A 144,179-nucleotide genomic window follows, 5' to 3' on the forward strand; every position below is an offset into this window, starting at 1 on the left:
AGAACCTACTGTTATACTACTGAGGACAGATCCTACTGTTATAATACTGATGACAGATCCTACTGTTTTAATACGCTACTCAGGCACAGCTTGGTGAGAGGACAGATGCTACTGTTATACTACTGAGGACAGATCCTACTGTTATAATACTGAGGACAGATCCTACTGTTTTAATACGCTACTCAGGCACAGCTTGGTGAGAGGACAGATGCTACTGTTATACTACTGAGGACAGATCCTACTGTTATACTACTCAGGCACAGCTTGGTGAGAGGACAGAACCTACTGTTATAATACTGAGAGGACAGATCCTACTGTTATACTACTGAGGACAGAACCTACTGTTATACTACTGAGAGGACAGATCCTACTGTTATACTGAGAGGACAGATCCTACTGTTATACTGAGAGGACAGATCCTACTGTTTTAATACTGAGAGGACAGATCCTACTGTTATACTGAGAGGACAGATCCTACTGTTATACTGAGAGGACAGATCCTACTGTTATACTGAGAGGACAGATCCTACTGTTATACTGAGAGGACAGATCCTACTGTTATACTGAGAGGACAGATCCTACTGTTATACTGAGAGGACAGATCCTACTGTTATACTGAGAGGACAGATCCTACTGTTATACTGAGAGGACAGATCCTACTGTTATACTGAGAGGACAGATCCTACTGTTATACTGAGAGGACAGATCCTACTGTTTTAATACGGAGAGGACAGATCCTAACATCACACCAACCACTGGCTCCCTGTGCAATCCTGTATTAACTTCAATGCCCTCCTCCTTACCGACAAAGCCCTCCACAACCTGACAACCACCTAGCTCTCTGACCTTTTTCAAGCCTATGGCCCCTCCCTCTCCCTCTGTTCCTCCCTCTGCTGGGCTCCTTGTCTCCCTCACATTCTGCCTCTCCACAATTGGCTCCTCCTTACCCTAAACCCTTACCCTAAACCTTTACCCTAAACCCTTTACCCTTTACCCTAAACCCATTACCCTAAACCCTTACCCTTTACTCTAAACCTTTACCCTAAACCCTTACCCTTTACTCTAAACCTTTACCCTAAACCCTTACCCTAAACACTTTCCCTAAACCCTTTACCCTTACCCTAAACCCTTACCCTTTACCCTAAACTGTTACCCTAAACCCTTTACCCTAAACCGTTACCCTTTACCCTAAACCCTTACCCTAAACCCTTACCCTAAACCCTTTATCCTAAACCCATACCCTAAACCCTTTACCCTAAACCCTTTACCCTAAACCCATACCCTAAACCCTTACCCTTTACCCTAAACCCTTACCCTTTACTCTAAACCTTTAACCTAAACCCTTACCCTTTACTCTAAACCCTTACCCTTTACTCTAAACCTTTACCCTAAACCCTTACCCTAAACACTTTCCCTAAACCCTTTACCCTTACCCTAAACCCTTACCACAAACCCTTTACCATAAACCCTTCACCCTAAACCTTTACCCTAAACCCGTGCCCTTTACCCTAAACCCTTACCCTTTACTCTAAACCTTTACCCTAAACCCTTACCCTTTACTCTAAACCTTTACCCTAAACCCTTACCCTTTACTCTAAACCTTTACCCTAAACCCTTACCCTTTACTCTAAACCTTTACCCTAAACCCTTACCCTAAACACTTTCCCTAAACCCTTTACCCTTACCCTAAACCGTTACCCTAAACCCTTTACCCTAACCCTTTACCCTAAACCCTTACCCTAAACCCTTACCCTAAACACTTTCCCTAAACCCTTTACCCTAAACCTTTACCCTAAAACCTTTACCCTAAACACTTTCCCTAAACCCTTTACCCTAAACCTTTACCCTAAACCCGTGCCCTTTACCATAAACCTTTACCCTAAACCCTTTACCCTAAACCGTTACCCTTTACCCTAAACCCTTTACCCTAAACCCTTACCCTAAACCCTTTACCCTAAACCCTTTACCCTAAACCCTTTACCCTAAACCGTTACCCTTTACCCTAAACCTTTACCCTAAACCTTTACCCTAAACCCTTACCCTAAACCCTTACCCTTTACCCTAAACCCTTACCCTAAACCCTTACCCTAAACCCTTTACCCTAAACCCTTTACCCTAAACCCTTACCCCAAACCCTTTACCCTTACCCTGAGTGGCGCAGTGGTCTAAGACACTGCATCTCAGTGCAAGAGGCATCACTGCAGTCCCTGGTTTGAATCCAGGCTGCATCACATCTGGCTGTGATTGGGTGTCCCATAGGGCAGTGCACAATTTACCCAGCGTCGTCCGAGGTAGGCTGGGGTAGGCCGTCAATGTAAATAAGAATTTGTTATTAACTGAAAATAAAAAACTATATTCAAAAGATAACCCTAATAACCCTAAAACCGGGTCCATATCCCCTCCTCTTTGATCCATACTGTTTCGTCTGGTCCTTTCATTTCAAATGTTACTTTGATTCATGCACTTAACTATATTATGTATTACAGTTGATTTAACTATATTATGTATTACAGTTGATTTAACTATATTATGTATTACAGTTGATTTAATGATATTATGTATTACAGTTGATTTAACTATATTATGTATTACAGTTGATTTAATTATATTATGTATTACAGTTGATTTAATGATATTATGTATTACAGTTGATTTAACTATATTATGTATTACAGTTGATTTAACTATATTATGTATTACAGTTGATTTAACTATATTATGTATTACAGTTGATTTAACTATATTATGTATTACAGTTGATTTAATGATATTATGTATTACAGTTGATTTAACTATATTATGTATTACAGTTGATTTAATTATATTATGTATTACAGTTGATTTAATGATATTATGTATTACAGTTGATTTAACTATATTATGTATTACAGTTGATTTAATTATATTATGTACTACACTGGCTTTTATTTAGGCCTCCTGTTAATGTCAGATGTCCTTGAGTGCCCTGAAAGGTGTCCGCCGGCCTCCCGGGTGGCGCAGTGGTCAAGGAGCAGCGCCAGCTGTGCCACCAGAGACTCTGTCGTAACCGGCCGCGACCGGGAGGTCCGTGGGGCGAGGCACAATTGGCTTAGCGTCTTCCGGGTTAGGGAGGGGTTGGCCGGTAGGGAGGGGTTGGCCGGTAGGGATATCCTTGTCTCATCGCGCACCAGCAACTCCTGTGGCGATCCGGGCGCAGTGCGCGCTAACCAAGGTTGCCAGGTGCACGGTGTTTCCTCCGACACATTGGTGCGGCTGGCTTCCGGGTCGGATGCGCGCTGTGTTAAGAAGCAGTGCGGCTTGGTTGGGTTGTGTATCGGAGGACGCATGACTTTCAACTTTTGTCACTCCTGAACCCGTACGGGAGTTGTAGCGATGAGACAAGATAGTAGCTACTAAAACAATTGGAGACCACGAAATTGGGGAGAAAAAGGGGTCAAATAACACTTTTTTAAAAAGGTGTCCGCCAAATCAAATATATTATTATTTTATTATAATTATTTATGTCTGTCAGTCTGTACGGTGTCTGACTCTTCTCCTCGTCTCCTCCAGCAATGTCCCACCTGAACGGCCAGCGGCTGCACGGCAAGGTGATCAGAGTGACCATCTCTAAGCACCAGACGGTCCAGCTGCCCAGGGAGGGACAGGAAGACCAGGGCCTCACTAAAGACTTCAGCGGCTCCCCGCTACACCGCTTCAAGAAGCCTGGATCCAAGAACTTTCAGAACATCTTCCCTCCCTCTGCCACCCTCCATCTATCCAACATCCCGTGAGATTCACTTTACCTCCCTCTGCCACTCTCCATCTATCCAACATCCCGTGAGATTCACTTTACCTCCCTCTGCCACTCTCCATCTATCCAACATCCCGTGAGATTCACTTTACCTCCCTCTGCCACCCTCCATCTATCCAACATCCCGTGAGATTCACTATACCTCCCTCTGCCACTCTCCATCTATCCAACATCCCGTGAGATTCACTTTACCTCCCTCTGCCACTCTCCATCTATCCAACATCCCGTGAGATTCACTTTACCTCCCTCTGCCACTCTCCATCTATCCAACATCCCGTGAGATTCACTATACCTCCCTCTGCCACTCTCCATCTATCCAACATCCCGTGAGATTCACTTTACCTCCCTCTGCCACTCTCCATCTATCCAACATCCCGTGAGATTCACTTTACCTCCCTCTGCCACTCTCCATCTATCCAACATCCCGTGAGATTCACTTTACCTCCCTCTGCCACCCTCCATCTATCCAACATCCCGTGAGATTCACTTTACCTCCCTCTGCCACTCTCCATCTATCCAACATCCCGTGAGATTCACTTTACCTCCCTCTGCCACTCTCCATCTATCCAACATCCCGTGAGATTCACTATACCTCCCTCTGCCACCCTCCATCTATCCAACATCCCGTGAGATTCACTTTACCTCCCTCTGCCACTCTCCATCTATCCAACATCCCGTGAGATTCACTTTACCTCCCTCTGCCACCCTCCATCTATCCAACATCCCGTGAGATTCACTTTACCTCCCTCTGCCACCCTCCATCTATCCAACATCCCGTGAGATTCACTTTACCTCCCTCTGCCACCCTCCATCTATCCAACATCCCGTGAGATTCACTTTACCTCCCTCTGCCACCCTCCATCTATCCAACATCCCGTGAGATTCACTTTACCTCCCTCTGCCACCCTCCATCTATCCAACATCCCGTGAGATTCACTATACCTCCCTCTGCCACCCTCCATCTATCCAACATCCCGTGAGATTCACTTTACCTCCCTCTGCCACTCTCCATCTATCCAACATCCCGTGAACATCTTCCTCCCTCTGCCACCCTCCATCTATCCAACATCCCGTGAGATTCACTTTACCTCCCTCTGCCACTCTCCATCTATCCAACATCCCGTGAGATTCACTTTACCTCCCTCTGCCACTCTCCATCTATCCAACATCCCGTGAGATTTACTATACCTCCCTCTGCCACCCTCCATCTATCCAACATCCCGTGAGATTCACTTTACCTCCCTCTGCCACCCTCCATCTATCCAACATCCCGTGAGATTCACTTTACCTCCCTCTGCCACTCTCCATCTATCCAACATCCCGTGAGATTTACTATACCTCCCTCTGCCACCCTCCATCTATCCAACATCCCGTGAGATTCACTTTACCTCCCTCTGCCACTCTCCATCTATCCAACATCCCATGAGATTCACTTTACCTCCCTCTGCCACTCTCCATCTATCAACATCCCGTGAGATTTACTATACCTCCCTCTGCCACTCTCCATCTATCCAACATCCCGTGAGATTCACTTTACCTCCCTCTGCCACTCTCCATCTATCCAACATCCCGTGAGATTCACTTTACCTCCCTCTGCCACTCTCCATCTATCCAACATCCCCCCTGAGATTCACTTTACCTCCCTCTGCCACCCTCCATCTATCCAACATCCCCCCCCTGAGATTCACTATACCTCCCTCCTCTCCAACTATACCTCAGAACATCTTCCCTCCCTCTGCCACCCTCCATCTATCCAACATCCCCCCTGAGATTCACTTTACCTCCCCCCTCTCCACCTACACCTCCCTCCTCCACCTCTCCAACTACACCTCCCTCCTCCACCTCCCTCCTCAACTACACCTCCCTCCTCCCCCTCTCCAACTACACCTCCCTCCTCTCCCTCTCCAACTATACCTCCCCCCTCCCACCTCTCCAACTACACCTCCCTCCTCTACCTCTCCAACTACACCTCCCTCCTCCCCTCTCCAACTACCCTCCTCCTCCCCCTCTCCAACTACACCTCCCTCCTCCCCCTCTCCAACTATACCTCCTCCTCCTCCTCTCCAACTACCCCCTCCCCCCTCTCCAACTATACCCCTTCCTATACCTCCCCCCTCCCCCCTCTCCAACTACACCTCCCTCCTCCACCTCTCCAACTACACCTCCCTCCTACCCTCTCCAACTATACCTCCTCCTCCCCCTCTCCAACTACACCTCCCTCCTCTACCTCTCCAACTACACCTCCCTCCTCCCCCTCTCCAACTACACCTCCCTCCTCCACCTCTCCAACTACACCTCCCTCCTCCCCTCTCCAACTATACCCTCCTCCTCCCCCTCTCCAACTACACCTCCCTCCTCCCCCTCTCCAACTTTACCTCCTCCTCCTCCTCTCCAACTACACCCTCCTCCTCCCCCTCTCCAACTATAGGCTCCCTCCTACCCCTCTCCAACTATACCCTCCTATCCAACTATACCCCTCCCAACTAGACCCCCTCCTATCCAACTGTACCTCCCTCCTCCCCCTCTCCAACTACACCTCCCTCCTCCATCTCTCCAACTACACCTCCCTCCTCCACCTCTCCAACTACACCTCCCTCTCCCCCTGCAGTCCAACTGGCACCTCCCTCCTCTCCCTCTCCAACTATACCTCCCTCCTCCTCCTCTCCAACTACACCTCCCTCCTCTACCTCTCCAACTACACCTCCCTCCTCCCCTCTCCAACTATACCCTCCTCCTCCCCCAGTATACTCTCCAACTACACCTCCCTCCTCCCCCTCTCCAACTTTACCTCCCTCCTCCTCCTCTCCAACTACACCTCCCTCCTCCCCCTCTCCAACTACACCTCCCTCCTCCCCCTCTCCAACACTAGTTATCTATTCTGTTTATTTCTGGGGATGGATGTGTTTAAATCTGAACAAGCGAATATGTATGATAATGTCTGTCACAAGAAAGTTCCCCTTTAGCTGTACTCCTGCAGTATACTGTAGAGGCTGTATTCCTGCAGTATACTATAGTGGCTGTATTCCTGCAGTATACTATAGAGGCTGTATTCCTGATGTATACTGTAGAGGCTGTACTCCTGCAGTATACTCAATATGGCAGCTATATGTCTACAGTATACTGTAGAGACTGTACTCCTGCTGTATACTATAGAAGCTGTACTCCTGCAGTATACTATAGAGGCTGTACTCCTGCAGTATACTGTAGAGGCTGTATTCCTGCAGTATACTATAGAGGCTGTACTCCTGCAGTATACTATAGAGGCTGTACTCCTGCAGTATACTATAGAGGCTGTACTCCTGCAGTATATGGTAGAGGCTGTACTCCTGCAGTATACTGTAGAGGCTGTACTCCTGCAGTATACTGTAGAGGCTGCACTCCTGCAGTATACTCAATATGGCAGCTATATGTCTACAGTATACTGTAGAGTCTGTACTCCTGCAGTACTCTATAGAGGCTGTACTCCTGCAGTATACTGTAGAGGCTGTACTCATGCAGTATATGGTAGAGGCTGTACTCCTGCAGTATACTCAATATGGCAGCTATATGTCTACAGTATACTGTAGAGGCTGCACTCCTGCAGTATACTCAATATGGCAGCTATATGTCTACAGTATACTGTAGAGGCTGTACTCCTGCAGTATACTGTAGAGGCTGTACTCCTGCAGTATACTCAATATGGCAGCTATATGTCTATATCTACAGTATACTGTAATATGGCAGCTATATGTCCTGCAGTATACTGTAGAGGCTGTACTCCTGCAGTATACTCAATATGGCAGCTATATGTCTACAGTATACTGTAGAGGCTGTACTCCTGCAGTATACTCAATATGGCAGCTATATGTCTACAGTATACTGTAGAGGCTGTACTCCTGCAGTATACTCAATATGGCAGCTATATGTCTACAGTATACTGTAGAGGCTGTACTCCTGCAGTATACTCAATATGGCAGCTATATGTCTACAGTATACTGTAGAGGCTGTACTCCTGCAGTATACTCAATATGGCAGCTATATGTCTACAGTATACTGTAGAGGCTGTACTCCTGCAGTATACTCAATGTGGCAGCTATATGTCTACAGTATACTGTAGAGGCTGTACTCCTGCAGTATACTCAATATGGCAGCTATATGTCTACAGTATACTGTAGAGGCTGTACTCCTGCAGTATACTCAATATGGCAGCTATATGTCTACAGTATACTGTAGAGGCTGTACTCCTGCAGTATACTCAATATGGCAGCTATATGTCTACAGTATACTGTAGAGGCTGTACTCCTGCAGTATACTCAATATGGCAGCTATATGTCTACAGTATACTGTAGAGGCTGTACTCCTGCAGTATACTCAATATGGCAGCTATATGTCTACAGTATACTGTAGAGGCTGTACTCCTGCAGTATACTCAATATGGCAGCTATATGTCTACAGTATACTGTAGAGGCTGTACTCCTGCAGTATACTCAATATGGCAGCTATATGTCTACAGTATACTGTAGAGGCTGTACTCCTGCAGTATACTCAATATGGCAGCTATATGTCTACAGTATACTGTAGAGGCTGTACTCCTGCAGTATACTCAATATGGCAGCTATATGTCTACAGTATACTGTAGAGGCTGTACTCCTGCAGTATACTGTAGAGGCTGTACTCCTGCAGTATACTCAATATGGCAGCTATATGTCTACAGTATACTGTAGAGGCTGTACTCCTGCAGTATACTGTAGAGGCTGTACTCCTGCAGTATACTCAATATGGCAGCTATATGTCTACAGTATGCTGTAGAGGCTGTACTCCTGCAGTATACTCAATATGGCAGCTATATGTCTACAGTATACTGTAGAGGCTGTACTCCTGCAGTATACTGTAGAGGCTGTACTCCTGCAGTATACTCAATATGGCAGCTATATGTCTACAGTATACTGTAGAGGCTGTACTCCTGCAGTATACTCAATATGGCAGCTATATGTCTACAGTATACTGTAGAGGCTGTACTCCTGCAGTATACTCAATATGGCAGCTATATGTCTACAGTATACTGTAGAGGCTGTACTCCTGCAGTATACTCAATATGGCAGCTATATGTCTACAGTATACTGTAGAGACTGTACTCCTGCAGTATACTCAATATGGCAGCTATATGTCTACAGTATACTGTAGAGGCTGCACTCCTGCAGTATACTCAATATGGCAGCTATATGTCTACAGTATACTGTAGAGGCTGTACTCCTGCAGTATACTCAATATGGCAGCTATATGTCTACAGTATACTGTAGAGACTGTACTCCTGCAGTATACTGTAGAGGCTGTACTCCTGCAGTATACTCAATATGGCAGCTATATGTCTACAGTATACTGTAGAGGCTGTACTGCAGTATACTCCTCAGTATACTGTAGAGGCTGTACTCCTGCAGTATACTCAATATGGCAGCTATATGTCTACAGTATACTGTAGAGGCTGTACTCCTGCAGTATACTCAATATGGCAGCTATATGTCTACAGTATACTGTAGAGGCTGTACTCCTGCAGTATACTGTAGATGGCAGCTATATGTCTGCAGTATACTGTAGAGGCTGTACTCCTGCAGTATACTCAATATGGCAGCTATATGTCTACAGTATACTGTAGAGGCTGTACTCCTGCAGTATACTCTATATGTCTACAGTATACTGTAGAGGCTGTACTCCTGCAGTATACTCAATATGGCAGCTATATGTCTACAGTATACTGTAGAGGCTGTACTCCTGCAGTATACTGTAGAGGCTGTACTCCTGCAGTATACTCAATATGGCAGCTATATGTCTACAGTATACTGTAGAGGCTGTACTCCTGCAGTATACTCAATATGCAGTATACTGTATACTGAGGCTGTACTCCTGCAGTATACTCAATATGGCAGCTATATGTCTACAGTATACTGTAGAGGCTGTACTCCTGCAGTATACTCAATATGGCAGCTATATGTCTACAGTATACTGTAGAGGCTGTACTCCTGCAGTATACTCAATATGGCAGCTATATGTCTACAGTATGCCACTACCACAAGAGGTATCACCAGTTGAGGAAATAGTGAAAGGTAAAAAGCCTTTTTTCTTCAGAGCTCCCCTCTAAACACTGTTCCTTTGTTTTCATCCTCCTCTCCACCGACAGTCCATCTATAACAGATGACATCCTGAAGGAGCTGTTTGCTGGGACTGGATACACAGTCAAGGCCTTCAAGTTCTTCCAGTAGGTTCTCTTTCTGACACTCTGGTGGCTCTTTGGTAACTCTCTGGTAACTCTCTGGTGACTCTCTGGTGGCTCTTTGGTAACTCTCTGGTGACTCTCTGATGACTCTCTGGTTGCTCTTTGGTGACTCTCTGGTGACTCTCTGATGACTCTCTGGTGGCTCTCTGGTGACTCTCTGGTGACTCTCTGATGACTCTGGTGACTCTCTGGTGGCTCTCTGGTGACTCTCTGGCTCTCTGGTGGCCCTCTGACTCTCTGGTGGCTCTGGTAACTCTCTGCTGACTCTCTTTTGACTATCTGGTGACTCTCTTTTGACTATCTGGTGACTCTCTTTTGACTATCTGGTGACTCTCTGGTGACTATCTGGTGACCTTTGTGTAGGTCCGTTATAAGACACTAGATGGGAATTGCTCCACTTAGAGAAATATATTTGTTTTTATTTATTTAACCTTTATTGATCTATCAGTTCAGTAGGATTGTTCCACACCCTAATATGTTTTTCCAAAAGCAGATTTGACAAACTAGAGCTAAAAATGTGTCATTCAGAGCCGAGGGAACATTCAGAATCGTGATATCGGTACATACTCATGATCTGGAATGAACATCCCTTTGCGGATCAATAAAGTGTAATTGATTACTGTCTGTCCATCTGTGTCCGTCTCAGGAAGGACCGTAAGATGGCTCTGATCCAGTTGGGTTCAGTGGAGGAGGCCATCCAGGCCCTGATCGACCTCCACAACCACGACCTGGGAGAGAACCATCACCTCCGCGTGTCCTTCTCCAAGAGCACCATCTGACCCGCCTCACCCAGCTCCCCCAGCTCCCCCCAGGGCCTCGCTCCTGGGCTGGGCTAACCCCATGCCTCCCCCCACCCCCACCCCCAGGGCCTCGCTCCTGGGCTGGGATAACCCCATGCCCCCCACCCCCAGGGCCTCGCTCCTGGGCTGGGATAACCCCCCCCCCACCCCCAGGGCCTCGCTCCTGGGCTGGGATAACCCCATGCCCCCCACCCCCAGGGCCTCGCTCCTGGGCTGGGATAACCCCATGCCCCCCCCCCACCCCCAGGGCCTCGCTCCTGGGCTGGGATAACCCCATGCCCCCCCCTCCCCCACTCCCCCGCCCACCCCTAGCCCCTGTTGGGAGTGACGGACAGAAACACCCACTTTTACTTAAAACAAACAACAGACAATGAACTAGTTTAGATGATATTGTTGTGTAATAGACTACTGTAACACAAGGCCTTCAGACAGAGACTGATATAGAGACAGAGCTGAAGTAGGCTGGAAGGAGAGCTGGTTGATTGATTCAGAACAGAGAGTACAACGGTGATGTGGGCTGACATGATGCATCAGTGCATCCTTTACCTGGCATTCGAGGACCCTAATCCAGGGAGAGACTAGACCCTAACCCAGGGAGAGACTAGACCCTAACCCAGGGAGAGACCCCGACCCAGGGAGAGACTAGACCCTAACCCAGGGAGATACTAGACCCTAACCCAGGGAGAGACTAGACCCCAACCCAGGGAGAGACTAGACCCTAACCCAGGGAGAGACTAGACCCTAACCCAGGGAGAGACTAGACCCTAATCCAGGGAGAGACCCTAACCCAGGGATAGACTAGACCCTAACCCAGGGAGAGACTAGACCCCAACCCAGGGAGAGACTAGTCCCTAACCAAGGGAGAGACTAGACCCTAACCTAGGGAGAGACTAGACCCCAACCCAGGGAGAGACTAGACCCTAACCCAGGGAGAGACTAGACCCTAATCCAGGGAGAGACTAGACCCTAATCCAGGGAGAGACTAGACCCCAACCCAGGGAGAGACTAGACCCTAACCCAGGGAGAGACTAGACCCTAACCCAGGGAGAGACTAGACCCTAACTCAGGGAGAGACTAGACCCTAACCCAGGGAGAGACTAGACCCTAATCCAGGGAGAGACTAGACCCCAACCCAGGGAGAGACTAGACCCTAACCCAGGGAGAGACTAGACCCTAACCCAGGGAGAGACTAGACCCTAACCCAGGGAGAGACTAGACCCCAACCCAGGGAGAGACTAGACCCTAATCCAGGGAGAGAGATACTCAACACTCCTTGGAGGCTTCTGCCCAGTCTGTCACCCACCCAGCCACTGACCCACCTACAGTCCCAGAGTGAGACTCTTCTAGCTGTGCTGCATTGTTACAGCTGAAGCCCCTTCTCCGTAACCAACAGCACACCAAGCGTTATGTGGTGATGTTCCGTGGACGTTGTGTACCGTTAGACTGGTTTCTCTTCAGTATGATGACTTATTACAGATGATTTACCTGATGAGTCTGAGACACTGTTCCATTAACAGGTATCGTCACGGATACGGAGAAAGGGCGGTTGGCTGATGAAGCTGGGTGCCAGTAGCGGCGACCCTCCTCCTGACCAATGAACTGCCTCCATTTTAAGTAGCGTTGGAATGTTGAGCGAGGGGGACCAATGATCAGGTCCCCTCCTCTGTGACATAATGGTGACATCATCACGGTGCAACACTGAGTCTCAGAGCAGCTCAGCTAAATATGACCACCACACCACTCAGATCACCATGACAACTACACACCTGTTCTGTTTTACAGTGTATCAGTGGTGTTCATTGAAATGGAAACAGAAAGAAAACCGTTCAAAGCAAAATGGGCAAATCTTCTTGTACCTTCGTTTCTCTGTTTACTGTGTAGAGTCCTTGGACCAGACCAGGAGTAGAGTACAGTAGACTACAGTAGAGTCCTTGGACCAGACCAGGAGTAGAGTACAGTACAGTAGACTATAGCAGAGTCCTTGGACCAGACCAGGAGTAGACTACAGTAGACTACAGTAGAGTCCTTGGACCAGACCAGGAGTAGAGTACAGTAGACTACAGTAGAGTCCTTGGACCAGACCAGGAGTAGAGTACAGTAGACTACAGCAGAGTCCTTGGACCAGACCAGGAGTACAGTACAGTAGACTACAGCAGAGTCCTTGGACCAGACCAGGAGTACAGTACAGTAGACTACAGCAGAGTCCTTGGACCAGACCAGGAGTACAGTACAGTAGACTACAGCAGAGTCCTTGGACCAGACCAGGAGTAGAGTACAGTAGACTACAGCAGAGTCCTTGGACCAGACCAGGAGTACAGTACAGTAGACTACAGCAGAGTCCTTGGACCAGACCAGGAGTAGACTACAGTAGACTACAGTACAGAGACCTACCAGACCAGGACCAGACTACAGTAGACTACAGTACAGTAGACTACAGCAGAGTCCTTGGACCAGACCAGGAGTACAGTACAGTAGACTACAGCAGAGTCCTTGGACCAGACCAGGAGTAGACTACAGTAGACTACAGTACAGTAGACTACAGCAGAGTCCTTGGACCAGACCAGGAGTAGAGTACAGTAGACTACAGTACAGTAGACTACAGTAGAGTCCTTGGACCAGACCAGGAGTAGACTACAGTAGACTACAGTACAGTAGACTACAGTAGAGTCCTTGGACCAGACCATGAGTAGACTACAGTAGACTACAGTACAGTAGACTACAGTAGAGTCCAGTATACTACAGTAGAGTACGATAGACTACAGTACAGTAGACTACAGTAGACTACAGTACAGTAGACTACAGTAGAGTCCAGTATACTACAGTAGAGTACGATAGACTACAGTACAGTAGACTACAGTAGACTGCAGTACAGTAGACTACAGTAGAGTACGATAGACTACAGTACAGTAGACTACAGTAGACTACAGTAGAGTCCAGTATACTACAGTAGAGTATGATAGACTACAGTACAGTAGACTGCAGTACAGTAGACTACAGTACAGTAGACTACAATAGACTACAGTACAGTAGACTACAGTAGACTGCAGTAGAGTCCAGTATACTACAGTAGAGTACGATACACTACAGTACAGTAGACTACAGTAGACGACAGTACAGTAGACTACATTAGACTACAGTAAACTACAGTAGAGTACAGTTAGGTACAGTAATGACCTGTGAAAAATAGGCAAAGTAATGGTGAACTTAATTGCTTTTATTTGGCCCTGTAGCTGAGGTCTATCTACCTGTAGTTGAGGTGTGTCTACCTGTAGCTGAGGTCAATCTACCTGTAGATGAGGTCTATCTACCTGTAGCTGAGGTGTGTCTACCTGTAGCTGAGGTCTATCTACCTGTAGATGAGGTGTGTCTACCTGTAGATGTAGTCTATCTACCTATAGATGAGGTGTATCTACCTGTAGCTGAGGTCAATCTACCTGTAGCTGAGGTCTATCTACCTGTAGATGAGGTGTATCTACCTGTAGCTAAGGTGTATCTACCTGTAGATGAGGTGTGTCTACCTGTAGCTGAGGTCAATCTACCTGTAGCTGAGGTGTATCTACCTGTAGCTGAGGTGTATCCAGGTTAGATCAGACTGAAGCAGGCTAACTGGACCACACCAGACTGCACATCTCTGCTGGAGGAAAGCCTCTCTGCTGAGAGTGGTGGACATATGAATGTGAATACTGGAGGCATCATTAAAAAACGCCACCCTATTCCCTATATAGTGCACTACTTTTGACCAGAGCCCTATGGAACCCTATTCCCTATATAGTGCACTACTTTTGACCAGAGCCCTATGGAACCCTATTCCCTATATAGTGCACTACTTTTGACCAGAGCCCTATGGAACCCTATTCCCTATATAGTGCACTACTTTTGACCAGAGCCTTATGGAACCCTATTCCCTATATAGTGCACTACTTTTGACCAGAGCCATATTCCCTAAGGGCCCTGGTCAAATGTAGGCCACTGTAAACGAATAGGTTGGCGTTTAGGACGCAGGCCCTGTCTGCCTGTCAGGCTCCTGTAATGATGGGCTGTCGATAATGGGAATAACAGTGGATCTGCGTGTTAGCCCTGATCTGACCTCTGACCCTGATCTCTTTAACTAAATTCAAACGCTTTCTGCTTTTGGCAACAGAAGAGGAGAGCTTAGTTTTGGTGTCCTCTTGGCCCTTCTGGGTTAGATCACTCTCCACTGTCCTCTCCTCCTGTCCTTGATACTGTCCCTCTGCCCTGTTCTCTCCTCCTGTCCTCTCCTCCTGTCCTTGATACTGTCCCTCTGCCCTGTTCTCTCCTCCTGTCCTCTCCTCCTGTCCTTGATACTGTCCCTCTGCCCTGTTCTCTCCTCCTGTCCTCTCCTCCTGTCCTTGATACTGTCCCTCTGCCCTGTTCTCTCCTCCTGTCCTCTCCTCCTGTCCTTGATACTGTCCCTCTGCCCTGTTCTCTCCTCCTGTCCTGTCCTCTCGTCCTGAGCAGAGTTAAATGTCTCTACTCTCTTTAGCTTTGTAGTTTTACAGATCAGCCATGTATCCATCTGGGATCAAACCAAAAAAAGAGAGATAATAAAGCGACATGTTATTTACACCTGGCATGAGATGACACTGAGTTGTGCTTCCCTTGGAAGTGCTGTGTCCTCAGAGAACGGGAGAAGGACCCGGTGTGAATTATTTCATAGAACTAGAATGAGAAATAGAAACAATTCCTTATAATTCTATGGGTTCTGTGGATTTCAGGTCCAGGCCAGGTGCTGTGTGTCTGTCTGTCTGTCGGTCTGTCTGGTGCTGCCGTGGTGTAGCCTTAACATTCCAAGGAGGGTCATGTGACCTCCTGAGTAGCATTATGGGTAATTATTAGCACTGTGTCTGTGTCATCCAACCTCAGCCGAAGTGATGTCTCGTAATCTCCAGGGGAAAAGTAAAAACAAAACAAACATGATTTAGTTTAAGTTTATTACAACGCAAGGCAAGAGATGGTGTTACTTAACAGTTACTGTACCTTATGTAAAACAACTGCAAACCCTTCCAAAAAAAAAAAGAAAAAGATTTTGAAGTTTACAGTCTTAACAGAAACCAACTATTCAGGTCTCTATATATCTTAAAGGCTTTTTTGGAAGAAGAAGAAGAAAAGAAACAACTTATTTTTGGTAATTTGTTATTTTTTATGAAAGAGAAAAACGAATCTGAAACCTCACTGGGTTTTTGTACCACTATAATCATACAAGAAATCATGAGAGAGCTAAACATCATATTTACTCTGTATCCACTTCAGTTGTTATTACGTGCCTTCTAATCTAATGTTTTAGACAGCGTCTGAAATGGCTCCCTAGCCCCTATGTGGTACACCCTTACTACTTTACAGTAGTGCACTATTAGAGAATAAGGGTGCAATTTCAGACACAGACAATATCTTATGTACTATCTAGTGGGATTGGTGAGAGGGTTGATTTAATTCACTTGTTTGTTTTTTTCATGTAGAGAAATGTAGACGTGTTTCTTCATGAGGGGGACGGGTCCATTGTATTATATGGTTTCTGATGTGGAAGTTAATGCTTGGTTCTTTGATTGCACTTCTTAAGAGAAAACTGAAATAACACAGTGTGTACTGTGGGCCTCTCCATCCCTCTGTGTGTGTGTGTGTGTGTACTGTGGGCCTCTCCATCCCTCTGTGTGTGTGTGTAGTGTGTGTGTGTATGTGTGTAGTGTGTGTATGTGTGTGTGTGTGTGTGTAGTGTGTGTGTGTGTGTATGTGTGTAGTGTGTGTGTGTGTAGTGTGTAGTGTGTGTGTGTGTGTGTGTGTGTGTGTGTGTAGTGTATGTGTGTAGTGTAGTGGTGTGTGTGTAGTGTAGTGGTGTGTGTGTGTAGTGTAGTGGTGTGTGTGTGTGTGTTAGTGTGTGTGTGTGTGTATGTGTGTAGTGTAGTGGTGTGTGTGTAGTGTAGTGGTGTGTGTGTAGTGTAGTGGTGTGTGTTTGGTAGTGTGTGTTAGTGTGTGTGTGTGTAGTGTGTGTGTAGTGTGTAGTGTGTTTGTGTGTGTGTAGTGTGTGTATGTGTGTAGTGTAGTGGTGTGTGTATGTGTGTAGTGTAGTGGTGTGTGTGTGTGCCTTGTAGTGTAGTGTGTGTGTGTGTAGTGGTGTGTGTGTGTGTGTGTGTAGTGTGTGTAGTGTGTATGTGTGGTGTGTGTGTAGTGTGTTTGTGTAGTGTGTGTGTGTAGTGTGTGTGTGTAGTGTGTGTGTGTGTGTGTGTGTGTAGTGTGTGTGTGTGTGTGTGTGTGTGTGTGTAGTGTGTGTGTATGTGTGTGTGTGTGTGTGTGTGTGTATGTGTGTGTGTGTGTGTGTGTAATGTAGTGTGTGTTCATGTGTGTGTGTGTGTAGTGTGTGTGTATGTGTATGGTGTGTGATGTGTGTGTAGTGTGTGTGTGTGGTTCTTGTGTGTGTTGCACTGTGTTAAGTGTGTAAACTGTGTAACACAGTGTGTGTGTGTGGTGTCCATCCCTCTGTGTGTGTGTGTGTGTAGTGTGTGCCTATCCCTGTGTGTGTGTGTGTGTGTAGTGTATGTGTGTGTGTGTGTGTGTGTGTGTGTAGTGTGTGTGTGTGTGTGTGTGTGTAGTGTGTGTGTGTGTGTAGTGTGTGTGTAGTGTGTGTGTGTAGTGTGTGTGTGTGTGTAGTGTGTGTGTGTGTGTAGTGTGTGTGTGTGTGTGTAGTGTGTGTGTGTGTGTGTAGTGTGTGTGTGTGTGTGTGTGTGTGTGTAGTGTGTGTGTGTAGTGTGTGTGTGTGTAGTGTAGTGTGTGTGTGTGTGTGTGTGTAGTGTGTGTGTAGTGTGTGTGTGTGTGTGTGTGTAGTGTGTGTGTGTGTGTGTGTGTGTAGTGTGTGTGTGTGTGTGTGTGTGTAGTGTGTGTAGTGTGTGTGTGTGTAGTGTGTGTGTGTGTGTGTGTGTGTGTGTGTGTGTGTGTAGTGTGTGTGTGTAGTGTGTGTGTGTAGTGTGTGTGTGTAGTGTGTGTGTGTAGTGTGTGTGTGTAGTGTGTGTGTGTGTGTGTGTGTGTGTGTGTGTGTGTGTGTAGTGTGTGTGTGTGTGTGTGTGTGTAGTGTGTGTAGTGTGTGTGTGTGTGTGTGTAGTGTGTGTAGTGTGTGTGTGTAAAATGTTTGACTCCGTATTCATTCTTCTTCACTTATTTGTGACTGATGATCTGTTGTTACTGGCGTCACATCCCCATCTTCTAGACCGTTCTACAGCACCATTAACAGAACTAATGCCTTTTGATGCAGAATGTAGCTCAGGTCTAAAACATGTAACACAATCTAAGTCAATACTGACTGAGTTCTGTTTAGCAAATCTGATGAGGACAATAAAAATAATTAATTTTTATTTCTAAAGTAACCTACCCAAACCCTGTGTATAAATGTTATTCCTCTGATGTTAAGGCCCACAACACCCACTTAGGTCATTTCAGGTTTTCCTTCATTTAGCTATTTTTGAGTGAAGATGTAAGAGAACCTCCCATCTGTGTGTTTTTGAGTTGTAATCTTTATTTGACTTGTTTCTCATATTATTCATGTTAGGGTATTTTGGTTGCCTGCTTTTTGATCCGTACTGATATCTGTAGTGCATTTTTTTTCTCTCTTTTAAAGGTGAACTGGTTGTCTGTCACTCTGCTTTTCATAACAACAGGTGTTTGAGTCTGCAGAAAGCCCTGAGAATGTGTGTCTGAAATACCACCCTCTTCCCTATATAATGCACTACTTTTTTTTTTTTACGGCGCCACAGGAGTCCCCCCTGGCACTGACCTCGACCCCAAGTTTTTTGGGTGCATCAAAAGTAGTGCCCGGTATAGGGAATAGGGCCCAATAATGCTGTGGTATCTGAGGGCTGGTTCAGACCGTGAACCTCGTATAACCCACCATACTGGTTATTGATGCTGCGCTTCATGTAACACCCTGGACCAGAGCTAGTCTCCGCTGAGCTGCCTTGGTCGTGGTCTTCATCATACTCCTATTTCTGTGGATCGACTCTCTCTGTCATTTAAAACATTTTCATTTGTGAACAGGAAGAAAGCAGGATGACTGTAAAACCTTCTGTGTCATCATGAAAGCTGATCATTCTAGAATGTCTGAATGTTCTAGGTCTCTGAATGTTATAGAACGTCTAAACGTTTCTAGGTCTCCCAAATGGCACCCTATTCCCTACATAGTGCACTACTTTTGATCAGAGCCTACGGTCCCTGTATAGGGAATAGGGTTGCATTTGGGACGCTTCCACAGTCATGCCTTAACTCAGGCAGCATAGTTCAGCCATGATGACAGACTTTTCTTTTCAATTGTGATTAACATTTTACTTTTACATTATCAACTGTTTTTTATACTGAAGAGTCACAAACAACAGAAACAAACAGGACCAAAGTTGATGTGCCTTTCATTGATCTGTTTTTCATGCCCTAGTTCCCTCATCCATCACTATTGTTTAAATTAAAGACTGTCATCCCCTGGTTCCCTCATCCATCACTATTGTTTAAATTAAAGACTGTCATCCCCTGGTTCCCTCATCCATCACTATTGTTTAAATTAAAGACTGTCATCCCCTGGTTCCCTCATCCATCACTATTGTTTAAATTAAAGACTGTCATCCCCTGGTTCCCTCATCCATCACTATTGTTTAAATTAAAGACTGTCATCCCTTGGTTCCCTCATCCATCACTATTGTTTAAATTAAAGACTGTCATCCCATGGTTCCCTCATCCATCACTATTGTTTAAATTAAAGACTGTCATCCCCTGGTTCCCTCATCCATCACTATTGTTTAAATTAAAGACTGTCATCCCCTGGTTCCCTCATCCATCACTATTGTTTAAATTAAAGACCGTCATCCCATGGTTCCCTCATCCATCACTATTGTTTAAATTAAAGACCGTCATTGCTGAAGACGAGGTCATTGGCTCTCTCAAAACAGGGGTAAAGTAAGTTATAGATATACATTTCAGTCAAAATATAATTTACAACATTTTGACAGGAATCCATATTAAGGGAGCCCATTCCTAGCCTGGTTAACCCAGACTGAAACAGTGAAACGTAATGAAACATAATGAAATCAGGTTGGATTCCAGGCTAGCCCATTGATTCCCACAGACTCACGTAATAAAACGCAAAAAAACAAACAAAACAAATGTACCTTTAGCTTTACTTTGAGTTGTACAAGAAGAAGACAACACATGAACTGAAACCAAAGGAGCTGAATCCTCTTATTACAACAACCAATCATAGTGTAGTGACCCTCACTGGACCAGGGTTCGAGTCCTGGCCGGGGATACCCCCCAGCCCCCCTGAGTTTACTACAATAGTGTTACTTTAATAGTGACTTTTCCTGTCAATATCACTGAATTATATGGGAGACAAATGATTGGAGAAGTTGAATAGACGTCCAGTTTCATGATTACTAAAGGGAGAGATTTGACATTTTAAAGAGCCATGTAGTTACACAGAGCTCAGTCAGAGGGGTGCATCCAAAACGGCACACTTATCTCTACGTAGTGCACTACTTTTTTGGACATGAGCCCTATGGGCCCTGAACGTAAGTTGTGCACTATATAGAGGATATAGTGTCATTTGGGACACAGGAAAGTGTCTCATCTGATCTGATTTCTTGTCTCTTTAAGGCACGTCTTGATAATATACCTTATTTATAGTTAATATTCAATGTTTCACGACCAAAATAGACAACAAGAAAGTCTGTATTTAAAAATGTTCCCTTTTCAAACTTGGCCAAAATGGTTCATGAGAACAAGAAAGCTACAAATAACAACAATAACGAGAAACATTAAAGTCCCAGTGCACTCAAAAATGTGATTTACCTGTGTTTTGATATTTCCATGCTATGAGGTTGGAAAAATACTGTGAAATTGCTAAAATGATGATAATGCCCCTTTAGTGTAAGAGCTGTTTGAAAAGACTGCCTGAAATGTCAGCCCGTTTCGGTGGGATGGAGTTTTAGCCTGCCTGGTGACATCACCAGTTAATAGACCAATAAGAAAGAGTTCCAAACCTCTCTGCCAATAACAGCTCGTTTTGAGTTTTCCCCTCCCCACTCAGACCACTCCCAGACAGTCCTATCTAAATTCTTACTTGAGATATTTGCTCTTTGCTAAGAAGCTATTTTTGTTTCTTTTTGATAATATAAATCACAGTTAGGTTCTTAATTTTTACCCAGAAAGTATTTGATACTGAGATTTAAACATTTAAAAAACAGCTGCATTGGACCTTCAACTGTTTGTTTTTTTAATATATATTTAAAGATGAACACAACATGAAAAACAACTTGTGTATTTTGATATCATACCAGGATTGATTTGTAAAGCAGTGTGTGTGACGTCGTGGGGACGGAAGGTTTGGGGTGAGAAACAACAGGTTTCCTTATGAGTTGATGTCATTAGAATGCAAATAGAAAATGAAACTATTAAAGAAACATATTTTAAAATGTTTGTGGTGCATGGTTGAATGGAGTTTCTGTATTTGATATAGAAACATTTTCTTTGAAATTTTTCGATTGATTACTATGATTATTATAGATATTATTATAATGATTCTCATTATTACTATTGCATCAGAATCTCTTCTTATTTTTTTCCTAAAGCAACTTTAATTGTAGCATGCCTTGAATAAATGTCACGATCTCTGCTTTCCTCAGTCCTCCTGTGTCCTCTTGTCTTCACATTGGCAATCAAACCAGTCTTCCGGGAAGAATCTCCAATTGCGTTTTCTTGACTCCTCGCGTCCTTCTCAAAAACCCATCGAGATAAGAAGGTCAGAGGAGAGGGACCTCTGACCTCACCTAATGGGTTTTGAGAAGGTGAGGAGAGAAGACGCAAGGAGTCAAGGAAAAGCAAATTGAGATTCTCCCTCAGTGTTCCTTCCTTTCCTGTCTAACTTCTCTCAACCACTGCAGTGTGCCCCACTATCCCTTTTAACCAATCACACTGCTCACCACACCAGCGCTCCACCTGCCTCTCTGTTCTCTTCCTTAAACGTCTTCCTCTGAAGGCAACAGCCCATACCTTGACTTGACTTAAACCCTTTTACTCTGAGGGCCGATTTCTCAGTCCTACAAGATTAAACCAAGTCCTGATAGGTTACAAGTCAACACAACCAATGACCCCTAACCTCACACACCATAGGATAGACAGGCAGGCAGACAGACAGACAGACCCTGACCTGGTAGCAAGGTCAAACTCCCAAGGTTATGTAGTCCTTATAGTACCATGCTGTATGGGCTAGATAGATAGACCACAACACTGTCTGGGATAGATTAGATTAGATTACAACACTAGATTAGGATAGATAGATAGATTACAACACTGTCTGGGATAGATAGATTAGATTAGAACACTAGATTAGGATTAGATAGATAGACCACATTACACTGTCTGGATAGATAGATAGGCCACAGACTGTCTATTAGATAGATAGATAGATAGATAGATAGATGTCTGGGATAGATAGATAGATAGATACACTGTCTAAGATAGATAGATAGAGATAGACTGATGGGATAGATAGATAGATAGAACACTAGTCTAGGATAGATAGATAGATAGATAGATAGATAGATAGATAGATAGATAGAAGATGATAGATAGATAGATAGATAGATAGATAGATAGATAGATAGATAGATAGATAGATAGATAGATAGATAGATAGATAGATAGATAGATAGATAGATAGATAGATAGATAGATAGATAGATAGATAGATAGATAGATAGATAGATAGATAGATAGATAGATAGATAGATAGATAGATAGATAGATAGATAGATAGATAGATAGATAGATAGATAGATAGATAGATAGATAGATAGATAGATAGATAGATAGATAGATAGATAGATAGATAGATAGATAGATAGATAGATAGATAGATAGATAGATAGATAGATAGATAGATAGATAGATAGATAGACTGTCTGGGATAGATAGATAGGCCACAACACTGTCTGGGATAGATAGATAGATACATACTGTCTAGGATAGATAGATAGATAGATACTGATGGGATAGATAGATAGATACTGTCTGGGATAGATAGATAGACAGACTGTCTGGGATAGATAGATAGATACATACACTGTCTAGATAGATAGATAGATAGACTGTCTGGGATAGATAGACCACATACTGTCTGGGATAGATAGATAGATACATACTGATGGGATAGATAGACCACAACACTGTCTGGGATAGATAGACCACAACACTGTCTGGGATAGATAGACCACAACACTGTCTGGGATAGATAGATAGACCACAACACTGTCACTGATTCTACATTTTTTTAAAGTATTGTTGTGTTGTGGCCTGAAGTGTAAATTAGTTGGATATTAGATTTACATAATATGTAGTGCACTACTTTATCAACACAAATGGCCCCCTATGTATTGCACTACTTTATCAACACAAATGGCCCCCTATGTAGTGCACTACTCTATCAACCAAATGGCCCCCTATTCCCTGCTGAAAAGTAGTGCACTACGTTGCGGATACAGGTCTGGTCATGGGATGTATAGCCAGGCGAATACACACGTCACCATGCCCTGCAAACCTTTACGCAGCTTCTAACATATTTTCACCTTTTCTATAGTTTGATCTTTTGTTTCTCAATGAATCTGGGATAGAAAATATCTTCATGGGGTTTAACTGCATTTACATGGTTGTTGTACTGACTTTATACAGAACGTAGCCACTGGGCACAGACATGAATCCGACGTCTATTCCACGTTGGTGTCACGGCTTTCTTTCTGGGAAGGAGAGGAGGAACAAAATGCAGCGCGGTAGTTGTCCATGGTTTTTTCATTAGAAAACTGAACACATAACCAAAACAACAAAGTGAAAACCCCAAAACAGTCCCGTGTGGCACAAACACAGGAAACAACCACCCACAAAACCCCACACAAAACAGGCTACCTAACTATGGTTCCCAATCAGAGACAATGACTAACACCTGCCTCTGATTGAGAACCATATCAGGCCAAACACAAAAACTAGACACACAACATAGAATGCCCACTCAGATCACACCCTGACCAAACAAAACATAGAAACATACAAAGCAAACTATGGTCAGGGTGTGACAGTTGGTTTCAGCGTAATTTCATTGAAATGATGTGGAAACCACATTGACTGAACACAGTTTATCATGTCGTCTCTGGTGTAACTCAATTCGATGACTCAACTACTAAAGTATTCTCTCCATGTATTGTAATGGTAGCAGTATGGGGGGTAGTATGGGGGATAAGATATGGGGGATAGATATGGGGGATAGCAGTATGGGGGATATGGGGGATAAGCAGTATGGGGGGATAAGCAGTATGGGGGTAAGCGATATGGGGGTAAGCATATGGGGGTAGATATGGGGGACAGTATGGGGGTAGAGTATGGGGGGCGATATGGGGGGTAAGTAGTAGTATGGGGGTAAGCAGTATGGGGGGCGAGTATGGGGGATAAGCAGTATGGGGATAGATAGGGGGCACAGTATGGGGGCTGTATGGGGAAGCAGTATGGGGGGGCCACATGGGGGGGTGTATGGGGGTATAGATATGGGGGTAGAGCAGTATGGGGGGCTATGGGGGTATAGTATGGGGGTAGAGTATGGGGGCTGTATGGGGGTAGATATTATGGGGGGTAAGCAGTATGGGGAAGCAGTATGGGGGTAAGCAGTATGGGGGTAAGCAGTATGGGGGTAAGCAGGTAGAGCAACACTGTATGGGGTAGATAGTATAGGGGGTAAGCAGTATGGGGGGGATAGATAGAAATGGAACGTAATTCCCTTTTTATGCACGTTTCTCTCAACGAGTATTCTGACCTTCAACTTAAGCCTGAGAATAGCATGCTATTCACCCGCTATTCACCCGCTATTCACCCGCTATTTATTTGGGGTGGATATCAAATATGTGAAGGTGTGACTACTGATACACTGTATTAATGGAGGTGTGACTACTGATACACTGTTTTAATGGAGGTGTGTCTACTGATACACTGTTTTAATGGAGGTGTGTCTACTGATACACTGTTTTAATGGAGGTGTGTCTACAGATACACTGTATAAATGGAGGTGTGGAGGAGGTGTGTCTACAGAGACACTGTATTAATGGAGGTGTGTCTACTGATACACTGTTTTAATGGAGGTGTGTCTACTGATACACTGTTTTAATGGAGGTGTGTCTACAGATACACTGTATAAATGGAGGTGTGGAGGAGGTGTGTCTACAGAGACACTGTATTAATGGAGGTGTGTCTACAGATACACTGTATTAATGGAGGTGTGGTGGAGGTGTGTCTACAGATACACTGTATTAATGGAGGTGTGTCTACTGATACACTGTATTAATGGAGGTGTGGAGGAGGTGTGTCTACAGATACACTGTTTTAATGGAGGTGTGGAGGAGGTGTTCTACAGATACACTGTATTAATGGAGATGTGGAGGAGGTGTGTCTACAGATACACTGTATTAATGGAGGTGTGTCTACTGATACACTGTATTAATGGAGGTGTGGAGGAGGAGGTGTGTCTACTGATACACAGTATTAATGGAGGTGTGGTGGAGGAGGTGTGTCTATAGATACACTGTTTTAATGGAGGTGTGGAGGAGTTGTGTCTACAGATACACTGTATTAATGGAGGTGTGTCTATAGATACACTGTTTTAATGGAGGTGTGGAGGAGGTGTGTCTATAGATACACTGTTTTAATGGAGGTGTGTCTATAGATACACTGTATTAATGGAGGTGTGTCTACAGATACACTGTATTAATGGAGGTGTGTCTACTGATACACTGTATAAATGGAGGTGTGTCTACTGATACACTGTATTAATGGAGGTGTGTCTATAGATACACTGTATAAATGGAGGTGTGGAGGAGGTGTGTCTACTGATGTACTGTTTTAATGGAGGTGTGGTGGAGGAGGTGTGTCTAAAGATACACTGTATTAATGGAGGTTGTCTAGAGATACACTGTATAAATGGAGGTGTGGAGGAATACACTGTATAAATGGAGGTGTGGAGGAGGTGTGTCTAAGATACACTGTATTAATGGAGGTGTGGTGGAGGTGTGTCTACAGATACACTGTATTAATGGAGGTGTGTCTACTGATACACTGTATTAATGGAGGTGTGGTGGAGGAGGTGTGTCTATAGATACACTGTATTAATGGAGTTGTGTCTATAGATACACTGTATTAATGGAGGTGTGTCTACAGATACACTGTATTAATGGAGTTGTGTCTATAGATACACTGTAAATGGAGTTGTGTCTATAGATACACTGTATTAATGGAGGTGTGTCTACAGATACACTGTATTAATGGAGTTGTGTCTATAGATACACTGTATTACAGTTGTGTCTATAGATACACTGTATTAATGGAGGTGTGGAGGAGGTGTGTCTACAGATATACTGTATTAATGGAGGTTTCTACTGAACACTGTATTAATGGAGGTGTGGAGGAGGAGGTGTGTCTATAGATACACTGTATTAATGGAGGTGTGGTGGAGGTGTGTCTACTGATACACTGTATTAATGGAGTGTTCTACTGATACACTGTATTAATGGAGGTGTGGAGGAGGAGGTGTGTCTACTGATACACTGTATTAATGGAGGTGTGTCTACTGATACACTGTATTAATGGAGGTGTGTCTACTGATACACTGTATTAATGGAGGTGTGTCTACAGAAACACTGTATTAATGGAGGTGTGTCTACTGATACACTGTATTAATGTAGGTGTGGAGGAGGAGGTGTGTCTACAGATACACTGTATTAATGGAGGTGTGTCTACTGATACACTGTATTAATGGAGGTGTGTCTTCAGATACACTGTATTAATGGAGGTGTGTCTACTGATACACTGTATTAATGGAGGTGTGGAGGAGGATGTGTGACTATAGATACACTGTATTAATGGAGGTGTGGAGGAGGATGTGTGACTATAGATACACTGTATTAATGGAGGTGTGGAGGAGGAGGTGTGTCTACAGATACACTGTATTAATGGAGGTGTGTCTACTGATACACTGTATTAATGGAGGGCGTCTACAGATACACTGTATTAATGGAGGTGTGTCTACAGATACACTGTATTAATGGAGGTGTGTCTATAGATACACTGTATTAATGGAGGTGTGGAGGAGGTGTGTCTATAGATACACTGTATTAATGGAGGTGTGTCTATAGATACACTGTATTAATGGAGTTGTGTCTACAGATACACTGTATTAATGGAGGTGTGGAGGAGGAGGTGTGTCTACTGATACACTGTATTAATAGAGTGTGGAGGAGGTGTGTCTACAGATACACTGTATTAATGGAGGTGTGGTGGAGGAGGTGTGACTATAGATACACTGTATTAATGGAGGTGTGGAGGAGGTGTGTCTACTGATACACTGTATTAATAGAGGTGTGGAGGAGGTGTGTCTACAGATATACTGTATTAATGGAGGTGTGTCTACAGATATACTGTATTAATGGAGGTGTGTCTACAGATACACTGTATTAATGGAGGTGTGTCTACAGATATACAGTATTAATGGAGGTGTGTCTACTGATACACTGTATTAATGGAGGTGTGTCTACAGATACACTGTATTAATGGAGGTGTGGAGGAGGTGTGTCTACAGATACACTGTATTAATGGAGGTGTGTCTACAGATACACTGTATTAATGGAGGTGTGGAGGAGGTGTGTCTACAGATATACTGTATTAATGGAGGTGTGTCTACAGATACACTGTATTAATGGAGGTGTGTCTACAGATACACTGTATTAATGGAGGTGTGGAGGAGGTGTGTCTACAGATACACTGTATTAATGGAGGTGTGTCTACTGATACACTGTATTAATGGAGGTGTGTCTACAGATACACTGTATTAATGGAGGTGTGGAGGAGGAGGTGTGTCTACAGATACACTGTATTAATGGAGGTGTGGAGGAGGAGGTGTGTCTATAGATACACTGTATTAATGGAGGTGTGTCTACAGATACACTGTATTAATGGAGGTGTGGAGGAGGTGTGTCTACTGATACACTGTATAAATGGAGGTGTGTCTACAGATACTGTATTAATGGAGGTGTGGAGGAGGTGTGTCTACAGATATACTGTATTAATGGATGTGTGTCTACTGATACACTATTAATGGAGGTGTGTCTATAGATACACTGTATTAATGGAGGTGTGGAGGAGGTGTGTCTACAGATACACTGTATAAATGGAGGTGTGGAGGTGTGTCTATAGATACACTGTATTAATGGAGGTGTGGAGGAGGTGTTTCTACAGATACACTGTATAAATGGAGGTGTGGAGGTGTGTCTATAGATACACTGTATTAATGGAGGTGTGTCTACAGATACACTGTATTAATGGAGGTGTGTCTACAGATACACTGTATTAATGGAGGTGTGGAGGAGGAGGTGTGTCTACAGATACACTGTATTAATGGAGGTGTGGTGGAGGAGGTGTGTCTGCTGATACACTGTATTAATGGAGGTGTGTCTACTGCTACACTGTATTAATGGAGGTGTGTCTACAGATACACTGTATTAATGGAGGTGTGGAGGAGGTGTGTCTACAGATACACTGTATTAATGGAGGTGTGGTGGAGGTGTGTCTACCTTGACTTAAGATCCACCACCTTCACAAGTGATGACTAAGGTTCTCAGTGCAACTGCTACTTTCTTTATGAAATTAAATAACATTCTGTTTTACTACAGATGGGGAGCCCCACCGGGCCTTCACGACTGGACTACCGACGTTATCTACCCGAGGGAGTTATCCAACTGGCCCCTCCGTTGCGACGTTACCTGAACGCCCATCTGCAGCCCGCTAATCGTTAGCTGTCTTATCGGCTGTTGTCTGAATAGGTCTGTCGCACAATATTTCTTGGGTCACTACAACTATATCTATTTTGCCAATTGGATTGGTCCCCTCTACCACACGGAACCCCACTAATCTACCGACAGAAACGCACGAGGTGGCTAAAAACAGACCTCCATCCTATGCTAGTTTGCTACCGATGGCCTGGCTAGCTGTCTGAATCGCCGTGACCCCCACCAACCTCACTACTCACTGGACCCTTATGATCACTCGACTAAGCACGCCTCTCCTTAATGTCAATATGCCTTGTCCATTGCTGTTCTGGTTAGTGTTTATTGGCTTATTTCACTGTAGAGCCTCTAGCCCTGCTCACTATACCTTATCCAACCTTTCAGTTCCACCACCCACACATGCGATGACATCACCTGGTTTCAATGATGTTTCTAGAGATAATATCTCCCTCATCATCACTCAATACCTAGGTTTACCCCCACTGTATTCACATCCTACCATACCTTTGTCTGTACATTATACCTTGAAGCTATTTTATCGCCCCCAGAAACCTCCTTTTACTCTCTTTTCCAGACGACCAATTCTTATTGCTTTTAGCCGTACCCTTATCCTACTCCTCCTCTGTTCCTTTGGTGATGTAGAGGTGAATCCAGGCCCTGCAGTGCCTAGCTCCACTCCTATTTCCCAGGAACTCTCTTTTGATGACTTCTGTAACCGTAATAGCCTTGGTTTCATGCATGTTAACATTAGAAGCCTCCTCCCTAAGTTTGTTTTATTCACTGCTTTAGCACAATCTGCCAACCCGGATGTCCTAACCGTGTCTGAATCCTGGCTTTGGCAGACCACCAAAAACTCTGAAATCTCCATCCCTAACTACAACATTTTCAGACAAGATAGAACGGCCAAAGGGGGCGGTGTTGCAATTTACTGCAGAGATAGCCTGCAGAGTTCCGTCCAACTATCCAGGTCTGTACCCAAACAATTTGAACTTCTACTTTTAAAAATCCACCCCTCTAAAAATAAGTCTCTCACCGTTGCCGCCTGCTATAGACCACCCTCTGCCCCCAGCTGTGCTCTGGACACCATATGTGAACTGATTGCCCCCCATCTATCTTCAGAGCTCGTGCTGCAAGGTGACCTAAACTGGAACATGCTTAGCACCCCAGCCATCCTACAATCTAAGCTTGATGCCCTCAATCTCACACAAATCAATGAACCTACCAGATACCACCCCAAAGCCGTAAACACGGGCACCCTCATAGATATCATCCTAACCAACTTGCCCTCTAAATACACCTCTGCTGTTTTCAACCAAGATCTCAGAGATCACTGCCTCATTGCCTGCATCCGTAATGGGTCAGCGGTCAAGCGACCTCCACTCATCACTGTCAAACGCTCCCTGAAACACTTCAGCGAGCAGGCCTTTCTAATCGACTGCTCTTAAATACAAGTAAAACCAAATGCATGCTATTCAACCGATCACTGCCTGCACCTGCCCGCCCATCCAGCATCACTACCCTGGACGGTTCTGACTTGTGGATAACTACAAATACCTAGGTGTCTGGTTAGACTGTAAACTCTCCTTGCAGACTCACATCAAACATCTCCAATCCAAAGTTCAATTCTAGATTTGCTTCCTATTTCACAACAAAGCATCCTTCACTCATGCTGTCAAGCATACCCTCGTAAAACTGACCATCCTACCGATCCTCGACTTCGCCGATGTCATTTACAACAGAGCCTCCAATACCCTACTCAATAAATTGGATGCACTCTATCACAGTGCCATCCGTTTTGTCACCAAAGCCCCATATTCTACCCACCACTGTGACCTGTACGCTCTCGTTGGCTGGCCCTCGCTTCATACTCATCGCCAAACCCACTGGCTCCAGGTCATCTACAAGACCCTGCTAGGTAAAGTCCCCCCTTATCTCAGCTCGCTGGTCACCATAGCAGCACCCACCTGTATCACGCGCTCCAGCAGGTATATCTCTCTAGTCACCCCCAAAACCAATTCTTCCTTTGGCCGCCTCTCCTTCCAGTTCTTTGCTGCCAATAACTGGAACGAACTACAAAAATCTCTGAAACTGGAAACACTTATCTCCCTCACTAGCTTTAAGCACCAGCTGTCAGAGCAGCTCACAGATTACTGCACCTGTACATAGCCCACCTATAATTTAGCCCAAACAACTACCTCTCCCCCTTCTGTATTTATTTTATTTATTTATTTTACTCCTTTGCACCCCATTATTTCTATTTCTACTTTGCACATTCTTCCACTGCAAATCTACCATTCCAGTGTTTTACTTACTATATTGTATTTACTTCGCCACCATGGCCTTTTTTTGCCTTTACCTCCCTTATCTCACCTCATTTGCTCACATCGTATATAGACTTGTTTATACTGTATTATTGACTGTATGTTTGTTTATTCCATGTGTAACTCTGTGTTGTTTGTGTCGAACTGCTTTGCTTTATCTTGGCCAGGTCGCAATTGTAAATGAGAACTTGTTCTCAACTAGCCTACCTGGTTAAATTAAGGTGAAATAAAAAATAAAAAATCCTCCTGCACTGTAATTTACGAATTGATAAGAGCTACATTAGTACGCTGTTTGATTAAGGGGATTATAAATATAAATGACAATTGTTTTACCTTAGGATCGCTGGAGACAAATGTGAAACCAGTCATATTGCAGCAGGCTGAAGCATATCAATATATATATATATCACCTTTACCACAGGGCTGTTTATGACATAGTGGCCTTATAACCTTTCAGGGATGAAATCTGGAGACCCAAACTATAGGCTTCTGTTGCCATGTGAAAATGACAGTATAGCACCAAAACTACTGAGTTGATTTCTGATTTCTAAAATGTTCTCATTATATTGTCAGTTAAATCCACCTACTGAGTTGATTTCTGATTTCTAGAATGTTTTCATTATATCGTCAGTTAAATCCACCTACTGTACATTTACAACGGTCACAGACTTCATAGTTAATTTCCTTTGCATCGTTATTTTACCTTTCCTCCGTCTCATTCCTGTGTTTGTTCCTGATGAGTTTTTTTTCTGTTAAACAGCAGTTAACTTGCCAGCTACATCAGTCATCTAAAGAGTAGCCAGTTTCTGTTCTGCTTCCTTTTACAACTCAGTGGAAGAGCGCAACACGTACACACTGAACTATGCTCAACTCTCCCATGCCAGTCCAGCCAGCCTTCCAGAAGCTTTGCCTTCACTGGGTCCTAAAACCAAGTTGTATAAAACACTTAACACATTAACTCATTAAACAACTTCAAAACAGCTTACCCGACCTCTTGGAGGCGTCCGTATGGTCCTAAAGAACACCTTGTTTTGTATCACATTCCAATGATAACATTGGGGGGGGGACAAAAATGCCATTTCAGAATGTGGTTGGGACATGTCCCCATCCCCACTGAAAGTTGCGCCCATGGTTGTTCCTGAGGATAGCTAGCAATAGTGGATCATATTAGGCTAATGCCTTACAAGCTGTGAAATAGTCTGGGACATGTAGCCTATGGGAATCATTATGGAAAGCAGGCCATATGTAGCAGATTAAACCTGGAGCCTGAAGCACGGTTCACGATGACCGGACTGTTGTCATCACAGTTCCATGATATAGGAAGGATTATCAGGGTAGATTTATAAGACTACTGGTCAACCCCTGATTGTACACTTCTCACCTTCCAGTATTTTGTGGATTTATCAATTAAAACATGGCAACTTTCAGGAGGAATCAAACCACTGTATTTTTGATTCATCAATACATTTAGTCCGTAAAGGCTCTCCAGTCCCGTTTTCATTATTATTTATATTTTCCTAATGCTAAATAATATACAAGATTAGAGTATTTTTAAATATTCCAGGAGATTAATGTGTGTGCTTTCTTTCATTGATCCCTAATATTCTGAACTGTTCTCTTCATATATTCTAATGAGTCTTATATGGCATAGAACTAAAGTTAAAGCCATGTTAGGGACTGGTGGTCACATGGTTTAGAACTAAAGTTAAAGCCATGTTAGAGACTGGTGATCACATGGTTTAGAACTAAAGTTAACCACACCTGTATTCAACATAGTTCGTATACCTCATTTACTCAAGTACTTCCTTTATTTTGTCAGTTACATGTATATAATAATAGTATAAACACAATTAGTATACAATGAAGACTGTACACCTTGGTATGGTTTGATAAAGCTTTAATTTCTCCTGCTATGGCACAGTTTCCAGCTGTAGATTATTCTGCTTCATAGTACAATTCATATGAAATAAAAAATAAAACTTGTTTTTATTTTTTAACAGAAGTTTGTCCAGCCTTTTTGTTTTCCCGCTACTTATAGATTAAATACCTACAATAATAATCATCAAAAACTTTAAATAAATTAGGCATCATAAAGCAAAAAAAAAAAATGGTATCTATCAAACTTCATAAATATACATATCGTAACATGTTTAAAAAATAATATAACATCTGTACAATTGAAATAGACAGAATGGATTCCAAACAGACCCTGTTCTGCTACAGTGAGCCATTTGTTCCCTACATAGTGCACTACTTTTGACCAGAGTAGCTTTGTCCAAGCCAGCATGACTCCATCTCCTGTTTGTGAAGTACAATCCCCACCGGGGACATGACTCTGGTCAAAAAAAAAAAAAAAAATGGTGTACTATATTAGGGAAAAGGGTACGATTTTGGACATACCCTCCAGAGACACTTGATACTTTGGTCCACTAGAACTGCAAGGCAAGCAGTCTCTCATTCACAGATAGTTGGGTACATCATGAAGCAGTCTAAAGCAGTTTGTTTCTCTCCCTAATCAAGTTCAAGCCTCCACATACTGTGCTAGTATCAGGAGGGGTTTGGGGGTCAATTTCAGTCAATTCAAGAAGTCCACTGAAATCTCCATTCAAAACGCTTTTTAAAAATGGAGGACAACTCGGAATAGCAATTGACTTTACTTTCTGAATTGACTAGAATTCCAAAGAATTTGACTCATCTACTAGTCAGCTAACTGCAAACCTTAAAGCAAATAGTTAACTTCAAATTTTTACATGCATTTTATTATATTGAATAATTGTTTCAAACTCCTGGAACAACACAATATTGAATCTGAAAGATGAAATGTTATTATTATTATATATATATATATATTTTTTTTTTATACGGTCTTGTCTTCCAATAACAAATCTGAAATGTTTCAAAACAGGATGTAATATATTCCTCATATCCTGTTATAGTGGAATACAGCGACATCTCATTCAGAGAGCTGTATTCCTTTATTGCTGTTACTTTTCATTCCTCTTCCTGTCATTAAAAACAAAGCCAGAGTGTGTGTCCCCCAAATGGCACCCTATTCCCTACATAGTGCACCCCCCCCCCCATAAGGCCCTGGTCAAAAGTAGTGCACTATATAAGGAATAGGGTGCCATTTGTGACAAATCCAATATGAGCCATATTAATATTTATAAGTTTGTATCAAAAGATTTGACAAGACAGATAGAAGTAAACAGAACCACATCATCGTCATATCCTTCGTCTCATCAGCAGAGTAGGAAACCGGTAGCCTACGGTCAAGACAGTACACAAACAGATCTGGGACCAGGCTAGGAGATGGGCAGATCTGGGACCAGGCTAGGAGATGGGCAGATCTGGGACCAGGCTAGGAGATGGAGGTCCAATTGCACTTGGTGCAACACCAGGGTTTAAGTCCAGGGAAAGTCTCAGGCCAGACACCAGGGAAAGTCTCAGGCCAGACACCAGGGAAAGTCTCAGGCCAGACACCAGGGAAAGTCTCAGGCCAGACACCAGGGAAAGTCTCAGGCCAGACACCAGGGAAAGTCTCAGGCCAGACACCAGGGAAAGTCTCAGGCCAGACACCAGGGAAAGTCTCAGGCCAGACACCAGGGAAAGTCTCAGGCCAGACACCAGGAAAGTCTCAGGCCAGACACCAGGGAAAGTCTCAGGCCAGACACCAGGGAAAGTCTCAGGCCAGACACCAGGGAAAGTCTCAGGCCAGACACCAGGGAAAGTCTCAGGCCAGACACCAGGGAAAGTCTCAGGCCAGACACCAGGGAAAGTCTCAGGCCAGACACCAGGGAAAGTCTCAGGCCAGACACCAGGGAAAGTCTCAGGCCAGACACCAGGGAAAGTCTCAGGCCAGACACCAGGGCTGTGGTTACAGTGGAAAGAGACCATTGGAGATTCCAGAAGCAACATGTCCTGTGACGAATTTTAAAGTATCCATCTCCCATAACAGCTGGTTGACCCCCATCTACCCAGCCCCAGAGTCTAAACCTGGTTGACCCCCATCTACCCAGCCCCAGAGTCTAAACCTGGTTGACCCCCCCCCATCTACCCAACCCCAGAGTCGACACCTGGCAGGCAATTGTCACAAGTAGTCTAGTATTTAGGGGATAGGGTGCTATTTGGGTCAGACATACCGCTATTGAACTTCCACACTACACAATGTGACACTAATGAAATGAATCGGGGCAGAAAACTGAAACACATGGACAATTTGGATAATCATATTCCCACCAACAAAAACAAAAAGTAACATTTCCAAAACCTTTGACTAAGTGCATTCTCGCCGTTTTGCCTTCTCCAGTAAGCGAGATAGTTCGGGCCCTCTGTTTCAATAGAGAACGCTGACAGAGCAGGCGTGTCGAGTCAGAGGAGCGTTAAGAAGATTCTCATAGTTCAGAGAGACAGCAGACACGGAGCTTCATACTGTAGGGTCAGAGGGGGGGTGCAGGCTTTTGTTTCAGCCCAGTCATGGGCTAAAAAGTGTGTTAGTGCTGGGCTGAAACAAAAGCCTGCACACCCAATAAAGCTCCAGGAGCTGGAGACAGTGATTTTACTGGATCAGATCAGCCTATCCAGCAGCCGAAACTCAACTCTGAAACTCCAAGCCAGTTCCAACGCATTTCTTCATCGTTTCCCCTCTAATCAGGGCCTGGTTTAGACCTGGGACACCAGGTGGGTGATTCTCCTCTAATCAGGGACTGATTTAGACCTGGGACACCAGGTGGGTGCAATTAATTATCAGATACAACAGAAAACCAGCAGACTCTGGACCTCGTAGGGTCAGAGTTGAATACCCCTGGTTAAGACCATGGTTGCTTCACAAATGACACCCCTGTGGGCTTTAGTCAAACGCCACACACTACTCAGGGAATAGGGTGTACACTACACAGGGAATAGGGTGTACACTACACAGGGAATAGGGTGTACACTACACAGGGAATAGGGTGTACACTACACAGGGAATAGGGTGCCATTTGCGACACAGCCAGTCTGTTGAAAATAGCCAGCAATCTCACAGCAGAAAGACCATGGTGCTTGAAAACCTGACCAATAAACCAAAAAAATGGAACAAAGAGAATTCCTAGGTTTGGACCTTAAGTTTTCACATTAAAACAATATTAATTGAGTATAGAATCAAGACTACATGAGGAATAGGGTGTAATTTGGGACGTAGGGCTCACTTCACGACAGGAGGATCTCGGTTTTCAACAGTTTAGATGGTAGACAGAAAAAGCATTAGTAATAAATGATATATTTCAACACACAGGTTAAAAACCATTAAACACTATGAATTCCATATGACGTTTTCTAGCCGCCACGCCCATAAGGGGTGTTTCCTTCTAGCCGCCACACCCATAAGGGGTGTTTCCTTCTAGCCGCCACACCCATAAGGGGTGTTTCCTTCTAGCCGCCACGCCCATTTCCTTCTAGCCGCCACGCCCATAAGGGGTGTTTCCTTCTAGCCATCACTCCCACAGCAGGTAGTTTCCTTCTATCAGTCACACCCACAGCGGGTAGTTTCCTTCTATCAGTCACACCCACAGCAGGTAGTTTCCTTCTATCAGTCACACCCACAGCAGGTAGTTTCCTTCTATCAGTCACACCCACAGCAGGTAGTTTCCTTCTATCAGTCACACCCACAGCAGATAGTTTCCTTCTATCAGCCACGCCCACAGCGGGTAGTTTATTTTCTTCCACTCAATGTTGCCATCTCTCTCTGGCCGTATACCAAACGGCCCCCTATTCCCTATATAGTGCACTACCTTAAACCAGAGCCCTATGGAACCCTATTCCCTATATAGTGCACTACCTTAAACCAGAGCAGAAACATATGGGCAAGTGTGGGCCCTGGTCAAAAGTAGTTGACTATATAGGGATGCTGATCAGTCTGTGTCTGGTATTGTCTCTGGCCCCTGGGGGTGATAGGACTCGGGTTATGTGTCCCTGTAGGTGGACTTAAGCTGGTAGCTATACATCCAGGATCTCCTCGGCCGTACCCCCACATCGTAACCTGTAGCGCCCTGTTCGCCAGCTGATGGTGGGGTCCCACAGGGCCGACAGGAAGATCTGGATGGTCATGGACTCTCTGATGAACCAGGCTACAGCGTAGTCCAGTTTGGAGAAGGCCGGCGCACCGCCCTGTAGGGAGAGAAGGAAAAACATACTCCGTTGGTTTCTTCCATACAATTTATTCTGAACTTTTCCACGAGCGGTGGTTATCAGTTTTTACGTCCCAGACATAACATTAATAGCAGACAACCTGATAACTTGGATGTAGTCAGAGATGATCCACACCAGACAGTGTGTGTGTGTGTGTGTGTGTGTGTGTACCTGAACTCCTCGGAGCTGGATGTAATCAGAGATGAACCACGCCAGACAGTGGCACATGAAGAAGACCATAATATCCCAGTGGAACACGTGATGTGCTGCCCAGCCAATGATCAGGCTGGCTACGAAACACTCTGAGATGGGCTCACAGACGGTGGCGGGGAGCATGTTGATACGAAGCTTGGCCCATCTGAGAGGGGAGGAACAGACCACAGAATTACAAATCAACGGATGTCCCCATTCAGGTCAATTACGTTATAATGGGTGGACTGGCGGCCATTTTGAGTGTCCACATAGCAGTAAAGCAGGAAGTAGTGGACTGGCAGCCATTTCGAGTGTCCAGATAGCAGTAAAGCAGGAAGTAGTGGACTGGCAGCCATTTTGAGTGTCCAGATAGCAGTAAAGCAGGAAGTAGTGGACTGGCGGCCATTTTGAGTGTCCACATAGCAGTAAAGCAGGAAGTAGTGGACTGGCAGCCATTTCGGAGATAGCAGTAAAGCAGGAAGTAGTGGACTGGCAGCATTTTGAGTGTCCAGATAGCAGTAAAGCAGGAAGTAGTGGACTGGCGGCCATTTTGAGTGTCCACATAGCAGTAAAGCAGGAAGTAGTGGACTGGCGGCCATTTTGAGTGTCCACATAGCAGTAAAGCAGGAAGTAGTGGACTGGCGGCCATTTTGAGTGTCCACATAGCAGTAAAGCAGGAAGTAGTGGACTGGCGGCCATTTTGAGTGTCCACATAGCAGTAAAGCAGGAAGTAGTGGACTGGTGGCCATTTTGAGTGTCCACATAGCAGTAAAGCAGGAAGTAGTGGACTGGCGGCCATTTTGAGTGTCCACATAGCAGTAAAGCAGGAAGTAGTGGACTGGCGGCCATTTTGAGTGTCCACATAGCAGTAAAGCAGGAAGTAGTGGACTGGCGGCCATTTTGAGTGTCCACATAGCAGTAAAGCAAGAGGTAAAAAAACATTATGTTTCTATGGATGAGACACCCCTTAGACTAATCTATAGACACATCTACGTAACTTTAGCCTATATCCCAGTATGTCTTATCACACTATACACAAGTGAAAAATATATTTGATCTCTTAAAAAAAAAAAAAGAATTACATTGATCAGAGTCGGTAGATCTGCAGCTATCTGAATCCCAACGTGACAGGCTAGTCGGTGGACTATTGGGAGACTGAAACAGCTAAATTAGCTTTTAGAAATAAAATGCCACATGTTCAAATAATCTAGGACAATTGATCAATCAAGTACAAAAGGGAGGAGAGAAAGAACTCAGTCCCTTGGTCCTCTGGGAATCTGCTCTATAACAGTGGCTGAGTGTGAAAGTCTAAGCCCTGATAGTTTGTTTACCTGATCATACGGGACTGGAACTGAGCAACTGAATAGGACCCGGAGTTCTGCATGGCTACCTGCGTTGCCATGGAGAATTTCCATCCCCTGTGAGATAAAGAGGGACAAAGGAAACAGTTAGCCCCTTCAGTTAAAAAGGGAAGTTCAGCCACAAATCATTCACGTTGCTTTTTAGCTAGCGGTGGCTAAAGTTGGCAGACCTTTGTAGATGGCTGCTTAAAGAAAACCAAGCCACATATTACAGAGCCTCCTTGCCCATAGACTCCTTTCAGGTTGAGGAAATATATCTAACATCAAGTTGTAAAATAGTGAACTTCCCCTTTAAGAGCTGGAGTTAAGACCTAGCCATTGGCCGGCAATCCAATGAAAGTTTTCAATAACACCAAAACACAACCGTATCAAATCATCGATGTTTAGTGGATCAACAATAAAACAGGTCAAAGTGTCAGGGGTTAAAAGGCAAAGATGGGAACCGGGTTCAGGGCTCCCGAGTGGCGCAGGTCTAAGGCACTGCACCTCAGCGCTAGAGGCGTCACTACAGACCCTGGTTCGATTCCAGGCCGTATCACAGCGGTCTAAGGCACTGCACCTCAGCGCTAGAGGCGTCACTACAGACCCTGGTTCGATTCCAGGCTGTATCACAACAGGCCACGTTTGGGAGTCCCATAGGGCGTCCTGATGGTTTGGCCGGTGTCGGCCGTCATTGTAAATAATAATTTGTTCTTAACGGACTTGCTTAGTTATTATTTATATAATTCTTTTACATTTTTGAAAAACTTTTCTTTTACATTTTGAGGACTGACCAACACCATCAATAAACAAGGGATGTTGAGAGACATTTGTGTCCTTAAACAGCCGAGAACAAAAACACTCTTCCTTGTGTTTCGATGTGTAAAATATGCCAACTTCATTTTAAACTTTCCTAAAACAATAATTGTCTCACGGTTCAACTGTCAGAGATTATAGCACTAAATGCATCAGGGCATTGCATGCTTAGACTTAGGAGTCCACTGTACGATATTAAAGATATATATATATATATAAATAATAATAATTATAAATATATATAAATAATAATAATTATAAATATATATAAATAATAATAATTATAAATATATATAAATAATAATAATTATAAATATATAGAAATAATAATAAATATATATAAATAATAATAATTATAAATATATATAAATAATAATTATAAATATATATAAATAATAATAATTATAAATATATAAATAATAATAATAATATATATATATATAAATAATAATAATAATATATATATATATATAATAAAAATATATATATATATATAAATAAAAATATATATATATATATATAAATAAAAATAAATATATATAAATAAAAATAAATATATAAATAATAAAAATATATAAATAATAAATATATATAAATAAAAATAAATATATATATAAATAATAATAAATATATATATATATATAACACACATTCACACAGTACCAGTCGAAAGTACCCTCTTTCAAGGGTTTTTCTTTATTTTGACTATTTCCTACATTGATGTCTAGTATATAGTAAATATAGTAAAAATAAAGAAAAACCCTTGAATGAGTAGGTGTGTCCAAACTTTAGACTGGTACTGTATAGGGTACGATAAATAAAAAATGTAAAAAGTGTCAACATACATGATATGATAAACTAGGCTGTATTGAGTGAAGGGTCAGGGTTAGGGTAAGGTCAGGGTAAGGTGCAACATGTATAAGGTAAGGGTTAATTAAGGTTAGGGTCAGGGTTAGGGTCAGGGTCAGGGTTAGGGTAAGGTCAGGGTTAGGGTAAGGTGCAACATGTATAAGGTAAGGGTTAATTAAGGTTAGGGTCAGGGTTAGGGTCAGGGTCAGATAACCTCAGGTTAGCTGTAACATGTATGATAAAGGGTCAGGGTTAGGGTCAGGGTTAGGGTCAGGGTTAGGGTCAGGGTTAGGGTCAGATAACCTTAGGTTCGCTGTAACATGTATGATAAAGTAATGTCTGTACCTGTCAGCGATGGCCTTCGCCATAAAGTAGTCCTCAGCGATGTACTGAGCGAAGGTTATGAGCCCTCCAGCCTGGTCCAAGATATCTTTCCTCATCAAACATGACATCCCTGTCACACACTTAATACCCATCACGTTGGCTGAGATGTAGGAGCGTGGGTGGGACGTGCCAAAGTACACCTGTTAGAAAGACGGAGGTAGATTAGTAGGACAGGTAACAGACCCTTCGACCCCTAGAACCAAGTATCCGTGACGGAAAAGGTTAGGGGAAGAAAACATAAAATATTGGAATTTCTGAACTTCAGTCTATTTTGTGTGTGTGTGTGTACGAACCACCCTCAATTTTTTTATATATACATTTTATATATATATTTTTTACCCCTTTTTCTCCCCAATTTCATGGTGTCCAATTGTTTTTTAGTAGCTACTCTCATCTCAGAGACGAAGGTTGAAAGTCCTATATTCAACCCAGGTACACAGTGTTTCCTCCGACACATTGGTGCAGCTGGCTTCCGGGTTGGATGCGCACTGTGTTAAGAAGCAGTGCGGGTTGTGTATCGGAGGACGCATCAACCCAACCAAGCCGCACTGCTTCTTAACACAGCGCGCATCCAACACGGAAGCCAGCCGCACCAATGTGTCGGAGGAAACACCATGTACCTGGCAACCTTGGTTAACACAGGAGTCGCTGGTGCGCGATGAGACAAGGATTTCCCTACCGGCCAAGCCCTCCCTAACCCGGACGACGCTAGGCCAATTGTGCGTCGCCCCACAGACCTCCCGGTCGCGACAGAGCCTGGGCGCGAACCCAGGGACTCTGATGGCACAGCTGGCGCTGCAGTACAGCGCCCTTAACCACTGCGCCACCCGGGAGGCCCTCACCCTTCATTTTTAACGCACTAAAACAAAAGACTATTTAAGTTTAGGGTTCTTCATCAGTCAGACAATCAGATGGCGAATAAAAACATGTTTTTGTTGTTGTGGGAAAACAGACATTGTTCTTAGATGAGTGAGGTTTGCACAATTCTAAAAGGCATAGGAATCTGTCAGAGGAAACAAAACACTATCCCCTACAGGTGAACTAGAAGGTAATGATGCAAAACCAACCAGTTTCTAACACAGCAGCCTAGTGAATACCCCCTCCCTCTCTAATACAACACAGTATATTACATGGGTATTAATTACTACTTCTGTGTCTTCATGATAGCAGTCTTAGGACATGTCACAATAAATCCAGAAGCAACATAACATGGAAAAGGGTCAGCTGTACAATTGAATGTATTCAACTGAAATGTGTCTTCCGCATTTAACCCAACCCCTCTGAATCAGCAAGGGGGCTGCCTTAATTCGATGTCTTCGGTGCCCGAGGAACAGTGGGTTAGCTGCCTTGTTCAGGGGCAGAACTACAGATTTTTACTTTGTCAACTTTAACCACAACAATATAATCGATCGGGAAAGGGAATATAATGATTATATTCAACCCAAGGGCACAACGGCCACTTTGACTGCAAGGCATGGATTTTTTAAAGGGGGCATTACGGCCACACAAAGGGGTCATCGATACCGTCTGGAAAATCAAGGCCTGAATATAGTGGAATATAAGAATAGAAATTGCAATTAACAATTGAAATATAAATATTATTATGTTCCCAAACAACTTGACTGTAGCGGGCATGAAGGTTTTGTCAGCCGGTGATTTTCAAGCAAATATCACTGGAATCACTGGTCACTGCGATAATGGAATCACTGGTCACTGCGATAATGGAACACTGGTCACTGCGATAATGGAACACTGGTCACTGCGATAATGGAACACTGGTCACTGCGATAATGGAACACTGGTCACTGCGATAATGGAACACTGGTCACTGCGATAATGGAACACTGGTCACTGCGATAATGGAACACTGGTCACTGCGATAATGGAACACTGGTCACTGCGATAATGGAACACTGGTCACTGCGATAATGGAACACTGGTCACTGCGATAATGGAACACTGGTCACTGCGATAATGGAACACTGGTCACTGCGATAATGGAACACTGGTCACTGCGATAATGGAACACTGGTCACTGCGATAATGGAACACTGGTCACTGCGATAATGGAACACTGGTCACTGCGATAATGGAACACTGGTCACTGCGATAATGGAACACTGGTCACTGCGATAATGGAACACTGGTCACTGTAATAATGGAACACTGGTCACTGTAATAATGTTTACATACTGTTTTACTCATCTCATGTGCATATACTGTATTCTATTCTACTGTATTTTAGTCAATGCCACAGCAGTATTGCTCGTTCCTAATATTTATATAATTTTTTAATTCCATTCTTTTACTTTTAGATTTTAAATCAAATCTGAGTGAAATGCTGATCCAAGTGAAATGCTGACTTGCGAGCCCTTAACCAACAATGCAGTTAAGAGGCAATATACAGAGTGTTAAGGTACAGAGTCAATGTGGAGGCTATATACAGGGTGTTACGGTACAGAGTCAATGTGGAGGCTATATACAGGGTGTACCGGTACAGAGTCAATGTGGAGGCTATATACAGGGTGTACCAGTACAGAGTCAATGTGGAGGCTATATACAGGGTGTACCGGTACAGAGTCAATGTGGAGGCTATATACAGGGTGTACCGGTACAGAGTCAATGTGGAGGCTATATACAGGGTGTACCGGTACAGAGTCAATGTGGAGGCTATATACAGGGGGTACCGGTACAGAGTCAATGTGGAGGCTATATACAGGGTGTACTGGTACAGAGTCAATGTGGAGGCTATATACAGGGTGTTACGGTACAGAGTCAATGTGGAGGCTATATACAGGTGGTACCGGTACAGAGTCAATGTGGAGGCTATATACAGGGGGTACCGGTACAGAGTCAATGTGGAGGCTATATACAGGGGGTACCGGTACAGAGTCAGTGTGGAGGCTATATACAGGGTGTTACGGTACAGAGTCAATGTGGAGGCTATATACAGGGTATTACGGTACAGAGTCAATGTGGAGGCTATATACAGGGTGTACCGGTACAGAGTCAGTGTGGAGGCTATATACAGGGTGTACCGGTACAGAGTCAGTGTGGAGGCTATATACAGGGTGTTACGGTACAGAGTCAGTGTGGAGGCTATATACAGGGTATTACGGTACAGAGTCAATGTGGAGGCTATATACAGGGTATTACGGTACAGAGTCATTGTGGAGGCTATATACAGGGTGTTACGGTACAGAGTCAATGTGGAGGCTATATACAGGGGGTACCGGTACAGAGTCAATGTGGAGGCTATATACAGGGTGTTACGGTACAGAGTCAATGTGGAGGCTATATACAGGGTGTTACGGTACAGAGTCAATGTGGAGGCTATATACAGGGTGTTACGGTACAGAGTCAATGTGGAGGCTATATACAGGGGTACTGGTACAGAGTCAATGTGGAGGCTATATACAGGGGTACCGGTACAGAGTCAATGTGGAGGCTATATACAGGGTGTTATGGTACAGAGTCAATGTGGAGGCTATATACAGGGTGTTACGGTACAGAGTCAATGTGGAGGCTATATACAGGGTATTACGGTACAGAGTCAATGTGGAGGCTATATACAGGGGGTACTGGTACAGAGTCAATGTGGAGGCTATATACAGGGGGTACCGGTACAGAGTCAATGTGGAGGCTATATACAGGGGGTACCAGTACAGAGTCAATGTGGAGGCTATATACAGGGGGTACCGGTACAGAGTCAATGTGGAGGCTATATACAGGGGTACCAGTACAGAGTCAATGTGGAGGCTATATACAGGGGGTACCGGTACAGAGTCAATGTGGAGGCTATATACAGGGTGTTACGGTACAGAGTCAATGTGGAGGCTATATACAGGGTGTTACGGTACAGAGTCAATGTGGAGGCTATATACAGGGTGTTACGGTACAGAGTCAATGTGGAGGCTATATACAGGGGGTACTGGTACAGAGTCAATGTGGAGGCTATATACAGGGGGTACCGGTACAGAGTCAATGTGGAGGCTATATACAGGGTGTTACGGTACAGAGTCAATGTGGAGGCTATATACAGGGTGTTACGGTACAGAGTCAATGTGGAGGCTATATACAGGGTATTACGGTACAGAGTCAATGTGGAGGCTATATACAGGGGTACCGGTACAGAGTCAATGTGGAGGCTATATACAGGGGGTACCGGTACAGAGTCAATGTGGAGGCTATATACAGGGGGTACCAGTACAGAGTCAATGTGGAGGCTATATACAGGGGGGTACCGGTACAGAGTCAATGTGGAGGCTATATACAGGGTGTTACGGTACAGAGTCAATGTGGAGGCTATATACAGGGTGTTACGGTACAGAGTCAGTGTGGAGGCTATATACAGGGTGTTACGGTAGAGAGTCAATGTGGAGGCTATATACAGGGTGTTACGGTACAGAGTCAATGTGGAGGCTATATACAGGGTGTTACGGTACAGAGTCAATGTGGAGGCTATATACAGGGTGTTACGGTACAGAGTCAGTGTGGAGGCTATATACAGGGGGAGGAACAGGTTATTCGAGGTAATGTGAAAGACTCACAGCTGTTATCTAATGTATTGACTCAGGGGTTGAATTCTAATCAAGGTAGTGTTTTATCTTCCACTTAGTCATTTTGTGTTGATCGTTTACAAAAAACTAATGAAATCCATTTTAGTCCCACAACCTAACAACAAAATGTGGAATAAGTAAAGAAGAATGTGAATGCAAATGACTGCTGTCTGACACACACACACACACACACACACACACACACACACACACACACACACACACACCTCTGATTTGGTAACTTGCTGTTTGGAGAGTCAATATTCCAAAACGGATTTGAAAAACAAGTGATTTGAGCATTAAGGCCTGTAGTGTGAACACAGCTTCAGAACTCTAAGGGTTAACTCATATAGATCTAGTAGAGCACCAGACTAGTGGTGTGTCTCTGTCTGGAAGAATGCTACTGTCTACCGGCTCCCCAGGCCTCCCCAGGCCACCGGCTCCCCAGGCCACCGGCTCCCCAGGCCACCGGCTCCCCAGGCCACCGGCTCCCCAGGCCACCGGCTCCCCAGGCCACCGGCTCCCCAGGCCACCGGCTCCCCAGGCCACCGGCTCCCCAGGCCACCCGCTCCCCAGGCCACCCGCTCCCCAGGCCACCCGCTCCCCAGGCCACCCGCTCCCAAGGCCAACCAGGCTACCGGCTCCCCAGGCCCCCCAGTCTCTTTCTCAATTTAGATTTTTTTTTTTTTAATTCCTTGCATCCGCTTTCCTCTGACTTTTGAGATAGAGTTAAGGACAGAGGATGCAAGGGATGGAGGGAAGATGAACTGAGAGCCTCTGTCTGTAAGGATGCCCACCTGCTCCAGTGTAGCAGCAAAGCCCTGTCTGTCGGCCACGTAGGGAAGGCCATGAACCAACCCCACCTTCTCAGTCATCTGATTGGCCATATCGGTCAGAGTGTCCGGTTTCACTGGGGAGGAACAGGAACAAATCATTCTATCAATGTATATAGAAAGCCCATTGTTGATTTTAATTAAAATAAATCAACAATTTACAGATCAGGATCAATCGTATCGTTTTCATCAAATATTTTTCATCCAACTACAGTACTTGAATATAGGTGAATAAAAGAAACGTTGATTGCTTTACATACAAACATAACGTCTGGTTTATCTAGGTTCAGTTTATTTGTTCAAGGTTCAAAACTAGAATACATAAGATAGTCTCTCTATTATCCAACGGGTGTGAGTCAGTGATAAGAACGAAAACAGAGACCGCTGACTGATTTGTAACAGTGCAGCTGATTCATTCTGTTACGATTCAAAATCAGAGTAAGGAAACATCCCCAAATGGCACCACAATCCCTAGGTAGTGCACTACTCTTGACCAGGGCAGTGCACAACGTAGGGAATAAAAAGGTGCCATTTGGGACACAGGCAAAGTGAAGTTTCCTACCTCGTATTCCGCTGTCGCAGATCCACACGAGGTCATACTTGGCCCCTTCATAACCCGGCATCAGGTTATTAATCTTGGGGTTGATGCCGACCTTCTTTCCTCCTGCAACAGAACATTAGTTCAGTGACTTGACGTCGCCATCACCAAGACTGTGTTGTAAAAACCAAGACATTCAAAAACCAAGTCAGTTTGTCAAATCCCTGCCCTGCTAGAGCTGCCCCGTGTCAACTGTAAGTGCTGTTATTGTGAAGTGGAAACGTCTAGGAGCAACAACGGCTCAGCCACACAGTGGTAGGCCACACAAGCTCACAGAGCGGGTTTCCATGGCCGAGCAGCCGCACACAAGCCTAAGATCACAATAAGCAATGCCAAGAGTCTGCTGGAGTGGTGAATAATGCTGGCAGTCCGATAGACAAATCTGGGTTTGGCGAATGCCAGGAGAACACTACCTGCCCGAATTCATAGACCCAACTGTAAAGTTTGGTGGAGGAATAATGGTGTGGGGCTGTCTTTCATGGTTCGGCCCCTTAGTTCTAGTGAAGGGAAATCTTAATGCTACAGCATACAATGACATTCTAGATGATTCTGTGCTTCCAACTTTGTGGCAACAGTTTGGGGAAGGCTCTTTCCTGTTTCAGCATGACAATGCCCCCGTGCACAAAGCGAGGTCCATACAGAAATGATTTGTCCAGATTGGTGTGGAAGAACTTGGCTGATCTGCACAGAACCCTGACTTAAACCCCATCAAACACTTTTGGGTTGTATTGGACCGCAGACTGCGAGCCAGGCCTAAATCGCCCAACATCAGTGACCAACCTCACTAATGCTCGTGGCTGAATGCAAGCAAGTCCCAGCAGCAATGTTCCAACATCTAGTGGAAAGCCTTCCCAGAAGAGTGGAGGCTGTTATAGCAGCAATGTTACAACATCTAGTGGAAAGCCTTCCCAAAAGAGTGGAGGCTGTTATAGCAGCAATGTTACAACATCTAGTGGAAAGCCTTCCCAGAAGAGTGGAGGCTGTTATAGCAGCAATGTTCCAACATCTAGTGGAAAGCCTTCCCAGAAGAGTGGAGGCTGTTATAGCAGCAATGTTCCAACATCTAGTGGAAAGCCTTCCCAGAAGAGTGGAGGCTGTTACAGCAGCAATGTTCCAACATCTAGTGGAAAGCCTTCCCAGAAGAGTGGAGGCTGTTATAGCAGCAATACTGAGCAATACCGTACTGAGCATTGACACGTTTCCCTAATTACAACTACACATATTAACATATTTATTAGACAGATCTTAGAATAGCAGGACATGAGATATGAATATTAATGAACAGTTGTTCAAAGAATTCATCAACCAGACTCTTACCTATAAATAACCGAGCATCAACGTTGGGATATTTTCCTAGAAGCTTTTTACAAACATCAATGGCTGGGTCGTCATGGTCCTGTACACAGAGTAGGATCTCAAACTGGGCAGAGAGAGAGAGACAGACAAAACGTTAGTCCAATACTGTAGAGAAACTGTAGAGAAAGACAGATATGTCAGTTCAGTTCAATACTGTAGAGAAAGACAGATATGTTAGTTCAGTTCAATACTGTTCCACTCTGACCCCATCCAGCTGCCTTCCACTCTGACCCCTCCAGCTGCCTTCCACTCTGACCCCTCCAGCTGTCTTCCACTCTGACCCCTCCAGCTGTCTTCCACTCTGACCCCATCCAGCTGTCTTCCACTCTGACCCCTCCAGCTGTCTTCCACTCTGACCCCTCCAACTGTGTTCCACTCTGACCCCTCCAACTGTGTTCCACTCTGACCCCTCCAACTGTGTTCCACTCTGACCCCTCCAACTGTGTTCCACTCTGACCCCTCCAACTGTGTTCCACTCTGACCCCTCCAACTGTGTTCCACTCTGACCCCTCCAACTGTGTTCCACTCTGACCCCTCCAACTGTGTTCCACTCTGACCCCTCCAACTGTATAAATCAGAGGCTTATTCTGAATAATACTACTCACTACTTTTGACCAGGTGCCCTTCAGTGCATTTGGAAACTTTTCAGACCCCTTGACACATTGTTACAACATTCTAAAATTGATCAAATAGTTTTCACCCCTCAATCTACACACAATACCCTATAAAATGACAACGCAAAAACTGTTTGTTTTTAAAAAAAATCAATTTTAGCAACAAAATTAAAAATACTTAAGTATCACATTTGCATAAGTATTCAGACCCTTTACTCAGCACTTTGTTGAAGCACCTTTGACAACAATTACAGCCTCGAATCTTGGGTATGACGCTACAAGCTTGGCACACATGTATTCTCTGCAGATCCTCTCAAGCTCTGTCAGGTTGGATGGGGAGCGTCGCTGCACAGCTATTTTCAGTTCTCTCCAGAGATGTTCGATCGGGTTAAAGTTCAGGCCACTCAAGGACATTGAGACTAGTCCCAAAGGCACTCCTGTGCTGTCTTGGTTCACCGTAGGGATGGTGCCAGGTTTCCTCTTGACGTGACAGTTGGCATTCAGGCCAAAGAGTTCAATCTTGGTTTCATCAGAACAGGGAATCATGTTTCTCATGGTCTGAGTGTCCTTTAGGTGTCTTTTGGCAAACACCAAGCGGGCTGTCATGTGCCTTTTACTGAGGAGTGGCTTCAGTCTGGTCAGTCTACTATAAAGGCCTGATTGGTGGAGTGCTGCAGAGATTGTTATCCTTCTGGAATGTTCTCCCATCTCCCTGACCAAGGCCCTTCTCGCCAGATTGCTCAGTTTGGCCAGGCGGCAAGGTCTAGGAAGAGTCTTGGTGGTTCCAAACTTTCTTCCACTTAAGAATGATGGAGGCCACTGTGTTCTTGGGGACCTTCAATGCTGCAGACATTTGTTGGTACCCTTCCCCAGATCTGTGCCTCAACACAATCCTGTCTCGTAGCTCTACAAACAATTTCTTCTACCTCATGGCTTGGTTTTTGCTCTGACATGCACTGTCAACTGTAGAACATGATATAGAGGTGTGTGCCTTTCCAAAACATGTCCAATCGGTTGAATTTACCACAGGTGTACACCAATCAAGTTGTAGAAACATTTTAATGATGATCAACAGAAACAGGATGCACCTGAGCTCAATTTAGAGTCTCATAACAAAGGGTCTATTTAAAGAAAATTAAATATAATTTAGCAAACGTTTTTTTAAATGTTTTTTTTCTCACGTTGTCATTATGGGGTAATATGTTTAGATTGATGAGGCAACATTTTTTTATTAATCCATTTTAAAATAAGGCTGTAACGTAAAAAATAAAATGTGGGAACAAGTCAAGGGGTCTGAATACTTTCAGAATGCGATGCATCTGTCCTTGTAATACTCAGGATGGCTTACGGGCACGGCGTTTCTGACTGTCTGTCGGGCACGGGGTGTCTGTCGGACACGGGGTGTCTGTCTGACTGTCTGTCGGGCACGGGGTGTCTGTCGGGCACGGGGTGCCTGTCTGACTGTGCCTGTCGGGCACGGGGTGACTGCCGGGCACGGGGTTCTGTCGGACTGCCTGACTGCCGGGCACGGGGTTTCTGTGACTGCCTGACTGCCGGGCACGGGGTTTCTGACTGACTGGGCCTGACTGCCGGGCACGGGGTTTCTGACTGCCGGGCACGGGGTTTCTGACTGTCGGGCACGGGGTTTCTGACTGCCGGGCACGGGGTTTCTGACTGTCGGGCACGGGGTTTCTGTCTGTCGGGCACGGGGTTTCTGTCTGTCGGGCACGGGGTTTCTGTCTGTCGGGCACAGTGTTTGTCTTACTGGCACGGGGTTCTGTCTTACTGGTGTTTCAGTTAGATTATTCATCATGTTTCACAGCCATTACTGAACATGAAAAGATAAGGACATAGTGAACCTGTAGAGACATGTTGGTTAAGGCTTGTTGTAATCGAGTATCACCCTAGGAAGGTAAGGCAGGGCGTTTTAAATACCTCTCAGTCATCCCTAACCTTACGTCCTATCCAGGTACTGTAACGGCAAAGTCCCTGCATGCATTTAAGACAGTTGTGAAAGGCTATCACCAGTGTCAATCATCTGGTTTGGTTGGTAACACGCACCGACATCATGGTTATGTATTGCTTCCCTTTACAGCATCGTTCAATAGGAAGCAGGTACTTCTGGCTTGCTACACTCTAATGCATTACTATGACGTGTCCAACTGTATTGGAACATTATCTATAACAGTAGACTGATCGTTACTAACAAACAGTGTGGTGGGTAGGCCTGGGCAGTATACCATGTATATACACCAGGGTACTTGGAAAGCCACGGGATTATTTTTCCATACCGTCAAAAAACATTTTTAAGTTACTCAATAAATTGGCATATTTGTAGCTACTTTTTAAAGTTATTGCCTGCAGTCAACTTGTGCAATACGCCGGGAGACAAAGCAGACTGCGTTCTCCATTACGTCATGAAGCTTACCGTAGTTCCTCAGAACAGTTGAGCCCGTCACGTGATTTGTTTGTAAAATATCACAAAAGGAGAGTCAGTGAGTCCCGCTTTCTAGATCTATCAGTGAGTCTTAGTTGTAACGGCGCACATGAGATGACTAAGTTACACTTGTACACAATTCACTACTAAATATTTGCCATGAAGCTGTTTGAGAGAATGCCAAGAGAGTGTGCAAAGCTGTCATCAAGGCAAAAGGGTGGCTACTTTGAAGAACCTCAAATATAAAAGAAAATATATATATATTTTGATTTGTTTAACATTTTTTGGGGTTACTACATGATTCCATATGTGTTATTATTTCATAATTTTGATGTCTTCACTATTATTCTACAATGTAGAAAATAGTAAAAAATAAAGAAAAACCCTTGAATGAGTAGGTGTGTCCAAACTTTTGATTGGGTACTGTATGTCAATATTTATCTTCAGAAATTAGCATGGCATTTAGCTCATTAATCTAATGCAGCTTTGGACCCCAGTCTCAAAACCACAAAGACCGTTTGGAATTTTACAGAGAGCTATTAGCCTGTTAGTTCAGGGCTAAGCCTACCTCTCGTTGATGCAAGGAGCCGTGTCTCCCGTACTGTGCACACACAGCTGTTATCTGACAGTTAAGCCCTGTTTACATTACATCTGAGCAGTCCACTGCAGAGCGCCGGACGCAAAACCACAAATACATTTTTAAAATAATGAAAACAGCTACAAGCATAAGCTTAAAAACGACTAAAAGTATGTAGAAAAGATTATGGATATATTTTTTCATAAAATCATTGAGAACTAACAATTACCCAAATAAAAGCTAGACATTAAGAGAATTGAAAATTCCAAAAACAAATGAATTTAGCAGTAATATATATATATATATATATATATTTAATATGTTTGAGCAAAAGAACACAGCATTAGCCATGAGAAAAATAAAATATCAGCTCTATAGAGAAATGTGTTGAATTACAGGAAATTGTCTTAAAAATGTTAGTTTCTGTACAGCTATATAAAATTCTCTTAAAGACAGCCGCCTTGCCACACCCATTAATTCACGTCACTGGGGACCATCCGGAGTGGTATCGCAGCACCCCCATGCAGTTTCGTTGCTAAACAAATGCTGCATTCTTTACTTAAAAAAAAAAACATTTTTACATACTTGACATACTTGACATACTTGACATACTTTACATTTTTCCAAACATTGCGTTTGTCTTTAATGCCACCAGAGTCTGTCAATGGAAAAGGAAGTTACCAGACCACACAACAAGATGAAAATGTGTTTTTTTGAGCAATAGTTAGTTAGCAACACGTAAACAATTAACCATTCCTATAAGTGAGTACTATTTAAAATGTTAAAATAACACACATTGGCTGTTAAAACTTCTTATGGATAGGGGGCAGTATTTTCACATTTGGATGAAAAGCATCCCCAGAGTAAACTGCCTCCTACTCAGTCCCAGATGCTAATATATGCATATTATTAGTAGTATTAGACAGAAAACACTCTGAAGTTTCTAAAACTGTTTGAATGATCTCAGAGTATAACATAACTCCTATGGCAGGCAAAAACCTGAGGAAAAGAATCCAACCAGGAAGTGGGTAATCTGAGGCTTGTAGGTTTTCAACTCAGCCTGTATTGAATATACAATGGGATATGGGCCATCTTGCACTTCTTAAGGCTTCGACTAGATGTTAACAGTCTTTAGAACGTTGTTTCAGGCTTTTACTGTGAAGGGGGGCTGAATGAGAGGGGAATGAGTCAGAGGTCTGCCAGCAGCCTCGGTCTCGTGATGTGCGGTCATGAGAAAGTTACCTCTCGTTCCATTGCTTTTCTACAGACAAATAAATTCTCCGGTTGGGACATTATTGAACATTTATGATAAAAACATCCTAAAGATTGATTCTATACATCGTTTGATTTGTTTCTACGACCAGTAATATAACTTTTGGGGGATTTGTCCGACATTTCCGCTGGACTTGCCTGCGCCTTGTGAGTTTCGATTTGTTTACTAAACGCCCTAACAAAAGGAGGTATTTGGACATACATTATGGACTTTATGGAACAAATCAAACATTTATTGTGGAACTGGGATTCCTGGGAGTGCATTCTGATGAAGATCAAAAAAGGTAAGTGAATATTTATTTCTGAATTATGTTGACTCCAACATGGCGGATATATTCTTGGGTTGTGTATGTCGTCTGAGCGCCGTACTCAGATTATTGCATGGTTTGCTTTTTCCGTGAAATCTGACACAGCGGTTGCATTAAGCAGAAGTATATCGTTAAATCTGTGAATAACACTTGTATCTTTTATTAATGTTTATTATGAGTATTTCTGTGATTTGATGTGGCGAATTCACAGGATGTTTTTTTTTTTTTATACAAATATGAACGTGATTGAACAAAACATACATGTATTGTGTCACATGTAGTCCCGGGTCATCTGATGAAGAATATCAAAGGTTAGTGATTCATTCTATTTCTGCTTTTTGTGACTCCTCTCTTTGGTTGGAAAAAAATCGCTGTATGCTTTCTGTGACTAGTTGCTGACCTAACATAATGATATGTTCTGCTTTCGCCTAAATGCTTTTTTGAAATCGGACACTGTGGCTGGATTAACGAGAATGTTATCTTTAAAATGGTGCTTAATACTTGTATGTTTGAGAAAATGTAATTATGAGACTTCTGTTGATTGAATGGCGCCCTGCAATTTCATTGGCTGTTGGCGAGGCGTTCCACTAGCGGAACGGGGTTGTTGCCTACCGTTTTATTGTGATGATAGAGATTTTGTTTTTGATGATAATTATTAGTTGCTAGCAACAATTATACATTCAACCTAGCCTAGCATTTAGCTAACTGCTCGGTAAGCTAGCTTGACTTGCTAGAAAGAGAAAAATATATATATATTTTTTTTAAGCTAAGTTACTCAACAAAACAATGTTTAATCACCTGAATCAATGTTTCATCTGTCTTGAATGAAACTGTAATAAATTTACCAAAATAAATGCGATATTTTACAGACTAGGTTTCTCAATCTTGTCTTGCGTTTTGAAACACTGTGTTCTCATCCAGTAGCGAAACGTGATTTACGTGAAGGTGGCGTACGATGTAATGAACTTCGCTATGGTGTCATACGTAGTTAAATGCATAAATGTTCCATAGGCTATGGAACTGATGGAGGGAGCATCAATTCAGTCACAACAGATATATTTTTAAAGTCAGATATTTTAAGAGTGAACACTATTAAAGTGAACCGGTGATTCATAACGTTTGAAACTGGTTTCCTGACCGATGCATGCTTCATTGGGATCGGCTTGGGCCCCCGCAGACCGATATTTTTTTATTTATTACACCTTTATTTAACCAGGTAGGCCAGTTGAGAACAAGTTCTCATTTACAACTGCGACCTGGCCAAGATAAAACAAAGCAGTTCGACACAAACAGAGAGTTACACATGGAGTAAAACAAACATACAGTCAATAATACAGTAGAAAAATAAGTCTATATACAATGTGAGCAACTGAGGTGAGATAAGGGAGGTAAATGGAAAAAAGGCCATGGTGGCAAAGTAAATACAATATAGCAAGTAAAACACTGGAATGGTTGATTGCAATGGAAGAATGTGCAAAGTAGAAATATAAATAATGGGGTGCAAAGGAGCAAAATAAATAAATACAGTAGGGAAAGAGATAGTTGTTTGGGCTAAATTATAGGTGGGCTATGTACAGGTGCAGTAATCTGTGAGCTGCTCTGACAGCTGGTGCTTAAAGCTAGTGAGGGAGATAAGTGTTTCCAGTTTCAGAGATTTTTGTAGTTCGTTCCAGTCATTGGCAGCAGAGAACTTGAAGGAGAGGCAGCCAAAGGAGGAATTGGTTTTGGGGGTGAACAGAGAGATATACCTGCTGGAGCGCGTGCTACTGGTGGGTGCTGCTATGGTGACCAGCGAGCTGAGAGAAGGGGGGACTTTACCTAGCAGGGTCTTGTAGATGACCTGGAGCCAGTGCGTTTGGCGACGAGTATGAAGCGAGGGCCAGCCAACGAGAGCATACAGGTCGCAGTGGTGGGTAGTATATGGGGCTTTGGTGACAAAACGGATGGCACTGTGATAGACTGCATCCAATTTATTGAGTAGGTTATTGGAGGCTATTTTGTAAATGACATTGCCGAAGTCGAGGATCGGTAGGATGGTCATTTACATTTGAACAAGGGACTGATTTGTATCGGTAAATCGTTACATCCCTAATATAGAACAAGTAGTACCTTGGAGGGATAGGGTATAGGACATAGACATGTAGCATATAGAACAAGTAGTACCTTGGAGGGATAGGGTATAGGACATAGACATGTAGCATATAGAACAAGTAGTACCTTGGGGTAGTCGAGTTCAAAGAAGGTCTCCAGGTTATTGATGAGGTTGGGGTCTACTCCTTTCAGAGGCTTCAGTAGAGAGACCCCTGACAGCTTACTGTAGGGCTGCTTGTCAACGCTCTTCTTATTGAGATAGAGTCGGCTGCAGACACACAGAAGGAGAGACAACAAACGAGATCTTCAGTTCTCTTTTAAAGTTTTTTTTTTTTTTTTTTTTTTTTTACATGTTGCCCTAGTAATTTTGTGTCGGACACATTTCCGACACGATTAGCCAAAATTGAGGCAACTTTGAAGACACAATCACAAACACTGGTATAAATGGCTTTTTAAATTATTTTTTATGACTTCACAGGTTGTTTTCCCGAAGACAAGGCATCAAAAGTGGTGTTTATGTTGTGGTAAGATAAGTCCATGCTACGGTCTTTACAGGCCTAGTCTACATCTCACTCTCAATCCCAACAGGAAAGAAAAGCACCGCCTACAAATGATGGAATTAGACTGTCTGTCCAACCATTGGGGTTGAAGCCTAATTATCTGCATTTAATGCCATTGATCATGTGACCGACTCGACATTCCACAATCTCTGAGGTGGCCTGAATGAAACACCTTTGTCTCTGAGTGAATCACACAAATGCTTTCATGAGGGCTTGCATCCCAAATGGCACCCTATATATAGTCTCGTGCACTACTTTTCACCAGAACCCAATGGGCCCTGGTCCAAAGTAGTACACTATGTGGCCTAGGGTGGTCTAGTGGTCTAAGCCACAGCCCTCGGTGCACATATACCACTACTCTCCTTCATCCAATCCTGCCCACTGCTCATTTCACTACTCTCCTTCATCCAATCCTGCCCACTGCTCATTTCACTACTCTCCTTCATCCAATCCTGCCCACTGCTCATTTCACTACTCTCCTTCATCCAATCCTGCCCATTTCACTACTCTCCTTCATCCAATCCTGCCCATTTCACTACTCTCCTTCATCCAATCCTGCCCACTGCTCATTTCAGCACACTCCCCTTCATCTTTCCCAGTCTCTCTATCAAATAAAAGCATAAAAATGCCATTATATATATATATATATAAAAAAACAAAAATCTAAAAAGTAGTGCACTATATATGGAATAGGGTGCCATTCTCATCATCCTCCTTGTGGATTATCTGCTACAGTCTCCCTGCTGAACATTAAGGATTACCTGCTACCGTCTGTCTCCCTGCTGAACATTAAGGATTACCTGCTACCGTCTCCCTGCTGAACATTAAGGATTACCTGCTACCGTCTCCCTGCTGAACATTAAGGATTACCTGCTACCGTCTCCCTGCTGAACATTAAGGATTACCTGCTACCGTCTCCCTGCAGGTGTATTCCCTGAAGCAGTAATTATGATGTCATGGGGAAGGAAGGTGTAGGAACTGGCAGAAACAGGGTGTTGGCTACGTGGAAAAGTAATGTTGCAACAGAGGACAACTATCAACCAGTAAAACTGGGAAATCTCTTTTCGATCCCCACAATAACAAATGACTAGCACGCCAATCTGGGGGAAGTATCGGGGGACTCATGTAGTGAATTTAATTCCACTGTTCCCATCACTAGGCTAAATACAGTGCTTTCAGAAAGTATTCACACCCCTTGACCTTGTCCACATTCTGTTGTGTTACAGCCTCAATTTAAAATGGATTAAATTGAGATATGTGTGTGTGTGTGTGTGTGTGTGTGTAGGCCAGTGACACACACACTACCCCCATAAAAGGTCAGTGGAATTATGTTCTTTGAAATGTTCACAAATTAATTAAAAATTAAAAGCTGAAATGTCATAAGTCAATGAGAATTCAAACCCTTTGTTATGTCAAGCCTCAATAAGTTCAGGAGTAAACATGTGCTTAACAAGTCACATAATAAGTTGCATGGACTCACTCTGTGTGCTATAAAAACATGATTTAAAAAAGACTACCTCATCTCTGTACCCCACATACAATAATCTGTAAGGTCCCTCAGTAGAGCAGTGAATTTCAAACAGATTCAACCACAAAGACCAGGGAGGTTTTCTAATGCCTCGCAAAGAAGGGCACCGATTGGTAGATGGGTACAAATCAATAAAAAGCAGGCGTTAAAATATCCTTTTTGAGCCTGGTGAAGTTATTAATTACACTGTGGATGGTGTATCAACACACCCAGTCACTACAAAGATACAGGCGTCCTTCCTAACTCATTTGCTGGAGAGGAAGGAAACTGCTCAGGGATTCCATCATGAGGCCAATGGTGACTTTAAAACAGTTAGAGTTTAAAATGGTTGTGAAAGGAGAAAAATGAGGATGGATCAACAACATTGTAGTGAGGTGTCCTTTTGAACACAGAAAACAAGTTAAATGCAACCAATCAACATCAAAATTTAAAAAAACTGGTTAACTATGTATGCTGTGAGAAATGCACCATAAGCAATGTTTCAAGGCTAAGCTTCACTCAGGCAGAGGGACATTAGCCTACAATTTAATTCCTGCAGAAACAGGCCTCAGAGGAATGGACAGAAGACTGTTTATCACATGTATCCTTTATAGGGCACTACTTTTGACCAGGCCCATTACACTATATAGGGAATAGGGTGCTATTTGTGACACAGTCCGTGTCACCTGGCATGGAGGGATGACATTCTGGAGATTACTCACACCCCACCTGTTAGAACAGCAGGAGCTGAACAAACTAGTTGTTTGGTCTTCACTTTCACAAAGGAAGCTTCGCTTCAAGGCTGTTTTTTGTTGTCGTTTTGTTGCTGGGATCATCTCTCTAAAAACATTAACTAGGCCCAACGATGGGTGGCAAGAAGCTGGGTCGTATTCATTAGTGCACGCATAAAACAGTTTGAAACACAGAAACGAGTTCCTCCCTGTTTCAGTCTGCTCTCCTCCGTTTTAGTGAGTAATAAATACGACCAAACAACAAGGCAATTAGTGATTGTCAGCAAGCCAAGAGGCATCCCACGTTTGAAATCCATCCATCTATAGCATAGAACAAGTTGGACTTCTGCCAGTGATTTTTTAAAATTGTATTTCACCTTCATTTAACCAGGTAGGCCAGTTGAGAACAAGTTCTCATTTACAACTGCGACCTGTCCAAGATAAAGCAAAGCAGTTCCACACAAACAACAACAGAGTTACACATGGAGTAAAACAAACATACAGTCAATAATACAGTAGAAACTAGTCTATATATGATGTGAGCAAATGAGGTGAGAAGGGAGGTAAAGCAAAAAAAGGCCATGGTGGCAAAGTAAATACAATATAGCAAGTAAAACACTGGAATGGTAGATTACATCTTGCCTGACAACAACTAGAGGGGAATATTTAAAATACTATATAAAGAGGTAGGGTTTCAGGTGCTTTCAGAAGATGGGCAGGGACTCTGCTGTCCTAGTTTCAGGGGGGAGCTGGTCCCACAAAATGGGGTGCCAGGACAGAGAAGAGCTTGGACTGGGCTGAGCGGTTGCTGGGGTGGGAGGCCCAAGAGACCAGAGGTGGCAGAACAGAGTGCTCGGTGTTGGGGTGTAGGGTTTGATCATAGCCTGAAGGTAGGGAGGGGCAGGTCCTCTTGCTGTTTCGTAGGTAAACACCAAGGTCTTGTAGAGGATGTGAGTTTTAACTGGAAGCCTGTAGAGTGCGGAGGAGGAGTGGGGTGACATAGGGTAACTTAAAAACCAGGCGTTCTGGATAAGTTGCAAGGGTTTGATGGCAAACGAGAGCCAACAGCATGTTGCAGTAGTCCAGACGGGAGATGACAAGTGCCTGGATTAGGACCTGCGCCACTTCCTGTGTGAGGTCTGGTCGTACTCTATAGATGTTCCACTTCCTGTGTGAGGTAGGGTCGTACTATACAGATGTTGTAGAGCATGAACCTGCAGGAGTGAGTCACTGCTTTGATGTTTGCAGAGAACGACATGGTGTTGTCCAGGGTCACGCTAAGGTTCTTTGCACTCTGGGAGGGCGACACTGTGGAGTTGTCAACCGTGATGAAAGGAAGTGATCGGGGCATGTTTTAATGTGTCAGGGGGCTAGGGTCAGTCTGTTATATCTGGAGTATTTCTCCTGTCTTATCCGGTGTCCTGTGTGAATTTAAGTATTCTCTCTCTAATTCTCTCCTTTCTCCCTCTCGGAGGACCTGAGCCCTCAGGACTAACTGGCCTGATGACTCCTTGCTGTCCCCAGACCACCCGGCCGTGCCGCTGCTCCAGTTTCAACTGTTCTGCCTGCGGCTATGGAACCCTGACCTGTTTACCGGACGTGCTACCTGTCCCAGACCTGTGTTTTCAACTCTCTAGAGACAGCAGGAGAGATACTCTGGATGATCGGCTATGAAAAGCCAACTGACATTTACTCCTGAAGTGCTGACTTGCTGCACCCTCGACAACCACTGTGATTATTAGTATTTGACCCTGCTGGTCATCTATGAACATCTTGGCCATGTTCTGTTATAATCTCCACCCGGCAGAGCAAGAAGAGGACTGGCCACCCCTCATTAAGTGTCGAATTTGGTCAACAACAAAAATGTATGGCTTATGTGCTACCTGAGGTTCATCTGATCTAATAGAAGTTTAGTAATGCTGAAGTTGTTATAAGTAGGACACGAGACGTCCCGGCAACTTTGAGAGAAAAAAAAAAAACACGTTATATTGTTTCGAGTGGCAATGCATATTCATGGCAGGAGACTAGTAGGCATAGCATCTCTCTCCATTGAATTGAGGCGGTTGACTTCAACATCCGTTACATCTCATTTATTGTATACACCAATCAAAATAGGCAGGAGCTAAACATCCCATCGTGCCGCTTAGTGGAGAACTCCCATTGTTCGAGCGGAGAGACATGCATCTTGACAGTATATCAATAATCTTTGGCTAGGCGCCAGCCGAACTTCCCGGACAAAACAGAAAGGTTTGCTCATATATTATGACGCCATTGTGACGTTTCCATGCACATTTTTTCCTTGAGAAAAAAAAAACACACCAAAACAGTTTTGTTAAGATGTAAAATTGTGTGACTAAGATCTCCTTGGCAAAAACAACTAAATTAATTACTGATTTCTTGAGCTACACTACATGGGCAAAAGTATGTGGACACCCCTCCATCGACAAACATTGGCAGTAGAATGGCATTGAAGAGCTCAGTGACAATCAATTGGTCAGTTGGTCAAAATTCTGCCCTGCTAGAACTGCCCCAGTCAACTTTAAGTGCTGTTATTGTGAAGTGGAAACGTCTAGGAACAACAATGGCTCAGCCGTGAAGTCGTAGGCCACACAAGCCCACAGAACGGGACCGCAGAGTGCTGAAGAGCGTAAACATCGTCTGTCCTCGGTTGCAACACTCACTACTGAGTTCCAAACTGCCTCTAGAACCAACGTGGGAGCAAAAACTATTCATCGGGAGCTTCATGAAATGGGTTTCCATGGCCGAGCAGCTGCACACAAGCCCAAGATCACCATGCATAATGCCAAGCGTCAGCTGGAGTGGTGTAAAGCTTGCCGCTATTGGACCTTGGAGCAGTGGAAACACGTTCTCTGAAGTGATGAATCACGCTTCAACATCTGGCAGTCCGATGGACGAATCTGGGTTTGGCAGATGGCAGGAGAACACTACCTGCCCCAATGCATAGTTCCAACTGTAAGGTTTGGTGGAGGAGGAACAATAGTCTGGGGCTGTTTTTCCACAGTTCGGGCTAGGCCCCTTAGATCTAGTGAAGGGAAATCTTAACCGCTACAGCATACAATGACATTCTAGACGATTCTGTGCTTCCAACTTTGTGGCAACAGTTTGAGGAAGGACTTTTCCTGTTTCAGCATGACAATGCACAAAGCATCCCGTGCACAAAGCGAGGTGCATACAGAAATGGTTTGTCGATATCAGTGTGGAATAACTTGATTGGCCTGCACAGGGCCCTGACCTCAACCACATCAAAAACCTTTCAGATTAATTGGATGCCGACTACGAGCCAGGCCTAATCGCCCAGCATCAGTGCCCGACCTCACTAATGCCCTTGTGGCTGAATGGAAGCACGTTCCCGCAGCAATCTTCCAACATCTAGTGGAAAGCCTTCCCAGAAGAGTAGAGACTGTTATAACAGCAAGGGGGGGGACCAACTCCATATTAATGCCCATGATTTTGTAATGAGATGTTGGACAAGAAATTGTCCACATACACTACAAAAGTATCTTAGATTCATTCTGACTATTTTGAGGAAGCGTGAACTGCCCACAGCCTCTCAAGATAGACAACAAGTACTATTGTCGCTTTTAGGGGAGTATGCTTGGCTAGGCGCCAGCCCAACTGACGCATGCTGACGCCTTTAATGCCCAGAGCATGCAGGACCCCCAGCCAGCAAACAATGACCTAAAAACTCAAAAGAATCATGATTCTACACACCTCTCATTCACCATTGGGGAGCTTATTGGAGCTGTTATCTGTGACTGAAACATATAAAGCAGTGCTTCAATTTCAAACAGTGTAATTTGTGATTGCTAAGCATACAAATAAGATTATCTATTGAAACCTTTGAAATAAGGTCTACTTGCGGCCGCAACCGACATGATTGTGAAGTGAATGAAATTGCTTGACTGCTTGCGCAATAGGATATCCTTCGCCAACTGCAGAAGCCACACAAAAGATTTGTTCTCGAGTTCAAGTGTTGATCAGGAGGCAGGCGGAGCATGTTCTGGTTCTACAAAGCTGTGGCAATCGATAACATTCAATAATAAATGTATTGCATTCATTCTTGCACCATATCAATCATTTATCAACATGTCCTTTCCATATATGCTGCCTGATCAAATTTTTCTACACACATCATAGACAGTTAGTGGTTGGAGTACGGTATAAATTCTGCTGTAGAATTCCTTGAAACCAGCAAGTCAAACTAACAAATGAAGTGAAATGACTTATTAGAAAAATCATGACTCGAGTCAGTCTACACTTCGCAATTCCTCGTTGGTGTGCCAGTCGGAGCTAGGCAACATGTCTGACCAGCTAGATGGTTGAACACCACAGCTATACCACCACAACAAGTCAGAAAAGTCTCAACGCGGTCACAGGTGTGTGGAGAACACTCCACAGCCAATTAGCACAGGTGTGTGGAGAACACTCCACAGCCAATTAGCACAGGTGTGTGGAGAACACTCCACAGCCAATTAGCACAGGTGTGTGGAGAACACTCCACAGCCAATTAGCACAGGTGTGTGGAGAACACTCCACAGCCAATTAGCACAGGTGTGTGGAGAACACTCCACAGCCAATTAGCACAGGTGTGTGGAGAACACTCCACAGCCAATTAGCACAGGTGACCCGCCTATGTCTTCCGTTAACAAGCCGCGTAACACGGCCGTGTGGGAACACTAACCCTATAAAAAAAAGGTGTAATAATTTAACCTTTTTTAGTTTTTAGGAAATGATTTATGTATTGCCGATATGAATGATACGTTCATATATTTCTAAACCCGTAACATAACCAATCCTTTTCAACTTTCAGGACGAGTGTCGGAAGAACTTAAACGAACCCGAGCAGAAGAGACCATCAAATATGCACTAAAAGTAGTTATCGTCTATGACTGGGGTACAAGATAACTAGCTAACTCAATGAATTAAGCGGTGTAATTGGGCTATAAGAACTTGTTAATTAACAAGTTATCGTTTAACTATCATCGTGACCATGTCAGAGGTGTTAAATCAAACGACAAAAACACCATACCGACATTACCGGTGTCTAGGCTGTATCACTGATCATCAACATGTCAGCTAACGTAAAATAAATAAATAAACTGATATCCAAGTGTCTGTGCCAGTAACGTTAGCTAGCTAAATACAAGGGAACGCCGAAAAAACAGTTTAGACATTAAAACGAAACAACGAAACAACGCGTTAGACAGTGACTAACAATTGAATGGTATTCAAGAGACACATTACTTTACTTAGCTAGCTAAAACATCGATTAGTTTACTAGCTATCATGTGAGCGGTAATTTCAGTCTATCGACATAGATAGCTAATCTAACTAGCTGACGTTATATTTGACATCATGCTAACGTTAGCTTGAGACATACTTTAGCTAGCTAACGTAGTGGTGTCACTAGCTAAATTGATAGGTAATACTTACACATAGACGATGGACATGAAATGCATAAACCAGAGTACCAGAAATAGAATGAATCCAAATATAGAGAAACCTTGCATGGCAAGATCCAGAAGAGCCATCATTGTGGCTAAGCTGCTACGTTAACAACACCGGCGGTGTAAATATCGAGGCGGACTGGCGAGTCCGGGCGGGGTATGGCACTTCCGCCCTGTCTTTTCTTCTTCTGTGGATTTTACATATGTCATTTGGCAACCAACTTTACAGTGTATTGCCGCCACCAACTGGACTGGAGGGTGGTCTAAATCTAAGGAAAACTTTTACATTGACAGCTGGGTAAATTGTGCACTGCCCTATGGGACACCCAATCACAGCCAGATGTGATGCAGCCTGGATTCGAACCAGGTACTGCAGTGACACCTCTTGCACTGAGATGCAGTGTCTTAGACCACTGCTCCACTCTGGAGCCCTCCACATAGCACTGAGATGCAGTGTCTTAGACCACTGCTCCACTCAATCTTGTGTGTCCTAGTCTCATCCTTGTGTGTCCCAGTCTCAGCCTTGTGTGTCCCAGTCTCAGTCTTGTGTGTCCCAATCTCATCCTTGTGTGTCCCAGTCTGGCTTGTGTGTCCCAGTCTCAGCCTTGTGTGTCCCAGTCTCAGCCTTGTGTGTCCCAGTCTCAGTCTTGTGTGTCCCAGTCTCAGCCTTGTGTGTCCCCGTCAGTCTTGTGTGTCCCAGTCTCAGTCTTGTGTGTCCCAGTCTCAGCCTTGTGTGTCCCAGTCTCATCCTTGTGTATCCCAGTCTCAGTCTTGTGTGTCCCAGTCTCAGTCTTGTGTGTCCCAGTCTCACCCTTTCCTCCCTTCTCTCTCGGCCTGAGGACCCCCCCTGCCCCAACTTTTTCCTGGATCTTATACAGGTGTCTTCCCTGTCTCTTCCTGTTCCTGGATCTTATACAGGTGTCTTCCCTTTCTCTTCCTGTTCCTGGATCTTATACAGGTGTCTTCCCTTTCTCTTCCTGTTCCTGGATCTTATACAGGTGTCTTCCCTTTCTCTTCCTGTTCCTGGATCTTATACAGGTGTCTTCCCTTTCTCTTCCTGTTCCTGGATCTTATACAGGTGTCTTCCCTTTCTCTTCCTGTTCCTGGATCTTATACAGGTGTCTTCCCTTTCTCTTCCTGTTCCTGGATCTTATACAGGTGTCTTCCCTGTCTCTTCCTGTTCCTGGATCTTATACAGGTGTCTTCCCTGTCTCTTCCTGTTCCTGGATCTTATACAGGTGTCTTCCCTTTCTCTTCCTGTTCCACAACTCTTGCCATTTGTTTTTATCCACTGTTCTTATTAACCCCTTGGCTTCTGCTTTACTGATTGACAATTCCATTCATACTCCCGAGTGGCGCAGTGGTCCAAAGCACTGCATCTCAGTGCAAGAGGTGTCACTACAGTCCCTGGTTTGAATCTAGGCTGTATCACATCCAGCTGTGATTGGGAGTCCCATAGGGGCAGCGCACAATTAGCCCAGCGTCGTCCGGGTTTGGCCGGGGTAGGCCGTCATTATAAATAAGAATTTGTTCTTATTTTAAAAAAACAAGGTGGGATAGCAGGAAGAAACCAAGGTGGGATAGCAGGAAGAACCACAGAGAGGCTCAACTCCCTCCCAAACAACCCCATCTCTCTCGCCATGCCATTACCTATCCACCCAAAGCTTGTATTCATATTTTGTTCATATTCCCAGCACTCTAGTTGTACTTTTTTTTGTTGGATGTGTGACCTTATGACCTGTAGATTTACCCAATATGTCATGGTTAGCTGTTGACTTAACTCTAACGGCATCTTTCCCAACCATACCTTTTTATTTCTGTTTTAATTTCACCTTTCTTCCACCTTTATTTAACCAGGTAGGCAAGTTGAGAACACCTTTATTTAACCAGGTAGGCTAGTTGAGAACAAGTTCTCATTTACAATTGTGACCCGGCCAAGATAAAGCAAAGCAGTTCGACACATACAACGACACAGAGTTACACCTGGAGTAAAACAAACATACAGTCAAAAATACAGTAGAAAAATAAGTCTATATACAATGTGAGCAAATGAGGTGAGATAAGGGAGGTAAAGGCAAAAAAAAGGCCATGGTGGTAAAGTAAATACAATATAGCAAGTAAAACACTGGAATGGTAGATTTGCAATGGAAAAATGTGCAAAGTAGAAATAAAAATAATGGGGTGCAAAGGAGCAAAATAAATGAAATACAGTAGGGAAAGAGGTAGTAGTTTGGGCTAAATTATAGGTGGGCTATGTACAGGTGCAGTAATCTGTGAGCTGCTCTGACAGCTGGTGCTTAAAGCTAGTGAGGGAGATAAGTGTTTCCAGTTTCAGAGATTTTTGTAGTTCGTAACAGTCATTGGCAGCAGAGAACTGGAAGGAGAGTCACCGGGGAGGTCCTGATTGCTCCACAACTTATTCTTAGGGCTTGAGCCTGGATTACATCTAGCTTTTTAAAGACGTTTGAGTTGCATATCCTTGCCTAGTTTAAATAAAAGTGAAATAAAATTTTTACAAATATCCATATGCTACACTTCCATAATCCAGTGATTACCTTAGCAGTGCAATATATAGCATGACCTCTCAATATCAGGTCTCACCTGGGAGAATACATTGTCAATCATAATGGAGAACAACAAAGGACTAATGACACTTCCCTGGGGGGTGCCATTATCTACCTCATATCTTTCTGACATAGAGCCCCCCACCCCTCCTTCACTTGTATTGATCACCCAGAAAGAAAATCCTTTATCCAGTTAAAAATCCATCCTCCATCCCCCATGTTATCCAGCTTGGTACTGTGAGTATGTTTTCCTTCCACATCATATCTTCTGTGCATCGAAGAAAAAGGCTACCAGCGTCTCCTTATTTGCTTGTGCCTTCAGTATGACTGAGTCAAGGCCCAGTACAGGATCCATTGGTCCCCTGCCTTTCCTGAACCATCTGGTGATATTAGTCCTCTATTAGTCCTCTACTCTACAGCAAGAGTCATCATTTCCATACGTTTACATACATCAGATGTCAATGCTATCGGCCTATAGCTTAAAGGACAGGCTGCTTCCAACTTTCAGGCAGTTTCCCTTCCTGCCACACCTTATTGTGAAGTTCCAATACTTTCCCCTTTCTTCCATAGACTTACCCAGTAATTACGACAACTTCCGGAGGACGTCCTATCAGAGCTCTTGCAGCACAAACTGACATGTTGTCCACCCAATCAAAGGATCAGAGAATGAATCTAGTACTGAAAGCATAAGCTACAGCTAGCTAGCACTGCAGAGCATAACATGTGGTGAGTAGTTGACTCAAAGAGAAAGACAATAGTTTAACAGTTTTGAACAAATTATTTTCTTCCAAAATTAAGAAAAAGCAAGAGCGAGAGCTTGCTATATTTGGTTGTATTTTTTAAACGTTCACTTAGCTAGCAAATGCAGCTAGCTAGTTTAGCATAATCAAACACCCGGCTCAAACAGAGAGGGATGCTATGTTAGCTAACTGGCTATGGCTATCCAACAGAGAGGGATGCTATGTTAGCTAGCTGGCTATGGCTATCCAACAGAGAAGGATGCTATGTTAGCTAACTGGCTATGGCTATCCAACAGAGAGGGATGCTATGTTAGCTAACTGGCTCTGGCTATCCAAGAGAGAGGGATGCTATGTTAGCTAACTGGCTATGGCTATCCAACAGAGAGGGATGTTATGTTAGCTAACTGGCTATGGCTATCCAACAGAGAGGGATGCTATGTTAGCTAGCTGGCTATAGCTATCCAACAGAGAGGGATGCTATGTTAGCTAACTGGCTATGGCTATCAACAGAGAGGGATGCTATGTTAGCTAACTGGCTATGGCTATCCAACAGAGAGGGATGCTATGTTAGCTAGCTGGCTATGGCTATCCAACAGAGAGGGATGCTATGTTAGCTAACTGGCTATGGCTATCAACAGAGAGGGATGCTATGTTAGCTAACTGGCTATGGCTATCCAAGAGAGAGGGATGCTATGTTAGCTAACTGGCTATGGCTATCCAACAGAGAGGGATGCTATGTTAGCTAGCTGGCTAAGGCTATCCAACAGAGAGGGATGCTATGTTAGCTAACTGGCTATGGCTATCCAACAGAGAGGGATGCTATGTTAGCTAGCTGGCTAAGGCTATCCAACAGAGAGGGATGCTATGTTAGCTAACTGGCTATGGCTATCCAACAGAGAGGGATGCTATGTTAGCTAACTGGCTATGGCTATCCAACACTGGAACTCTTCCAAGTCAAGGTTAGCTTTTGGTTTTATTAATTTATTTCCACCGGGGCCCACCGGTGTAACTGCTAAACTGTACACTGTACTGCACGATTATAGCGGGTTTACTAACACGTTAGTTCTAGCAGCTATGTTGACTATGACGTGACAATGATGTAGGCTGTGTGTAGTGGTTATGATATGAAGGTTTGGCTTGGAAAGTTTTTTTTCTCCTGGTCACAGACAGCTGATGTGTTGTGCACTGAAGTCCAGAAGGAAAAGGTGAGAGGAGCAGAACGTGTAGATAGTTGATCATGCTGTTGTGAAAGTGAGCTGTTTGCATGTGATCGGAGGTGTATTCATTCTGCTGATTCTGTTGAAAAACGTTTCTTAAACGGAAGCAAAGGGAACAAAACGGGGATAAACATACCAGAATTTGTCCAATAGAAATTCTAGTTTGCAACTGTTGGACTAATGATTACACCCTAGATCAGCTAGATGCAGGCAAGAGTGTGTAAGATGGTATTGAATGTGTCACTGTCTGTCACCTTTATTACAAAGAATTATCGTGACCTGTGAACCTACGTTGTAAACTTTCATTCATAGGCTAGGTTGTAACAACCTCATGATGGGTATAGGGAAAATTTGAGATTTACCATGAATCGGCTTTAAGTGCCTATACTACGAATCAAGTTTCAAAAATCAAATCAAAGTTTATTGGTTGCGTACACAGTTTAGCAGATGTTATAGCGGATGCAGCGAAAATGTTTATGTTACTAGCTCCTAACAGGGCAGTATAATGCTTATCTTACTAGCTCCTAACAGGGCAGTATAATGCTTATCTTACTATCTCCTAACAGGGCAGTATAATGCGTATCCTACTATCTCCTAACAGGGCAGTATAATGCGTATCTTACTATCTCCTAACAGGGCAGTATAATGCGTATCTTACTATCTCCTAACAGGGCAGTATAATGCGTATCTTACTATCTCCTAACAGGGCAGTATAATGCTTATCCTACTATCTCCTAACAGCAGCACTCCACTAATCAGACCTTTATGGTAGAGTGGCCAGACGAAAGTAAAAGGCACATGACAGCCCCCTTGGAGTCTGAGACCATGAGAAACAAGATTCTCTGGTCAGATGAAACCAAGATTGAACTCTTTGGCTTGAATGCCAAGTTTCACGTCTGGAGAAAACCTGGTACCATCCCTACAGTGAAGCATGGTGGTGGCAGCATCATGCTGTGGGGTTGTTTGTCAACGGCAGGGACTGGGAGACTAGTCAGGATCGAGGGAAAGACGAATGGAGCAAAGTACAGAGAGATCCTTGATGAAAACCTGCTCCAGAGTGCTCAGGACCTCAGACTTGGGAGAAGGTTCACCTTCCAACAGGACAACAACCCTAAGCACACAGCCAAGACAACGCAGGAGTGGCTTCGGGACATGTCTCTGAATGTGCTTAAGTGGCCCAGCCAGAGCCCAGACTTGAACCTGATCGAACATCTCTGGAGAGACCTGAAAATAGCTGTGCAACAACACTCCCCATCCAACCAGACAGAGCTTGAGAGGATCTACAGAGAAGAATGGGAGAAACTCCCCAAATACAGGTGTGCCATCACAGCCCGCTTGGGGTTTGTCAAAAGGCACCTAAAGACTCTCAGACCATGAAAAACAAGATTCTCTGGTCTGATGAAACCAATGAAGAATGGGAGAAACATTTATAAAAACCTGTTTTTGCTTTGTCATTGTGGGGTATTGTGTGTAGATTGATGAGGGGGAAACAAAACAATGTAATCCATTTTAGAACAAGGCTGTAACGTAAAAACATGGAAAAAGTCAGAGGATCGGAATACTTTCAAAAGGCCTTGTAAATAAAACAGTGTGAAAAACAGTATAAAATAAACAGCCCAGTATTTAACGTTTGTATAAGTTATACATGGGACATCAATCAGCATTGTGTGTGTGTGTGTGTGTGTGTGTGTTTTTGTTTCCTACTACAGGAGCTGACTGTTAAGTAGTCTGACGGCTTGGAGAAGCTGTTTCTCAGTCTCCTGGTCCCAGCTTTGATACACCTGTACTGTCTCTGTCTGCTAGATGCTAGCAGGGTGAACAGACCATGACTCAGGTGGCTGAGGTCCTTGATGATCTTCTTAGCTTTCCTTTGACACACGTTTTTTAAATGTCCTGGAGGGCAGGCAGTGTGCCTCCCACCAGGCAGTGTGCCCCACCCCCGGTCGTGCTCAGGAGAGCCATTCGGTTGAGGACGGAGCAGTTTCCGTGCCAGGCGGTGATGCAGCCCGACAGAATGCTAGAATGCTCTCAATGGTGCATCAGTTTGAGGAGTTACCGAGGTAACTTTGGCCTCGGTAACTGGTACCACGAAAGTGGCTCACCTTCTGACTCGCCCATAGATTGATGTTTCAGCAATGTCTCAGCAATGTCTCAATGCAGAGTTCTGACTCGCCCATGGGTTGACGTTTCAGCAATGAAGGGTTCTGACTCGCCCATAGATTGATGTTTCAGCATTATCTCAATGAAGAGTTCTGACTCACCCATAGAATGATGTTTCAGCATTATCTCAATGAAGAGTTCTGACTCGCCCATGGGTGATGTTTCAGCAATGTCTCAATGAAGAGTTCGGCGGTTCGACTAGCCATGTGTGACATGTGCGCTTAGTTACAAGCCTGCGACTGGTTAATAGCAGGCGGACGAGCAATATCCACCGTCGTAATAGGGGAGAGTGGGGTAAGTTGAGCCACTTTTTACATTCAGTATCACTAGGTCAAAGAAAAGAAAATAGTATTCTGTCTAACAAAATAAATCTACATAAATACTGTATCTACATATATTTCAGGATGTTGTGTATCCCGGGAAATAATCACAATTCATGTAAACAAATGTTTTAATAACACAGGTTTTCCTAACAAGTGGTTTCCTGTCACAAATTACCTGGGTATTACATTGGGAAAGGGAGTTGAGTATAGGGACAGGATAGTTGAGTATCGGGACAGGGAGTTGAGCATTGGGACAGGGATAGTTGAGTATAGGGACAGGGATAGTTGAGTATAGGGACAGGGAGTTGAGTATAGGGACAGGGATAGTTGAGTATCAGGACAGGGAGTTGAGCATTGGGACAGGGATAGTTGAGTATAGGGACAGGGATAGTTGAGTATAGGGACAGGGATAGTTGAGTATAGGGACAGGGAGTTGAGTATAAGGACAGGGAAGTTTGAGTATCAGGACAGGGATTTGAGCATTGGGACAGGGATAGTTGAGCATAGGGACAGGGATAGTTGAGTATAGGGACAGGGATAGTTGAGTATAGGGACAGGATGTTGAGTATAGGGACAGGGATAGTTGAGTATAGGGACAGGGAGTTGAGCATTGGGACAGGGAGTTGAGTATAGGGACAGGATGTTGAGTATAGGGACAGGGATAGTTGAGCATTGGGACAGGGAGTTGAGTATAGGGACAGGGATAGTTGAGTATAGGGACAGTGAGTTGAGCATTGGGACAGGGACTTGAGCATTGGAACAGGGATAGTTGAGTATAGGGACAGGGGGAGTTGAGTATAAGGACAGGGAGTTGAGCATTGGGACAGGGAGTTGAGTATCGGGACAGGATGTTGAGGATCGGGACAGGAAGTTGAGTATCGGGACAGGAAGTTGAGCATTGGGTGTGGGTATATTATGTATCTTAAATGTATGCCTACATTCAGATATACAGTTGAAGTCACTTAGGTTGAAGTCATTAAAACTCATTTTTAAACCACTCCACAATTTTCTTGTCAACAAACTATAGTTTTGGCAAGTCGGTTAGGACATCTACTTTGTGCATGATTGAACATGAAATACACATTTCTATAGAGGCAAGTGGAAACATAACCAACCCTGTTACCCATGACACAAGTTATTTTTCCAACAAATGTTTACAGACAGATTATTTCACTTATTATTCACTGTATCACAATTCCAGTGGGTCAGAAGTTTACATACATGGAAGACCACAGGCACAGTTCTTGTTAAGGCCAGAAGTGGCAGGCCAAGTAAAATATTGGAGAGGCGAAGGATGGTGAGAACGGTCAAAAACAGCCCACAGACTGCCTCCAAAAGACCTACAACATCATCTCGCTGCAGATGGTGTCACTGTGCACCGTTAAACAATTCAGCGCACTTTGCACAAGGAGAAGCTGTATGGGAGATTGACGCGGAAGAAGCCTTTTCTTCACACACGCCACAAACAGAGTCGCTTGAGGAATGCAAACGCACGTTTGGACAAGCCAGCTTCATTCTGGAATAGGTGCTGTGGACTGATGAAACAAAGAGTGAGTTATTTGGTCATAACAAGGGACGTTATGCATGGCGGCAAAAGAACACAGCGTTCCAAGAAAAACACTTGCTACCCACAGTTAAATTTGGTGGGGGTTCCATCATGCTGTGGGGCTGTGTGGCCAGTGCCGGTACTGGGAATCTTGTTAAAGTTGAGGGTCACATGGATTCCACTCAATATCAGCAGATTCTTGGGAATAATGTTGAAGAATCAGTCACAAAGTTGAACTTACGCCAGGGCTGGATATTTCAACAAGACAACGACCCAAAACACTGCTCAAAATCTACCCGGGCATTTATGCAGAGGAACAAGTACAATGTTCCTGGAATGGTCATCCCAGTCCCCAGACCTGAATATCATTGAGAATCTGTGGGATGATTTGAAGCGGGCTGTCCATGCTCGGCAACCATCCAACCTAACTGAACTGGAGATGTTTTGTAAAGAGGAATGGTCCAAAATACCTTCATCCAGAATCCAGACACTCATTAGAGGCTATGGGAAGTGTCTAGAGGCTGTTATTTTAGCAAAAGGCAGCTCTACTAAATATTGATGTGATTTTTTTGCCCAAATTTATGCTCCTGTCTAATTTTGTTTTGATGCATATTGCACATTTTCTGTTAATTCAATAAACCTCATTTCACGACTGAAATATTACTGTGTCCATCGGTTATTTGACAGATCAAAATGAAATTGCTGATCCAAACACCCAATTATTTATCAATGGAAATCATGGACATTGTCAGGGGCTGCCCAAACTTTTTCATACGACTGTAATTAGGAATGTACTTTAGCAATTCTTGTATCCGTTGGGAGTTTCCAAACACTCCCCCTCTCTCACACACACACACACACACATATATACACACACACACACATATATACACTTATATACACACACACACACACACACACACATACACATATATACACACACACACATACATGCACACATATACACACACACACATACATATATATATATATATATTTACACACACACACATATATATATATATACACACACACACACACATATATATACACACACACACACACATATATATATATACACACACATATACACACACACACATATACACACACACACACACGATGACTTCCTCGTGTGTGTTGTATGACTTCAGAGAGATTGTCCGTGAGAGAGAGTGAGGCAATACTCAGCGTGTCATAGACGTGGCCATAATAAGTATCGGTGGAAACTGCCAGAGAATGAGCTCAGGTCACGTGACATCACGAGGACACTTATCCAGGTCACATGATGCCATGAGGTCACATATCTATTGGCGGTGACAGGTGACTTCACATTAGTCATATAGACTATGATGTGGGTGTGTTGGGGGGGGAAGTTCGCCCATTCAGTACACTTTATCAACATTACCACAATAGGTCTGTATACCATCAATAGAAATCATTTCAGGTCATTTCACATAAGTAGCTAATCAAACACATTTTGGTTAAACATGATTTTATTAATTTACACACAGACAGGCCACATGTGAAACAAAAGCATGTTATTATTGAGTTTTAGACATATTTAAAAATTCAACAGAGCACAATATTTGAAAGATACCAAACAGACAAACAAACAAGCAACCAAAATTAATCTGTGCAGCCACGTTGGACTGTTTACTAAACATTTGGCTTTCTGTCGCACTTAAAACAACCTCTAGAAATCACTGACTGTTGTACATCTAGCAACACTCAAGACTTTGTCCTCCTGTAAAATAATGTCCTGTCTTCATCGGGTTTAATCTCATCCAGTAATGTCTGTTTTACAGTAATGTCTTTTACAGTTATGTCTGTTTTACAGTAATGTCTGTTTTACAGTAATGTCTTTTACAGTTATGTCTGTTTTACAGTAATGTCTTTTACAGTTATGTCTGTTTTACAGTAATGTCTGTTTTACAGTTATGTCTGTTTTACAGTAATGTCTTTTACAGTTATGTCTGTTTTACAGTAATGTCTTTTACAGTTATGTCTGTTTTACAGTAATGTCTTTTACAGTTATGTCTGTTTTACAGTAATGTCTGTTTTACAGTTTTACAGTAATGTCTGTTTTACAGTAATGTCTGTTTTACAGTAATGTCTGTTTTACAGTAATGTCTGTTTTACAGGAATGTCTGTTTTACAGTTTTACAGTAATGTCTGTTTTACAGTAATGTCTGTTCTTCACCAGGATGGACATATTAATATACAACTATATGACGGAACAGCTACATACATACAGTAGCAACCTAGCGCCTTTAAGGGGTAGCAAGTGTTTTATGATACTAAAGGTGTCCATCTTGTGGTGAATTGAAAGGGTTGCAGAATTTTCCATTGATCTGGTAACTAGCCTGGTAAGAAAAAAAAAAGGTATATTGTTTTGAAGGAGGGGCCTGCATATGAAAAAAAGAACATCCTTTAAATACACGGAGAAAACCACTTAAAACCGAACCCGGTGGAGGAAGTTTATGAATGACCTTGGCCTATAGGGAGGAGGTCAGAGAACTGGCAGTGTGGTGCCTGGACAACAACCTCTCCTTCAATGTGAGCTAGACAAAGGAGCTGATCGTGGACTACAGGAAAAGGAGGTTCAAACAAGCCCCCAATTAACATCAACGGGGCTGTAGTGGAGCAGGTTGAGAGCTTCAAGTTCCTTGGTGCCCACATCACCAACAAACTAACATGGTCCAAACACACCAAGACAGTTGTGAAGAGGGCACGACAAAACCTTTTCCCCTTCAGGAGACTAAAAAGATTTGGCATATGGGTCCCCAGATCCTCAAAAGGTTCTACAGCTGCACCATTGAGAGCATCCTGATCGGTTGCATCACCACCTGGTATGGCAAATGCTCGGCATCTGACCATAAGGCGCTACAGAGGGTAGTGCGAATGGCCCAGTACATCACTGGGACCAAGCTTCCTGCCATCCAGGACCTGTATAATAGGTGGTGTCAGTGGAAAGCCCATAAAATTATCAGGGACTCCAGTCACCCAAGTTATAGACTTTTCTCTGCTACAGCACGGCTAGCGGTACCGGTGAGCCAAGTCTAGGACCAAAAGGTTCCTCAACAGCTTCTATCCCCATGTCATTAGACTGCTGAACAATGAATAAAATTTCCACCGGACAATTTACATTGACCCCCCCCCCTCTTTGTACTGTTTATTATCTGTGCATAGTCACTTCACCCCCAACCAACATGTACAAATTACCTCAACTAGCCTGTACCCCTGCACACTGACTTGGTACCGGTGCCCCCTGTATATAGCCTCCACATTGACTCTGTACCGGTACCCCCTGTATATAGCCTCCACACTGACTCTGTACCGGTACCCCCTGTATATAGCCTCCACACTGACTCTGTACCGGTGCCCCCCTGTATATAGCCTCCTTATTGTTATTCTTATTGTGTTACTTTTTATTATTACTTTTTTATTTTAGCCTACTTGGTAAATATTTTCTTAACTCTATTTCTTGAACTGCACTGTTGGTTAAAGGGCTTGTAAGTAAACATTTCACGGTAAGATCGACACTTGTTGTATTCGGCGCATGTGACTAATAAAGTTTGAGTTGCTCCCGAAAAAGCAGAAGTAAGTCAGTGTTTTCTGTTGAGGTGTAACCAGGCTGTGAAAAAGAAAAACGTTAAGTGAGGGTAACCTACATGTATCAGCAGACACGTTCAAATGATATTACCCTCTCTTCATCTGACGATGACAAACAACTGGGAAACCACTAATAACAATGATTAATGAGGGAATCTGGGATTCACACGACAATGGCTATATGCCAATAATTATTTTTTTAAATAATGAAAATGCAACAATCCCAGATTGCCCCTTTTTTTAGAAGCCTGATGAAGTTTTTCCACTCGGAGAACAGAAGAGGTGACGGCAATAATGAGTGTGTTTGTAATGTTTGTGTGCATGTTAGGTTTCCTTACGAAAGAGACCTTGGTCCCTGGACCCACGACTGCCGCTCGTGTCAAACAGGATATGGCAAAATAACACTATGTCTCAAGTGGCTCCCTATTCCCTATATAGTGCACTACTTTAGACCAGAGCCCTATGGGCAATAAGGTGCCATTTGGGACACAATCTAAGTTAAAGGGAAAGGGAAGTCACAGTAACATCCTGTGGTCAGGGGCTCTACTGACACTGGGCGGTGGTGGAAGCATACGTCTATGGGTGGAAAGTGCTTTCCTTTTTATCAGTTACAGCTTTCCCACGACGCTAAAAGAAACCGTCCGTGGCTGCCCCCCGTCTCAGCACAACATCTTGTATGTTGTGAATTAACTGGAAGTAACTGGAATTCCATGTGAATTATTAAGTATCTCTGGTGGGTTTAAACAGGAAGACCTAGCTTCCTGTCACTGACTATAAGCGGTTTCCATTATACATCGACGTCTCAACAACAGGAAAGGAAGGAGTTTAACGATTCCGAGGCAGTTTCGAGTCCCCCCCGACTTAAAACATCTCTTCAGTTTCAGATGATGCAATGCAAAACAAAGCTAAAGAACAATGTTGTAATTACAGCATTATACCTATTTTACCCCTCCTGTATAAGATCAAGTTTATATTAAATGTTACCAAACTTGTAAAAAAAATAATAATAATAACTTTGGGACTAAAAATACTAACATCCAAGAAACAAATATAAAAAATGAGCTCCAATATACAAACCTATTATTACTTCATGTAATATATATTATTAAAGAAATCTGACAAAGCCGCGTGGCACAAGAGAAAACAAATATCTCTCAAACGAATGCAGCCTGATCACTTTTTCATCGTTTTTGGATTCCAACGTAAGTTTTCATCTGCATGACTCCGCTGTTTTTGTGTCCTGTCCTGCAAAAAAACACATAACATACACATATATATATATATATCTATTTAAAAAGGAGGATAGAAGCGCTGTAGCCCTTTGTAGATGGAAGATGCTCTTGGGTTAAAGGGTTCATTGGTCATCAAAAACAAGGACCGAGCCACTTCATCATATTTAGTTGTATTTCCCCTCTCCGAGGAACCAGCAGGCCCCCTGCATAGGTCCCCCAGCCTAGACCCTGGTCTAAAGTAGTGCACTATATAGGGAATAGGGTTCCATAGGGCTCTGGTCTAAAGTAGTGCACTATATATGGAATAGGGTTCCATAGGGCTCTGGTCTAAAGTAGTGCACTACATAGGGAATAGGGTTCCATAGGGCTCTGGTCTAAAGTAGTGCACTATATATGGAATAGGGTTCCATAGGGCTCTGGTCTAAAGTAGTGCACTACATAGGGAATAGGGTTCCATAGGGCTCTGGTCTAAAGTAGTGCACTATATAGGGAATAGGGTTCTATAGGGCTCTGGTCTAAAGTAGTGCACTACATAGGGAATAGGGTTCCATAGGACTCTGGTCTAAAGTAGTGCACTACATAGGGAATAGGGTGCCATAACGAGATGCAACATAGACAAGAGTTTAGTACCTTAGAACAGGTTACAGGATCGTGGTTCTCTGAAAGGGTTGGAGCCTGCCGGAACCCCGACCAGCAGAGCATCTTTAGCCGCATTCTGATGGCAGTACTGCTGGAGCTCTGCCGCTGCCTGAGACACCTGGGGGTACAATTAGTGTTTAAATGCTTAAAGAGGGGTCTGTGAAGTCCAAAAACGATGTTCCTATCATGTTTTGTATCATATCTGTACAGCAGCTGATGAAACGAACACTGTTAAAGTGTGTGTGTAGGGGGGAGGGAATACGATCAGTGTTTATTTCCTGATAGTTTCTGGTTTAAGATCAATAGGACACCGAATCATAACTCTATTGGCATTTGTTTTTACCTGCAGTGTCCAGTTTAATATCATCAAGCAATAATTCCATATAGTTAAGACGGCAGACAATGAATGAATGAATTATATAATACCATGGCGAATCAATTTTTATTTAGGAAGTATCAAGGCCAATTTTGATCGACTCAATTTATAAACGGAATTAACTAATCTTTTCACAGCATCAGTCACATCACAGTCGGACCACATGAGAGCTGTCTTAAACAGATACTGTAGACTAAATTAAATGCCATCATCACCCACACGTTTACAATCATCGTTTCAAATGACATTGCAAGAAATACACCCCAAAATCTATCCTATGCAAAAGCTTCTGCCTGTCTTTCTCTAAGATGTTCTTTCCGTTTACCTTAATCCGTTCCAAACTGGCTTCGAGTTTCAGTTGTTCAACAAGTCGACGCATGTTGGCCACGTTGGAATTAGACGTCATGTTTTGTTGATTTTCTTTCTTTCTTGTTTTTTTTTGGTCAAATAGTTTGAGGACTATTAGAGTTATGGACGGGAAACGGCGCTTTCTGGACTGGTAAAAAAAAAAGAAGAAAAAAAATTAACTTCCCAAACTTTTGAAGCAGGAAGCCACATCCACGGATGGGGAGGACCAGGGGCGTCATGCAACTCACAAATCTGAGGGGGCACAAAGTAGGAGTATGCAGAAAGAAGCATGGTGCTCTTTTTCCTTTAAAAAAAAAAACAACATTTATTTATTCCTAGACACCTAGCAATTGTATGAAGTTTGCTAGCAAGCCCAGATTGAGAACCTATCTCCCATCCTCATAACTAGCTTCCAAAAAGCCATTTCAGGCTATAAATCAATTTAGAATAGCTAGTTTGTCTAACTATCTTAGCTGGCATGTCTGCTGGCAGGTTTGGTATACTTTAGAAAAGCAAGCAATAACTAAATGAACTGAATAAGATATTCAGTATATAATAACACGCATTCCTTTACATTTTGTTTTACCCTGAAAAAAACCTGAACAAAAAACGTCTTTAAACTGTATAGCTGATCAATGCACCATCATATCAGGTCATTTAATGCTTAAAAACAAAACAAAATTGTATGAGTAAGATATTTGGCCAAAGAAGTGCCCTTTCTTACTGATCTCTACAGCTTCCGTTCAAAACAAATCCTGTGAAATGACGTCAACAAATACTGGAGGAGTTACTGGCTAGCTTAGCTAACAAACTAGCTAGGTCGGTTGCGATATGCATGACCAGAATGAGACGTCAACGAACCCCCAAAGGCACACCCCGATTTTTGTTAGAAAATTGAGAAAAGGGTGGAGTTGGACAGTTTTTTTTTTTTTTTTGTGTGCCCAAATTCGAACTTTAACGGCTAAATTCTGAGGGGGCATTTGCCCTTGTGCCCATGCTCCCTATGGCTATTGGATCTCCAGACCCAAAAATAAAATAAGGCTCTCAGAGGCCCGCAGCTGCAGTGTTGGCACTACATTTGCATTGGCATCGATATGTTTTGCATCTGACAGGTACAGTTGAAGTCGGAAGTTTACATACACTTAGGTTGGAGTACTTAAAACTTGTTTTTCATCCACTTCACAAATGTCTTGTTAACAAACTATGCCTGTGGATGTATTTCAAGGCCTACCTTCAAACTCAGTGCCTTTGCTTGACATCATGGGAAAATCAAAAGACATCAGCCAAGACCTCAGAAAAAAAATTGTGGACCTCCACAAGTCTGGTTCATCCTTGGGAGCAATTTCCAAACGCCTGAAGGTACCATGTTCGTCTGTACAAACAATAGTACGCAAGTATAAACACCATGGGACCACGCAGCTGTCATACTGCTCAGGAAGGAGACACGTTCTGTCTCCTAGAGATGAACGTACTTTGGTGCGAAAAGTACAAGTGAATCCCAGAACAACAGCAAAGGACCTTGTGAAGATGCTGGAGGAAACAGGTACAAAAGTATCTATATCCACAGTAAAACGAGTCCTATATCGACGTAACCTGAAAGGCCGCTCAGCAAGGAAGAAGCCAATGCTCCAAAACTGCCATAAAAAAGCCAGACAACAGTTTGCAACTGCACATGGGAACAAAGATCGTACTTTTTTGGAGAAATGTAATCTGGTCTGATGAAACAAAAATAGAACTGTTTGGCCATAATGACCATCTTTATGTTTGGAGGAAAAAGGAGGAGGCTTGCAAGCCGAAAAACACCATCTCAACCGTGAAGCACGGGGGTGGCAGCATCATGTTGTGGGGGTGCTTTGCTGCAGGATGGACTGGTGCACTTCACAAAATAGATGGCACCATGAGAGAGGAAAATTATGTGGATTAATTGAAGCAACATCAAGACATCAGTCAGGAAGTTAAAGCTTGGTCGCAAATGGGTCTTCCAAATGGACAATGACCCCAAGCATACTTCCAAAGTTGTGGCAAAATGGCTAAAGGACGTCAAAGTCAAGGTATTGGAGTGGCCATCACAAAGCCCTGACCTCAATTCTAGAATTCTACAATATAAAATGTGTAGAAAATGTGTGGGCAGAACTGAAAAAGCGTGTGCGAGCAAGGTCTACAAACGTGACTCAGTTACACCAGCTAGGTCAAGAGGAATGGACCAAAATTCACCCAACTTATTGTGGGAAGCTTGTGGAAGGCTACCCAAAACATTTGACCCAAGTTAAACAATTTAAAGGCAATGCTACCAAATACTAATTGAGTGTATGTAAACTTCTGACCCACTGGGAATGTGATGAAAGAAATAAAAGTGAAATAAATCATTCTCTCTACTATTATTCGGACATTTCATTCTTAAAATGAAGTGGTGATTCTAAATGACCTAAAACAGGGAATGTTTACTAGGATTAAATGTCAGGAATTGTAAAAAAAAAACGGAGTTTAAATGTATTTGGCTAAGGTGTATGTAAACTTCTGACTTCAACTGTGTATGACAAAGACATCCACAGTTAAAATATATCATTTTTTATATTTTAGGAGGGGTTATGAATACTTTGTATAATTGTGTGTACCGGTACTTTCAACTGTGATTCAAAACAGTCTTCCCAGGTAAGACAATGTCATTCAGATTACGGGGAGGTTTGCCTGACCCAGATGAAGACTGTTCCTTTATTTAACTAGGCAAGTCAGTCAAGAACAAATTCTTATTTACAATTAAGGCTTACACCGGCCAAACCCTAACCAGGACGACACTGGGTCAATAGTGTGCCGCCCTATGGGACTTCCGATCACGGCCGGTTGTGATAAAGCCCAGGATTGAACCAGGGTCTGTAGTGACGCCCTCTAGCACTGCGATGCCTTAGACCGCTGCGCCACTCGGGAGCCCCCAATGGTTCACGGACCAACGGAGACCAGAAGTAGAGCTAATTTGGATCTGATGGGATGACAGACCAGAGACAGACGAGCAGCTACAACGGACTGTAAACCTTGGGTTGTGTTCCAAATACAGTAGGCTTCGTAATAAGAGCAGCTCCTTCAGGCAGGTTTCTGATACACCTTTCTGATACAGGTAGAACGCTGAAAGACCATTTTATGAAAGGCAGCACCAGCAGTGAGTACACTGCAAAAAGATTCCATATACCTTAAAAGCTATAAAAACACCGTTCACCTTTAAAAAAATTATAATTTGAAGTACTACTCATTAATAAATGAGTATAGAGGATATATGAACATAGAGATATACTAGAGCTCATCTTTTACCTTTGTTAAGTGTGCCCTCTATCCAACTAAATGCTCATGCACAATAACAGAGAGCAACAGTGTGAGGAAATCTGACGGAGCAACACTTCAAGCAGCGGTTTGAAGACGAGAACCTATGATATAGACTCCACTTGTGTCTTCTATCAAAGAGGAGGGTTATCCCTCGCCAAACTCTGTCCAAAATAAGCCCAATGCATTTCTATGGGCTTAAGCAGACCAAAGATTATTTCCTGTCGGGACAACGACTCCTGTCGTTAGGGCGGAGACATGAGCATCTCATCATCATATAAAAGATCTCTGTCCCGATAGAATATCTCTTGAAAATAATGTTACCATTCCGTACAAACAGGAATTATTGTTAATCGTCTGTATAAACATCATCAGTAGATTTATTCACAAATACACAGGTATACAAACACAGTGTGACTGTATAACAGGCACAAGTCAGGTGTGATTATTGATAGGCATGTTGTCAATCGTCAATAAAAGTGAGTCGTCCAGGTCCTTCATTCTTCATCCACCGTCGGTACCTCTTCCACCTGGGGTCCAGGGCCATCTTCGTCTTCATCTGTTCCTCCTGTTCTTCCTTGTACACCTGTACAACAACAGAAAACAATAGAACTGTAGAAACACACCTGTACAACAACAGAAAACAATAGAACTGTAGAAACACACCTGTACAACAACAGAAAACAACAGAACTGTAGAAACACACCTGTACAACAACAGAAAACAACAGAACTGTAGAAACACACCTGTACAACAACAGAAAACAATAGAACTGTAGAAACACACCTGTACAACAACAGAAAACAACAGAACTGTAGAAACACACCTGTACAACAACAGAAAACAACAGAACAACAGAAAACAAAAACAACAGAACTGTAGAAACACACCTGTACAACAACAGAAAACAACAGAACTGTAGAAACACACCTGTACAACAACAGAAAACAACAGAACTGTAGAAACACACCTGTACAACAACAGAAAACAACAGAACTGTAGAAACACACCTGTACAACAGAAAACAACAGAAAAAACAACCTGTAGAAAACAACAGAACTGTAGAAACACACCTGTACAACAACAGAAAACAACAGAACTGTAGAAACACACCTGTACAACAACAGAAAACAACAGAACTGTAGAAACACACCTGTACAACAACAGAAAACAACAGAACTGTAGAAACACACCTGTACAACAACAGAAAACAACAGAACTGTAGAAACACACCTGTACAACAACAGAAAACAACAGAACTGTAGAAACACACCTGTACAACAACAGAACTGTAGAAACACACCTGTACAACAACAGAAAACAACAGAACTGTAGAAACACACCTGTACAACAACAGAAAACAATAGAACTGTAGAAACACACCTGTACAACAACAGAAAACAACAGAACTGTAGAAACACACCTGTACAACAACAGAAAACAATAGAACTGTAGAAACACACCTGTACAACAACAGAAAACAACAGAACTGTAGAAACACACCTGTACAGAACAGAAAACAACAGAACTGTAGAAACACACCTGTACAACAACAGAAAACAACAGAACTGTAGAAACACACCTGTACAACAACAGAAAACAACAGAACTGTAGAAACACACCTGTACAACAACAGAAAACAACAACAAACTGTAGAAACACACCTGTACAACAACAGAAAACAACAGAACTGTAGAAACACACCTGTACAACAACAGAAAACAACAGAACTTTAAAACAACTGTAGAAACACACCTGTACAACAACAGAAAACAATAGAACTGTAGAAACACACCTGTACAACAACAGAAAACAACAGAACTGTAGAAACACACCTGTACTGAAAACAACAGAACTGTAGAAACACACCTGTACAACAACAGAAAACAATAGAACTGTAGAAACACACCTGTACAACAACAGAAAACAACAGAACTGTAGAAACACACCTGTACAAAACAGAAAACAACAGAACTGTATGTTGTGAACTGTTTCCACATCATAATACATGAACTGTGAAACAACCTGTACTTCACAACTGTGTACTATGTACTACAACTATACTACTACAACTACACTGCTACAACTACACTGTTACTATTACTACAACAATACGGCTACAACTACACTGCTACAACTACAACTATACTACTATTACTACAACTATACTACTACTACTACTACTACAACTACACTGCTACAACTATACGGCTACAACTGCTACAACTACACTGTTACTATTACTACAACTACACTGTTACTATTACTACAACTATACTGCTACAACTGCTACAACTACACTGCTGCAACTATACGGCTACAACTATACTGCTATTACAACTATACTGCTACAACTACACTGCTACAACTACACTGCTACAACTACTGCTACAACTACTGCTACAACTATACTGCTACAACTACACTGCTACAACTGCACTACTGCTACAACTACACTGCTACAACTACACTACTGCAACTACAACTATACGGCTACAACTACACTGCTACTACAACTATACGGCTACACTGCTACAACTACACTGCTACAACTACACTGCTACTACAACTATACGGCTACACTGCTACAACTACACTACTGCTACTACAACTATACTGCTACAACTGCTACAACTACACTGCTACAACTACACTACTGCTACTACAACTATACGGCTACAACTGCTACAACTACACTGCTACAACTACACTACTGCAACTACACTGCTACAACAACTATACTACTACACATCATACTACTACAACTACAAATATACTGCTACAACTACAACTATACTACTACAAATATCATACAACTACAGTACTGCTACTACAACTATAACTATACAACTACTACATAATATTACTGCTACTAATACTGCTACAGCGTTACTACTAGCTCTATACTACTATACCAGTGATACTACTACTACTACTACTACCACTATAATACAACAACTTCTGTCATCCCCCCCACCACTACTACTTTAACACTACAACAACTCCTGTCCTCCCCCACCATTACTACTATAACACTACAACAACTCCTGTCCCCCCCACTACTACTATAATACTACAACAACTTCTGTCCCCCCCACCACTACTACTATAATACTAGATACTATAATACTATAACAACTACTGCCGTCCACCCCACCACTACTACTATAATACTAGATACTATAATACTATAACAACTACTGCCGTCCACCCCACCACTACTACTATAATACTAGATACTATAATACTACAACAACTTCTGCCGCCCCCCCACTACTACTACTACTACTACTACTACTACTACTACTACTACTACTACTACTACATTACTACAGACCTCATAGTTGTCTTTGATCCAGAGCTGCCTCTCCAGTAAGGTGTCTCTCTGCTCCGCCTCCAGACTGTCGAACTGAGACTGAGACATCTTCATGTTCCTCCTGATGATGTAGAGCTTCTCCTCGTCTCCGTACTCCTCTCTGCAGATGGTGAACCTGTAGATCCACTTACAGTACCAGACCACATAGGCACACAGGCAGTAAGGGAACAGGACAATCTGACAGAGCAGGATGTCCAAGATTTTAGGCTTCTGGTATCCTCCCTTAATGTCGATCTTGTTCTTGATGATGTCACGGATGACCTCTTCTTCCTGTTCCCGGATCTCCTCTTTGGACCGACGGTTCTTGCCCTTCTCTTTTGTCTTGTTCAGGAGACCCAGCTGCTTGGCTATCTCTGTCGCCTGGATACGGTACTTGGGGACCGTTGATAGGTAGTTGATGGCTTCAGTGTAGCTGGCCCACCAACTGTAGTACTGAAGGAAGAAAAGTGTTAGAATGTTTCCAAAATGGCAACCTATTCCCTATTCAGTGCACTTCTTTTGACCAGAGCCCTATGGACATGAAATAGGTTGCCACATGGGGACTATTTGGTTTTAGTGTGGAAACAATTTCCATTTAAATATATAATTGCATTTAAGCCAAAATACTTTTGAGAGTATGTGAAGATACGACTGTACCTGAAAGATGGATATAGCAACCACGGTGACCAGAATGACAATCCGCACGTCCACTTTAGGTGCCAGTCGTCTCCTGTAGTAGGTGTAGTAGTGGCTGTAGTACTCTTCAGGGTGGTCCAGCATGTAGTCGTAGTCTCTACGGGAGTCTTCATCCTGATACACAGGAAGAAATGGCCCTTATTTGCACCTTCCTTTAACAAACTATTACGACCACTAGATAATAGGCCTAGTAACAAGAATACAATAAGATTATTTAAAAATATATATATTAACTTTATTTAACTAGGCAAGTAAGTTAAGAACAAATTCTTATTTTTAATGACAGCCTAGGAACAGTGGGTTAACTGCCTTGTTCAGAATGACAGATTTTTTACCTTGTCAGTTTGGGGATTTGATCCAGCAACCTTTCGGTTACTGGCCCAACGCGCTAACCACTAGGCTACCTGCCCCTTATCAGAATGATTTACAGCTTTATGTATATATGAAGCATCTATGAGTAGGAGTGCTTACTTAGGATCCGTTTTTGCCTTTTAGATTACAACAAACAAGAGAATATAGCCATGGGGGGCCTGATCCTAGATCAGCACCCCTACTTTAAGAAGCAGGAAGGACATACTGCCTCATTGCCTGCATCCGTAATGGGTCAGCGGTCAAACGACCTCCACTCATCACTGTCAAACACTCCCTGAAACACTTCAGCGAGCAGGCCTTTCTAAATCGACCTGGCCGGGGTATCCTGGAAGGACATTGATCTCATCCCGTCAGTAGAGGATGCCTGGATATATTTTTTAAATGCCTTCCTAACCATCTTAAATAAGCATGCCCCATTCAAAAAATGTAGAACCAGGAACAGATATAGCCCTTGGTTCTCTCCAGACCTGACTGCCCTTAACCAACACAAAAACATCCTATGGCGTTCTGCATTAGCATCGAACAGACCCCGTGATATGCAGCTGTTCAGGGAAGCTAGAAACCATTATACACAGGCAGTTAGAAAAGCCAGGGCTAGCTTTTTCAAGCAGAAATTTGCTTCCTGCAACACAAACTCAAAAAGGTTCTGGGACACTGTAAAGTCCATGGAGAATAAGAACACCTCCTCCCAGCTGCCCACTGCACTGAAGATAGGAAACACTGTCACCACTGATAAATCCACCATAATTGAGAATTTCAATAAGCATTTTTCAACGGTTGGCCATGCTTTCCACCTGGCTACCCCTACCCCGGTCAACAGTACTGCACCCCTCATAGCAACTCGCCCAAGCCTTCCCCATTTCTCCTTCTCCCAAATCCGTTCAGCTGATGTTCTGAAAGAGCTGCAAAATCTGGACCCCTACAAATCAGCCGGGATAGACAATCTGGACCCCTACAAATCAGCCGGGATAGACAATCTGGACCCCTACAAATCAGCCGGGATAGACAATCTGGACCCCTACAAATCAGCCGGGATAGACAATCTGGACCCCTACAAATCAGCCGGGATAGACAATCTGGACCCTTTCCTTCAAGCAGCTGCGGTCATCCCCCTCTTCAAAGGGGGGGACACTCTTGACCCAAACTGCTACAGACCTATATCTATCCTACCATGCCTTTCTAAGGTCTTTGAAAGCCAAGTCAACAAACAGATTACCGACCATTTCGAATCTCACCATACCTTCTCTGCTATGCAATCTGGTTTCAGAGCTGGTCATGGGTGCACCTCAGCCACGCTCAAGGTCCTAAACGACATCATAACCGCCATCGATAAGAAACATTACTGTGCAGCCGTATTCATTGATCTGGCCAAGGCTTTCGACTCTGTCAATCACCACATCCTCATCGGCAGACTCGACAGCCGACTCTCTTCTCTGTATACATCAATGAGGTCACTCTTGCTGCTGGTGAGTCTCTGATCCACCTCTACGCAGACGACACCATTCTGTATACTTCTGGCCCTTCTTTGGACACTGTGTTAACAACCCTCCAGGCAAGCTTCAATGCCATACAACTCTCCTTCCGTGGCCTCCAATTGCTCTTAAATACAAGTAAAACTAAATGCATGCTCTTCAACCGATCGCTACCTGCACCTACCCGCCCGTCCAGCATCACTACTCTGGACGGCTCTGACATAGAATACGTGGACAACTACAAATACCTAGGTGTCTGGTTAGACTGTAAACTCTCCTTCCAGACCTATATCAAACATCTCCAATCCAAAGTTAAATCTAGAATTGGCTTCCTATTTCGCAACAAAGCATCCTTCACTCATGCTGCCAAACATACCCTTGTAAAACTGACCATCCTACCAATCCTCGACTTTGGCGATGTCATTTACAAAATAGCCTCCAATACCCTACTCAACAAATTGGATGCTGTCTATCACAGTGCCATCTGTTTCATCACCAAAGCCCCATATACTACCCACCATTGCGACCTGTACGCTCTCGTTGGCTGGCCCTCGCTTCATACTCGTCGCCAAACCCACTGGCTCCATGTCATCTACACGACCCTGCTAGGTAAAGTCCCCCCTTATCTCAGCTCGCTGGTCACCATAGCATCTCCCACCTGTAGCACACGCTCCAGCAGGTATATCTCTCTAGTCACCCCCAAAACCAATTCTTTCTTTGGCCGCCTCTCCTTCCAGTTCTCTGCCGCCAATGACTGGAACGAACTACAAAAATCTCTGAAACTGGAAACACTTATCTCCCTCACTAGCTTTAAGCACCAACTGTCAGAGCAGCTCACAGATTACTGCACCTGTACTTAGCCCACCTATAATTTAGACCAAACAACTACCTCTTTCCCAACTGTATTTCATTTATTTATTTATTTTGCTCCTTTGCACCCCATTATTTTTATTTCTACTTTGAACATTCTTCCATTGGAAAACTACCATTCCAGTGTTTTACTTGCTATATTGTATTTACTTTGCCACCATGGCCTTTTTTTTGCCTTTACCTCCCTTCTCACCTCATTTGCTCACATTGTATATAGACTTGTTTATACTGTATTATTGACTGTATGTTTGTTTTACTCCATGTGTAACTCTGTGTCGTTGTATCTGTCGAACTGCTTTGCTTTATCTTGGCCAGGTCGCAATTGTAAATGAGAACTTGTTCTCAACTAGCCTACCTGGTTAAATTATGGTGAAATGAATAAATAAATACCTGCTCTACCTTTCTCAGGATACTACTACGGCAGCTCCGTGAAAAGGGACTATCCTGATCACTTCACTGTTGAGTCTCTTCACGTCTATTGAGTAAATAGTAATTGACAGTATTGGTACACTATAAGGCAAAAGGATCAAATTGACTGCGGGCCTTTGATTCAGAGGTTAGAGAAAAGTGCCACATCGGCATATACAACATAAGTTGACGTCAGCGAGAACCAACGGCAACCCCAGCTTGGCCAGAGAGCTGGAGAAATGGAGGTCCATGGTACGAATCATCTGTGGGGTTCTACACTTACCTTCAGAGTTTCATATGCAGTTGCAATGAGCAAAAAATGTTGATGAGCACTTTCACGTGTCTCGCCTGTAAGACTTGAGAATCTATCGGGGTGATACTTTCTGGCTAACTGTCTGTATGCACGACCTATGTCGGATTTAACCGCATCTCTCGGTACTCCGAGTACATCGTAACAAATCTCCGTGCCACAATAAAGTCCCTCGATAAGCGCGGTGGCAGAGGGTATGAGACCCCCCCAAAATAACAAAATGCCTATCCATTGACCAAAGTGTCGCCCATTCTTCATGGGCGCAGCCATTTCACTCTCGTCACAAGTTCTTCTTCGTGTTGCTTTCCGGTAGAATAGACGCTTTGTTGCGTCTTGCTGCCTTTCACAGTTTGGAATGTATATTGCACATTTATTCACAAAAAAGAGGGGGAGGGGGGAAAGTAATGGTTCCGCCATCTAACCTAGGGTGACCACATTTCCCGCATTGTGCGGGACAGTCCCACACTTTGGCCCTTTGTCCCGCAACCAAACAATAATGTCCCCGCATATTATAAACAAATTCAAACACCGCAAAAGATAAGTCGATTTCTCTCGTATTTCAGTCAGACATTCCGACCTGTGTCTTGTAGTCACGTTGCGTTTATGAACATTATATATCATAAAGATGTGGCAGAAATGTCACCAACTGACTTGTTGGAAAGGTGGCATCCTATGACGGTACCGCGTTGAAAGTCACTGAGGACTTCAGTAAGGCCATTCTACTGCCAATGTTTGTCTATGGAGATTGCATGGCTGTATGCTCGATTTTATACACCTGTCAGCAACAGATGTGGTCATAAAAAGCCAAATCCACTCATTTGAAGGGGTGTCCACATACGTTTGCATATACAGTGCATTTGGAATGTATTCAGACCACAGTTAAGTTACAGCCTTGTTCTAAAATGGATTAAATTGTTTTTCCCCCTCATCAATCTACACACAATACCCAATAATGACAAAGCAAAAACAGTTTTTTTGTGTGTGCAAATATATATATATAAATGATATCACATTTACATAAGTATTCAGACCCTTTTCTCAGTACTTTGTTGAAGCACCGTTGGCAGTGATTACAGTCTGACTCTTCTTGGGTATGACGCTACAAGCTTGGCACAAATGTATTTGGAGAGTTTATTCTCTGTAGATCCTCTCAAGCTTTCAGGTTGGATGGGGAGCGTCGCTGCACAGTTTTTTTCCCAGATCTCTCCAGAGATGTTTGATCGGGTTCAAGTTCGTGCTCTGGCTGGGCCACTCAAAGACTTTCAGAGAATTGTCCCGAAGCAACTCCTACATTGTCTTGGCTGTGTACTTTGGGTCGTTGCCCTGTTGGAAGGTGAACCTTCGCCCCAGTCTGAGGTCCTGTGCGCTCTGGAGCAGGTTTTCATCAAGGATCTCTCTGTACTTTGGTCCATTCATCTTTCCCTCAATCCTGACTAGTCTCCCAGTACCTGCAACTGAAAAACATCCCCACAGCATGATGCTGCCACCACCATGCTTCACCGTATGGATGGTGCCAGGTTTCCTCCAGACATGGTGCTTGGCATTCAGGCCAAAGAGTTCAATCTTGGTTTCATCAGACTAGAGAATCTTGTTTCTCATGGTCTAAGAGTCTTTAGGTGCCTTTTGGCAAACTCCAAGCGGGCTGTCATGTGCCTTTTACTGAGGAGTGGCTTCTGTCTGGCCGCTATACCATAAAGACCTGATTGGTGGAGTGCTGCAGAGATGGTTGTCCTTCTGGAAGGTTCTCCCATCTCCCTAGAAGAACTCTGGAATTCTGTCAGAGTGACCATCAGGTTCTTGGTCACCTCCCTGACCAAGGCCCTTCTCCCCTGATTGCTCAGTTTGGCCAGGAGGCCAGCTCTAGGAAGGTTCTTGGTGGTTCCTAACTTTTTCCAATGCAGAATGATGGAGGCCACTGTGTTCTTGAGGACCTTTAATAATGCAGACATTTTTAGGTACCCTTCCCCAGATCTGAGCCTCGACACAATCATGTCTCGGAGCTCTACAGACAATTCCTTCAACCTCATGACTTGTTTTTTTCTCTGACAGGCACTGTCAACTGTGAGACATTATATAGACCGGTATGTGCTTTTCCAAATCCTGTCCAATCAATTTAATTTACCACAGGTGGACTCCAATCAAGTTGTAGAAACATCTCAAGGATGATCAATGGAAACAGGATGCACCTGAGCTCAATTTTGAGGCTCATAGCAAAGGGTCTGAATACTTATGTAAAAAGGTATTTCTGTTTTTTATTTTTATATTTGCAAAATTGTTTTTAAAAAAAACTGTTTTTACTTTGTCGTTATGGGGAAAAAAATATAATTTAAGCCATTTTAAAATAAGGCAGTAACGTAACAATATGTGGAAAAAGTGAAGGGGTTTGAATACTTTCTGAATGCCCTGTAAAGTGTACCTGAGCTGATTCCAACTGGACATATTCCTTTAAGACTTCAAGGGGAACCCATCTTTAGCTTTGGTCAGGTCACACATGTTTACACACACAAACTTACAACATGTCTCCGCATCATAGATTAGGGTCTTCCCCAGGCCATTCTAGTGACCACCATCCTCTGGACTCAAGCCTAAACACATCGCCGGGACGTTATTACATGATCATTAACAGATATCGCCACCGAAGGTAATGGTGGATGTGTAGAAGAGGACTGGCCACCCCCTAATAGCCTGGTTCCTTTCTAGGTTTCTTCCTAGGTCTTGGCCTTTCTAGGGAGTTTTTCCTAGCCACTGTGCTTCTACACCTGCATTGCTTGCTGTTTGGGGGTTTTAGGCTGGGTTTCTGTACAGCACTTTGAGATATCAGCTGATGTAAGAAGGGCTTTATAAATACATTTTATTTGTGTACTGCACTGAGGAGAAGAGCCCAGCATTTAGCATTTTACTACAGCATTTAGCATTTCACTACAGCAATTAGCATTTCACTACAGCAATTAGCCTACATCATGTGACCAATAAACTTTGATTTGACCACATCTGATGTTCAATCAGTACAAACCTCTATTTCCTTCTGTCCATCTCCATTGTATTGTCTGTATCTGTGTCGTGTAGCACCAGGTCAGTATGCTGTGATCTGATCTGTGATCTGATCTGTGATCTGATCTGTCGACACCATAAGAACATGGTGGGTTCAAGAAGGATGGAAACCAAGAGTTCAAGAGTTTGTGTGTGTTTGTGTGTGTGTTTGAGTGTTTGTGTGTGTGTGTGTGTGTGTGGAGGAGGCAGCTGATGATCTGCGGGTCATATTACTATTAGTGATGTATTATTAGGCTTAAATACACAGTGGCCAGTTTATTAGGTACACAAACCCGTTCACAAAACATGTTTCGCTCCTGCAGACAGTGGAGTCATGTGGCTTGTTATATAAAGCAGGCAGACAGGCATCGAGGCATTCAGTTACTGTTTGATTAAACATTAGACTGGACAAAACTAGTGCCCTAAGTGACTGAGCCTGGTATGATCAGTGCCTGATGCATCGGTTCCAGTACCTCAGAAACGGCCTCCTGGGCTTTTCACGCACGACAGTGTCTCTCTCGGGTTTACTGAGAAGGATGCAACAAACCAAAACATCCAGTCAGCAGCAGTCCTGTGGGTAAAAACAGCTGGTTGATGAGAGGTTGAAGGAGAAAGGGAAGAATCATGCAAGTTAACAGGTGGGCCTCAAACAGACAAATAACGGCGCAGGACAACAGTGGTGTGCAGAACGACATCTCTGAACCCACAACTCGTCGGTCCTCGTCACGGATGGTTCTATTGCAGGAGACGACCAGACCGTGTTTCACTCCTATCAGCTAAAAAAACAAGAAGAAGCGTCTCCTGTGGGCACTGGACAGATGAGGAGAGGAAAAACATTGCCTAGGCTGATGAATCCCAGTTCCTGTTGTCATGCTATTGGCAGAATCCATGGCCACATCTTGCCTAGTGTCAACGGTACAGCCTGGTCACAGTTTTCCTGCTACATGTTAAATCCCTTGATACCAATTGAGCAATGTTTTCATGCCCTAAAGAATTCAGGCTGTTCTGGAGGCAAAGGGGGGGTCCGACCCAGTACTAGATGGGTGCACCTGATAAATTGTTAAAAGTTCGGACACACCTACTCATTCCAGGGTTTTTCTTTATTTTTACTATTTTCTACATTGTAGAATAATAGTGAAGACATCAAAACTATGAAATAACACATGGAATCATGTAGTAACCAAAAAAGTGTTAAACAAATCAAAATATATTTCATATTTGAGATTCTTCAAAGTAGCCACCCTTTGCCTTAATGACAGCTTTGCACACTCTAGGCATTCTCTCCACCAGCTTCATGAGGTAGTTTAATCCATTTCAGAATAAGGCTGTAACGTAAAATGTGGAAAAGGGGAAGGGGTCTGAATACTTTCCGATTGCACTATACACTAAATACAAAACATTAAGAACACCCGCTCTTTCCACCAGGTGAATCCAGGTGAAAGCTATGATCCCTTATTGATGTCACTTGTTGAATCAACTTCAATCAGTGTAGATGAAGGGGAGGAGACCAGGTTAAAGATGAAGGGGAGGAGACCAGGTTAAAGATGAAGGGGAGGAGACCAGGTTAAAGATGAAGGGGAGGAGACCAGGTTAAAGATGAAGGGGAGGAAAGACCAGGTTAAAGATGAAGGGGAGGAGACCAGGTTAAAGATGAAGGGGAGGAGACCAGGTTAAAGATGAAGGGGAGGAGACCAGGTTAAAGATGAAGGGGAGACAGGTTAAAGATGAAGGGGAGGAGACAGGTTAAAGATGAAGGGGATGAGGAGACGGGTTAAAGATGAAGGGGATGAGGAGACCAGGTTAAAGATGAAGGGGAGGAGACCAGGTTAAAGATGAAGGGGAGGAGACCAGGGTTAAAGATGAAGGGGAGGAGACCAGGTTAAAGATGAAGGGGAGGAGACGGGTTAAAGATGAAGGGGAGGAGACCAGGTTAAAGATGAAGGGGAGGAGACGGGTTAAAGATGAAGGGGAGGAGACCAGGTTAAAGATGAAGGGGAGGAGACGGGTTAAAGATGAAGGGGAGACCAGAGACCAGGTTAAAGATGAAGGGGAGGAGACCAGGTTAAAGATGAAGGGGAGGAGACGGGTTAAAGAAGGGTTTTTAAGCCCTGAGACAATGGAGACATGGATTGTGTATGTGTGCCATCCAGAGGGTGAACGGACAAGACAAAGGATTTAAGTGCCTTTGAACGGGGTATGGTAGTAGGTTCCAGGCGCACCGGTTTGTGTGTGTCAAGAACTACAATGCTGCTGGGTTTTTCACGCTCAACAGTTTCCCGTGTTTATCAAGAATGGTCCACCACCCAATGGACATCCAGCCAACATGACACAACTGTGGGAAGCCTTGGAGTCAACATGAACCAGCATCCCCGTGGAATGCTTTAAATACCTTGTAGAGTCAACATGGGCCAACATCCCTGTGGAGCGCTTTCAACACCTTATAGAGTCAACATGAACCAGCATCCCTGTGGAACGCTTTAGATACCGTGTAGAGTCAACATGGGCCAGCATCCCTGTGGAATGCTTTAGACACCTTGTAGAGTCAACATGGGCCAGCATCCCTGTGGAATGCTTTCAACACCTTGAGTGGCAAAGGAGGGGGGGGGAGACTCAATATTAGGAAGGTGTTCCTAATGTTTTGTATAGTCAATGTATTTAAACCCAGGATTTCTGATGCTATGTATTGGCCATAGAGATGCCACCGGTTGGCCATATTGACACTCCCCAATAGGAGCAATCCTCCACAGACGTGTTGGCTGACAACGTTGCCAGAAGCCGAGCTATATGACGCTGAACGACCAGATAGCTAGCAACAATGACTAGAGCTGTCAGCTAGCAACAATGACTAGAGCTGTCAGCTAGCAACAATGACTAGAGCTGTCAGCTAGCAACAATGACTAGAGCTGTCAGCTAGCAACAATGACTAGAGCTGTCATGTGGGGAATCATAGGTGGCTCTTTTTAGATAAAAACATATTCTTGATAACATGATAATTTAGATAATTTAAAACTAAATCTTGTTCTTGATAACACGTCTTGTTGTTGACAGTATTAACGATGTATTTGAGAGACATTGAGAGTCATTGTGCAAATGTATTTATGTTTTCAATAAACATTTCGGAGACTAAATATCGTTTAGGCCTACATGTTGTCAATCTAATCCAAACCGTCTGTTGTGCGTGACTCGGTTTTTGTTGCTAAACAACCAACTCAGCTATAAGAAATGTTAGGAATTCTACAGTATTTCAATTAAATGTTTCAAGGACAAAGTTACAGTTATTTTTTGTGTGTGTGTTGGGGACAGTAACATTAGTAATCTCAAAAAAATAAATAATAATATTTAAAACAGGGGTTCTTCAACTTTTTCAGCCTGGGACACAAATTATAAAGGCTGTGTTTTCCTGGGACCCAAGTTTAGGAAAATATGAAACTATATGTAAATATCGGTACATTTCATTGCCCTTATGGCTAAACAAATGCAATATAGACAAAAACAAATAACAATGAAATAAAATATTCATATAAATATATATTAATGTTTACATTCCCCCATTAGAAACACTCTTCCATATCTGTCTAGGATGGAACGGTTGCTGTTAAAATGCAATCATTTTCATTCTGAACTGGAATAAACAGATTGATCACGTCACACAGATAAACAGAACGCACACACACGCTTTTTGATAGTGTAACCCTAAGTAATAGTACACCCTACTGTAGAAACGACCAGGCCTACTGTACACCCTACTGTAGAAACGACCAGGCCTACTGTACACCCTACTGTAGAAACGACCAGGCCTACTGTACACCCTACTGTAGAAACGACCAGGCCTACTGTACGCCCTACCGTAGAAACGACCAGGCCTACTGTACGCCCTACCGTAGAAACGACCAGGCCTACTGTACGCCCTACCGTAGAAACGACCAGGCCTACTGTACGCCCTACCGTAGAAACGACCAGGCCTACTGTACGCCCTACCGTAGAAACGACCAGGCCTACTGTACGCCCTACCGTAGAAACGACCAGGCCTACTGTACGCCCTACTGTAGAAACGACCAGGCCTACTGTACGCCCTACTACTGTAGAAAAACGACCAGGCCTACTGTACGCCCTACTAGAAACGACCAGGCCTACTGTACGCCCTACCGTAGAAACGACCAGGCCTACTGTACGCCCTACCGTAGAAACGGCCTACTGTACGCCCTACCGTAGAAACGACCAGGCCTACTGTACGCCCTACTGTAGACCGTAGAAACGACCAGGCCTACTGTACGCCCTACTGTAGAAACGACCAGGCCTACTGTACGCCCTACTGTAGAAACGACCAGGCCTACTGTACGCCCTACTGTAGAAACGACCAGGCCTACTGTACGCCCTACTGTAGAAACGACCAGGCCTACTGTACGCCCTACTGTAGAAACGACCAGGCCTACTGTACGCCCTACTGTAGAAACGACCAGGCCTACTGTACGCCCTACTGTAGAAACGACCAGGCCTACTGTACTACTGTAGAAACGACCAGGCCTACTGTACGCCCTACTGTAGAAACGACCAGTCCTACTACTGTAGAAACGACCAGTCCTACTGTACGCCCTACTGTACTGTACGCCCCTACTGTAGAAACGACCAGTCCTACTGTACGCCCTACTGTACTGTCCTACTGAACTGTAGAAACCACTGTCCCTACTGTAGAAACGACCAGTCCTACTGTACTACTGTAGAAACGACCAGTCCTACTGTACGCCCTACTGTAGAAAACGACCAGTCCTACTGTACGCCCTACTGTAGAAACGACCAGTCCTACTGTACGCCCTACTGTAGAAACGACCAGGCCTACTGTACGTACTGTAGAAACGACCAGGCCTACTGTACGTCCTACTGTAGAAACGACCAGGCCTACTGTACGTCCTACTGTAGAAACGACCAGGCCTACTGTACGTCCTACTGTAGAAACGACCAGGCCTACTGTACGTCCTACTGTAGAAACGACCAGGCCTACTGTACGCCCTACTGTAGAAACGACCAGGCCTACTGTACGTCCTACTGTAGAAACGACCAGGCCTACTACTGTACATGTACGTCCTACTGTAGAAACGACCAGGCCTACTGTACATCCTACTGTAGAAACGACCAGGCCTACTGTACATCCTACTGTAGAAACGACCAGGCCTACTGTACATCCTACTGTAGAAACGACCAGGCCTACTGTACATCCTACTGTAGAAGGCCTACTGTACATCCTACCAGGCCTACTGTACATCCTACTGTAGAAACGACCAGGCCTACTGTACATCCTACTGTACGACCAGGCCTACTGTACACTGTAGAAACGACCAGGCCTACTGTACATCCTACTGTAGAAACGACCAGGCCTACTGTACATCCTACTGTAGAAACGCCAGGCCTACTGTACATCCTACTGTAGAAACGACCAGGCCTACTGTACATCCTACTGTAGAAATGACCAGGCCTGTACATCCTACTGTAGAAATGACCAGGCCTACTGTACATCCTACTGTAGAAATGACCAGGCCTACTGTACATCCTACTGTAGAAATGACCAGGCCTACTGTACATCCTACTGTAGAAATGACCAGGCCTACTGTACATCCTACTGTAGAAATGACCAGGCCTACTGTACATCCTACTGTAGAAATGACCAGGCCTACTGTACATCCTACTGTAGAAATGACCAAGCCTACTGTACATCTTACTGTAGAAATGACCAGGCCTACTGTACATCTTACTGTAGAAATGACCAGGCCTACTGTACATCTTACTGTAGAAATGACCAGGCCTACTGTACATCTTACTGTAGAAATGACCAGGCCTACTGTACATCTTACTGTAGAAATGACCAGGCCTACTGTACATCTTACTCTCTTCGTTCGCTGGACTTTATCCTGCTAACTGTACCAAATGTCCGAACTGAATTTGGTAAAAGGGCTTTTATGTACTCTGCGCCATCGTCTTGGAACGCCTTACAAAATACTTTTAAACTGAAAGAACTTGTCCCGATTGGTGTTTTTAAATCACCGATGAAGGATTTGGAGGCTGATTCCCTGACCTGTCAGTGTTTTTAATTGGCTGTTTTATACTTTTGTGAATTCTATGGTTTTTACTGGATTACTTGTAGTTTTTCATGTTGTCTGTCTAATTTTTTGTAATGACTTGGTGCTGCCTATCTTGGCCAGGGCGCTCTTGAAAAAGAGATTTTAATCTCAATGAGCCCTTCCTGGTTAAATAAAAGGTTAAATAAACTGTAGAAATGATTGTTGAAAGAAAATCTAGGTTGGAACTGTTGCTGTTTAAAATACAACACATATATTTTATTCCAAACTAGAATAAACTGATTGATTACATCACACAGATGTAGACCTGGAAAAACAAACACACAGACCTGATGAGAAGTGTGTGGCTGGTTGAAGTTAACAAGCAGGTCTATTCCGGGCTCAGTTTTTACCAGCACAACACTGAGATCATAATCAGCAATGAGACTATTTCTGTACTTGTTTTTTTTGTGTGTGAAGAGTTGATAACCCTGACTCACATAGATATGTGGTGCCTTCCTGCTTTAGAACCCAGAACTGTGGGAGTGTGTTTGCCTAAAAAAAAAACATCTTGCTTCAAATCAGTTTATTCCAGTCCAGAATAATAATTATTACTTATATTTTAACAGTAACAGTTCCAACCTAGACTAGTTTTCAAAAATCATTTCTACAGTACGATGTACAGTAGGCCTGGTCATTTCTACAGTAAGATGTACAGTAGGCCTGATCATTTCTACAGTAAGATGTACAGTAGGCCTGGTCATTTCTACAGTAAGATGTACAGTAGGCCTGATCATTTCTACAGTAAGATGTACAGTAGGCCTGGTCATTTCTACAGTAAGATGTACAGTAGGCCTGGTCATTTCTACAGTAAGATGTACAGTAGGCCTGGTCATTTCTACAGTAAGATGTACAGTAGGCCTGATCATTTCTACAGTAAGATGTACAGTAGGCCTGATCATTTCTACAGTAAGATGTACAGTAGGCCTGATCATTTCTACAGTAAGATGTACAGTAGGCCTGATCATTTCTACAGTAAGATGTTCAGTAGGCCTGATCATTTCTACAGTAAGATGTACAGTAGGCCTGGTCATTTCTACAGTAAGATGTACAGTAGGCCTGGTAATTTCTACAGTAAGATGTACAAATCAATTCCAGTAATTAATGAAATTATACATTTACCCTGACACCATTAACACCCGTACCTGAAGGCTGCTTTAAAAGGATGACTAGGCGAAATGACGTTTCCACCAGCAGCACTGCAAACACTTCTCTCTGTCACACAAAGGGGATACCTCGTCAGTTGCTTGGGGGGATACCTCGTCAGTTGCCTGGGGATACCTCGTCAGTTGCTTGGGGGGATACCTCGTCAGTTGCCTGGGGATACCTCGTCAGTTGCTTGGGGGGATACCTCGTCAGTTGCTTGGGGGATACCTCGTCAGTTGCTTGGGGATACCTCGTCAGTTGCTTGGGGATACCTCGTCAGTTGCTTGGGGATACCTCGTCAGTTGCTTGGGGATACCTCGTCAGTTGCTTGGGGATACCTCGTCAGTTGCTTGGGGATACCTCGTCAGTTGCTTGGGGATACCTCGTCAGTTGCTTGGGGATACCTCGTCGAGTTGCTTGGGGATACCTCGTCGAGTTGCTTGGGGATACCTCGTCGAGTTGCTTGGGGATACCTCGTCAGTTGCTTGGGGATACCTCGTCAGTTGGTTGGGGATACCTAGTCAGTTGGTTGGGGATACCTAGTCAGTTGGTTGGGGATACATTGCACAACAATGCATTGAATTGAACTGTCTTCAGCACTTAACCCAACCCCTCTGAATCAGGGAGGTGGGGGGGGGGCTGCCTTAATCCACGACATCGGTACCCGGGGAGCAGTTGTTGTTGGGGGTTAACTGACTTGTTCAAAGGGAGAACGGCAGATTTTATTTATTTTTTTACACCTTGCCCGGTCGAGGATTCGAACCAGCAACCTTTCGGTTATTGGCTCAACGCGCTTAACCGCTAGGCTTTCTGCACCGGGTCACTTTACACTCTTACAGGTGTCTGTAATAAATTAAAATAGATGTTTTACAAATGGTGAGGGAGTGCCAAGATGGCGGTACGGTGACTTCGACACAGCGCCCCCTATCAGTATATATACGAACGACACAGCGCCCCCTATCAGTATATATACAAACGACACAGCGCCCCTATCAGTATACAAACGACACAGCGCCCCCTTATCAGTATATATACAAACGACACAGCGCCCCCTTATCAGTATATATACGGACACAGCGCCCCCAGTATATCAGTATCAGTATATATACGAACGACACAGCGCCCCCTATCAGTATATATATATACGAACGACACAGCGCCCCCTATCAGTATATATACGAACAACACAGCGCCCCCTATCAGTATATATACGAAGCATTGATTACGATGTTCAACGTGATGCAAAGCGTTTTATTATTTATTATACTTCAACACGCAAAGGTGTTATGACTGGTTTTATAAAGGTTTGAATGCCTTAAAAATATACTCAGTTCTGAGTAAAAACAGTTTCTGTAAAGTGAATCAATCCAGACCAGTCTTTTACTTATCAACTGACGACAGTAGTAAAATACACAGTATTTTTGTTGTACAAAACAGACCTTCAAAACATACTCCCCCCCCCCCCAAGCAAACATTCTCTCATCGCCTTACAGCACTGATTAGAGTCTGGATTTAAACTTCAGAAAATCAAGATCTAGACAGACAATATTGCTTTTTGCTTCTGGACCGGTTAAAAAAAACTAGAAAAAAAAATGCAACGGCTTGAAACTAAAAAGACAAGGTAACTAAAGGGACTTACTACAACAGATTCAGTACAACTCAATTATACCCCTTTAAGTAGCAACATCTTAATGTGAACCAGGTACAATTATGAACAACATAAAAAGAGAACGTGGCATGAAAAACATCTAAAAAGTCATTACTGTCTGTCTGGGTCTAAGGAAGAAACAAATACAAACCACTTTCTCCTGGTATTACCTTTGTTCAGTTACACTGCATCTATGATACACATGAGCGGATGACTTGACAACATAAAGTTAAAAAAAACAAGAGTACACAATCACTTAAAAAGACAGCTTATTTATAAAAAGGAAACGCGGTAAAATAAACTACTGCAGGACTTGCTGTTTGATTTTAGTCCCTGATTATCTCCTGTAGTGCCCCCTCTCCTTCTCCTTCTCCCTGTCCCTGATCCTGTCTCTCTCCCGGTCGCGTCCACGTTCTCGGTCCCGGCGGGCATCTCTGGGCCGTTCTCGCTCCCTTTGCCTGTCTCGTTCCCGTGGACGGCTGCGGCGACTGGTCACCACGGCCTGGGTCCGTCTCAGGAAGTCATCCACGCGCATATCATAGTCATGCTGCAGAGGGAGAGAGATGTCACTAGTTAATGTCCAGAGGGGGGAAGTTTAACACATTGACGTGAACATTTGATATGTGAATGGGTAGGCTGGGCACTGGACACCTATCAAGTACGAGCTCAGTGAAGCAAACTCATAACACCTGTATTGTAACTCAATGAAACATTTCCACAGTTTCGTCGTATGGCAACACAAATGTTCACTACAAAAGACAAGGGAACACTGGCTCCAAACAAGGTGCATGAGGAGTAAACTGAAGTGACGAAGATATCCAGCCACTCAGTGGAAGTTGATAAAAGCTCTTCTTTATATTGATAAAAAAACTAAAGTAATAAATTCAGCCCTTAACTTCTTGGATATAGGGGGCGCTCTTTTAATTTATGGATAAAAAAACGTGCCCGTTTTAAGCGCAATATTTTGTCACGAAAAGATGCTCGACTATGCATATAATTGGCAGCTTTGGAAATAAAACACTAACGTTTCCAAAACTGCAAAGATATTATCTGTGAGTGCCACAGAACTCATGCTACAGGCGAAACCAAGATGAAACTTCAACCAGGAAAACGGGCAGAATTTTTGAGGCTCTGTTTTCCATTGTCTCCTTATATGGCTGTGAATGCACCGGGAATGAGCCTGCCCTTTCTATCGTTTCTCCAAGGTGTCTGCAGCATTGTGACGTATTTGTAGGCATATCATTGGAAAATTGGCCATAAGAGACTACATTTACCAGGGGTCCGCCCGGTGTCCTTTGTCTAAATTGGTGCGTAATCTACAAGCTGCACGCAGTCATCCAGTGATTGAGAGGAGAGAGGAGGCTTTCAACGAACGATATATCATGAAGAGATATGTGAAAAACACCTTGAGGATAGATTCTAAACAACGTTTACCATGTTTCAGTCGATATTATGAAGTTAATTTGGAAAAAAGTTCTGCGTTTTGATGACTGATTTTTTGTTTTTTTTGTTAGCCAAACGTGACGCACCAAACGGAGCGATTTCTCCTAAACAAATAATCTTTCAGGAAAAACTGAGCATTTGCTATCTAACTGAGTCTCCTCATTGAAAACATCTTAAGTTCTTCAAAGGTAAATAATTTTATTTGAATGATTTTCTGTTTTTTGTGAAAATGTTGCCTGCTGATGCTAACGCTAAATGCTACGCTAGCTATCAATACTGTTACACAAATGCTTGTTTTGCTATGGTTGAGAAGCATATTTTGAAAATCTTAGATGACAGTGTTGTTAACAAAAGGCTAAGCTTGAGAGCTAGCATATTAATTTCATGGTAATGAGCTTGAGGCTGTATTCACGATCCCGGATGGCTCGACGCAAGAAGTTAAGTCTTCATTTGTAATTTTCTGTTGCGTTTTTAAATCAACATCCACTGCCCTCCATGTCCTCTTTTAAAACAAGTAATCACATCAGAGCAGACAGAAATAAGCGTTTACCACACTGGAGCTATAGGAGCGGACAAGTCTCTTCTCTCTGAAGCGGGCGTCGTGTGGTACAGGTTCTCTGAAGCGGGCGTCGTGTGGTACAGGTTCTCTGAAGCGGGCGTCGTGTGGTACAGGGTGTTGCCCAGCATAGGGTGGGTGTGACTGGGGAGGAGGAGGATGGTGCTGGTAGAACGGGTGGTGAGGTTGCTGCTCCATCCCAGGGTACTGTGCCTACAGACGAAAAGGAGCACCTTATTAGATTTATACAATTAATGGATGAACAGGTCAGTGGAGAAAAAGTCCCCTGAATGGCAGGTTGATAAAGTGGTCAGTGTGATGCAGATAAACTATTCACCCCCAAAAAATATTTTAAAAAGGTAGGAGCAGATCAGCCTGTTATATTACAGAAGGTCGCATACGGCAACCTGTTTCGACCAATCAGGTCTTTCGTTTAGCTGCATTTTTCTCTTTTGATCAATCAAACCATAGAGATGTAGATATATGAAACTAGATAGAGATGTATCAACACTAAATATATATATACACACACACACACACACAGCAGTATGTGGACACCCCTTCAAAAATGAGTGGATTGGACTACTTCAGCCACGCCCGTTGCTGACAGGTTTATACAGTACAGACACTGATCTGAAACAAGCAGCTGAAACACTGCTATGTCCAAGTCTAAAACCGGATTGGTGCACATTACGAATAGAGGAAGTGAAAAAAAAAAGAAAAGTTATTAGGTATCAGTTGGCCAGAGATTCTAAAACTTTGGAAAAGGCAAGATAACTACCGTCCAAATTCCAAATAAACGAAGTCAGAAGGATCTCCTCCTTTTATGTAGGGGAAAGACATATTTTAGGAATATCACCAGAAACAAATCGTCAAGTAAAAAAAAAAATATATATATATATAGCTCAGATGTTCTCCAGTAACTGGAGCAGAACGTGAATCAGCTCCTATGGTTTTATACTGCAGTTAGAAGGAATCAAGTGAATCAGCTCCTATGGTTTTATACTGCATTTAGAAGGAATCAAGTGAATCAGCTCCCGTGGTTTTATACTGCAGTTAGAAGGAATCAAGTGAATCAGCTCCTATGGATTTAATTAACATCAATCTGTACCAAAGCACTTAGACATCAAGTGGTTGAAGTGAAAATAAAATGTGAGTCTGTGCATCATTCTGTCCAATCTGTTCTTAGGTGACTAAAGGTCTCCCTCTAGTGGAATGAGATGAATTTCCAGAGAATATCATTTCAAACAGGTGGCCTGCTGAAGCAAAAATGGTTATTAAAAGCACCACAAAATGTCAATTTTGTCTGGTATGGGACCAGAGGCAGTCAAATATTTGACCACTTTCCAGAAATTGTCTGGATTACCCCCACTCTCTAATATACAATTCAAGGAATATGTTAATCTGGTTTTTAAATCAGGGATGAACATCTATTTCTCAAATGCCCGAAAGGCTGCCAATCAGATGTAGAATCAGTCCGTCTAGTCTTAACCCAAGATATATTTCGTTCCTGTAATTTCTCAGGCAAGTCATGCGTAATCCGAGGATTAAATCAGTCTTTTACCCATATCTTTTTGTACGGTGCATGTTTATCTGCAACATAGTTAGACGGGGAAATAAAACAATTAAGGGCCTGATCCGAGTCAGTGACATTCGACAACCACCCCAGCTCAGACAAAAAAAATGTGGCTCATTAACTTCTTGGTGACAGGGGGCAGTATCTTCACGTCCGGATGAAATGCCCAAATTCAACTGCCTGCTACTCATCGCCAGAAGATAAAATATGCATATTATTATTAGATTTGGATAGAAAACACTGACGTTTCTAAAACTGTTTTAATCATGTCTGTGAGTATAACATAACTTATTTGGCAGGCGAAACCCCGATGACAAACCATTCAGATTTTGTTTTTTTGAGGTCACTCTTTTCAATGTTTTTCATTGGGAATCCAGATTTCTAAGGGACTTTCTTGCAGTTCCTACCGCTTCCACTGGATGTCAACAGTCTTTAGAAATTGGTTGAGGTTTTTCCTTTGTGTAATGAAGAAGTACGGCCATCTTGAACGAGGGTAACTCAAGTGTAGTTTGTTAGAGGAGCGTGACCAGAAAGCTACAGTTTGTTTTCCTCCTGTAATGAACACAGATCATCCAGTCTTCAATTTTATCGATTATTTACATAAAAAAAATACCTAAAGTTGTATTACAAAAGTAGTTTGAAATGTTTTGGCAAAGTTTACTGGTAACTTTTGAGATATTTTGTCATCACTTTGCGCAAGTTGGAACCGGTGTTTTTCTGGATCAAACTCGCCAAATAAATGGACATTTTGGATATATATGGACCGGATTAATCGATCAAAAGGACCATTTGTGACGTTTATGGGACATATTGGAGTGCCAACAAAAGAAGCTCGTCAAAGGTAAGGCATGAATTATATTTTTAATTTCTGCATTTTGTGTTGCGCCTGCAGTGTTGAAATATGGTTTCTCTCTTTTGTTTATGGAGGTGCTATCCTCAGATAATAGCAACGTTTGCTTTCGCCGAAAAGCCTTTTTGAAACCTGACATGTTGGCTGGATTCATAACAGGTGTAGCTTTAATTTGGTATCTTACATGTGTGATTTCATGAAAGTTTGATTTTTATAGTAATTTATTTGAATTTGGCGCTCTGCATTTTCACTGGCTTTTGGCCAGGTGGGACGCTACCGTCCCTACATATCCAGAGAAGATAAAATTCCTACAATGTCTCTTTGTAATAACGCGCAAGTGAGATTTAGTAAGTTTAACACAGGAAACGGGACAATGGTTACTGAACTCGTTGGCAAATACCCCATTGGCTATAAACTTACGAGGGGCATTTGTTAGAATAATATGTAAATAGTAGATTTTTCAGGGTGAAAAGCTGGGGCGAGTTGCTTTAATTCTCAGCACAGTTTGATCTAGCACAGTACAAATATCTTTCATACCATCAGATACTGGCATCAACCAATCTAGATGAAGATCACCCGCTATCATTCAGATTGAGCATATTTAGACATCAGGTCAATTTACTGAAAGCACATAATGAAGGCAAGAGGGAGATTGATATTTTATTTGACCCTTATTTTAATTTTTTTTAAGTTGACTGAGAACACATTCTCATTTATAGCAACACGGGAGAGGGGGATGAATAAGCCAATTGTAAATTGCGGATAATTAGGTGACCGTGATGATATGAGGGACACCCCTACTCTTATTCGGGGACCAATCAGGACCATCCCTGCTTAGCTTCAGAAGTAAGCCTGCAGTGGGATGCACAGTGGTATGCTGCTGACCAGGATGGTATGATAAATTCCCACTAGCATCAGATGGACATTTTTTACCAAGTCCCACATTTAGGACTAGACATACAAATTGCTTAGGGACAATGACCGATTCTAGAACATTTAGCATCTACTGTAGATTCTAGAACATGTAACATGTACATTCTAAATCATTTTTAACATACCATTCCTTGCCAAGGAGTAGGCTGCCCAATGGTGTGGTGGAACTCTCTCATGTAATCATTGTAGGACTGTGGATCAAATGAACCACATCATGTTACTATCAATAGGACTGGGGATCAAATTACCCACATGTTACTATCAATAGGACTGGGGATCAAATTAACCACATCAAATTAACCACATCATGTTACTATCAATAGGACTGGGGATCAAATGACCCACATCATGTTACTATCAATATAACTGGGGATCAAATTAACCACATTACTATCAATAGGACTGGGCATCATATTAACCACACCATGTTACTATCAATAGGACTGGGCATCATATTAACCACACCATGTTACTATCAATAGGACTGGGCATCAAATGAACCACATGTTAATATCAATGACAGTTTAATATATAACTGAAATCAATAGCAGGGTGCCCCTGAACTCACCCCATTGAGAAAAACATCTCTCCTCACTCCAGTGGGGAACCGCCTTGGGGAAAAAATGGACTGATTATTGGTTGGGGGAGGGCAAGGGGCTGGGAATGATTGGTGGAGAGAGGAAGGGCAAGGAAATGATTGGTGGAAAGAAGACGACTTGGGAATGATTGGTGGAGAGGAACCACCACGCCCTAAAATCGACCACTTGTCACTTGTGGAGCACTAAGAGGACTGGGTTGATGGAAGCAATATGGTACCAGCTTTGTCTTGCCCTGATAGGCCAGGTGAAAGGTTTACTGTATTGCTTATCCCCTACCCAATCCTCTCCAAGCTACACACGCGCCTATGGGCTAGGGTTTAGATTTGGGGTCAAAGGTGAGTCTGTTGTGAGGTACTTACCGGTCAACTGGCGGGTTGCGAGGGTCCAGTGTAAAGCCTGTGCGAAGAGAGAGAAGCTGATTCACTGACTGGCGAGTATGTCCCGATGTCACACCTCTCTGTCTACAAAGATACACTAGCTCTGGTTTAATAAACCTTTGGTCCTGATATAGTCAGTCACCAGTAGATATACTAGCTCTGGTTTCCTAAACCTTTGGTCCTGATATAGTCAGTCACCAGAAGTCAATACGATCTTGAATCAGTACGTATGAACACATACTTCAAAGAATACATAATATACTACTTAACATTGTGTGATATAAAACCATACTCTGATTAATAACAATACCATCCCAAATAGTGGAAAACATTACAATACCAAATACCATAGTATCATATGCAATTCAGACAGCAGTCACATGTACCCATAGTAACCCATAGTTGTAACAGTACAGTTTCATGTACCCATAGTTGTAACAGTAGACATTCAGACAGCAGTCAGTCACATGTATCCATAGTAACCCATAGTTGTAACAGTAGACAGTCACATGTACCCATAGTAACCCATAGTTGTAACAGTAGACAGTTACATGTACCCATAGTAACCCATAGTTGTAACAGTAGACAATCGTTCATCTGGATTCAACCTTTTGTCCATATGGTTGCATGAATGGATCCACTGAGCTTTCATTTGAAACTCCACGTAGTTTTCAAGACCACATTATATCGTTCAGATCCTGTTACCAATAAAAGGACAAGACAGACCAACACCAACGTTGGCCATGCGCAGCAGGTGGCCGTCCAATCACCTCTGACCGCAGAACGTCGGCCATCATTTTCTGTTTATTTCCCGTGGCCACATTTATCAAGGTGTCGCGCGCACACACAAATACTCCAAACCTTGTGCGCACCAGCTGTCCAAAGCTCGGTATTTATACATTTGGACTTTGACGGCAAATCACAAAACAGGTGTTTGACGCACCCGGGATTATAATAATGGCAGGCCATAAAAACACATATAAACATCAATCTATGGATCTCAGAGCCTAAACCAAGGTAGGCCATAGAAACATCAATCTAATGGTTTGAACAGAATCATTGAAAAATACAACATTCTGCCCACAGCTCTACAGAAATGTCATCAAAATTTGTCATTGCACTTTCTTATCTGAACGATCATGGCCGGCCCGTCCTTGGACACTGTGCTATCTAACCTCCAAACGAGCTTCAATGCCATTCAACACTCCTTCCGTGGCCTCCAACTGCTCTTAAACGCTAGTAAAACCAAATGCATGCTTTTCAACCGTACCCTGCCTGCACCCGCACGCCTGACCAGCATCACCACCCTGGATGGTTCCGACCTTGAATATGTGGACATCTATAAGTACCTAGGTGTCTGGCTAGACTGTAAACTCTCCTTCCAGACTCATATCAAACATCTCCAATCGAGAATCAATCAGTCGGCTTTCTATTCCGCAACAAAGCCTCCTTCACTCACGCCGCCAAACTTACCCTAGTAAAACTGACTATCCTACCGATCCTCAACTTCGGCGATGTCATCTACAAAATTGCTTCCAACACTCTACTCAGCAAACTGGATGCAGTTTATCACAGTGCCATCCGTTTTATCACTAAAGCACCATATACCACCCACCACTGCGACTTGTATGCTCTAGTCGGCTGGCCCTCGCTACATATTCGTCGCCAGACCCACTGGCTCCAGGTCATCTACAAGTCCATGCTAGGTAAAGCTCCGCCTTATCTCAGTTCACTGGTCACGATGGCAACAGCCATCCGTAGCACACGCTCCAGCAGGTGTATCTCACTGATCATCCCTAAAGCCAACACCTCATTTGGCCGCCTTTCGTTCCAGTTCTCTGCTGCCTCTTGACTGGAACGAATTGCAAAAAATTATATATATATATATATAAAATACAAAATAAATAAATTTTGAAATAAATAAAATTTAAAAATAAATTTAAAAAAAAAAATAAAAATAAAAAAATCGCTGAAGTTGGTGAGAAGTCTCTTACTTCAAACATCTGCTGAGCAGTTAACCGATCGCTGTAGCTGTACATAGTCTATCGGTAAATAGCCCACCCATTTTTACCTACCTCATCCCCATACTGTTTTTATTTATTTACTTTTCTGCTCTTTTGCACACCAATATCTCTACCTGTACATGACCATCTGATCATTTATCACTCCAGTGTTAATCTGCTAAATTGTAATTACTCGCCTACCTCCTCATGCCTTTTGCACACAATGTATATAGACTCTTTTTTTTCTACTGTGTTATTGACTTGTTAATTGTTTACTCCATGTGTAACTCTGTGTTGTCTGTTCACACTGCTATGCTTTATCTTGGCCAGGTCGCAGTTGTAAATGAGAACTTGTTCTCAACTAGCCTACCTGGTTAAATAAAGGTGTTCTCTACTGGCCTACCTGGTTAAATAAAGGTGTTCTCAACTGGCCTACCTGGTTAAATAAAGGTGTTCTCTACTGGCCTACCTGGTTAAATAAAGGTGTTCTCTACTGGCCTACCTGGTTAAATAAAGGTGTTCTCTACTGGCCTACCTGGTTAATATAAAGGTGTTCTCAACTAGCCTACCTGGTTAAATAAAGGTGTTCTCAACTAGCCTACCTGGTTAAATAAAGGTGTTCTCAACTAGCCTACCTGGTTAATATAAAGGTGTTCTCAACTAGCCTACCTGGTTAATATAAAGGTGTTCTCAACTAGCCTACCTGGTTAATATAAAGGTGTTCTCAACTAGCCTACCTGGTTAATATAAAGGTGTTCTCAACTAGCCTACCTGGTTAATATAAAGGTGTTCTCAACTAGCCTACCTGGTTAAATAAAGGTGTTCTCAACTAGCCTACCTGGTTAAATAAAGGTGAAATAAAATTAAAATAAATGGCCCCCTTCCAACATCTACAAACCATACAGCAAATGAGGCCGTTTTTGTTACCACAGAGGGTGAACGGAGGGTGTTTTTGTTACCACAGAGGGTGTTTTTGTTACCACAGAGGGTGTTTTTGTTACCACAGAGGGTGTTTTTGTTACCACAGAGGGTGTTTTTGTTACCACAGAGGGTGTTTTTGTTACCACAGAGGGTGTTTTTGTTACCACAGAGGGTGTTTTTGTTACCACAGTATGTGGAGAGTTTCAGGCAGGGGTTGTGGTGCTCGTTCACACCCTTACAGATATAATATGGCTCTGAATTATCAATGAAAACATGATTTTATTTATTTATGTTGTGTGCGACAGTTAAATAAATCCCAATAATTTACGTACAGCATAATTTAGTAATGAATGTAGGAATGTTTGATAAATGACTCCACTTTTCAGCACCATGGTTTGTTCCTAACAGATCTACTGCTCATGACTGACCATCGGGTTGGCATTTCCTGTCCTTATAATAAACAACATACTGTACCCAATACAATAAGTAGTTATGTGCCCAAATGGTGGGCAGGCGCAGGTCAAAAATAGTGCACTATATAGGGAATAGGGTTCCATAGGGCTCTGGTCTAAAGTAGTGCACTATATAGGGAATAGGGTTCTGTTCTAAAGTAGTGCACTATATATAGGGAATAGGGTTCTGGTCTAAAGTAGTGCACTATATATAGGGAATAGGGTTCTGGTCTAAAATAGTGCACTATATATAGGGAATAGGGTTCTGGTCTAAAATAGTGCACTATATAGGGAATAGGGTTCCATAGGGCTCTGGTCTAAAATAGTGCACTATATAGGGAATAGGGTTCCATAGGGCTCTGGTCTAAAGTAGTGCACTATATAGGGAATAGGGTTCCATAGGGCTCTGGTCTAAAGTAGTGCACTATATATAGGGAATAGGGTTCTGTTCTAAAGTAGTGCACTATATATAGGGAATAGGGTTCTGGTCTAAAATAGTGCACTATATATAGGGAATAGGGTTCTGGTCTAAAAATAGTGCACTATATATAGGGAATAGGGTTCTGGTCTAAAATAGTGCACTATATATAGGGAATAGGGTTCTGGTCTAAAATAGTGCACTATATAGGGAATAGGGTTCCATAGGGCTCTGGTCTAAAGTAGTGCACTATATAGGGAATAGGGTGACATTAGGGACATAGATCATTTTCATACTGTACCAATTCATATGGTAGTAATAGTAACCTGGTCTCTGTGGGAACTCTGCTGGATAATCAATCCTCGGCCGTTTCCTGTTGAGAATGGCATTTTCCTCTGGCCGACCCCTACATGAATTAGGCAAACAATTGAGACAAGGAAACACAAGATAAAGCACAACATCCCAGTAGCCCTATAACAGATACAGTACAACATCCCAGTAGCCCTTTAACATCATAGATACAGTACAACATCCCAGTAGCCCTAATCATAGATACAGTACAACATCCCAGTAGCCCTATAAACAGATACAGCACAACATCCCAGTAGCCCTATAAACAGATACAGCACAACATCCCAGTAGCCCTATAACAGATACAGTACAACATCCCAGTAGCCCTATAACAGATACAGTACAACATCCCAGTAGCCCTATAACAGATACAGATAACATCCTAGTAGCCCTACAAGATACATCCATCCCAGTAGCCCTATAACAGATACAGTACAACATCCCAGTAGCCCTATAACAGATAGAGTACAACATCCCAGTAGCCCTTTAACATCATAGATACAGTACAACATCCCAGTAGCCCTAATCATAGATACAGTACAACATCCCAGTAGCCCTAATCATAGATACAGTACAACATCCCAGTAGCCCTATAAACAGATACAGCACAACATCCCAGTAGCCCTATAAACAGATACAGCACAACATCCTAGTAGCCCTATAACAGATACAGTACAACATCCCAGTAGCCCTATAACAGATACAGTACAACATCCCAGTAGCCCTAATCATAGATACAGTACAACATCCCAGTAGCCCTATAAACAGATACAGCACAACATCCCAGTAGCCCTATAAACAGATACAGCACAACATCCCAGTAGCCCTATAACAGATACAGTACAACATCCCAGTAGCCCTATAACAGATACAGTACAACATCCCAGTAGCCCTATAACAGATACAGCACAACATCCCAGTAGCCCTATAACAGATACAGTACAACATCCCAGTAGCCCTATAACAGATACAGCACAACATCCCAGTAGCCCTATAACAGATACAGCACAACATCCCAGTAGCCCTATAACAGATACAGCACAACATCCCAGTAGCCCTATAACAGATACAGCACAACATCCCAGTAGCCCTATAACAGATACAGCACAACATCCCAGTAGCCCTATAACAGATACAGCACAACATCCCCCTATAACATCATAGCCCTATAACAGATATAACAGCACAACATCCCAGTAGCCCTATAACAGATACAGCACAAACATCCCAGTAGCCCTATAACAGATACAGCACAACATCCCAGTAGCCCTATAACAGATACAGCACAACATCCCAGTAGCCCTATAACAGATACAGTACAACATCCCAGTAGCCCTATAACAGATACAGCACAACATCCCAGTAGCCCTATAACAGATACAGCACAACATCCCAGTAGCCCTATAACAGATACAGTACAACATCCCAGTAGCCCTATAACAGATACAGTACAACATCCCAGTAGCCCTATAACAGATACAGTACAACATCCTAGTAGCCCTATAACAGATACAGTACAACATCCTAGTAGCCCTATAACAGATACAGCACAACATCCCAGTAGCCCTATCATAGATACAGCACAACATCCCAGTAGCCCTATAACATCATAGATACAGCACAACATCCCAGTAGCCCTATAACATCATAGATACAGCACAACATCCTAGTAGCCCTATAACATCCCAGTAGCCCTATAACATCAGATACAGCACAACATCCCAGTAGCCCTATAACAGATACAGCACAACATCCTAGTAGCCCTATAACATCATAGATACAGCACAACATCCTAGTAGCCCTATAACATCATAGATACAGCACAACATCCTAGTAGCCCTATAACATCCCAGTAGCCCTATAACATCATAGATACAGTACAACATCCCAGTAGCCCTATAACATCATAGATACAGCACAACATCCCAGTAGCCCTATAACATCCCAGTAGCCCTATAACATCCCAGTAGCCCTATAACATCCCAGTAGCCCTATAACATCCCAGTAGCCCTATAACATCCCAGTAGCCCTATAACATCAGATACAGCACAACATCCCAGTAGCCCTATAACAGATACAGCACAACATCCTAGTAGCCCTATAACATCATAGATACAGCACAACATCCTAGTAGCCCTATAACATCATAGATACAGCACAACATCCTAGTAGCCCTATAACATCCCAGTAGCCCTATAACATCAGATACAGCACAACATCCCAGTAGCCCTATATCATAGATACAGCACAACATCCCAGTAGCCCTATAACATCAGATACAGCACAACATCCCAGTAGCCCTATAACATCCCAGTAGCCCTATAACATCATAGATACAGCACAGCATCCCAGTAGCCCTATAACATCATAGATACAGCACAGCATCCCAGTAGCCCTATAACAGATACAGCACAACATCCTAGTAGCCCTATAACATCATAGATACAGCACAACATCCCAGTAGCCCTATAACAGATACAGCACAACATCCTAGTAGCCCTATAACATCATAGATACAGTACAACATCCTAGTAGCCCTATAACATCATAGATACAGCACAACATCCCAGTAGCCCTATAACATCATCATATCCCAGTAGCCCTATAACAGATACAACAACCCTAGTAGCCCTATAACATCATAGATACAGCACAACATCCCAGTAGCCCTATAACAGATACAGCACAACATCCTAGTAGCCCTATAACATCATAGATACAGCACAACATCCCAGTAGCCCTATAACAGATACAGCACAACATCCTAGTAGCCCTATAACATCATAGATACAGCACAACATCCCAGTAGCCCTATAACAGATACAGCACAACATCCTAGTAGCCCTATAACATCATAGATACAGTACAACATCCCAGTAGCCCTATAACAGAGCACAGCCCTTTAATATCCTAATACAAACATTTCTGAAGCAATCTGAACAGATTATTCCATAACACAATTAACAGATTGAGAAATAAGGTGATTTAGGCTATATCGCTTGTCATATCGCTTGTCATATCGCCTGTCATATCGCCTGTCATATCGCCATTGTATCCACCTCCAGAAAAGGGTGGAAACTTTTTTCATGTCCAAAACTGAGGATTTCATTGAATGTTTTGATATTATATTCTCAATGACATTTTACTGCTTGTAGACAGTTATACTGAGCTGACTATCACCCATTATATTCTCAATGACATTTTACTGCTTGTAGACAGCTAATTCACCAGTTAGTTCCATGCAGTTAATTCACCAGTTAGTTCCATGCATCTAATTCACCAGTAGGTTCCATGCAGCTAATTCACCAGTTAGTTCCATGCATCTTCATTAAGCATGATGTTTACAGTAGATTAACTCGAGGTACATCCTTGTTAGATATAAAAATAAAAAATATATAAAAAAAGATGTTTGGGACATCTGTTATTTACCTCCTTGGCATCCATCTTTGGGAGTTGGCCCATGTTTTTGATAAAATAATTTAAATGTTGAAAGATAATGATTAAATAATTCCACTCTGAAACCTTATTGTATGAAATTGATTAGAATCATAAAATTATAATTTGATGATGTGTGTAGTTTTAGTCAGAATTAGGTTAAACAATGTATCTGCATTAGTGGAAAAACACAGACTGTCTGAGCAAGGTGTAGTTTAGGATTTGAACTTGTATGTGTGTGTGGGTCGAAGAAAAAAAACGAGAACAGTTAAACTGTGTTTGGACCGACCTGGCTAGGCCTCTGAGGAACCTATGATAGCATAAGGAGTACTTCTCAAGGTTTCCCTCATCTCGGGGGAATGGAACTGTCGGCTGGGTAGTGATACACAGTGGTGAGAACTACGGAGAAGGATAAAACTCACCTACTGTTTGTGTGGAAGTATGTGCGTAGGATACCTACTGTTTGTGTGGAAGTATGTGAGTAGGATACCTACTGTTTGTGTGGAAGTATGTGATTAGGATACCTACTGTTTGTGTGGAAGTATGTGATTAGGATACCTACTGTTTGTGTGGAAGTATGTGATTAGGATACCTACTGTTTGTGTGGAAGTATGTGATTAGGATACCTACTGTTTGTGTGGAAGTATGTGATTAGGATACCTACTGTTTGTGTGGAAGTATGTGCGCAGCTATAAAATGGATGTCTTTGTATAATGGACTATAGAACGTTCTCTGAATAAACAGTACTCATCTTTTGCATAAGCTGATTATTATGAAAATTCTCATGACAGTTTAAGTACATTTCTACGTTATCCAATAATGAGCTAGAAACTGTATTCTCTGCATTAAACCAGTACAGTTATTGCTTCTGACTAGCAATCAATATAACAATTAAACCAATTTATATCATGGCATTGTTGAATACTCCTTTCTGATTGGCTTGAAGGGCATTCTAGAGCGTGCATTATTTCCCTATAACGCACAGTATATTTGCATGGTGGAATTCAATGGCTATAGTTCACTTTTACATATTTTGTTTGAGCAGCTTTTGAAAGTAAAAGTTTAATTGAAAACAGTATTGTTAAATTCGATTTTCGTAATAGCAAGCTAGTACTGATGGTTTGGTTAGCTAAAGTAGCGAGTGTTAGGTTACCACGGCTACTACTGTAACTATCTAGTAAACTCGCTAGCTACTTCAGTGGATGTTGGAAGACATTTCTATATAGCCATGGTATAAAAGGGATAATCGACTCGGGGCTCTATACGTTCTCTGGAAAATAATATAAGTCCATAAAGCCCTGAGTTGATTATCCCGTACATAGTCACAGCTTCTGACTAGCCATCAACATCAAAAACATACGCACTGAAACGCCACACCTACCATGTTCAATTAAAAATCAACCAGATAGTTAAAAGACATTTAAAACAGCCGAGTTAACTGTCACCAGGTAAATTAGTAAGAGCTGGTTAAAATGGTAACATACCGCTTTCTTGTAGTTGTGTTACCGTTGCTCGTTAAGTAATCAAAAGTTCATATAGACAGTCCATCTTATGGTTTAGGGTCTACAGCCACAAATACATGACAAGGAGGGGCCTGGCTGAGAGGGCAAAGAAGGGGCTGATTGAGTCAGTCCATTGCAATCAAAACAAAACAAAAACCGGAGGATGAGCTTCACTTCGGCCGTTTTATAAACCAAAAGGTGACCGACCCGCTTTGGCTTAGATTTTCCCTTCCTTGTGGTGTCATTCTCAGTTCATTAAGGCCTTAAAAAAGGGAAAGAGGTGGGTTTGTATCACTCTGCCTCTGGGTCTCCTCCTAACTAACACTCCTGCCCTTTAGGTCGGGGTATGGAAACACTCCTGCCCTTTAGGTCGGGGTATGGAAACACTCCTGTCCTAGTCCTTTAGGTTTCCCAAACCACCTAATTGCCAACAGAAGATCCCCTCACATGACCAGGTTCCCAAGTCCCCTTACATGACCAGGTTCCCAAGTCCCCTCACATGACCAGGTCCCCTTACATGACCAGGTTCCCAAGTCCCCTCACATGACTAGGTTCCCAAGTCCCCTCACATGACTAGGTTCCCAAGTCCCCTCACATGACTAGGTTCCCAAGTCCCCTCACATGACTAGGTTCCCAAGTCCCCTCACATGACTAGGTTCCCAAGTCCCCTCACATGACTAGGTTCCCAAGTCCCCTCACATGACCCCTAGACTAGGTTCCCAAGTCCCCTCACATGACTAGGTTCCCAAGTCCCCTCACATGACTAGGTTCCCAAGTCCCCTCACATGACTAGGTTCCCAAGTCCCCTCACATGACTAGGTTCCCAAGTCCCCACATGACTAGGTTCCCAAGTCCCCTCACATGACTAGGTTCCCAAGTCCCCCCCTCACATGACTAGGTTCCCAAGTCCCCTCACATGACTAGGTTCCCAAGTCCCCTCACATGACTAGGTTCCCAAGTCCCCTCACATGACTAGGTTCCCAAGTCCCCTCACATGACTAGGTTCCCAAGTCCCCTCACATGACTAGGTTCCCAAGTCCCCTCACATGACTAGGTTCCCAAGTCCCCTCACATGACTAGGTTCCCAAGTCCCCTCACATGACTAGGTTCCCAAGTCCCCTCACATGACTAGGTTCCCAAGTCCCCATGACTCACATGACTAGGTTCCCAAGTCCCCTCACATGACTAGGTTCCCAAGTCCCCTCACCTGACTAGGTTCCCAAGTCCCCTCACATGACTAGGTTCCCTCCCCTCACATGACCAGGTTCCCAAGTCCCCTCACATGACTAGGTTCCCAAGTCCCCTCACATGACTAGGTTCCCAAGTCCCCTCACATGACTAGGTTCCCAAGTCCCCTCATGACTAGGTTCCCAAGTCCCCTCACATGACCATGTCCCCTCACATGACCAGGTCCCCAAGTCCCCTTACATGACCAGGTCCCCAAGTCCCCTCACATGACTACATGACCAGGTTCCCAAGTCCCCAAGACTAGGTTCCCAAGTCCCCTCACATGACCAGGTTCCCAAGTCCCCTCACATGACCAGGTTCCCCCCTCACATGACCAGGTTCCCTCCATGACCAGGTTCCCTTACATGACCAGGTCCCCTCACATGACCAGGTTCCCCCCCTCACATGACCAGGTCCCCCCCATGACCAGGTTCCCAAGTCCCCTGACAGGTTCCCTTACATGACCAGGTTCCCAAGTCCCCTGACCACCCCATGACCAGGTCCCCAAGTCCCCTTACATGACCAGGTTCCCAAGTCCCCTCACATGACCAGGTTCCCTCACATGACCAGGTTCCCAAGTCCCGTTACATGACCAGGTCCCCTTACATGACCAGGTTCATAAGTCCCCTCACATGGTCAGGTCCCCAGGTCCCCTTACATGACCAGGTTCATAAGTCTCATATATGACCAGGTTCCCAAGTCCCCTCACATGACCAGGTCCATAAGTCTCATATATGACCAGGTCCATAAGTCCCATATATGACCAGGTCCATAAGTCTCATATATGACCAGGTTCCCAAGTCCCCTCACATGACCAGGTCCATAAGTCTCATATATGACCAGGTCCATAAGTCTCATATATGACCAGGTCCATAAGTCTCATATATGACCAGGTTCATAAGTCTCATATATGACCAGGTTCATAAGTCTCATATATGACCAGGTTCATAAGTCTCATATATGACCAGGTTCATAAGTCTCATATATGACCAGGTTCCCAGGTCCCCTCACATATGACCAGGTTCCCAGGTCCCCTCACATGACCAGGTCTCCCCTACATGACCAGGTTCCCTTATAAGTCTCCCTCATATGACCAGGTTCATAAGTCCCATATATGACCAGGTTCATACCAGGTCCCCTCAAGTCCCCTCATATGACCAGGTTCCCAAGTCCCCTCACATGACCAGGTTCATAAGTCCCCTCACATGACCAGGTTCCCAGACCAGGTTCACATATGACCAGGTCCCAGACCAGGTCCCCTCACATGACCAGGTTCCCAGGTTCCCAGGTCCCCTCACATATGACCAGGTTCCCAGGTCCCCTGGCCAGGTCCCCAGGTCCCCTTACATGACCAGGTTCCCAGGTCCCCAAGTCACATCCATGACCAGGTTCCCAGGTCCCCTCACATATGACCAGGTTCCCAGGTCCCCTCACATATGACCAGGTTCCCAGGTCCCCTCACATGACCAGGTCCCCAGGTCCCCTCCAGGTCATGACCAGGTCCCCAGGTCCCCTCATATGACCAGGTTCATAAGTCTCATATATGACCAGGTCCATAAGTCTCATATATGACCAGGTTCATAAGTCTCATATATGACCAGGTTCATAAGTCTCATATATGACCAGGTCCATAAGTCTCATATCTGATTAAGTTAATCTCCCCAGGATAGAAAGAAAATACTGTGGGAACCAATTTAAAACAACTTACCTAGAGAAATGCATTCAAGCAGGGAACCTATGGACTATTGATAGGTGTGTATAAACTCAACTAAAACATTGGTGGTTTAATAAGTAGCTAGTGAGGGGGTTCAAATTGAGACTGTATTCATTACAGGGAAAGATCAAGACCCCCAAATTAAAACCGGTTTCTTTACACATCACCACCACGTGCAGACAGAAACAAACCAGACTCAAACTACTAGTACCCTGGTTAGCGCTGGGCCGCAGAGACACCGTGGTTAGCGCTGGGCCGCAGAGACACCCTGGTTAGCGCTGGGCCGCAGAGACACCCTGGTTAGCGCTGGGCCGCAGAGACACCCTGGTTAGCGCTGGGCCGCAGAGACACCGTGGTTAGCGCTGGGCCGCAGAGAGAGACACCGTGGTTAGCGCTGGGCCGCAGAGACACCGTGGTTAGCGCTGGGCCGCAGAGACACCGTGGTTAGCGCTGGGCCGCAGAGACACCGTGGTTAGCGCTGGGCCGCAGAGACACCCTGGTTAGCGCTGGGCCGCAGAGACACCGTGGTTAGCGCTGGGCCGCAGAGACACCGTGGTTGGCGCTGGGCCGCAGAGACACCCTGGTTAGCGCTGGGCCGCAGAGACACCCTGGTTAGCGCTGGGCCGCAGAGACACCGTGGTTAGCGCTGGGCCGCAGAGACACCGTGGTTAGCGCTGGGCCGCAGAGACACCGTGGTTAGCGCTGGGCCGCAGAGACACCGTGGTTAGCGCTGGGCCGCAGAGACACCGTGGTTAGCGCTGGGCCGCAGAGACACCGTGGTTAGCGCTGGGCCGCAGAGACACCGTGGTTAGCGCTGGGCCACAGATAGATCTATCCTCCTCAGAGCTGCTATAAACAGTCCTAGGCAGCAGCCCAGAGGAGTTCAGGTACCCTTCTTCGTGGGGATGTGATGAGAGCAGAGAACTCTGGGAAGGACGGTTAGATGATCACATCAGAACCACTCCGTCATCACAAGAGCTCACTAGCAGTCTAAATAACAATGTCTAACCTTCCCAGGTCGCCTCGGGTGGGCTCTCTGTACGGCGGGCGTCCTCGAGAGCGCGGCTCCGAAGGCATCCTCCTCTTGTGTCGCATTTTATGAATAACTTGATACAAGTTAATGTTCTCGTCCTGGGGGAACGTCACACAGAGCTGCATCCCACACCCCGGCTCCATTTCCTGCAGGGCCGGAAGGGAAGGGGGGGGGACAGATTAGTAGATCAACCCATAGAATCTCTGTGAATCTAAGTTCAAGTTAGTATTCACTAATCACTCCAAACTATTAACCGTTAACCGTTAATTGGTTAGCCGCCAGTCATTCTTTAGGGTCATTTGCACGACAGTGAATAGTTAGCGAGACAAGGGATCAAATGTATTTATAAAGCCCTTCTTACATCAGCTGATATCTCAAAGTGCTGTACAGAAACCCAGCCTAAAACCCCCAAACAGCAAGCAATGCAGGTGTAGAAGCACAGTGACTAGGAAAAACTCCCTAGAAAAGGCCAAAACCTAGGAAGAAACCTAGAGAGGAACCAGGCTATGTGGGGTGGCCAGTCCTCTTCTGGCTGTGCCGGGTGGAGATTATAACAGAACATGGCCAAGATGTTCAAATGTTCATAAAATGACCAGCAGGGTCAAATAATAATAATCACAGTGGTTGTCGAGGGTGCAGCAGGTCAGCACTTCAGGAGGATGGATAGTATGTTCTCTTCATTGGCTAGATGGTGCTTTCAGAAAGTATTCATACCCCTTGACTTATTCCACTTTTTGTCGTGTTATAGCCGGAATTCAAAGTGGTTTAAATAAATAAAAAATCACATAAACACAAACCCACAAAGTGAAAACAAGTTTTTAGAAATGTTTGAAAATTAAATACATAAGTATTCACACCACTGAGTCAATACATTTTCAATGTACCTTTCAATGCAGTGATTGAAGCAGTGAGTCTTTCTGGGTAAATCTCTTAGAGAGTTGCACTCCTGGATTGGTCAATATTTGCATATTCTTTTTAAATTCCTCCAAGTGCTGATCAGTGCTTGACACTAATTTTTCAAGTCTTGCTATAGATTCTCAAGGCCAAAAATCTAGTTCAATCAAAACTGGTAACGAGGCCATTCAAGGAACATTCAACGTTGCCTTGGTAAGCAACTCCAGTGTAGATTTGACCTTGTGTTTAAAGTTATTGTCCTTCTGAAAGGTGAATTTGTCTCCCCAGTGTAGATTTGACCTTGTGTTTAAAGTTATTGTCCTTCTGAAAGGTGAATTTGTCTCCCCAGTGTAGATTTGACCTTGTGTTTAAAGTTATTGTCCTTCTGAAAGGTGAATTTGTCTCCCCAGTGTAGATTTGACCTTGTGTTTAAGGTTATTGTCCTTCTGAAAGGTGAATTTGTCTCCCCAGTGTAGATTTGACCTTGTGTTTAGGGTTATTGTCCTTCTGAAAGGTGAATTTGTCTCCCCAGTGTAGATTTGACCTTGTGTTTAAGGTTATTGTCCTTCTGAAAGGTGAATTTGTCTCCCCAGTGTAGATTTGACCTTGTGTTTAAGGTTATTGTCCTTCTGAAAGGTGAATTTGTCTCCCCAGTGTCTTTCTTTTTAGGGAGTGGCTCCTAATCTGTGAACAGACCTTTTATTTCCGAGGCTCTGTATCCGTGAGTGAGTGAAATCTTGCAGTATCTTGTGGGAATTTGGGACTGTAACCAGATTAGAATAGATACATACCGGTAGTTAAATCAGAGTTAAAATGACAAGAAAATATTTGCAATTTCACTAAAAAACAAACCAAAACATCAACAGCCACTACAATGTTGAAACATGACTTTGTCATGAGTTCAATCCCATTTGCTTAATTTTGCAGACCACACAACCAGATGGGAAGGTGTATCGCTGCAGAATGCTGTGGTAGCCATGCTGGTTAAGTGTGCCTTGAATTCTAAATAAATCACAGACAGGGTCACCAGCAAAGCACCCCCACACCATCACACCTCCTCCTCCATGCTTCACGGTGGGAACCACACATGCAGAGATCATCTGTTAACCTACTCTGCGTCTCACAAGAACACGATGATTGGAACCAAAAATCACAAATTTGGACTCAGAATAAAAAGGACAGATTTCCACCGGTCTAATGTCCATTGCTCATGTTTCTTGGCCCAAGCAAGTCTCTTCTTCTTATTGGTATCCTTTAGTAGTGGTTTCTTTGTAGCAATTCGACCATGAAGGCCTGATTCACGCAGTCTCCTCTGAACAGGTGATGTTGAGTTGTGTCTGTTAATTGAACTCTGTGAACCATTTATTTGGGGTGCAATTTCTGAGGCTGGTAACTAATGAACTTCTCCTCTGCTCCAGAGGTAACTCAGGGTCTTCCTTTCCTGTGGCGGTCCTCATGGCGCTTGATGGTTTTTGCGACTGCACGTGAAGAAACTTTAAAAGTTATTGATATTTTCTGCATTGACTGACCTTCATGCCTTAAACTAATGATGGACTGTCGTTTCTCTTTGCTTATTTTAACACTTGTTTGGTTTCTACATGATTCCATACGTTATTTTATAGTTTTGATGTCTTCACTATTATTCTACAATGAGAGTCAAGACAAGTCTAAGTCATCACTAGTTACCACAGCCACAAAGTTTTTAAAAAACACACAAAAAAACAGGCCTATTTCTACCATTTTACTTAAGGGAGTTAGGCTTTAACCTGTTTGTTAGATCCATGAACACTGTCTCCATTTATTTCTTGCGCAAGAACTACGAGCCAAATGTCAGAGAAATTGTGGACTAATATGCAGTGTATTGACAGCTATTCTGTCATATGCTTTTTTTTCTTTTCTTTTTTACTCAAGATAATGGAGATGACGTCAGTGCTGTAACTAACTACTTGTGAACGTATGTGAACTGACTGTTATTAACTACTGAGAATTGCATGAGAACTGCATCTGTGAATGTGCCAGTGTTGTTGCGTCCCCTGGGACAGTCCATCCTCGGTTTAATGTTGACACAACACCAGAGTCGGTCGACCATCTTTAACTGGTCCTGCCATACAAACAAGAGTTTATAACACCTAACAGACAGGGGTATAACATGTCGAGATTCATTTTCAAATTTGTTAAATACTTTTATGGTGCCTATTGCTTTTGTTGTTTTCACATTTACTGATAATTTCAAAATAATTTCAAAATCTAATTGAAAAGAAGTTTGTTCTCTGCCCACTTCATTTTATGGATAAAAAAAATCTTATATGAAAGAGGGGCGGCAGGGTAGCCTAGTGGTTAGAGTGTAGAGGCGGCAGGTAGCCTAGTGGTTAGAGTGTAGAGGCGGCAGGGTGGCCTAGTGGTTAGAGTGTAGAGGAGGCAGGGTGGCCTAGTGGTTAGAGTGTAGAGGAGGCAGGGTGGCCTAGTGGTTAGAGTGTAGAGGAGGCAGGGTGGCCTAGTGGTTAGAGTGTAGAGGAGGCAGGGTGGCCTAGTGGTTAGAGTGTAGAGGAGGCAGGGTGGCCTAGTGGTTAGAGTGTAGAGGAGGCAGGGTGGCCTAGTGGTTAGAGTGTAGAGGCGGCAGGGTGGCCTAGTGGTTAGAGTGTAGAGGAGGCAGGGTGGCCTAGTGGTTAGAGTGTAGAGGAGGCAGGGTGGCCTAGTGGTTAGAGTGTAGAGGAGGCAGGGTGGCCTAGTGGTTAGAGTGTAGAGGAGGCAGGGTGGCCTAGTGGTTAGAGTGTAGAGGAGGCAGGGTGGCCTAGTGGTTAGAGTGTAGAGGAGGCAGGGTGGCCTAGTGGTTAGAGTGTAGAGGAGGCAGGGTGGCCTAGTGGTTAGAGTGTAGAGGAGGCAGGGTGGCCTAGTGGTTAGAGTGTAGAGGAGGCAGGGTGGCCTAGTGGTTAGAGTGTAGAGGAGGCAGGGTGGCCTAGTGGTTAGAGTGTAGAGGAGGCAGGGTGGCCTAGTGGTTAGAGTGTAGAGGAGGCAGGGTGGCCTAGTGGTTAGAGTGTAGAGGAGGCAGGGTGGCCTAGTGGTTAGAGTGTAGAGGAGGCAGGGTGGCCTAGTGGTTAGAGTGTAGAGGAGGCAGGGTGGCCTAGTGGTTAGAGTGTAGAGGAGGCAGGGTGGCCTAGTGGTTAGAGTGTAGAGGAGGCAGGGTGGCCTAGTGGTTAGAGTGTAGAGGAGGCAGGGTGGCCTAGTGGTTAGAGTGTAGAGGAGGCAGGGTGGCCTAGTGGTTAGAGTGTAGAGGAGGCAGGGTGGCCTAGTGGTTAGAGTGTAGAGGAGGCAGGGTGGCCTAGTGGTTAGAGTGTAGAGGAGGCAGGGTGGCCTAGTGGTTAGAGTGTAGAGGAGGCAGGGTGGCCTAGTGGTTAGAGTGTAGAGGAGGCAGGGTGGCCTAGTGGTTAGAGTGTAGAGGAGGCAGGGTGGCCTAGTGGTTAGAGTGTAGAGGAGGCAGGGTGGCCTAGTGGTTAGAGTGTAGAGGAGGCAGGGTGGCCTAGTGGTTAGAGTGTAGAGGCGGCAGGGTGGCCTAGTGGTTAGAGTGTAGAGGAGGCAGGGTGGCCTAGTGGTTAGAGTGTAGAGGAGGCAGGGTGGCCTAGTGGTTAGAGTGTAGAGGCGGCAGGGTGGCCTAGTGGTTAGAGTGTAGAGGCGGCAGGTAGCCTAGTGGTTAGAGTGTAGAGGAGGCAGGTAGTCTAGTGGTTAGTGTGTAGAGGAGGCAGGGTAGCCTAGTGGTTAGAGTGTAGAGGAGGCAGGGTGGCCTAGTGGTTAGAGTGTAGAGGCGGCAGGGTAGCCTAGTGGTTAGAGTGTAGAGGAGGCAGGTAGCCTAGTGGTTAGAGTGTAGAGGTAGCAGGTAGCCTAGTGGTTAGAGCGTTGGTCTAGTAACTGGAAGGTTGCAAGTTCAAATTAATAACTTCACCATGCTCAAAGGGATATTCAATATCTGCTTTTTTTTAAATGTATTTTTTAAATATATATATATATTTTTTAAATCTACCAATAGGTGCCCTTCTTTGCAAGGCATTGAAAAATCTACCTGGTCTTTGTGGTTGAATCCATTTGAAATTCACCGCTTGACTGAGGGACTTACAGACTAATTGTATATATGTGTGAGGTACAGAGATGAGGTAGTCATTCAAAACTCATATTAAACATGCAAAGTTCATGCAACTTTATTATGTACATGTTTACTCCTGAACTTATTTAGGCTTGTCATAATAAAAAGGGGTTGAATACTTATTCAACTTTTCATGTTTTAATACATTTTCTAAATAACAATTAGACATTATGGGGTATTGTGTGTAGGCCAGTTACCCAAAATGTCCATTTAATCTTTTATAAATTCAGGCTTTAACACATCAAAATGTGGAAAGAGTCAAGGGGTGTGAATACTTTGCTCTGTATAAAGAGGTGAATTAGAAGAGACCGATAGATAGATATATTTCATCTTCAAATGAATGGATTCGGCGATTTCAGCCACACCCGTTGCTGACAGGTGTATAAAATCGAGCACACCGCCATGCAATCTCCATAGACAAACAGTGACCTTACTGAAGAGCTCAGTGACTGTTAACGTGGCACAGTCATAGGATGCCATCTTTCCAACAAGTTAGTTCGGCAAATTTCTGCCCTGCTAGAGCTGCTCCGGTCAAATGCAAGTGCTGTTATTGTGAAGTGGAAATGTCTAGGACCAAAAACGGCTCAGCCGTGAAGTCGTAGGTCACACAAGCTCACAGAACGGGACCGCAGAGTGCTGAAGCAAGTAAAAGTCGTCTGTCCTCGGTTGCAACACTCACTACCGAGTTACAAACTGCCTCTGGAAGCAACGGCAGAACAACTGTTCGTTGGGAGCTTCATGAAATGGGTTTCCATGGCCGAGCAGCTGCACACAAGCCTCAGATCACCATGTGCAATGCCAAGCGTTGGCTGGAGTGGTGTAAAGCTCACTGCCATTGGACTCTGAAGCAGTGGAAACACCTTCTCTGGAGTGATGAATCACACGTCACCTTGTGGCAGTCTAACGGACGAATCTGGGTTTGCGGATGCCAGGAGAATACTAACTGCCCAAATGCAAACTGTAAAGTTTGGTGGAGGGGGAATAATGGTCTGAGGCTGTTTTTTATGGTTTGTCCTAGGCCCCAGTGGAGGGAAAGCTTAGCGCTACAGCATACAATGACATTCTAGATTTCCAATTTTGTGGCAACAGTTTGAGGAAGGTCCTTTCCTGTTTCAGCGTGACAGTGCCCCATTGCACAAAGCGAGGTCCATACAGAAATGGTTTGTCAAGATCGGTGTGGAAGAACTTGACTGGCTAACACAGAGCCCTGAACTCAACCCCATCGAACACCTTTGGATAAATTTGAACTGACTGACAACCTCACTAATGCTCGTGGCTGAATGGAGACCCCACAGAATTGTTTTTATTTAACATTTATTTAAACTTTATTTAACTAGTTAAGAACAAACTCTTATTCACCATAACGGCCTACCCCGGCCAAATCCGGATGGGCCAATTGTGCGCCGCCCTATGGGACTCCCCATCACGGTCGGATGTGATACAGCCTGGATTCGAACCAGGGACTGTATTGACGCAATCTTGCACTGAGATGCGGTGCCATAGACCGCTGAGCCACTCGGGAGCAACGTTCCAACATCTAGTGGAAAGCCTTCCCAGAAGAGTGGAGGCTGTTATAGCAGCAATGTTCCAACATCTAGTGGACAGCCTTCCCAGAAGAGTGGAGGCTGTTATAGCAGCAATGTTCCAACATCTAGTGGAAAGCCTTCCCAGAAGAGTGGAGGCTGTTATAGCAGCAATGTTCCAACATCTAGTGGACAGCCTTCCCAGAAGAGTGGAGGCTGTTATAGCAGCAATGTTCCAACATCTAGTGGAAAGCCTTCCCAGAAGAGTGGAGGCTGTTATAGCAGCAATGTTCCAACATCTAGTGGAAAGCCTTCCCAGAAGAGTGGAGGCTGTTATAGCAGCAATGTTCCAACATCTAGTGGAAAGCCTTCCCAGAAGAGTGGAGGCTGTTATAGCAGCAATGTTCCAACATCTAGTGGAAAGTCTTCCCAGAAGAGTAGAGGCTGTTATAGCAGAAAAGGGGAGGACCAACACCTTATTTATGCCCATGATTTTGGAATGAGATGTTCGACAGAGCAGGTGTCCACATACTATTGGTCACGTAGTGTATATAGGATGTGAATTAGAGGAGACAGATGTGGGGACAAATAGAATGGAAGGTCACAGGGCGGGGTCGCACTGCGACTGGAACTGATTGACTCATGGATAGAAATGATTAATCAATAATGTTTACCTGTCCGTCTCGGCCGATCTTTACAGGCTTGTGTTCGTTCCACGAGTTGGAGAGGTGAGCCGTTTTAGTGAACGGCAACTCGCGTCTGAAAACAGAAATGGTTTAGAGCAGGAGTCTTAAAAACAGGTCTGGGACGACAAGTGGTCAGGGTGGCCTAGTGGTTAGAGTGTAAATGGTTTAGAGCAGGAGTCTTAAAAACAGGTCTGGGACGACAAGTGGTCAGGGTGGCCTAGTGGTTAGAGTGTAAATGGTTTAGAGCAGGAGTCTTAAAAACAGGTCTGGGACGACAAGTGGTCAGGGTGGCCTAGTGGTTAGAGTGTAAATGGTTTAGAGCAGGAGTCTTAAAAACAGGTCTGGGACGACAAGTGGTCAGGGTGGCCTAGTGGTTAGAGTGTAAATGGTTTAGAGCAGGAGTCTTAAAAACAGGTCTGGGACGACAAGTGGTCAGGGTGGCCTAGTGGTTAGAGTGTAAATGGTTTAGAGCAGGAGTCTTAAAAACAGGTCTGGGACGACAAGTGGTCAGGGTGGCCTAGTGGTTAGAGTGTAAATGGTTTAGAGCAGGAGTCTTAAAAACAGGTCTGGGACGACAAGTGGTCAGGGTGGCCTAGTGGTTAGAGTGTAGAGGCGGCAGGGTAGCCAAGTGGTTAGAGTGTAAATGGTTTAGAGCAGGAGTCTTAAAAACAGGTCTGGGACGACAAGTGGTCAGGGTGGCCTAGTGGTTAGAGTGTAGAGGCGGCAGGGTAGCCAAGTGGTTAGAGTGTAAATGGTTTAGAGCAGGAGTCTTAAAAACAGGTCTGGGACGACAAGTGGTCAGGGTGGCCTAGTGGTTAGAGTGTAGAGGCGGCAGGGTAGCCAAAATGGTTTAGAGCAGGAGTCTTAAAAACAGGTCTGGGACGACAAGTGGTCAGGGTGGCCTAGTGGTTAGAGTGCAGGGTGGCCTAGTGGTTAGAGTGCAGGGTGGCCTAGTGGTTAGAAACAGGTGGCCTGGTGGTTAGAGTGCAGGGTGGCCTAGTGGTTAGAGTGCAGGGTGGCCTAGTGGTTAGAGTGCAGGGTGGCCTAGTGGTTAGAGTGTAAATGGTTTAGAGCAGGATGCAGAAGTCTTAAAAACAGGTCTGGGACGACAAAACACCAAGGGGTCTCTTTAGGGGCGGCAGGGTGGCCTAGTGGTTATAGTGTCGAGGCGGCAGGGTGGCCTAGTGGTTAGAGTGTAGGGTAGCCTAGTGGTTAGTGTGTAAGCCTATGGTTTGTAGAGGTGGCAGGATAGCCTAGTGGTTAGAGTCTTAAAGCGTAGCCTAGTGGTTAGAGTGTGGGCGGCAGCGTAGCCTAGTGGTTAGAGTGTAGAGGCGGCAGGGTGGCCTAGTGGTTAGAGTGTGGGCGGCAGGTAGCCTAGTGGTTAGAGTGTAGAGGCGGCAGGGTAGCCAAGTGGTTAGAGTGTAAATGGTTTAGAGCAGGAGTCTTAAAAACAGGTCTGGGACGACAAGTGGTCAGGGTGGCCTAGTGGTTAGAGTGCAGGGTGGCCTAGTGGTTAGAGTGCAGGGTGGCCTTGGTTAGAGTGCAGGGTGGCCTAGTGGTTAGAGTGCAGGGTGGCCTAGTGGTTAGAGTGCAGGGTGGCCTAGTGGTTAGAGTGTAAATGGTTTAGAGCAGGATGCAGAAGTCTTAAAAACAGGTCTGGGACGACAAAACACCAAGGGGCGTTTAAAAGCTCTTTAGGGGCGGCAGGGTGGCCTAGTGGTTAGAGTGTAGAGGAGGCAGGGTAGCCAAGTGGTTAGAGTGTAGAGGCGGCAGGGTAGCCAAGTGGTTAGTGGTTAGAGTGTAGGGTAGCCTAGTGGTTAGAGTGTAGAGGCGGCAGCGTAGCCTAGTGGTTAGAGTGTAGAGGCGGCAGCGTAGCCTAGTGGTTAGAGTGTAGAGGCGGCAGCGTAGCCTAGTGGTTAGAGTGTAGCCAGGGTGGCCTAGTGGTTAGAGTGTAGAGGCGGCAGTGGTTAGAGTGTAGAGGTGGCAGGGTGGCCTAGTGGTTAGAGTGTAGAGGCGGCAGGGTGGCCTAGTGGTTAGAGTGTAGAGGCGGCAGGGTGGCCTAGTGGTTAGAGTGTAGGGCGGCAGCGTAGCCTAGTGGTTAGAGTGTAGAGGCGGCAGGGTGGCCTAGTGGTTAGAGTGTAGAGGCGGCAGCGTAGCCTAGTGGTTAGAGTGTAGAGGCGGCAGCGTAGCCTAGTGGTTAGAGTGTAGAGGCGGCAGGTAGCCTAGTGGTTAGAGTGTAGGGGCGGCAGGGTAGCCTAGTGGTTAGAGAGTTGGACTAGTAACCGGAAGGTTTCAAGTTCAAATCCCCGAGCTGACAAGGTACAAATCTGTCGTTCTGCCCCTGAACAGGCAGTTAACCCACTGTTCCTAGGCCGTCATTGAAAATAAGAATTTGTTCTTAACTGACTTGCCTAGTAAAATAAAAATTACATGGAGATGATCCATAGAGTTCTTTCAGACTAGGGAAATTGTCCTGTAATTAATTTGTCTGAAGTTACATTGGAATTATAGCTACATTATAAAAAGGCATGGTTTAGGCCTTACCTGCAGATCCAGTCGATCTTGAACACCCCACCCAGCATCTTGGCGTTCATCCCAGCAGGCAGGACCCAGTGGATGGGAGACCCTCCATGATGAGACTCTGAGGACAGCCTGGCAAAACCTGCACACACAGGAGGACACATTCAGTTCACGAGACTTTGTCTCGCCATCTTGCCGCTTTCTGGAGTCAAAAAGGCAATCAACATTTACACAACACTGGGAAAGCTCGAGTCCTGGGGGAGCCTCGACACTTCTGCTGGATGAATGAAACCCATACATACATATTAACCATATGAACTTCACCTTGGAACTTGCCACTCTCCTTGACCGAGAAGACCAGGATGACACTGCGATCGGAACGGAAGGCAGCATTCAGCTTCTTCTCATTAACAGGCAAAGTGGACCACACACCCTGGAAATAACCAAGTCAACATCCAACTGTATTCAACATGGTGAAAGATTTTCATACCAACTTTTACTCGGTACATTTTCTGCAGTTCAAAGGGCATTTGACAGTGTTTTGTACAGTCTTCCTAAGAGACTATGGTTACGTCTATAGTGCACGCACTGACATACAAAGTCCGTAGTAGTTTCACGAGCCAATGCGAACTAGCGCTAGCGCATCGACTGGAAGTCTATAGATACGGTAACATCGCTAACTTCTTTTATACTGCGCACAGAGACATGAAAATGGTATCTGACTCCGGGGATGTAGAACACTGGTATATGCATGCCAGAATTTCCCAGCATCCCTTTAAGATACCTTGGCCTTGGCCAGGGACACGTTCTCATGGTTGTTGCTCTTGATCATGAAGAAGCGGGCGTCTCGTATGACGTACTTCAGCTTGCTGTTCTGGTTCTTGCGGACGGCGCGGACAGACGATGACAGTTTCTCATGCGTTGTCTCAGAACCTGGAGAACACCACACGGTTTTCAAATACATGCAAATAACTTATTCATAGCACAGGGCAAAAAAAACAACAACACTGAGAACAAGAGAAAGATCGATGGATTCTTCAGCAATGAAAAGACATAAAATGGAGAGTGTGCTTTAAGGATATAACAACTCACAGATAAACTTTAGAATCGGGGAACGATGCGTAAGACGCTAGTGCATCAGTTTGCGGGAGCCCAGACCGATCCAAAAGGGTGCATCGCTAATAAAAACCGATTCCAATGGTATGAATCGCCAGTTGACTAATGATTTTCAGCCTTATTCCTCTAATCTGTTGTGACTGAATTGATGAGTCCTCTCCATCAGCCTTATCAAACTTGTCTGCGTGTAACGGAGTCTCCCTCAGCCTTATCAAACTTGTCTGCGTGTAACTGAGTCTGACACGGACCTATAAGTCATATAACTGTCCTACCAGTGCGGGAGACGGAGCTGCCGAGGCCAACGAGAGGTAGACCTACCCTATTCCCTGTTCTAATATCGGTAGGCTACATCTGCATGGGAAATGATAGGCTTTATTCATTGAGGGACAAGAGTTTTTTTTAACAGGCAGAGCGGTGTAGGTTACCGGAGTGGACAACTCACATCTAACTGCTGACCGGGGCTTTTCCATTAACAGGTTCACCATACTAAATATTTTTTTGGTAGTTCTGGTTTGGGTCATTTTTACATCAAAAGTGTAATTTCACAATTTCATATTTTCATAAAGCCTAAGAGAGTGTCCCAATAATCTCTTCTTCCTGAATTGTACACTTGTTCACTACTTCCCACAAATGTATCAACCATTGAATTGGTGTAAGCAAATAGACTAGAGGGGAGTTCCCACCATTTTCTTATTTCAGTCATTTCCTTCTTAATTCATGAAGGGAAGTGAACAAGTGCACACTTGGGAACAGATAAATTGGGACATAGCCCACGTGAATGTTGAGCAGGTGTGTTTTACCTGAAGCCTCAGAGGCAGAGCCGGAGAGAACAGACTCCCCCTCAGAGAAGGACTCAGACTGGGAGTCGCTGACTTCACTGCGAATGTTGTAATCATTTGGAGCACTCTTGGCTCTCTGATCCACTTCCTGCACCTCATACTCTTCCTCTTCATCTTCCTCTCCCTCCTCCATGTTGGATCGGTGTCCCTCGGAGGACTCGGCCGTGCTGCCCGTCTCCTGGTCTGACGCCCCCTCTTCTTCTGCTGCTTCCTTAGAGGGGCTGACCCTGCCCTCCTCGCTGGGAGGACTCGGCTTCTAGACAACAGAACAGATGGACATCAGTAACCTAACCCTCAGTCTCTACAGAACACAGAGGGACATCAGTAACCTAACCCTCAGTCTCTACAGAACAGATGGACTAGTGTTGCATGGTATACCAAAGCTTTTCTTTCTTCTCGATACTAGAACATTAAAAACGGTTCGGTACTCAACTTTTTACTTTTTGTACTACCGGGAGTCTGTCCCGAGGAACCACCGGGAGTCTGTCCCGAGGAACCACCGGGAGTCTGTCCCGAGGAACCACCGGGAGTCTGGACTGTACCATGTTATCTCCTTTCTCATACTGATACCACTGGGAGTGACCATGTTATCTCCTTTCTCATACTGACTCTGTCCCGAGGAACCACTGGGAGTCTGTCCTGTACCATGTTATCTCCTTTCTCATACTGACTCGTCTGTCCCGAGGAACCACTGGGAGTCTGTCCTGAGGAACCACTGGGAGTCTGGACTGTACCATGTTAGCTCCTCTCTCATACTGACTCGTCTGTCCCGAGGAACCACTGGGAGTCTGTCCCGTATCATGTTAGCGCCACTCATGTTATAAAGTTAACGCATTTGAATAACGCAACACGGCATGTAGAAAAGTTGAATCTGTTAATTACAGACTAAAACACTTTGAAATGTGAGAAGATGCTGGTAGCGTCCAACTTTCCTATAGGCCTAAAATATGTGACAATGTTACATACAAGGACATAACATTTCAAATTATTAATTTAATAAAAACAAACTTTTCAATTTAGCCTTTTGTTTTTATGATGAGCACCCCATAAAAACAACAACTGGTAGCTGACTGGTAGCCTACACGTGTGTAGCCTGTTGGTTATGTTGGCCAATCAAAGCGGCTCAATGTGTAGCAAGTGGAGTGAGAGTTCACTAATGCAAGATGGAGTAAAATTACGGAATTTAAAGCTAGCGAAATAACAAGTACATTAGTGTGTCTAGTTTGAGAAACAGACGTCTCACAAGTCCTCAACTGGCAGCTTCATTAAATAGTTCTCTCAAAACACCAGTCTCAACGTCAACAGTGAAGAGGCGACTCCGGGATGCTGGCCTTCTAGGCAGAGTTCCTCTGTCCAGTGTCTGTGTTCTTTTGCCCATCTTAATATTTTATTTTTATTGGCCAGTCTGAAATCTGGCTCTTTCTTTGCAACTCTGCCTAGAAGGCCATCATCCCCGAGCATCTTGCTTTTTCACTGTAAGCTCATATACTTGTGGCTCCCGGCCAAATAGCGTTGAACCTCCATGGTCACCGGATGAAAATGAAGCCATTTACTACTTGATTTTGGGACAGAAACAATGTGTGGCTTGGATTAAGTTAAATACTATGTGCTGTTCAATGGCTACCCTGGAAGGTTTTCACTTGTGGACAGTAGGTGAGTGCCAATATCTACCAGGTAGAAACAATTCATGCCCACCAGGACCAGAATTGAACAGCCCTGCAGCTATGCTAAAGTAATCCCCCCATAATCTTTGGTAAAGCAGCTCCTACCTCAGTGGTGAGCTCAGGCATGATCCTGTGTCTGTCTGTCTCTCTCCTGCAGCCCAGGGGCTTGTCAGGGAGGGCTGCTTTGAGAGGCTCCCCTCTCTGTGCCCCACAATCTCTCATAAGATGGGTCTTTCTGCGGCCAAGGGGCTTGTCAGGGTGGGCTGCTTTGGGAGGCTCCCCTCTCTGCGCCCCACCATCTCTTATAGGATGGGTCTTCCTGTCCTCATAGTAACTATCAGTATTGTACTCGGAGGGGTGCCGTCCCCTCCTGGAGTTGACTGGCTTTTCCCCGCTGGCCCCAGCCGAAGGGGCTGATCTCTTAGTAGCCTGTCTGGCGGTGGTGTGAGCAGTGGGTCGCAGACGCTTCAGCACCTGGTTATCCCCTCGGTTGTTCTTCCTCTTAGACCCTGGAGGGCGGGAAAAGTCATTCATCTTCAAATATTAAAAAAGGTCAATATCTAACCTGGTCTGTTTAGTGCTCTTGGGTCTATTTGGGATTGATTCGATAACTGAATTCAATAAAAGCTAAAAGTAGTAAGAAGCATCAGGATTTAATTTTTATTTTATTTTATGTGTGCACCCTTCTTCAACCATCCGTTTGTGCTCTTGTCAGCGCCATTACAAACCGGAATGATTACTATGAGTGGATCTGGCATTGACGGCACAAACAGGCTAACCAATATAGGCTTTTAAATCTGCCAATTCTCAGAACTGTGTGGTTAAAAAAAAAAAAGGTACCTTTTTTCTGGTTGACGTGCTGTTCACTCTCAGGGTTATAGAGCTCGTCATCCTGGTCAGGGGCCTCGGTGAGGATGTCATCCAGCACATTGAGCTCTCCGTCTGGGACGACAGATTCAACCCACACTGTGTTCAATAGAGAATCTACTACATTTGATCAAGGCCCATAGAGCTCTGGTCAGAACTAGTGCCCTATGTAGAGCAGGGCTGCCCAATCCAGGTCCTGTAGGGCCGAAACACTTCTGGTTTTCATCCTCGCTTTCTAAAACCAGGGACTAATCAGACCTGGGGCACCAAGTGAGTGCAACTAACTACTAGTAGAAAGAAAGAAAAAAACAGAAGGACCTGGATTGGGCAGCACAGATTACGGGAACAGGATGCTATTTGGGACGTAGCATTAGTGGTTTATAATTAGTAGTATTAGTGTGTGCACAACAGAGTTAAGCACCTATGGCCTAGTGAGCTGATGTTTGGGCTGGCCTTCTTGCCTGCGTACAGGGCTAATCAATGGTTTTTAGATATTATTATCATCATCATCATCATACTAGTTAGCGCCACAGGAGACAAGTCATCCAAGCCTCTGGTCTCAACTAGAGCTAGGGGGTGCACAACTCAGAACAATCGAGTTGCACAGTTCTGCTTGATCTTGTTTAGCTAACGTTAACTAGCTAATAAGATGCGATTGGTTCTGTTAACCATCTCTGTAGCTAAGTTAGTTAGCTAATAGCTAGCTAACTAATAACTGAATAGCTAGCTATGGCCAGAGGGTAAAAACCAAAAATATATATAACCAAATTGGGATGTACGATATATCGGTGAACATATGGTATCGGCCGATATTAGCTAAAAATACCAACATCACCAATGTCTAGTTTAACGCCCGATGTACAAAACCGATGCCAAAGCTGACGTGCAGACCTATATAACGAAGGTACATGATGTAATGACGCCACGTAAAATGTAGCGCTACACGTGCAAACACAGCATTCCTAACCTAGCCCACAATGTCTGCTGTGTGGATCAACCAGTCCGGCAGTCATTTGAAAGAGTAAGAACATTTCAGCAAGATAACTCAAAAGGCAAAATCCATTAACGCCAAGATAATGGAATTCATTGCCCTTGACAATCAACCGTTCTCTGTCGTGGGTGATGTTGGCTTTCGCCGACTGGTCGCGGACCGGTACACACTACCAAGTGCGCTATTTTTCAGATGTTGCCCTACCGGAGTTACACAGTGATAGCGTCACTGCTATTAGCTTCACGACATACATACTATGGAACTCCGTTTGGATCTTTGCAATGTCAAAAAAGATACAGTAGCACTGTTAAAGCTGTACAAAAAAAAAAGTCTGCAAACACCGGCCCCGAACGATGTTTTTACAATACCGCGTTCTAGTCTACCCTGCCACCCCATCTATCCATGGTTTCAAATTATTTGTATTAATTTTTCATTTAAAATGTAACCTTTATTTAACTAGACGTGTCAGGTAAGAAGTTGTTCTTATTTACAATGAAGGCCTACACCGGCCAAACCCGGACGACCCTGGGCCAATTGGTAACGTTTTCCTCAAATTTGCTTTGTTAAAACCTCCAGCTACAATAAATGCAGCCTCATGCTGTGATTTCTAAACATTAAACCCCGACCTGGTCTAGAAGGGTGAAATTGCGGCCTGCATTTCTAGGGCGTTCCTGCATGTGGGCAACAGTAGGAGCGGGGGTGACAACAGTAGCTAGCTGGCTGTGCACCGGTAGACAGTGTCCTTCGTCCCCACCTGTCTGGTACTGCTTTCCCGCAGTTATGTTAATGACAGCAAGGGCAGGTGAGAGCTTAGGACACTGTGCTAGCTTAGCCAGCTAGTCCGGTACACAGAGCAGGCAAGACCAAATCTGTGTCGACACTGTTAGCTAACAAGCATGCTAGCTAACATAGGGTGTCCTTAACTAGCAACTGACACACAGTGTTGTGCTAGTGGGAGGCAGGGGTGACCGGCAGACAGTGTCCTTCGTCCCCGCCCGTCAGGCAACGTTTTCCCATAGTTCTGTTGACAGTGGTGATGGGGGGGGGGTCCAATGGGGTGCTCGAGGGGAGGAAGTTCACACATTTTAGTAATTTTACTGAAGGCTCTCATCAAGCGCAACTTACAGTAGTGAGTGCATACATTTTCGCATTCGAACCAATGGGACAGTCGAGGGGGGACAGTCGAGGGGGTGTTACTGAAGGAACCAATGGGACAGTCGAGGGGGTGTTACTGAAGGAACCAATGGGACAGTCGAGGGGTTACTGAAGGAACCAATGTTACTGAAGGAACCAATGGGACAGTCGAGGGGGTGTGAAGGAACCAATGGGACAGTACTGAAGGAACCAATGGGACAGTCGAGGGGGTGTTACTGAAGGAACCAATGGGACAGTCGAGGGGGTGTTAATGAAGGAACCAATGTTACTGAAGGAACCAATGGGACAGTCGAGGGGGTGTTACTGAAGGAACCAATGGGACAGTCGAGGGGGTGTTAATGAAGGAACCAATGAAGGAACCAATGGGACAGTCGAGGGGGTTAATGAAGGAACCAATGTTACTGAAGGAACCAATGGGACAGTCGAGGGGGGAACCAATGTTACTGAAGGAACCAATGGGACAGTCGAGGGGGTGTTACTGAAGGAACCAATGGGACAGTCGAGGGGGTGTTAATGAAGGAACCAATGGGACAGTCGAGGGGGTGTTAATGAAGGAACCAATGGGACAGTCGAGGGGGTGTTACTGAAGGAACCAATGTTACTGAAGGAACCAATGGGATAGGGGGTGTTAGAAGGAACCAATGGGACAGTGTTACTGAAGGAACCAATGGGATAGGGGAGGGGGCCCAGAATTGCACATTGTTTGCCCTGGTCTGCTTGGCCAGCGTTCCCGGTAGTCTCGCACATCTGGTTTTTAGAAACTGTGGTGCTGTTTTCTTTGCTAATTAGCTATAACAGTAAGACTAGTATCTAGTAACCAAATGAGTATTATAACTCGTTAACTAGCTATCGAAACGTGGTAACGTTCACCTGGCTTTGTGTAAATTAATATTAGCATATTTAAAATGAACTCACTGACTGGCCACTCCAAAAAGCCAGTTGGGAGAAACTCGCGTCGTTGACAAAACGTCATTAATTACTGACTTCATTGACCCCACGGGGAAATGTTGTTGCAGTGTCATGTACACGTTTAAAGTGGCGTTAAATACAAAACAAAAATGGACAATACAACTTCTATAACAGTTACACACACATATATATGTTTTGTTTTAAAGACTAGCCTGCTGGCCTCACTGAGTTTCTAGGAATATTATCCCGAGCTATTTAGGAGGGATATCACACCTGGCACAAAGGATGGTTAGAAACACAGCCAGAGAGATGTATATAATGATGCTCATGTCTCCGCCCTAACAATGGGAGTCATCCTAGAGTCGGGAAGACTAGGGCACAAAGTGTAGGTCCAAAAAAATAAGCCCATAGAAAATCATAAACCCATAAACTACTGCGATTAACGTTACGTACCTTTCTCATCTCGTTTGTCGACCGCCATCTTCCTCCCCTGTCCCTGCTTTCCGCTAACCTTTAGAGGACTCGTTTTTACCTTCGCTCACGAGTGACCCGATAGCTAACTAAATACTTATTTAGCAAAAAATGTGTTAAAATGATGCCCCCCCCTCCCCTTCAATGTTTACGAGAAGTGGGTCTCATCGTAGCTACTGAAATGGCGGATCCCTCCTTTATCTTCGTGTTCATTTCCGGCTGACTAGACCCCGTGTTGCGTATTGCTGCCTTTCGCAGGTCGGAGTGCAGATTGCACATTTCTAACAAAAAAAAGGAGGCATTTAAATTGCACCACGATCTAACCCTACACCCATCCCACTACTTTGGCCCTCTAGATGATACTACACCAGGCCGTTGGACTGGAAAGGTGGAACCCCTTCTCTCAAAACTCCCTGTAGATCTCCTGCACTAATTTATTTCACCTTTATTTAACCAGGTAGGCTAGTTGAGAACAAGTTCTCATTTGCAACTGCGACCTTTTTTCAACTTGCACGCACCCTGTGAAGGTGAAATAAACACCTGCCGCGCTCTGCGCGTGAATCTACACCTTTCTCTACCTTTCTCTCCCTGAGTATTCATTACAATGTTGAAGTTGAAATGGTGCCCGAGGAGTGGAGGAAACGTTTTTGGTGACTTGCGTAAAATTCTCTATGGTTCTAAATCAAGTTGTTTTGAAGTCTGAAAAATGTCAGAAACATTAACTTTCTTGACCCCTGCACAGGTCATGTAGCTGTTTGTTATATGCAATACTTGCTTTGTGGACTTCATCAAACAGATGTTGTTCTCTGGTTTTGTAATGAAACAAAGGTGTGGTTGGATTTATTCTACCACTGTGTCTTCTTATTGTCTCAGCCTTCATATCACGTTGGCAAGGCATATGAACTAACAGGTTATAGAACAAACAACGCAACACATCGGTTGTAATATGGCTTTTCCCCCTGACTTAAAAATAAATACATTATTTCACCTTTATTTTACAGTGCAGCTATTCCCTCCGCAAGGCTATCAAACAAGCTAAGCGTCAGTATAGAGACAAAGTAGAATCTCAATTCAACGGCTCAGACGCAAGAGGTATGTGGCAGGGTCTACAGTCAATCACGGATTACAAAAAGAAAACCAGCCTAGTCACGTACCAGGATGTCTTGCTCCCAGGCAGACTAAATCACTTTTTTGCCCGCTTTGAGGACAATACAGTGCCACTGACACGGCCTGCAACGAAAACATGCAGACTCTCCTTCACTGCAGCCGAGGTGAGTAAAACATTTAAACGTGTTAACCCTCGCAGGCTGCAGGCCGCCATCCCCAGCCACGCCCTCAGAGCATGCGCAGACCAGCTGGCCGGTGTGTTCACGGACATATTCAATCAATCCCTATACCAGTCTGCTGTTCCCACATGCTTCAAGAGGGCCACCATTGTTTCTGTTCCCAAGAAAGCTAAGGTAACTGAGCTAAACGACTACCGCCCCGTAGCACTCACTTCCGTCATCATGAAGTGCTTTGAGAGATTAGTCAAGGACCATATCACCTCCACCCTACCTGACACCCTAGACCCTCTCCAATTTGCTTACCGCCCAAATAGGTCCACAGACGATGCAATCTCAACCACACTGCACACTGCCCTAACCCATCTGGACAAGAGGAATACCTATGTGAGAATGCTGTTCATCGACTACAGCTCGGCATTCAACACCATAGTACCCTCCAAGCTCGTTATCAAGCTCGAGACCCTGGGTCTTGACCCCGCCCTGTGCAACTGGGTACTGGACTTCCTGACGGGCCGCCCCCAGGTGGTGAGGGTAGGCAACAACATCTCCACCCCGCTGATCCTCAACTGATCCACCCACAAGGGTGCGTTCTGAGCCCTCTCCTGTACTCCCTGTTCACCCACGACTGCGTGGCCATGCACGCCTCCAACTCAATCATCAAGTTTGCGGACGACACAACAGTGGTAGGCTTGATTACCAACAACGACGAGACGGCCTACAGGGAGGAGGTGAGGGCCCTCGGAGTGTGGTGTCAGGAAAATAACCTCACACTCAACATCAACAAAACTAAGGAGATGATTGTGGACTTCAGAAACAGCAGAGGGAACACCCCCCATCCACACCGATGGAACAGTAGTGGAGAAGGTAGTAAGTTTTAAGTTCCTCGGCATACACATCACAGACAAACTGAATTGGTCCACTCACACAGACAGCATCGTGAAGAAGGCGCAGCAGCGCCTCTTCAACCTCAGGAGGCTGAAGAAATTCGGCTTGTCACCAAAAGCACTCACAAACTTCTACAGATGCACAATCGAGAGCATCCTGGCGGGCTGTATCACCGCCTGGTACGGCAACTGCTCCGCCCACAACCGTAAGGCTCTCCAGAGGGTAGTGAGGTCTGCACAATGCATCACCGGGGGCAAACTACCTGCCCTCCAGGACACCTACACCACCCGATGTTACAGGAAGGCCATAAAGATCATCAAGGACAACAACCACCCGAGCCACTGCCTGTTCACCCCGCTATCATCCAGAAGGCGAGGTCAGTACAGGTGCATCAAAGCTGGGACCGAGAGACTGAAAAACAGCTTCTATCTCAAGGCCATCAGACTGTTAAACAGCCACCACTAACATTGAGTGGCTGCTGCCAACACACTGACTCAACTCCAGCCACTTTAATAATGGGAATTGATGGGAAATGATGTAAAATATATCACTAGCCACTTTAAACAATGCTACCTAATATAATGTTTACATACCCTACATTATTCATCTCATATGCATACGTATATACTGTACTCTATATCATTGACTGCATCCTTATGTAATACATGTATCACTAGCCACTTTAACTATGCCACTTGGTTTACATACTCATCTCATATGTATATACTGTACTCGATACCATCTACTGTATCTTGCCTAAGCTGCTCTGTACCATCACTCATTCATATATCTTTATGTACATATTCTTTATCCCCTTACACTGTGCATATGACAGTAGTTTTGGAATTGTTAGTTAGATTACTTGTTGGTTATTACTGCATTGTCGGAACTAGAAGCACAAGCATTTCGCTACACTCGCATTAACATCTGCTAACCATGTGTATGTGACAAATAAAATTTGATTTGATTTAACCAGGTAGGCTAGTTGAGAACAAGTTCTCATTTACCACTGCGACCTGGCCAAGATAAAGCAATGCAGTGCGACGCAAACAACAACACAGAGTTACACATGGAGTAAAACAAACAGAGTCAATAATACAATATACTTGGCTTCCCCACTGATTTTACTCACACACCGCTACAGCATTCGACACAAATCAAATTGTATTTGTCAAATGCTTCATTAACAGGTGTAGACTAACAGTGACATACTTACTTACAGGCCCTTCCCAACAATGCAGAGAGACAAATATAGAAAAATAACAACATGAGGAATAAATACACAATAAGTAACAGTAAGTATAAACACATGGTGCACCAGTACTGAGTCAATGTGGCGTAGCAGTCAGACATATTTTTGTCCTCGTTGTGTCCGTGTATATATATTTTTATATCTTTTATCTTCCAATATCTTTTGAATATTTTTCCTAAACCTCAACTTCAATATACTCTCCTGCAACCCGCCTCACCCAATGTGGTGTGGATCTGCTATTTTCTAAGGTATTTTTCTTTACGGAATCCCCCAACAGAAGCTAGCCAGCTAACTAGCTACTAGCTAGTAGTCAGCTAACCACTGCTAGCGGTCATCTGCTAACCTCTAGCTCAGAGAATCTCTTGCCAGTTTGCATAACGCCATTCAAACCAGAACACACCGGACTTATTTGCTCTCCATATCCCCAGATTCCTCCCGCAAGCTCTGAACCTCTTCACCTGGATCATCGCAGCTAGCTAGCTGCTATCCGACTGGCTACTCCTGGCTAATGTCTCTGTCCTGAAGCAAGCACCGATTCACTCCATGGTGCTGAAAAGAAAACTGCGCTGTTGGGACAGCTTTATGTAGTCCCTAACAGTTCGTGGGCACCGTTTGTCACCGTTACAGTGCAATTCATGTATTGTTTAGTGTTTTGTAGTGGCTTTGCTGGCATGCGTCTAAAAATGGGTGAGTTTGCCCCACCAAGATTTATATGCTAAAATCGCCACTGCAAAAGATGATGAACATCAAATTCGCTAGGGATATTACATCCAACTTGGGTCCGGGCACAACTGTCTTCACTTGCGTAACGAACGAGACACCAACATATTCTGGACACCTTTTATTTCCAGCTCTTGGTCTACCTATCACAAAACAGCCGTTCATCACTTGACTGATCAGATGATGATGTGTGAAAATATCACGGAGTAACTAATCAGCTGGACACCAAATGCACATCCAACAAGTGCATAATTATTGAAGAACTAAGTTAATGTCATTGTCAATTTAGGTTGTAAGTATCAAGGTACGGTGACTTTTTAGGTCAGAAGCATTTGATTTTGCAATTCCATAAATAATTTGTGTGTCTGTTGGGGTTTCGTTCCTTACATCCTTGTCAATCATCGGTTCATTGGTGAAATTAGCATTATGACGTCTTTAATTAAATCATTCAAAAACCTTTATTAATGGAATTGCAGACAGAAGTTGACAAACGGGAACATAGCACGCATGTTTCTGAGTAAGTTCTGCCTCATACTAAAGGTCACAAGTTGTTTTATTAAACCGAAGTCCCGCCTTAGTGATGTCACTGCCTACGCCATTACCTTTTTACTCCGGAGACCAAAACCCTGCATCCATGGCGATACAAACATAGAGTTTCAGGGTTCATCTAAAAGCTAGGCAATAAATGTCCCCCTCCCCAAAGTTGATTTATTGTGGAACGTCTGAGTAGTCTCTTATCTCCCACACTCCCCTGCAGAGTTGTCTCAGTCACACATTGAGTGAGTGAATGAGAAAACATTAGTGGAACAATTCTAAACCTCTATAATGAATATATATATATATTGTTAATCTGTAGTCTAGGACCCTACTAATATAACATAAGCACAATCAATTATTCTAATACATCAAACATTTGTACAGCCCCAAATCATGACCGCTAGGTGAATCCTGACATGTCCATAAAAACTGTTTTCACCCCAGGACATAAGGAGACATGTCCATAAAAACTGTTTTCGCCCCATGACATAAGGAGACATGTCCATAAAAACAGTTTTCGCCCCATGACATAAGGAGACATGTCCATAAAAACAGTTTTCGCCCCATGACATAAGGAGACATGTCCATAAAAACTGTTTTCGCCCCATGACATAAGGAGACATGTCCATAAAAACTGTTTTCGCCCCATGACATAAGGAGACATGTCCATAAAAACTGTTTTCGCCCCATGACATAAGGAGACACGAAATGTTATGTAGCTACGCTGGATTTCTGAAATCTCTATACAAAAAAACTGTAGGACAACCAAGTTCAATGTCTAATTTAACTGATTAATGCTTTTTATATGTTATAATGACAACTTACACTGCTATAAATGCAAGGACAGAAAAGTAATGTTTTATGTCACATGATTTTGGACAAATCAATCAAGACACCAACCATGATAAAGGGTTAAACAGAGGTGTTAAATCACCAAGTACATTTTATTAACTATAGTTAAAATCCCCCCCCCCCATATATCTTAATGTAATGACATGAAAACAAAATGGCTGATTATTATAAATGACTTATCAGCAGCTTTAACATGTTGTCCAGTGTAGGAAATCGTCATGGGTACCCTAGTTCATGAAGACCCTTTCGCACTATGATAATGTCGCCCATGACGATAATGCCCACGGCGATAATGTCGTCCATGACGATAATGCACACTACG

The 144,179-nt window shown here is 43.8% G+C and overlaps 6 protein-coding genes across 15 annotated transcripts in view; 1 reads left to right on the plus strand and 5 right to left on the minus strand.

Moving 5' to 3' along the window:
* The window catches only part of LOC112259475 (polypyrimidine tract-binding protein 3), a 147,194-nt gene extending 134,517 nt beyond the window's left edge, over window positions 1–12,677 (plus strand). For 6 of the 7 annotated variants that reach the window (XM_042326380.1, XM_042326378.1, XM_042326379.1 and 3 more), the window contains 3 exons: window positions 3,550–3,766; window positions 9,945–10,022; window positions 10,687–12,677. In XM_042326380.1, coding sequence (XP_042182314.1) covers window positions 3,550–3,766; window positions 9,945–10,022; window positions 10,687–10,819 — 428 coding nt within the window. In that variant the 3' untranslated portion in view covers window positions 10,820–12,677. Of the gene's footprint in view, window positions 1–3,549; window positions 3,767–9,944; window positions 10,027–10,686 lie in introns of those variants that run through there. The other variant, XM_042326384.1, reaches the window with a different exon arrangement.
* Window positions 12,678–32,899: 20,222 nt separating this feature from the next.
* Window positions 32,900–63,835, minus strand: ugcg (UDP-glucose ceramide glucosyltransferase). 2 transcript variants are annotated; one of them, XR_006083996.1, is made up of 10 exons: window positions 63,663–63,835; window positions 55,537–55,678; window positions 48,073–48,175; window positions 46,720–46,821; window positions 46,122–46,234; window positions 40,727–40,905; window positions 38,708–38,794; window positions 37,356–37,542; window positions 36,835–37,163; window positions 32,900–36,787 (listed from the first exon to the last, which is right to left on the minus strand). XR_006083996.1 is itself a non-coding variant. In XM_042326386.1 (9 exons), exons 1-9 carry the CDS (start codon window positions 63,761–63,763, stop codon window positions 36,993–36,995), a joined length of 1,185 nt encoding a protein of 394 aa, XP_042182320.1. In that variant the 5' UTR covers window positions 63,764–63,835; the 3' UTR covers window positions 32,900–36,992. The 2 variants fall into 2 exon arrangements, 1 of the variants encoding a protein (XP_042182320.1); XM_042326386.1 differs by having other exon boundaries at window positions 32,900–37,163.
* Window positions 63,836–73,704: 9,869 nt separating this feature from the next.
* Window positions 73,705–78,664, minus strand: gng10 (guanine nucleotide binding protein (G protein), gamma 10). 2 transcript variants are annotated; one of them, XM_042326387.1, is made up of 3 exons: window positions 78,414–78,664; window positions 77,704–77,830; window positions 73,705–74,592 (listed from the first exon to the last, which is right to left on the minus strand). In XM_042326387.1, the coding sequence occupies exons 1-2, from the start codon at window positions 78,492–78,494 to the stop codon at window positions 77,705–77,707; spliced, it is 207 nt and encodes a 68-aa protein (XP_042182321.1). In that variant the 5' UTR covers window positions 78,495–78,664; the 3' UTR covers window positions 73,705–74,592; window position 77,704. The 2 variants fall into 2 exon arrangements, with proteins under 2 accessions (XP_042182321.1, XP_024286571.1); XM_024430803.2 differs by lacking the exon at window positions 73,705–74,592 and adding an exon at window positions 76,925–77,086 and having other exon boundaries at window positions 78,414–78,637.
* Window positions 78,665–82,108: 3,444 nt separating this feature from the next.
* LOC112257308 (DnaJ (Hsp40) homolog, subfamily C, member 25) lies at window positions 82,109–89,566 on the minus strand. The gene is made up of 4 exons (XM_024430802.2): window positions 89,205–89,566; window positions 85,761–85,913; window positions 85,086–85,556; window positions 82,109–82,334 (listed from the first exon to the last, which is right to left on the minus strand). The coding sequence occupies exons 1-4, from the start codon at window positions 89,499–89,501 to the stop codon at window positions 82,212–82,214; spliced, it is 1,044 nt and encodes a 347-aa protein (XP_024286570.1). The 5' UTR covers window positions 89,502–89,566; the 3' UTR covers window positions 82,109–82,211.
* Window positions 89,567–100,747: 11,181 nt separating this feature from the next.
* On the minus strand, window positions 100,748–138,555 carry LOC112257310 (YTH domain-containing protein 1-like). 2 transcript variants are annotated; one of them, XM_042326388.1, is made up of 15 exons: window positions 138,308–138,555; window positions 134,773–134,874; window positions 134,038–134,441; window positions 132,230–132,524; window positions 131,098–131,246; window positions 130,638–130,746; window positions 130,338–130,455; window positions 127,782–127,866; window positions 120,532–120,701; window positions 111,620–111,717; window positions 107,482–107,518; window positions 107,092–107,134; window positions 106,649–106,714; window positions 103,159–103,377; window positions 100,748–101,712 (listed from the first exon to the last, which is right to left on the minus strand). In XM_042326388.1, the coding sequence occupies exons 1-15, from the start codon at window positions 138,333–138,335 to the stop codon at window positions 101,503–101,505; spliced, it is 2,133 nt and encodes a 710-aa protein (XP_042182322.1). In that variant the 5' UTR covers window positions 138,336–138,555; the 3' UTR covers window positions 100,748–101,502. The 2 variants fall into 2 exon arrangements, with proteins under 2 accessions (XP_042182322.1, XP_042182324.1); XM_042326390.1 differs by having other exon boundaries at window positions 111,620–111,699; window positions 138,308–138,553.
* A 4,352-nt stretch (window positions 138,556–142,907) lies between these two features.
* Window positions 142,908–144,179, minus strand: part of LOC112257311 (UDP-glucuronosyltransferase 2A3) — a 10,907-nt gene continuing 9,635 nt past the window's right edge. The window contains exon 6 of the mRNA XM_042326391.1: window positions 142,908–144,179. This exon is cut by the window's right edge and continues 491 nt beyond it. The gene's annotated coding sequence lies outside the window, so the exon portion shown is untranslated.

The sequence above is a fragment of the Oncorhynchus tshawytscha genome, linkage group LG09 (genome assembly GCF_018296145.1).
Source record: "Oncorhynchus tshawytscha isolate Ot180627B linkage group LG09, Otsh_v2.0, whole genome shotgun sequence".
Classification (NCBI taxonomy): domain Eukaryota; kingdom Metazoa; phylum Chordata; class Actinopteri; order Salmoniformes; family Salmonidae; genus Oncorhynchus; species Oncorhynchus tshawytscha.

Excerpts from the sequence above, each read along its gene's own strand:
- ugcg (XM_042326386.1), bottom strand. The coding sequence starts at position 63,763 with ATGATGGCTCTTCTGGATCTTGCCATGCAAGGTTTCTCTATATTTGGA. Across the intron at positions 46,235-46,719 it reads CTGCGACAGCGGAATACGAG|TGAAACCGGACACTCTGACC; the intron begins GTAGGAAACTTC and ends GTTCCTCCCCAG. Across the intron at positions 37,164-37,355 it reads TCCAGCTCCGAGGAGTTCAG|GGCGGTGCGCCGGCCTTCTC; the intron begins GTACACACACAC and ends CTCTCCCTACAG.
- gng10 (XM_042326387.1), bottom strand. The coding sequence starts at position 78,494 with ATGACGTCTAATTCCAACGTGGCCAACATGCGTCGACTTGTTGAACAA. Across the intron at positions 77,831-78,413 it reads CCAGTTTGGAACGGATTAAG|GTGTCTCAGGCAGCGGCAGA; the intron begins GTAAACGGAAAG and ends TTGTACCCCCAG.
- LOC112257308 (XM_024430802.2), bottom strand. The coding sequence starts at position 89,501 with ATGGCTGCGCCCATGAAGAATGGGCGACACTTTGGTCAATGGATAGGC. Across the intron at positions 85,557-85,760 it reads TTGCTATATCCATCTTTCAG|TACTACAGTTGGTGGGCCAG; the intron begins GTACAGTCGTAT and ends TTCTTCCTTCAG. Across the intron at positions 82,335-85,085 it reads GGATCAAAGACAACTATGAG|GTGTACAAGGAAGAACAGGA; the intron begins GTCTGTAGTAAT and ends GTTGTTGTACAG.
- LOC112257310 (XM_042326388.1), bottom strand. The coding sequence starts at position 138,335 with ATGGCGGTCGACAAACGAGATGAGAAAG. Across the intron at positions 134,442-134,772 it reads GCACGTCAACCAGAAAAAAG|GGTCTAAGAGGAAGAACAAC; the intron begins GTACCTTTTTTT and ends CCCGCCCTCCAG. Across the intron at positions 107,519-111,619 it reads AGAGTTCCCACAGAGACCAG|GCTTTACACTGGACCCTCGC; the intron begins GTTACTATTACT and ends CTCTTCGCACAG.